Raw genomic sequence first — 144179 nt, 5'->3', positions numbered from 1 at the left:
TCTTCTTCTCCGTTACCTAATTCCCCCCTTTCCCCCCAGACGTCCTGCTCCTTCCCCCCTCCTCCTTTCCTCTCCTTCTTCTTCTTCCTTCCTCTAAGACCTACTCCTTCCTCCTCTTTTTCATCCTCCTTCCTCCTCTGCCTCGATCTCCTCCTCCTCCTCCTTCCTCCTTGATCTTCTCCTCCTTCCTCCTTGATCTCCTCCTCCTCCTTCCTCCTCAACATCATTCTCCTTCCTCCTCGACCTCATCCTTCTACCTGGAATTTTTGCTCCTTCCTCCTTGACCTTCTCCTTCCACCTCTTTCTCGACCTCCGTCTCCGCGACCTTCCTACCTTACCAACTCTTCCCTCCTCTTCGACCTCCTACTCCTCCTTTCTTCTTGCTCTTCTCCTTAACCTCCTCTTTAATATCCTCCTCCTTCCTTTTCGCCTTCTTCCTCCTTCCTCCTCGCCCTCCTTCTCCTTCCTCCTCGCCCTCCTCCTCCTTCCTCCTCGCCCTCCTCCTTCCTCATCGCCCTCCTCCTCCTTCTTCCTCGCCCTCCTCCTTCCTCCTCGCCCTCCTCTTTCCTCCTCGCCCTCCTCCTCCTCCTTACTCCTCGCCCTCCTCCTCCTTCCTCCTCGCTCTCCTCCTCCTCCTTTCTCCTCGCCCTCCTCCTTCCTCCTCGCCCTCTTCCTCCTTCCTCCTCGCTCTCCTCCTCTTTCCTCCTTCATCCCTGCTCGCCTCCTCCTCCTTCCTCCTCACCCTCCTCCTCCTTCCTCCTCGACCTCCTCCTTTCTCCTCGACCTCACCCTCTTACCTGGAATTCTTCCTCCTTCCTCCTCGCTCTCCTCCTCTTTTCTCTTCGCCCTCCTACTCCTCCTTCCTCCTCCTCCTCCTTCTTCCTCCTTGCTCTCCTCCTCCTTCCTCGTTGCCCTCCTGCTCTTCGCACTCCTCCTTGCCCTCCTTCTTCCTCGACCTCCTACTCCTTCCTCTTCGGCCTCCTCCTTCCTCCTCGCCCTCCTCCCCCTTCTTCCTCGCTCTCCTCCTCCATCCTCCACGCCCTCCTCCTTCCTCGCTCTCCTCCTTCCTCCTCGCCCTCCTCCTTCGTCCTCGCCCTACTCCTCCTTCCTCCTCTCGTTCCTCCTCCTCCCTCTTCGCCCTCCTCCTCCTTCCTCGTCCTTCCTTCTCGCCCTCCTCCCTCCTCCTCGCCCTCCTCCTCTTTCCTCCCCGCCCTCCTCCTCCTTTCTCCTCGCCCTCCTCCTCCTCGCTCTCCTCCTTCCTCTTCGCCCTCCTACTCCGCCTTCCTCCTCCTCCTTCCTCCACCTCCTTCCTTCTCTCCCTCCTCCTTCCTTATCGCCCTCCTCCTCCTTCCTCCTCGCCGCCATCTTTCTCCTCGCCCTCCTCCTCCTTCCTCCTCACTCTCTCCTCCTTGCCCTCCTCCTCCTTCCTCCTCCTTCCTCTTCACCCTCCTACTCCTCCTTCCTTCTCGCCCTCCTCCTCCTTCCTTCTCGTCCTCCTCTTTACTCCTGTTCTGCCTCCTCGCTCTCCCTCCTCACACTTCTCTTCCTCCTTCCTCCTCGCTCTTTTCTTCCTCCTTCATCCTCGTCTTCCTCCTTCCTCCTCGGCCTCCTCCTTCCTATTCGCTCTCCTCCTCCCCCTTCCTCCTTGCTCTCTTCCTCCATCCTCCTCGCCCTTCTCCTTGCCCTCCTCCTTCCTGCTCCTTCCTCCTCGCTCTCCTCCTTCGTCCTCGCCCTCCTCCTCCTTCCTCCTCGCTCTCCTCCTCCTCCATCCTCCTCACCCTCCTCCTCCTTCCTTCTTGTCCTCCTCCCTCCTACTCGCCCTCCTCCTCCACCTCCTTCCTCCTCGCCCTCCCCTTCCTCGCTCTCCTCCTTCCTCCTCGCCCTCCTCTTTCGTCCTCGCCCTACTCCTCCTTCCTCCTCCTCGTTCCCTCCTCCCTTCTCGCCCTCCTCCTCCTTCCTTCTCGCCCTCCTCCTTACTCCTCACCCGCCTCCTCCTCTCTCTCCCTCCTGACCCTACTCCACCTCCTTCCTCCTTCCTCCTCGCCCTCCTCCTCCTCCTTGCTCTTTGGCCTCCTCCTTCCTCCTTGGCCTCCTCCTTCCTCCTCGCCCTCTTCCTCCTCGCCCTCCTCCTTCCTCCTCGCCCTCCTTCGTCCTCGCCCTCCTCCTCCTTTCTACTCTTCCTCCCTCTTCGCCCTCCTCCTCCTCCTTCCTCCTTGTTCTCCTCCTTCTTCCTCCTCCTTCCTCCTCGCCCTCCTCCTCGCCTTCCTCCTCCTTCCTCCTCGCCCTACTCCTCCTCGCCCTCCTTTCTCCTCGCCCTCCTTCCTCCTCGCTCTCCTCATCCTCAACGTCCTCTTTAACTTCCTACTCTACCTAATCCTCCTTCCTCCTCTGCCTTGACCTCCTCCTCCTCCTTCCTCCTTGATCTCCTCCTCCTTCCTACTCGACTTCATCCTCTTACCTGGAATTCTTCCTCCCTCCTCCTCGACCTCTTCCTAAAAAAATGAATAAAAATGATGAATTAACCTTTATTATGATCCTGTTTTTTTACTAAATGTTGAAATATACTTTTATATTTCTACATTTATATAAATAACAGCAATAAAAAACTACAATTATGAAACATTTAAGGTTGCCACAAGGTTTCAATTTTTTTTTAGCCAACGTCTAGAAAGGGCAGCTTTCCCTCCTTCTCCGTCTCGTAAGTGAAACACAACACAGAATTCTGCTCAAATGCCTCCTTCAGATCCTGCAGATATCTAACATCAGGTACCTGTGTAAAAATGTCGTCAACATACCTGCAGTATATCGCCAGTTTCAAGTTCATGTTGACTAAGACCTTTTGTTCGATGGTACCCATGTAGAAGTTTGCAAACAGGACACCTAGGGTAGAACCCATGGCGACCCCATCTGCTTGCTTATACATGTACCCATCACGGCTCAAGAAGGGTGCCTCTTTAGTACAAGCTTGGAGTAGTTTCCTTAGAATGTTTTCTGGTATGTCAAGAGGAGTACAGGCCAGATCACGATACACTCTGTCCGCTATCATCCCAATTGTTTCATCCACAGGTACGTTGGTAAACAGTGATTCTACGTCCAACGAGGCTCTTATCCCTGCGGCCTGTGTTCCCCGTAGTAAGTCAACAAATTCCTTTGGTGACTTCAGGCTGAAGGTGCAAGGGACATAAGGAGTCAGCAAGCCGTTGAGTCGCTTCGCCAGTCTGTACGTGGGTGTGGGTATCTGGCTGAGGATTGGCCGAAGTGGGTTTCCAGGCTTGTGTGTCTTGACATTTCCATACGCATACCCAGGTTTGTATTCCCCAAATAATCTTTGGCAGGTGGAGGATTTCTTGGCGTTCACAGTTTCGATCAATTTGTTGACCTTTGCTTTCAATTCGGCTGTAGTGTCCTTCGTTACCCTTTTGAATTTAATTTGGTCAGAGAGTATGAGGTTCATTTTCGCCAGATATTCGTCTTTTTTAAGAATGACAGATATTGGCGACTTGTCACCTCTCCTGACGACAGGTGTTCTCACGAAGGCTCTTAGCTGCCGCTTTTAGCTCAGGGGGACATCATGGTGCTTCTGTAGTTGCCTCGATTCTTTCCTCCTTCTGCAATAAATTCTGCTTGTAAGGTGTCGCGAGGTCGAATATGTCGTCCAACAGGATCTCCAACTCCACTTTCTGGGCCATCTCACTTGGTCTGGACATAACGTTACAGTTTATACCCAGATTTAGGAGAGTGACTTGGTCCTCAGTGAGGTTGATTCCAGGAAGGTTCAGGAAGCCGTCTCTTGGTCGTGGAATTGCCATAGGTGTTGTTGTTGCCATTGCAACACCACCTCCAACACCACCACCACCAACACCATCAGCAGTAACAACATCACCCCTGCAACAACAACAGCACCAACACCACTACCAGGAACACCACCATCAGGAACACCACCACACCCAACACCAACACCAACACAACTACCACCAACACCACCACCAGCAACACCACCACCAACAACACCACCACCAGCAACACCACCACCAACAACACCACCACCAGCAACACCACCACTAGCAACACCACCAACAATACCACCATCAGCAATACTACCACCACCAACACTCTCAATACCACCAACATAACCACCAGCAACACCACCATCAGCAACACCACTAACACGACCAACACAACCACCAGCAACATCACCACCACCTATAGCACTACCAACACCAACACCACCACCAGCATCACCACCAACACCACCACCAGCAACACCACCACCACCTCCAACACCACCACCAGCAACACCACCACCACCAACACACCACCACCAGCAACTCCACCACCATCAACACCTCAACAAACAACATAATCTTTAGCAACACCACCTCTGCCAACTCCACCACACTAACACTACCACCACCAGCAACACCACCACCACCACCAAAGCAACACAACCACTAGCAACACCACCACCAATACCACCACCACCTACACCACTACCAGGAACACTACCACCAGGAACACCACCATCAGTAACACCAATACCAACACAACTACCAGCAACACAACCACCACCAGCAACACCACCACCCCCACCAGCATCACCACCACTAGCAACACCACCAGCAATACCACCATCAGCAATACTACCACCACCAACTCCATCATCACCAGCAACACCACCACCATCATCACTACCTCCATCAACACCATTACCACCAGCAATACCACCACCACCAGCAGCAACACCACCACCACCTACACAACCAGCAACACCAGCAACACCACCACCACCTCCAACACCACCACCAGCAACACCACCACCACCAACACACCACCAGCAACACCACCACCAGCAATACCACCACCACCAACACCACCACCAGCAACACCACCACCAGCAATACCACCACCACCAACACCACCACCAGCAACACCACCACCAGCAATACCACCACCACAACACCACCACCAACCCCACCACCATCAACACCACAACAAACAAAACAATGTCTACCAACACTAACTCCGCCAACTCCACCACTACTAACACCACTACCACCTACACCACCACCATCAGCACCACCACCAAACCAGTAACACCACCACCAGCAACACCACTACCACCAACACCATCACCAGAAATACCAACACCACCACCACCCCCACATTACTAGCAGCTACACCACCACCAGAAATACAACAACCACCAACACAACCACCAGCAATACCAACACTAACAACACCTCCAGCAGCATCACCAACACCAGCAACAGCACCAGCAACACCAGAAACAACACCACCACCACCACCAGCAACACCAGAAACAACACTACCACCACACACCGGCAACACCACCACAAGCAACAACAACACCACCACCACCAGCAACACCACCACCTCTGGCAACCCCACCAAAATCAACACAACCCCAGCAACAATACCACGACCAGCAGCAACACCTACAGCAACACCAGAAACAACACAACCACCACCACCAGCAACTCCTCCAACAACACCACCACCACCAGCAACTCCACCAGCAACACCAGAAACAACAAAACCACAAGTAACAACACCACCACCACCAGCAACACCATAACCACTGGCAACACCACCACCAGCAACACCATAACCACTGGCAACACCACCACCAGCAACACCACCACCAGCAACAACACCACCACCAGCAGCAACACCACCCCCTGCAACACTACCACCAGCAACACCGTCAGCAGCAACACCACCACCAGCAACCCCACCACCAGCAACACCACCCCAGCAACACCACCACCACCAACAAAACCACCACAAGCAACACCACCACTAGCAACACCACCAGCAATACCACCACCACCAACACCACCGCAATCAACACCACTACCACCAACACCACCAGCACTACCAGCACCACCACCACCAGCAACACCACCACCACCAACATAACCACCATTAACACCCACAGCAGCAACACCACCACAACCACCAACACCACCACCATCAGCAACACCACCCCTTGCCACACCACCACCAGCAACACCACCACCAGTAAAACCACCAGCAGCAACACCACCAGCAACAACACCACCCCAGCAACACCACCACCAGCAACACCACCCCCAGCAACACCACCACCACCACCACCAACACCATCACCACCAACACCACCACCATGAACACTACCACCACCGACACCACCACTAGCAACACCACCACCAGCAACACCACCACCAGTAACACCAACAGCAGCAACACCACCAACAGTAACACCAACAGCAGCAACACCACCACCAACACCACAACAAGCAACACCACCACTAGCATCACCACCAGCAATACCACAACCACCAACCCCACCAACACCACTACTACCAACACCACCACCAGCAACACCACCACCAGCAACACCACCACCACCGACACCACCACTAGCAACACCACCACCAGCAACACCACCACCAGTAACACCAGCAACAGCAACACCACCACCAGCAACACAACCACCTGGAACACCACCAACAGTAACACGAACACCAGCAACACCACCGCTAGCAACACCATCAGCAATACCACCACTAGCAACACCACCACCAGCAACACCACCACCAGTAACACCATCACCACCAACACCACCACCATGAACACTACCACCACCGCCAACAACATTTCCATGAACATAACCACCAGCAACACCACCAAAAGCATCACCAACACCAACAACAACACCACCACCAGCAACACCACCACCACCTACACCACAACCAGCAACACCACCACCAGCAACACCACCACCACCACCAACACCACCACCACCAACAACACCACCAACACCACCACCACCAATACCACCACCACCATCAACACCACCATCAACACCACCACCACTAACTCCAGCAACACCACCAACACAACCACCACCAACACCACCACCACCAACAACACAATTACCACCACCAGCAACACCACCACCAGCATCACCACCACCAGCAACACCACTACCACCAACACCACCACCACCAACAACACCACCACCAACAACACTACCACCAACACCATCCCCTAACACCACCATCAACACCTCAACCACCAACACAATTCCCTCAACACCACCACAAGCAACACCACCAACACCACCATCACCACTAACACTACCACCAGCAACACCACCACCACCACCATCACTAGCAACAACACCACCAACAGCAACACCAACAGCACCAATACCACTACCAGCAACACCACCATCAGGAACACCACCACCAGCAACACCAACATCAACACAACTACCATCAATACCCCCAACACCAACACCACCACCACCACCACCACCACCACCAACCCCATTACCACCACCAGCAACACCACCACGGACAAAACCACCACCAGCAACACCACTACCACCAACACCACCACCACCAACAACCCCACCACAAACAACCCCACCACCAACACCATCCCCTCAACACCACCACAACCACCATCAACACCACTAACACCATCACCAACACCACCAACACCCCCACCAGCAATACCACCCTTGGCCACACCATCACCAGCAACACCACCACCATCAACACCACAACAATATAATCTCTAGCAACACCACCTCCGCCAACTCCACCACCGCTGACACCACAACCACCAGCACCACCACCACCAGCAACACCACCATCACCACCACAACCACCACCAAAGCAACACAACCACTAGCAACACCACCACCAATACCACCACCACCTACACCACTACCAGGAACACCACCACCAGCAACACCAATACCAACACAACAACCAGCAACACACCCACCACCAGCAACACCACCACCACCACCAGCAACACCACCACTAGTAACACCACCAGCAATACCACCATCAGCAATACTACCACCATCAACACCACCATCACCAATATCATCACTACCTCCATCAACACCATTACCACCAACATAACCACCACCAACACCAACAACACCACCAGCAACACCACCACCACCACCACCACCACCACTACCAACACCACCACCACCACCAACACCAGCAACACCTCCACCACCTCTAGCAACACCACCACCAGCAACACCACCACCACCAACACCACCACCAGCATCTCCACCACCATCAACACCACAACAAACAAAACAACCTCTAGCAACACCAACTCCGCCAACTCCACCACCACTAACACAACTACCACCTACACCACCACCATCAGCACCACCATCAGCACCACCACCACCACCAGTCACACCACCACCAGCAACACCACTACCACCAACACCATCACCAGAAATACCAACACCACCACCACCACCCACATTATCAGCAGCAACACCACCACCAGAAATACCACTAGCACCAACACAACCACCAGCTATACCACCACTAAAAACACCACCAGCAGCATCACCACCACAAGCAACACCACGAGCAACCCCAGAAACAACACCACCACCACCAGCAACACCACTACCACCAACATCACTACTACCAACAACAACACTACCAACACCTTTCCCTTAACACCACTACAACCACCAGCAACACCACCACCACCATCACCAACACCACCACCACCAATACCACCACAAGCCATGCCAACCCCGGCAACACCACCAACAGCAACACCACTACTCCCAACTCCATCACCACCACCTGCAACACCACCTCAGCACCACCACCCCAACAACACCATCAGCAATACAACCACCAGCAACACCACCACCACCACCACCAGCAACACCGACACCAGAAACAAACCAGCAGCACCACCAACACCAGCAACACCACCAGCAGCAGCACCACCAGCAAAACCACCAGCACCAGCTACACCACCCCCACCACCATAACCACCAGCAACACAACCCTCAGCAACACCACCACCAACAACACTACCACCAGCAACATCACCATCTGCAACACCACCCCAGCAACACCACCACCAGCAACACCACCAACACCAGTCACACCACCACCAAAAACACCACCACCAACACCACTACAAGCAATACCAAGACAACCACCACCCACATTACCAGCAGCAACACCACCACCACCACCAGCAAAACCACCACCACCAACACAACCACCAGCAACACCACCACTAGCAATACCACCACCAGCAACACCACCACCAGAAACAACACCACCCCAGCAACACGTACCTCCACCAGCAACACCACAAGCAACAACACCACCACCACCAGCATCACCACCACCACTGGCAACACGATCACCATCAGCAACACCAGAAACAACACAACCACCACCAGCAACACCACCATAATCAACAACACCACCACCACCAGCAACACCATAACCACTGGCAACACCAACACCAGCAACACCACCACCAGCAACACCACCACCAGCAACACCACCACCAAAAACAACACCACCAGCAGCAGCAACACCACCCCCTGCAACACTACCACCAGCAACACCATCAGCAGCAACACCACAACCAGCAACCCCACCACCAGCAACACCACCCCAGCAACGCTACCACCATCAACACTACCAGCAGCTGCACCACCAGCATCACCAGCAACACCAAACCACCAACAACACCACCACCATCAACACCACCAACAACACCACCACAAGCAACACCACCAGCAATACCACCACCACCAACACCACCACAATCAACAACACCACCACCACGAACGCCACCGCCACCACCACTAGCATCACCACCACCAGTAACACCAACAGCAGCAACACCAACACCACCACTATCAGCAAAACGACCCCTGCAACACCACCACCAGCAACACCACCACCAGTAAAACCACCACCAGCAACACCACCACCAGCAACATCACCTCAGCAACACCACCACCAGCAACACCAACCCCAGCAACACCACCAACACCACCACCAACACCACCACCATGAACACTATTACCACCGACACCACCACTAGCAACACCACCACCAGCCACACCACCACCAGTAACACCAACAGCAGCAACACCACCACCACCAACAACACCACAACAAGCAACACCAGAAACAACACAACCACCACCACCACCAACAACAACACCACCACAAGCAAACACACACCACTACCAGCAACACCATAACCACTGGCAACACCACCACCGACAACACCACCACCACCTAACAACACTACCAGCAGCAGCAAAACCACCCCCTGAAACACTATTACCAGTTACACCATCAGCAGCAACACCACCACCAGCAACACCACACCACCAACAACACCACCACCATCAACACCACCACCAACAACACCACCACAAGCAAACACCACCAGCAATACCACCACCACTACCACAACACCAGTACACCAACACCAGTAACACCAACACCACCACCACGAGCAACACCACCACCACCAACACCACCACCTATCACCGACACCACTACTAGCAACACCACCACCAGTAACACCAATAGCAGCAACACCCCCACCACCACCAACACCACCACTATCAGCAAAACCACCCCCTCCAACACCACCACCACCAACACCACCACCAGTAAAACCACACCAGCAACACCACCACCAACAACATCACCCCAGCAACACCACCACCAGCACTACCAACCCCAGCAACACCACCACCAACACCATCACCACCAACACCATCACAATGAACACTACTGCAACCGACACCACCACCAACACCACAACAAGCAACACCACCATTAGCAACACCACCAGCAATACCACAACCACCAACACCACAACCATCAACACTACTACCACCAACACCACCACCAGCAACCCCACCACCACCGACACCACCACTAGCACCACCACCACCAGGAACACCATCACCAGTAACACCAACAGCAGGAACACCACCACCACCACCACCACCACTACCATCAGCACCACCACCCTCTGCAACACCTCCACCAGCAACACCACCCCAGCAACACCACCACCAGCAATACCCCCCAGCAACACCATCACCAACACCACCACCACCATGAACACTACCACCACCACTAGCAACACCACTGTTACGAACCCGGATCCAGCGTCCGAGCCCGGAGCAGTGACGACCGCGCCATCTGTGGGTCAGCTCCCGAAACCCCCTCCAAACGGACGACGACACCTGGTGAGGACGACATGTACTGGCCTCGAGGGCCAGTTTCCAGTCCTGTTCAGCGCTCAACACAGCCGCTGCTGACCTCTGGTGAGGTGGTGCTCAGACACCAGCGCCATCTATGGAGTGGATAGGTGGGTGTTTGTGTCTGAGCCTGTAAGTGAGGTGTTTTAGTGTCCCTGTTATTGATGACGTGTCTGCTTACAGAGTCGACCTGGGACCGCTGTGTTGGAAGTTGAGTCAGTCTACCCAAGGCAGCCGTCTCCATATCCTGTGCTTTGCTGCAGCAGCTGTGAAGTCGTCCCCCGGAAGAACACTGTGGTGTTACCCTGCCAGTGGAGTGGCAGTAGAAGGATTACCCGGGAGCGACTGCTGGAGACGATCATCCACTGGGGTATTGAAGACAGGAGAGTGATTTGTGGTATCACACGAGGCTCCTGTCTAGGGCGTTACCCTTATATCGTTTGTGAAGTGGCCTGACCAGCCTTGCTGATCCGGAACCTGCCAGCAATTTAATTTTAATTAAATAATTAAATAATTGAGTCAAGCCCCAGATATCCCACAATAACCACCAGCAACACCATCACCTCCACCACCCCCACCACCATACCCACCAGCAACACCACCACCACCTACAGCACAACCAGCAACACCACCACCATCACCAACAACAACACCACCAACACCACCATCACCACCACCACCAATACCAGCACCACCATCACCATTACCACCACTAACTCTAACAACACCATCAACACAACCACCAGCAACACCACCACCGCCAACACAATTACCACCACCAGCAACACCACCACCACCAGCAACACCACTACCACCAACATCATCTCCCAAACAAAACCATCAACACCACCACCACCAATAACAACACCACAAGCAACACAACCACCACCACTAACACTACCACCAGCGACACCACCACCACAAGCAACACAACCACCACCACTCACACTACCACCAGCGACACCACCACCACCATCAACACCATCAGCAGCAAAACCACCACCAGCAGAAACACCAACAGCACCAATGTTACGGCCCTATTGGGTCGCAATTGGGTTCTTTCTCTGATGTTATTAGAGTTAGGGTATCCGGCTCCAAGCTAGTAGTGGATTTTAAGGGGTGTGTTCCGTAACGCAAGTAAATTAAAGGGGAAGGGATACAAATTCTCTAAATTAAATATATAATTACCATCACCAATAAATTAATATATAAATTATCACACGGGGGGAATAAACACTATAATGTACAATATGGTCTTCCTCTGAAGACGCAGAGTGCTCCACGGTGCTCAACGATGCTTAGCCCTTGGTCCTCGTCTCGTGGCCTCACGATGAATCCGTAGATTCTCTAGACGAGTCTACCCCGGCCACAGGTCAGCCAAATCACGGTCTCACTGGGTGCACCGTCGTGGAGGCCTTCAACCACAAATCCAGCCTGTAGCTGGCAGGTTCCAATCAGCAAAGCTGTGTAGGCCACTCCACGACCGATACTAGGGTTGCGAGCCCTAGGCAGGAGCCTCGTGTGATTCCACAGATCACTCTCCTCACTACAACACCCCAGTGGCTATTCTTCTCCGCCAGTCAGCCCCGGGTACAACAATCCCTGGTTCTGCCACCTCACAGGCAGGCTAACACAACAATGTTACAATGTTCATCCGGGGAAGGGGGGGGGGGACTCACAGCTTCTGCAGCAAATGCGTGAAGATACTACGGCTGCCTTGGGTAGACTGATCCACCGTCCGATTCAGCAGTCCCAGGTCGACTCTGTAATCAGACACGTCATTAGTACTGATGACACTCTAGGGCACCTCACTCACAGGCTTAGACACAAACGTCCACCTATCCACTCCATAGATGGCGTTGCTGTCTAAGCATCACCTCACCAGAGGTCAGCAGTGGCTATGTCACGAGCTGATTAGGACGGGAAACCAGCCCCTGTGGCCGGTATATCCTGTCCTCACTAGATGGCGCTGTCCATTTGGAGGGGGTTTCGGGAGCTGACCCACAGATGGCGTGGTCGTCACAGCTCCGTGCTCGGACGCTGGGCTCTGGTCCGTAACAACCAACACCACTACCACCAACACCACAACAAGCAACACCACCACCACCACCACTAACACCACCACCACCAGCAACACCACCACTACCACCAATACCATCACTAGCAACAACACCACCACCAGCAAAACATACAGCACCAATACCACTACCAGCAACACCACCACCAGGAACACCACCACCAGGAACACCAAACATCAACACAACTACCAGCAATACCACCACCAGCAACACCAACCCCATTTCCACCACCAGCAACACCACCACAGGCAACACCACCACCAGCAACACCACTACCACCAACACCAACACTACCAACAACCCCACCACCAACACCATCCCCCCAACACCACTACAACCACCATCAACACTACCACTACCACCACCAACACCACCACCAGCAATACCACCCCCGGCAACACCACCACCAGCAACACCACCACCCCCAACACCATCACCACCACCTGCAACACCACCCCAGCACCACCACCCCAGCAACACCATCAGCAATACCACCACAAGCAATACCACCACCAGCAACACCATCACCAGCAAAACCACCAGCAGCAGCACCACCAGCAACACCACCACCACCAACACCACAACCACAAACACCACTACCAGCAACACCACCAACAACAACACTACCACCTGCAACATCACCTGCTACACAACCCCCAGCAACACCACCATCAGCAACACCACCAACAACACCAGTAACACCACCACCAACACCACCAACAACACCAACACCACCACCAGCAATACCACCACCACCAACACAACCACCAGCAACACCACCACTAGCAATACCACCACCAGCAACACCACCTCTAGCAACAACACCACCCATAACATAACCACCAGCAATACCAACAACTACCAACACCACCACCATCAACACCACTACCACCAACACTACTACGACCAACACCAACACCTGCAACACCACCACCAGCAACATCACCACCACCACCTACACCACCACCACCACCTACACCACCACCACCATCAGCAACACCACCCATAGCAACACCTCCAACACCACCACCACCAACACTATTACCAGCATCACCACCACTACCACAAACACCATCACCAGCAACAACACCACCACCAGCAACACCAACAGCACTAACACCAGTACTAGCAACACCACCACAAGGAACACCACCACCAGCAACACCACCAACATCAATACCACCACCACCAGCAACACCACTACCGTCTACACCACAACCAGCAACACCACCACCAGCAACACCACCACCACCACCAACACCACCACCAATATCACCACCACCACAACCAACTCCACTAACACCAACACCACCAACACCATTACCACCACCAGCAACACCACCACCTCCACCACCAGCAACACCACCACCACCAACACCACAACCACAAACACCACCACCAGCAACACCACCAACAACAACACTACCACCAGCAACATCACCTGCAACACAACCCCCAGCAACACCACCATCAGCAACACCACCAACAACACCAGTAACACCACCACCAACAACACCAACACCACTACCAGCAATACCACCACCACCAATACAACCACCAGCAACACCACCACTAGCAATACCACCACCAGCAACACCACCTCTAGCAATAACACCACCCATAGCATCACCACCAGCAATACCAACTACTACCAACACCACCACCATCAATACCACCTCTAGCAACAACACCACCCATAGCATCACCACCAGCAATACCAACAACTACCAACACCACCACCATCAACACCACTACCAGCAACACTACTACGACCAACACCAACACCTGCAACACCACCACCAGCAACATCACCACCACCACCTACACCACCACCACCAACACCACCACCACCATCAGCAACACCACCCATAGCAACACCTCCAACACCACCACTACGACCACCAACACTATTACCAGCATCACCACCACTACCACAAACACCATCACCAGCAACAACACCACCACCAGCAACACCAACAGCACTAACACCAGTACTAGCAACACCACCACAAGGAACACCACCACCAGCAACACCACCAACATCAATACCACCACCACCAGCAACACCACTACCGTCTACACCACAACCAGCAACACCACCACCAGCAACACCACCACCACCACCAACACCACCACCAATATCACCACCACCACAACCAACTCCACTAACACCAACACCACCAACACCATTACCACCACCAGCAACACCACCACCGGCACCACCACCACCAGCAACACCACTACCACCAACACCACAGCTTCGTGTCATCCTTTGCAGATGATACAAAAAATCAGCATGAAAATTACCTCTGCTGAAGACATTGATAAACTATAAACAGATATTAACAAAGTTTTCGATTGGGCAGCAGAAAATAGCATGATGTTTATCGGTAATAAATTCCAGGTATTCAGATACGGCAAAAATGAGGATTTTAAAATATAATACAGGGTACAAAACACAATCGAATCTGCTCATAGTAGTGTGACAAAAAAGTGTTGGAGTATAGATGTTCGGCAGTCCTCCAATGGCAGGTGTCAATGCCTGGTCACACTTACAAAAAAAGATAGACTGCTTGCCTGTTGTCTGTAGTAAGTTAGAGGGAGGAACACGTAAAACACAAAGTATGAACAATGAAACTTTAATATATTTACTTTAAACATAAATGAAAATAAAGATAAATCTCGGGTAAATGACTGGTGCAATAAAATGACAAAGATAAATGCAAAAACACAATAGATTAAATATTATAATGGTGAAATGGTGCTGAGAATATTGGCTTTAGCTGAGACCTCCCTTAGTATACGAAAGCCAGAGAGCTTAGTATGCCAGAGAGAGATGTCAACTCTAAGAGCACAAAGAATATTCTGAAGTTGATAGCTGATCAGACTCAGACGTCGACTCATGTAGATGGCGCTGAGGTGCAGTGTGCAGGTGCGTGGTCGGCGAGTCACCAATCAGGAGCAGGCAGGCTGGGATGGGTAGTTTGCTGGTTGACGACGAGCCGGCATGGAGGGTGTGTGGAGTAGGGGGGTTCTTAGGTACATTTTGCCTCCTGGTCAAAACGTTTTGTGCTACTGGTGACGTATCTTGGAATGTAGCATCTTATACTTGTAAACTTGACGTAACTTTAAGTAGGGATGAGCAGGCTCAATCTCTCTTGAAAGAGATTATCGTCACAGTAGGAAAACAGCATGTCAATGATTTGGGAATAATGATGTCCGACGACCTAACATTTAGGGAGCATAACCAAGCAAGTATTGCGTCAGCCAGAAAAATGATAGGATGCGTTATGAGAACCTTCAAGTCCAGAGATCCCATCACAATTGTTGAACTCTTCAAATCACTTGTGTTGTCCCGTCTTGAGTACTACTCAGTACTCACTTCCCCCTTTAGAGCAGGAGAGATTGCTGATATAGAGGGAATACAGAGAACATATATGGCATGCATAGATGAGATAAAGCACCTAAATTATTGGGATCGTGTCAAAACTCTCCAAATGTACTCACTAGAAAGGAGACGAAAGAGATACCAAATAATATACACATGGAAAAAACTGGAAGGACAGGTCCCAAATCTGCATAGTAAAATAACAACGTACTGGAGTGAACGACATGGAAGAAAATGCAGAATAGAACCAGTGAAGAGCAGAAGTGTCATGGGCACAATCAGAGAACACTGTATGAACATCAGGAGTCCACGGTTGTTCAGCGTAATACCAGCGAGCATCAGAAATATTGCAGGAACAACCGCGGACGTCTTCAAGAGGAAACTAGATTGTTTCCTTCAAGGAGTGCCGGATCAATAGGGCTGTGGTGGGTATATGGGCCTGCGGGCCACTCCAAGCAACAGCCTGCTGGACCAAACTTTCACAAGTCAAGTCTGGCCTCGGGCCAGGCTTGGGGAGTAGAAGAACTCCCAGAACCCCATCAAACAGGTATCAACCAGATATACCACCAACACCAACATCAACACCACCAACACCATCCCCCCAACACCACCACAACCACCATCAACACCACCACCACAACCACCAACACCACCAGTACCTATACCACCACAAGCAACACCACCAACACCACCACCACTAACACCACCACCAGCAACACCACTACCACCACCAACACTATCACCAGCAACAACACCACCACCAGCACCAACCACTACCAGCAACACCACCACCAAGAACACCACCACCAGCAACACCAACATCATCACAACTACCAGCAATACCACCACCAGCAACATCACCACCACCAGCAACATCACCACCACCACCAGTATCAACACCATTACTACCACCAGCAACACCACCACCGGCAACACCACCAGCAGCAACACCAATACCACCAACACCACCACCAACAACAACACTACCACCACCAACACCACCACAACCACAGTCAACACCACCACTATCACCACCAACACCATCCCACAACACCACCACAACCACCATCAAAACCACCACCATCACCACCAACACCATCACCACCTACAACACCACCTGCAACACCACCCCAGCCTGTTATGATCTCAGCCTTCAGGAGAAACGAGTCTCCCCCTTGAGAGTTATTCAACAAGCCTGACCTAACTAGAAAGTATAGGAAATATAGAGGCGATAACACGGTTGAAAAATAGTTTGTTGGATTTAAATAACAATTTGAGATTATGGGCAGTGTAGAAGAAAACAGATAAATGACTGGTTAGGAGATGTGGATAATTTGCTGGAGGTGTGAGGCTCGCTTTTGGATTGGTTTGACCTCACTTGAGGCCAGACATCGCAGCGGGAAAGCCGCTCTCCGTTGAGCTCCCGTCAGAAAGGAACCCCTAGTGATATATCTCCAAGAGAAGAGAAGTGTGCAGACGTCCCAGCTGTGGAATTGAGCTGGGGATGTGTGGTCTCAAGTCCTGGCCGACGAGGAGAGTATTAAACCGCCCAGAGGCATTTTCGTGGGCTGTGTGGAGCGCCCTGACCGGACGCCGTCAGAGGGATAGCGCCCTCGACTAGTCAATCTGTGGTAAGCACGATATACACCAGTTCATAGTGATTGCTTGTAGTTGGTCGTGTGCCCAGCGACAGTAGCAATGTTTATTTATAAGTTAGACATGTTTTGATAAGGCACAAAGCCTAAAATAAGAGAGGGAGAGGGAGGAACACAGAGCGACGTCCATCCCCTCTGAGCGCTGGCAGGTGACTGAGAACTCCCGACGGCGGAGGCCCGTCCCGGAGTGAGTGAGGCCCACCGGGCGAGGTGGAGCATGGACCCGCCCAATGGGGGAGTTCACTCTCACAGTATGTAGAGGACAGATAGAGGTTGGAGGCAAACATATTGTGTGATTATTTTTGTTTATGTGTTAAAGGGGAAACATTTTTATTGGTGTGTCGATGGGTTGCAGGTTTATCTTTGGGAAAGAAGTTGCTGAGAACTTCGAAGCCAGCACAGAGGGAGTATTTTTTTTTTTTTTTTTTTTTTTTTTTGAGATATATACAAGAGTTGTTACATTCTTGTACAGCCACTAGTACGCGTAGCGTTTCGGGCAAGTCCTTAATCCTACGGTCCCTGGAATACGATCCCCTGCCGCGAAGAATCGTTTTTTCATCCAAGTACACATTTTACTGTTGCGTTAAACAGAGGCTACAGTTAAGGATTGTTTGAAATTCCGAATTTTTATACCAAAAATATGCCAATTACTAAAAGGGGCGGTGGCTCACATTTTGCCCAAACTCCCCTGCAGTTTTCAAAATATTCCAGACATCCCAAATTCGTTACCTGAGCTAAATTTTGGACCAAAATTCTGGCTCTCTGCACCTATTCGCAGTTTGAAATTACGACTTTTTATTTAAAAAATCTGCCAATTATTGAAAGCGACGGTGGATCACATTTTGCCCAAACCCCCCTGCAGTTTTCAAAATATCCCAGACATATCAAATTCGATACCTGAGCCATATTTTGGACCAAAATTCTGGCTCTCTGCACCTATTCGCAGTTTGAAATTACGAATTTTTATACCTAAAATGTGCCAATTACTGAAAGCGGCGGTGGGTCACATTTTGCCCAAACCCCACTGCAGTTTTCAAAATATCCCAAACATCCCAAATTCGATACCTGAGCCATATTTTGGACCCAAATTCTAGCTCTCTGTACCTATTCGCAGTTTGAAATTCCGACTTTTTATACCAAAAATGTGCCAATTACTGAAAGCGGCGTTGGGTCACATTTTGCCCAAACCCCCCTGCAGTTTTCAAAATATCCCAAACATCCCAAATTCGATACTTGAGCCATATTGTGGACCCAAATTCTGGCTCTCTGCACCTATTCGCAGTTTGAAATTACGAATTTTATACCAAAAATATGCCAATTACTAAAAGCAGTGTTGGGTCACATTTTGCCCAAACCCCCCTGCAGTTTTCAAAATATCCAAGACATCCCAAATTCGATACCTGAGCCATATTTTGGACCCAAATTCTGGCTCTTTGCACCTATTCGCAGTTTAAAATTACGACTTTTTATCTAAAAAATATGATAATTACTGAGAGCAGCGGTGGGTCACATTTTGCCCATACCCCCCTGCAGTTTTCAAAATATGCCTAACATCCCAAATTCGATACCTGAGCCATATTTTTGACCCAACTTCTGGCTCTCTGCACCTATTCGCAGTTTGAAGTTCCGACTTTTTATTCCAAAATTATGCCAATTACTGAAAGCGGCGGTGGGTCACATTTTGCCCAAACCCCCCTGCAGTTTTCAAAATATCCCAAACATCCCAAATTCGATACCTAAGCCATATTTTCGACCCAAATTCTGGCTCTCTGCACCTGTTCGCAGTTTGAAATTTCGAATTTCTATACCAAAAATATGTCAATTACTGAAAGCAGCGGTGGGTCACATTTTGCCCAAACCCCACCTGCAGTTTTCAAAATATCCCAAACATACCAATTTCGATACATTAGCCATATTTTGGACCCAAATTATGGCTCTCTACACCTATTCGCCGTTTTAAATTCCGACTTTTTATTTTAAAAATCTGCCAATTACTGAAAGCGACGGTGGGTCACATTTTGCCCAAACCCCCCTGCAGTTTTCAAAATATCCCAGACATATCAAATTGGATACCTGAGCCATATTTTGGACCCAAATTCTGGCTCTCTGCACCTATTCGCAGTTCGAAACTCCGACTTTTTATACCAAAAATCTGCGAATTACTGAAATCGGCAGTGGGTCACATTTTGCCCAAACCCCCCTGCAGCTTTCAAAATATCCCAAACATCCCAAATTCTATACCTGAGCCGTATTTTGGAGCCAAATTCTGGCTCTCTGCGCCTATTCGCAGTTTAAAATTCCGAATTTTTATACCAAAAATATGCCAATTACTGAAAGCGGCGGTGGGTCACATTTTGCCCAAACCCCCCTGCAGTTTTCAAAATATCCCAAACATCCCAAATTCGATACCTGAGCCATATTGTGGACAGACATTCTGGCTCTCTGCACCGATTCGCAGTTTGAAATTCCGAATTTTTATACCAAAAATTTGCCAATTACTGAAAGCAGCGGTGGGTCACATTTTGCCCAAACCCCCCCTGCAGTTTTCAAAATATCCCAAACATCCCAAATTCGATACCTGAGCCGTATTTTGGAGCCAAATTCTGGCTCTCTGCACCTATTCGCAGTTTGAAATTCCGACTTTTTATACCAAAACTGTGCCAATTACTGAAAGCGGCGTTGGGTCACATTTTGCCCAAACCCCCCTGCAGTTTTCAAAATATCCCAAACATCCAAAATTCGATACCTGAGCCATATTGTGGACTCAAATTCTGGCTCTCTGCACCTATTCGCCGTTTGAAATTCCGACTTTTTATACCAAAAATCGGCCAATTACTGAAAGCAGCGGTGGGTCACATTTTGCCCAAACCCCCCCTGCAGTTTTCAAAATGTTCCAAACATCCCAAATTCGATACCTGAGCCATATTTTCGACCCAAATTCTGGCACTCTGCACGTATTCGCATTTTGAAATTCCAGACTTTTTATACCAAAAATATGCCAATTACTGAAAGCAGCGGTGGGTCAAATTTTGCCCAAACCCCCTGCAGTTTTCAAAATATCCCAAACATCCCAAATTCGATACCTGAGCCATATTTTTTACCTAAATTCTGGCTCTCTGCACCTATTCGCAGTTTGAAATTCCGAATTTTATAACAAAAATATGCCAATTACTGAAAGCGGCGGTGGGTCACATTTTGTCCAAACTCCCCTGCAGTTTTCAAAATATCCCAGACATCCCAAATTCGATACCTGAGCCATATTTTGGACCCAAATTCTGGCTCTCTGCACCTATTCGCAGTTTGAAATTACGACTTTTTATCTCAAAAAAATATGTCAATTACTGAAAGCGGCGGTGGGTCACATTTTGCCCAAACCCCCTGCAGTTTTCAAAATATCCCAAACATCCCAAATTATATACCTGAGCCATATTTTCGACCCAAATTCTGGCTCTCTGCACCTATTCGCAGTTTGAAATTCCGAATTTTATACCAAAAATATGCCAATTACTAAAAGCAGTGTTGGGTCACATTTTGCCCAAACCCCCCTGCAGTTTTCAAAATATCCAAGACATCCCAAATTCGATACCTGAGCCATATTTTGGACCCAAATTCTGGCTCTCTGCACCTATTCGCAGTTTGAAATTACGACTTTTTATTTCAAAAATCTGCCAATTATTGAAAGCGACGGTGGATCACATTTTGCCCAACCCCCCTGCAGTTTTCAAAATATCCCAGACATATCAAATTCGATACCTGAGCCATATTTTGGACCCAAATTCTGGCTCTCTGCACCTATTTGCAGTTTGAAATTCCGACGTTTTATACCAAAAATCTGCCAAATACTGAAAGAGGCGGTGGGTCACATTTTGCCCAAGCCCCCCTGCAGTTTTCAAAATATCTCAAACATCCCAAATTCGATTCCTGAGCCATATTTTCGACCCAAATTCTGGCTCTCTGCACCTATTCGCCGTTTGAAATTCCGACTTTTTATACTAAAAATATGCCAATTACTGAAAGCGGCGGTGGGTCACATTTTGCCCAAACCCCCCTGCAGTTTTCAAAATATCCCAAACATCCCAAATTCGATACCTGAGCCAGACTTTGGACAGACATTCTGGCTCTCTGCACCTACTCGCAGTTTGAAATTCCGAATTTTTATACCAATAATATGCCAATTACTGAAAGGGGCGGTGGATCACATTTTGCCCAAACTCCCCTGCAGTTTTCAAAATATCCCAGACATCCCAAATTCGATACCTGAGCTAAATTTTGGACCAAAATTCTGGCTCTCTGCACCTATTCGCAGTTTGAAATTACGACTTTTTATTTAAAAAATCTGCCAATTATTGAAAGCGACGGTGGATCACATTTTGCCCAAACCCCCCTGCAGTTTTAAAATATCCCAGACATATCAAATTCGATTCCTGAGCCATATTTTGGACCAAAATTCTGGCTCTCTTCACCTATTCGCAGTTTGAAATTACGAATTTTTATACCTAAAATGTGCCAATTACTGAAAGCGGCGGTGGGTCACATTTTGCCCAAACCCCACTGCAGTTTTCAAAATATCCCAAACATCATAAATTCGATACCTGAGCCATATTTTGGACCCAAATTCTAGCTCTCTGTACTTATTCGCAGTTTGAAATTCCGACTTTTTATACCAAAAATGTGCCAATTACTGAAAGCGGCATTGGGTCACATTTTGCCCAAACCCCCCTGCAGTTTTCAAAATATCCCAAACATCCCAAATTCGATACTTGAGCCATATTGTGGACCCAAATTCTGGCTCTCTGCACCTATTCGCAGTTTGAAATTCCGAATTTTATAACAAAAATATGCCAATTACTGAAAGCGGCGGTGGGTCACATTTTGCCCAAACTCCCCTGCAGTTTTCAAAATATCCCAGACATCCCAAATTCGATACCTGAGCCATATTTTGGACCCAAATTCTGGCTCTCTGCACCTATTCGCAGTTTGAAATTCCGACTTTTTATACCAAAACTGTGCCAATTACTGAAAGCGGCGTTGGGTCACATTTTGCCCAAACCCCCCTGCAGTTTTCAAAATATCCCAAACATCCAAAATTCGATACCTGAGCCATATTGTGGACTCAAATTCTGGCTCTCTGCACCTATTCGCCGTTTGAAATTCCGACTTTTTATACCAAAAATCGGCCAATTACTGAAAGCAGCGGTGGGTCACATTTTGCCCAAACCCCCCCTGCAGTTTTCAAAATGTTCCAAACATCCCAAATTCGATACCTGAGCCATATTTTCGACCCAAATTCTGGCACTCTGCACGTATTCGCATTTTGAAATTCCAGACTTTTTATACCAAAAATATGCCAATTACTGAAAGCAGCGGTGGGTCAAATTTTGCCCAAACCCCCTGCAGTTTTCAAAATAACCCAAACATCCCAAATTCGATACCTGAGCCATATTTTTTACCTAAATTCTGGCTCTCTGCACCTATTCGCAGTTTGAAATTCCGAATTTTATAACAAAAATATGCCAATTACTGAAAGCGGCGGTGGGTCACATTTTGTCCAAACTCCCCTGCAGTTTTCAAAATATCCCAGACATCCCAAATTCGATACCTGAGCCATATTTTGGACCCAAATTCTGGCTCTCTGCACCTATTCGCAGTTTGAAATTACGACTTTTTATCTCAAAAAAATATGTCAATTACTGAAAGCGGCGGTGGGTCACATTTTGCCCAAACCCCTGCAGTTTTCAAAATATCCCAAACATCCCAAATTATATACCTGAGCCATATTTTCGACCCAAATTCTGGCTCTCTGCACCTATTCGCAGTTTGAAATTCCGAATTTTATACCAAAAATATGCCAATTACTAAAAGCAGTGTTGGGTCACATTTTGCCCAAACCCCCCTGCAGTTTTCAAAATATCCAAGACATCCCAAATTCGATACCTGAGCCATATTTTGGACCCAAATTCTGGCTCTCTGCACCTATTCGCAGTTTGAAATTACGACTTTTTATTTCAAAAATCTGCCAATTATTGAAAGCGACGGTGGATCACATTTTGCCCAACCCCCCTGCAGTTTTCAAAATATCCCAGACATATCAAATTCGATACCTGAGCCATATTTTGGACCCAAATTCTGGCTCTCTGCACCTATTCGCAGTTTGAAATTCCGACGTTTTATACCAAAAATCTGCCAAATACTGAAAGAGGCGGTGGGTCACATTTTGCCCAAGCCCCCCTGCAGTTTTCAAAATATCTCAAACATCCCAAATTCGATTCCTGAGCCATATTTTCGACCCAAATTCTGGCTCTCTGCACCTATTCGCCGTTTGATATTCCGACTTTTTATACCAAAAATATGCCAATTACTGAAAGCGGCGGTGGGTCACATTTTGCCCAAACCCCCCTGCAGTTTTCAAAATATCCCAAACATCCCAAATTCGATACCTGAGCCAGACTTTGGACAGACATTCTGGCTCTCTGCACCTATTCGCAGTTTGAAATTCCGAATTTTTATACCAAAAATATGCCAATTACTGAAAGGGGCGGTGGATCACATTTTGCCCAAACTCCCCTGCAGTTTTCAAAATATCCCAGACATCCCAAATTCGATACCTGAGCTAAATTTTGGACCAAAATTCTGGCTCTCTGCACCTATTCGCAGTTTGAAATTACGACTTTTTATTTAAAAAATCTGCCAATTATTGAAAGCGACGGTGGATCACATTTTGCCCAAACCCCCCTGCAGTTTTCAAAATATCCCAGACATATCAAATTCGATTCCTGAGCCATATTTTGGACCAAAATTCTGGCTCTCTTCACCTATTCGCAGTTTGAAATTACGAATTTTTATACCTAAAATGTGCCAATTACTGAAAGCGGCGGTGGGTCACATTTTGCCCAAACCCCACTGCAGTTTTCAAAATATCCCAAACATCCCAAATTCGATACCTGAGCCATATTTTGGACCCAAATTCTAGCTCTCTGTACTTATTCGCAGTTTGAAATTCCGACTTTTTATACCAAAAATGTGCCAATTACTGAAAGCGGCATTGGGTCACATTTTGCCCAAACCCCCCTGCAGTTTTCAAAATATCCCAAACATCCCAAATTCGATACTTGAGCCATATTGTGGACCCAAATTCTGGCTCTCTGCACCTATTCGCAGTTTGAAATTACGACTTTTTATCTCAAAAAAATATGCCAATTACTGAAAGCGGCGGTGGGTCACATTTTGCCCAAACCCCCCTGCAGTTTTCAAAATATCTCAAACATCCCAAATTCGATACCTGAGCCATATTTTCGACCCAAATTCTGGCTCTCTGCACCTATTCGCAGTTTGAAATTCCGAATTTTATACCAAAAATATGCCAATTACTAAAAGCAGTGTTGGGTCACATTTTGCCCAAACCCCCCTGCAGTTTTCAAAATATCCAAGACATCCCAAATTCGATACCTGAGCCATATTTTGGACCCAAATTCTGGCTCTTTGCACCTATTCGCAGTTTAAAATTACGACTTTTTATCTAAAAAATATGATAATTACAGAGAGCAGCGGTGGGTCACATTTTGCCCATACCCCCCTGCAGTTTTCAAAATATGCCTAACATCCCAAATTCGATACCTGAGCCATATTTTTGACCCAACTTCTGGCTCTCTGCACCTATTCGCAGTTTGAAGTTCCGACTTTTTATTCCAAAATTATGCCAATTACTGAAAGCGGCGGTGGGTCACATTTTGCCCAAACCCCCCTGCAGTTTTCAAAATATCCCAAACATCCCAAATTCGATACCTAAGCCATATTTTCGACCCAAATTCTGGCTCTCTGCACCTGTTCGCATTTTGAAATTTCGAATTTCTATACCAAAAATATGTCAATTACTGAAAGCAGCGGTGGGTCACATTTTGCCCAAACCCCACCTTCAGATTTCAAAATATCCCAAACATACCAATTTCGATACATTAGCCATATTTTGGACCCAAATTATGGCTCTCTACACCTATTCGCCGTTTTAAATTCCGACTTTTTATTTTAAAAATCTGCCAATTACTGAAAGCGACGGTGGGTCACATTTTGCCCAAACCCCCTGCAGTTTTCAAAATATCCCAGACATATCAAATTGGATACCTGAGCCATATTTTGGACCCAAATTCTGGCTCTCTGCACCTATTCGCAGTTCGAAACTCCGACTTTTTATACCAAAAATCTGCGAATTACTGAAATCGGCAGTGGGTCACATTTTGCCCAAACCCCCCTGCAGCTTTCAAAATATCCCAAACATCCCAAATTCTATACCTGAGCCGTATTTTGGAGCCAAATTCTGGCTCTCTGCGCCTATTCGCAGTTTAAAATTCCGAATTTTTATACCAAAAATATGCCAATTACTGAAAGCGGCGGTGGGTCACATTTTGCCCAAACCCCCCTGCAGTTTTCAAAATATCCCAAACATCCCAAATTCGATACCTGAGCCATATTGTGGACAGACATTCTGGCTCTCTGCACCTATTCGCAGTTTGAAATTCCGAATTTTTATACCAAAAATTTGCCAATTACTGAAAGCAGCGGTTGGTCACATTTTGCCCAAACCCCCCCTGCAGTTTTCAAAATGTCCCAAACATCCCAAATTCGATACCTGAGCCATATTTTCGACCCAAATTCTGGCACTCTGCACGTATTCGCATTTTGAAATTCCAGACTTTTTATACCAAAAATATGCCAATTACTGAAAGCAGCGGTGGGTCAAATTTTGCCCAAACCCCCCTGCAGTTTTCAAAATATCCCAAACATCCCAAATTCGATACCTGAGCCATATTTTTTACCTAAATTCTGGCTCTCTGCACCTATTCGCAGTTTGAAATTCCGAATTTTATAACAAAAATATGCCAATTACTGAAAGCAGCGGTGGGTCACATTTTGCCCAAACTCCCCTGCAGTTTTCAAAATATCCCAGACATCCCAAATTCGATACCTGAGCCATATTTTGGACCCAAATTCTGGCTCTCTGCACCTATTCGCAGTTTGAAATTACGACTTTTTATTTCAAAAATCTGCCAATTATTGAAAACGACGGTGGATCACATTTTGCCCAAACCCCCCTGCAGTTTTCAAAATATCCCAGAAATATCAAATTCGATACCTGAGCCATATTTTGGACCCAAATTCTGGCTCTCTGCACCTATTCGCAGTTTGAAATTCCGACTTTTTATACCAAAAATCTGCCAAATACTGAAAGCGGCGGTGGGTCACATTTTGCCCAAGCCCCCCTGCAGTTTTCAAAATATCCCAAACATTCCAAATTCGATTCCTGAGCCATATTTTCGACCCAAATTCTGGCTCTCTGCACCTATTCGCCGTTTGAAATTCCGACTTTTTATACAAAAAATATGCCAATTACTGAAAGCGGCGGTGGGTCACATTTTGCCCAAACCCCCCTGCAGTTTTCAAAATATCCCAAACATCCCAAGTTCGATACCTGAGCCATATTCTGGACAGACATTCTGGCTCTCTGCACCTATTCGCAGTTTGAAATTCCGAATTTTTATACCAAAAATATGCCAATTACTGAAAGGGGCGGTGGATCACTTTTTGCACAAACTCCCCTGCAGTTTTCAAAATATCCCAGACATCCCAAATTCGATACCTGAGCCATATTTTGGACCGAAATTCTGGCTCTCTGCACCTATTCGCAGTTTGAAATTACGAATTTTTATACCAAAAATCTGCCAATTACTGAAAGCAGCTGTGGGTCACATTTTGCCCAAACCCCCCTTCAGTTTTCAAAATGTCTAAAACATCCCAAATTCGATACCTGAGCCATATTTCCGACCCAAATTCTGGCTCTCTGCACGTATTCGCAGTTTGAAATTCCGACTTTTTATACCTAAAATATGCCAATTACTGAAAGCGGCGGTGGGTCACATTTTGCCCAAATCCCCTGCAGTTTTCAAAATATCCCAAACATCCCAAATTCGATACCTGAGCTATATTTTCGACCCAAATTCTGGCTCTCTGCACCTATTCGCAGTTTGAAATTCCGAATTTTTATAACAAAAATATGCCAATTACTGAAAGCGGCGGTGGGTCACATTTTGCCTAAACTCCCCTGCAGTTTTCAAAATATCCCAGACATCCCAAATCCGATACCCGAGCCAAATTTTGGACACAAATTCTGGCTCTCTGCACCTATTCGCAGTTTAAAATTACGACTTTTTATCTCAAAAATATGCCAATTACTGAGAGCAGCGGTGGGTCACATTTTGCCCAAACCCCCCTGCAGTTTTCAAAATATCCCAAACATCCCAAATTCGATACCTGAGCCATATTTTCGACCCCAAATTCTGGCTCTCAGCACCTATTCGCAGTTTGAAGTTCCGACTTTTTATTCCAAAATTATGCCAATTACTGAAAGCGGCGGTGGGTCACATTTTGCCCAAACCCCCCTGCAGTTTTCAAAATATCCCAAACATCCCAATTTCCATACCTTAGCCATATTTTGGACCCAAATTCTGGCTCTCTACACCTATTCGCCGTTTTAAATTCCGACTTTTTATTTAAAAAATCTGCCAATTACTGAAAGCGACGGTGGGTCACATTTTGCCCAAACCCCCCTGCAGTTTTCAAAATATCCCAGACATATCAAATTCGATACCTGAGCCATATTTTGGACCCAAATTCTGGCTCTCTGCACCTATTCGCAGTTCGAAACTCCGACTTCTTATACAAAAAATCTGCGAATTACTGAAATCGGCAGTGGGTCACATTTTGCCCAAACCCCCCTGCAGGTTTCAAAATATCCAAAACATCCCAAATTCGGTACTTGAGCCATATTTTCGACCCAAATTCTGGCTCTCTGCACCTATTCACAGTATGAAATTCTGAATTTTTATACCAATATTATGCCAATTACTGAAAGCGGCGGTGGGTCACATTTTGCCCAAACCCCCCTGCAGTTTTCAAAATATCCCAAACATCCCAAATTCGATACCTGATCCATATTTTTTACCCAAATTCTGGCTCTCTGCATCTACTCGCAGTTTGAAATTTCGACTTTCTATACTAAAAATATGCCAATTACTGAAAGTGGCGGTGGGTCACATTTTACCCAAACCCCCCTGCAGTTTTCAAAATATCCCAAACATCCCAAATTCTATACCTGAGCCATATTTTGGACCCAAATTCTAGCTCTCTGCACCTATTCGCAGTTTGAAATTCCCAATTTTATACCAAAAATATGTCAATTACTGAAAGCGGCGATGGATCACATTTTGCCCAAACCCCCCTGCAGTTTTCAAAATATCTCAAACATCCCAAATTCGGTACCTGAGCCCTATTGTGGACTCAAATTCTGGCTCTCTGCACCTATTCGCCGTTTGAAATTCCGACTTTTTATACCAAAAATCGGCCAATTACTGAAAGCGGCGGTGGGTCACATTTTGCCCAAACCCCCCGTGCAGTTTTCAAAATGTCCTAAACATCCCAAATTCGATACCTGAGTCATATTTTAGACCCAAATTCTGGCTCTCTGCACCTATTCGCAGTTTGAAATTCCGACTTTTTATACCAAAAATATGCCAATTACAGAAAGCGGCGGTGGGTCACATTTTGCCCAAACCCCCTTGCAGTTTTCAAAATATCCCAAACAACCCAAATTCGATACCTGAGCCATATTTTGGACCCAAATTCTGGCTCTCTGCACCTATTCACAGTTTGAAAATTCGACTTTCTATACCAAAAATATGCCAATTACTGAAAGCGGAGGTGGGTCACATTTTGCGAAAACCCCCCTGCAGTTTTCAAAATATCAGAAACATCCCAAATTCGATACCTAAGTCGTATTTTGGACCCAAATTCTGGCTCTCTGCACCTATTCGCAGTTTAAAATTCCGACTTTTTATACCAAAAATATGCCAATTACTGAAAGAGGCGGTGGGTCACATTTTGCCCAAACCCCCCTGCAGTTTTCAAAATATCACAAACATCCCAAATTCAATAGCTGAGCCATATTTTGGACTCAAATTCTGGCTCTCTGTACCTATTCGCAGTTTGAAATTCCGAATTTTTATACCAAAAATGTGCCAATTACTGAAAGCGGCGTTGGGTCACATTTTGCCCAAACCCCCCTGCAGTTTTCAAAATATCTCAAACATCCCAAATTCGGTACCTGAGCCATATTGTGGACTCAAATTCTGGCTCTCTGCACCTATTCGCCGTTTGAAATTCCGACTTTTTATACCAAAAATCGGCCAATTACTGAAAGCAGCGGTGGGTCACATTTTGCCCAAACCCCCCGTGCAGTTTTCAAAATGTCCCAAACATCCCAAATTCGATACCTGAGTCATATTTTCGACCCAAATTCTGACTCTCTGCACGTATTCGCAGTTTGAAATTCCGACTTTTTATACCAAAAATATGCCAATTCCTGAAAGCGGCGGTGGGTCAAACTTTGCCCAAACCCCCCTGCAGTTTTCAAAATATCCCAAACATCCCAAATTCGATACCTGAGCCATATTTTGGACCCAAATTCTGGCTCTCTGCACCTATTCGCAGTTTGAAATTCCGACTTTTTATACCAAAAATATGCCAATTACTGAAAGCGGTGGTGGGTCACATTTTGCCCAAACTCCCCTGCAGTTTTCAAAATATCCCAGACATCCCAAATTCGATACCTGAGCCATATTTTGGACCCAAATTCTGGCTCTCTGCACCTATTCGCAGTTTGAAATTACGACTTTTTATCTCAAAAAAAAATATGCCAATAACTGAAAGCGGCGGTGGGTCACATTTTGCCCAAACACCCCTGCAGTTTTCAAAATATCCCAAATTCTATACCTGAGCCATATTTTCGACCCAAATTCTGGCTCTCTGCACCTATTCGCCGTTTGAAATTCCGACTTTTTATACAAAAAATCTGCCAATTACTGAAAGCGGCGGTGGGTCACATTTTGCCCAAACCCCCCTGCAGTTTTCAAAATGTCCTAAACATCCCAAATTCGATACCTGAGCCATACTTTGGACCCAAATTCTGGCTCTCTGCACCTATTCGCAGTTTAAAATTACGACTTTTTTTCTCAAAAATATGCCAATTACTGAAAGCACCGGTGGGTCACATTTTGCCCAAACACCCCTGCAGTTTTCAAAATATCCCAAACATCCTAAATTCGATACCTGAGCCATATTTTCGACCCAAATTCTGGCTCTCTGCACCTATTCGCAGTTTGAAGTTCCGACTTTTTATTCCAAAATTATGCCAATTACTGAAAGCGGAGGTGGGTCACATTTTGCCCAAACCCCCCTGCAGTTTTCAAAATATCCCAAACATCCCAAATTCGATACCTAAGCCATATTTTGGACCCAAATTCTGGCTCTCTGCACATGTTCGCAGTTTGAAATTTCGAATTTCTATACCAAAAATATGTCAATTACTGAAAGCAGCGGTGGGTCACATTTTGCCCAAACCCCACCTGCAGTTTTCAAAATATCCCAAACATCCCAATTTCGATACCTTAGCCATATTTTGGACCCAAATTCTGGCTCTGTACACTTATTCGCCGTTTTAAATTCCTACTTTTTATTTTAAAAATCTGCCAATTACTGAAAGCTACGGAGGGTCACATTTTGCCATAACCCCCTGCAGTTTTCAAAATATCCCAGACATATCAAATTCGATACCTGAGCCATATTTTGGACCCAAATTCTGGCTCTCTGCACCTATTCGCAGTTCGAAATTCCGACTTTTTATTTTAAAAATCTGCCAATTACTGAAATCGGCGGTGGGTCACATTTTGCCCAAACCCCCCTGCAGCTTTCAAAATATCCCAAACATCCCAAATTCGGTACTTGAGCCATATTTTCGACTCAAATTCTGGCTCTCTGCACCTATTCACAGCATGAAATTCTGAATTTTTATACCAATATTATGCCAATTACTGAAAGCGGCGGTGGGTCACATTTTGCCCAAACCCCCCTGCAGTTTTCAAAATATCCCAAACATCCCAAATTCGACACCTGATCCATATTTTTTACCCAAATTCTAGCTCTCTGCATCTACTCGCTGTATGAAATTTCGACTTTCTATACCAAAAATATGCCAATTACTGAAAGTGGCGGTGGGTCACATTTTACCCAAACCCCCCTGCAGTTTTCAAAATATCCCAAACATCCCAAATTCGATACTTGAGCCGTATTTTGGAGCCAAATTCAGGCTCTCTGCACCTATTCGCAGTTTAAAATTCCGAATTTTTATACCAAAAATATGCCAATTACTGAAAGCGGCGGTGGGTCACATTTTGCCCATACCCCCCTGCAGTTTTCCAAATATCCCAAACATCCCAAATTCGATACCTGAGCCATATTTTCGACCCAAATTCTGGCTCTCTGCACCTATTCGCAGTTTTAAATTCCGAATTTTATACCAAAAATATGCCAATTACTGAAAGCGGCGATGGATCACATTTTGCCCAAAACCCCCTGCAGTTTTCAAAATATCCCAAACATCCCAAATTCGATACCTGAGCCATATTTTCGACCCAAATTCTGGCTCTCTGCACCTATTCGCAGTTTGAAATTACGACTTTTTATCTAAAAAAAAATATGCCAATAACTGAAAGCGGCGGTGGGTCACATTTTGCCCAAACACCCCTGCAGTTTTCAAAATATCCCAAATTCTATACCTGAGCCATATTTTCGACCCAAATTCTGGCTCTCTGCACCTATTCGCCGTTTGAAATTCCGACTTTTTATACAAAAAATCTGCCAATTACTGAAAGCGGCGGTGGGTCACATTTTGCCCAAACCCCCCTGCAGTTTTCAAAATGTCCTAAACATCCCAAATTCGATACCTGAGCCATACTTTGGACCCAAATTCTGGCTCTCTGCACCTATTCGCAGTTTAAAATTACGACTTTTTTTTCTCAAAAATATGCCAATTACTGAAAGCACCGGTGGGTCACATTTTGCCCAAACCCCCCTGCAGTTTTCAAAATATCCCAAACATCCTAAATTCGATACCTGAGCCATATTTTCGACCCAAATTCTGGCTCTCTGCACCTATTCGCAGTTTGAAGTTCCGACTTTTTATTCCAAAATTATGCCAATTACTGAAAGCGGAGGTGGGTCACATTTTGCCCAAACCCCCCTGCAGTTTTCAAAATATCCCAAACATCCCAAATTCGATACCTAAGCCATATTTTGGACCCAAATTCTGGCTCTCTGCACATGTTCGCAGTTTGAAATTTCGAATTTCTATACCAAAAATATGTCAATTACTGAAAGCAGCGGTGGGTCACATTTTGCCCAAACCCCACCTGCAGTTTTCAAAATATCCCAAACATCCCAATTTCGATACCTTAGCCATATTTTGGACCCAAATTCTGGCTCTCTACACCTATTCGCCGTTTTAAATTCCTACTTTTTATTTTAAAAATCTGGCAATTACTGAAAGCTACGGAGGGTCACATTTTGCCATAACCCCCTGCAGTTTTCAAAATATCCCAGACATATCAAATTCGATACCTGAGCCATATTTTGGACCCAAATTCTGGCTCTCTGCACCTATTCGCAGTTCGAAATTCCGACTTTTTATTTTAAAAATCTGCCAATTACTGAAATCGGCGGTGGGTCACATTTTGCCCAAACCCCCCTGCAGCTTTCAAAATATCCCAAACATCCCAAATTCGGTACTTGAGCCATATTTTCGACCCAAATTCTGGCTCTCTGCACGTATTCACAGCATGAAATTCTGAATTTTTATACCAATATTATGCCAATTACTGAAAGCGGCGGTGGGTCACATTTTGCCCAAACCCCCCTGCAGTTTTCAAAATATCCCAAACATCCCAAATTCGACACCTGATCCATATTTTTGACCCAAATTCTAGCTCTCTGCATCTACTCGCTGTATGAAATTTCGACTTTCTATACCAAAAATATGCCAATTACTGAAAGTGGCGGTGGGTCACATTTTACCCAAACCCCCCTGCAGTTTTCAAAATATCCCAAACATCCCAAATTCGATACCTGAGCCGTATTTTGGAGCCAAATTCTGGCTCTCTGCACCTATTCGCAGTTTAAAATTCCGAATTTTTATACCAAAAATATGCCAATTACTGAAAGCGGCGGTGGGTCACATTTTGCCCATACCCCCCTGCAGTTTTCAAAATATCCCAAACATCTCAAATTCGATACCTGAGCCATATTTTCGACCCAAATTCTGGCTCTCTGCACCTATTCGCAGTTTTAAATTCCGAATTTTATACCAAAAATATGCCAATTACTGAAAGCGGCGATGGATCACATTTTGCGCAAAACCCCCTGCAGTTTTCAAAATATCCCAAACATCCCAAATTCGATACCTGAGCCATATTTTCGACCCAAATTCTGACTCTCTGCACGTATTCGCAGTTTGAAATTCCGACTTTTTATACCAAAAATATGCCAATTCCTGAAAGCGGCGGTGGGTCACATTTTGCCCAAACACCCCTGCAGTTTTCAAAATATCCCAAATTCTATACCTGAGCCATATTTTCGACCCAAATTCTGGCTCTCTGCACCTATTCGCCGTTTGAAATTCCGACTTTTTATACAAAAAATCTGCCAATTACTGAAAGCGGCGGTGGGTCACATTTTGCCCAAACCCCCCTGCAGTTTTCAAAATGTCCTAAACATCCCAAATTCGATACCTGAGCCATACTTTGGACCCAAATTCTGGCTCTCTGCACCTATTCGCAGTTTAAAATTACGACTTTTTTTCTCAAAAATATGCCAATTACTGAAAGCACCGGTGGGTCACATTTTGCCCAAACAACCCTGCAGTTTTCAAAATATCCCAAACATCCTAAATTCGATACCTGAGCCATATTTTCGACCCAAATTCTGGCTCTCTGCACCTATTCGCAGTTTGAAGTTCCGACTTTTTATTCCAAAATTATGCCAATTACTGAAAGCGGAGGTGGGTCACATTTTGCCCAAACCCCCCTGCAGTTTTCAAAATATCCCAAACATCCCAAATTCGATACCTAAGCCATATTTTGGACCCAAATTCTGGCTCTCTGCACATGTTCGCAGTTTGAAATTTCGAATTTCTATACCAAAAATATGTCAATTACTGAAAGCAGCGGTGGGTCACATTTTGCCCAAACCCCACCTGCAGTTTTCAAAATATCCCAAACATCCCAATTTCGATACCTTAGCCATATTTTGGACCCAAATTCTGGCTCTCTACACTTATTCGCCGTTTTAAATTCCTACTTTTTATTTTAAAAATCTGCCAATTACTGAAAGCTACGGAGGGTCACATTTTGCCATAACCCCCTGCAGTTTTCAAAATATCCCAGACATATCAAATTCGATACCTGAGCCATATTTTGGACCCAAATTCTGGCTCTCTGCACCTATTCGCAGTTCGAAATTCCGACTTTTTATTTTAAAAATCTGCCAATTACTGAAATCGGCGGTGGGTCACATTTTGCCCAAACCCCCCTGCAGCTTTCAAAATATCCCAAACATCCCAAATTCGGTACTTGAGCCATATTTTCGACCCAAATTCTGGCTCTCTGCACCTATTCACAGCATGAAATTCTGAATTTTTATACCAATATTATGCCAATTACTGAATGCGGCGGTGGGTCACATTTTGCCCAAACCCCCCTGCAGTTTTCAAAATATCCCAAACATCCCAAATTCGACACCTGATCCATATTTTTTACCCAAATTCTAGCTCTCTGCATCTACTCGCTGTATGAAATTTCGACTTTCTATACCAAAAATATGCCAATTACTGAAAGTGGCGGTGGGTCACATTTTACCCAAACCCCCCTGCAGTTTTCAAAATATCCCAAACATCCCAAATTCGATACTTGAGCCGTATTTTGGAGCCAAATTCAGGCTCTCTGCACCTATTCGCAGTTTAAAATTCCGAATTTTTATACCAAAAATATGCCAATTACTGAAAGCGGCGGTGGGTCACATTTTGCCCATACCCCCCTGCAGTTTTCCAAATATCCCAAACATCCCAAATTCGATACCTGAGCCATATTTTCGACCCAAATTCTGGCTCTCTGCACCTATTCGCAGTTTTAAATTCCGAATTTTATACCAAAAATATGCCAATTACTGAAAGCGGCGATGGATCACATTTTGCCCAAAACCCCCTGCAGTTTTCAAAATATCCCAAACATCCCAAATTCGATACCTGAGCCATATTTTCGACCCAAATTCTGGCTCTCTGCACCTATTCGCAGTTTGAAATTACGACTTTTTATCTAAAAAAAAATATGCCAATAACTGAAAGCGGCGGTGGGTCACATTTTGCCCAAACACCCCTGCAGTTTTCAAAATATCCCAAATTCTATACCTGAGCCATATTTTCGACCCAAATTCTGGCTCTCTGCACCTATTCGCCGTTTGAAATTCCGACTTTTTATACAAAAAATCTGCCAATTACTGAAAGCGGCGGTGGGTCACATTTTGCCCAAACCCCCCTGCAGTTTTCAAAATGTCCTAAACATCCCAAATTCGATACCTGAGCCATACTTTGGACCCAAATTCTGGCTCTCTGCACCTATTCGCAGTTTAAAATTACGACTTTTTTTTCTCAAAAATATGCCAATTACTGAAAGCACCGGTGGGTCACATTTTGCCCAAACCCCCCTGCAGTTTTCAAAATATCCCAAACATCCTAAATTCGATACCTGAGCCATATTTTCGACCCAAATTCTGGCTCTCTGCACCTATTCGCAGTTTGAAGTTCCGACTTTTTATTCCAAAATTATGCCAATTACTGAAAGCGGAGGTGGGTCACATTTTGCCCAAACCCCCCTGCAGTTTTCAAAATATCCCAAACATCCCAAATTCGATACCTAAGCCATATTTTGGACCCAAATTCTGGCTCTCTGCACATGTTCGCAGTTTGAAATTTCGAATTTCTATACCAAAAATATGTCAATTACTGAAAGCAGCGGTGGGTCACATTTTGCCCAAACCCCACCTGCAGTTTTCAAAATATCCCAAACATCCCAATTTCGATACCTTAGCCATATTTTGGACCCAAATTCTGGCTCTCTACACCTATTCACCGTTTTAAATTCCTACTTTTTATTTTAAAAATCTGGCAATTACTGAAAGCTACGGAGGGTCACATTTTGCCATAACCCCCTGCAGTTTTCAAAATATCCCAGACATATCAAATTCGATACCTGAGCCATATTTTGGACCCAAATTCTGGCTCTCTGCACCTATTCGCAGTTCGAAATTCCGACTTTTTATTTTAAAAATCTGCCAATTACTGAAATCGGCGGTGGGTCACATTTTGCCCAAACCCCCCTGCAGCTTTCAAAATATCCCAAACATCCCAAATTCGGTACTTGAGCCATATTTTCGACCCAAATTCTGGCTCTCTGCACGTATTCACAGCATGAAATTCTGAATTTTTATACCAATATTATGCCAATTACTGAAAGCGGCGGTGGGTCACATTTTGCCCAAACCCCCCTGCAGTTTTCAAAATATCCCAAACATCCCAAATTCGACACCTGATCCATATTTTTGACCCAAATTCTAGCTCTCTGCATCTACTCGCTGTATGAAATTTCGACTTTCTATACCAAAAATATGCCAATTACTGAAAGTGGCGGTGGGTCACATTTTACCCAAACCCCCCTGCAGTTTTCAAAATATCCCAAACATCCCAAATTCGATACCTGAGCCGTATTTTGGAGCCAAATTCTGGCTCTCTGCACCTATTCGCAGTTTAAAATTCCGAATTTTTATACCAAAAATATGCCAATTACTGAAAGCGGCGGTGGGTCACATTTTGCCCATACCCCCCTGCAGTTTTCAAAATATCCCAAACATCCCAAATTCGATACCTGAGCCATATTTTCGACCCAAATTCTGGCTCTCTGCACCTATTCGCAGTTTTAAATTCCGAATTTTATACCAAAAATATGCCAATTACTGAAAGCGGCGATGGATCACATTTTGCGCAAAACCCCCTGCAGTTTTCAAAATATCCCAAACATCCCAAATTCGATACCTGAGCCATATTTTCGACCCAAATTCTGGCTCTCTGCACCTATTCGCAGTTTAAAATTTCGACTTTCTATACCAAAAATATGCCAATTACTGAAAGCCGCGGTGGGTCACATTTTGCGCAAACCCCTCTGCAGTTTTCAAAATATCAGAAACATCCCAAATTCGATACCTGAGTCGTATTTTGGACCCAAATTCTGGCTCTCTGCACCTATTCGCAGTTTAAAATTCCTACTTTTTATAACAAAAATGTGTCAATTACTGAAAGCGGCGGTGGGTCACATTTTGCCCAAACCCCCCTGCAGTTTCAAAATATCACAAACATCCCAAATTCGATACCTGAGCCATATTTTGGACCCAAGTTCTGGCTCTCTGTACCTATTCGCAGTTTGAAATTCCGACTTTTTATACCAAAAATGTGCCAATTACTGAAAGCGGCGTTGGGTCACATTTTGCCCAAACCCCCCTGCAGTTTTCAAAATATCCCAAACATCCCAAATTCGATACCTGAGCCATATTGTGGACTCAAATTCTGGCTCTCTGCACCTATTCGCCGTTTGAAATTCCGACTTTTTATACCAAAAATCGGCCAATTACTGAAAGCGGCGGTGGTTCACATTTTGCATAAACCCCCCGTGCAGTTTACAAAATGTCCCAAACATCCCAAATTCGATACCTGAGCCATATTTTCGACCCAAATTTTGGCTCTCTGCACGTATTCACAGTTTGAAATTCCGACTTTTTATAATAAAAATATGCCAATTACTGAAAGCAGCGGTGGGTCATATTTTGCCCAAACCCCCGCTGCAGTTTTCAAAATATCCCAAACATCCCAAATTCAATACCTGAGCCATATTTTCGACCCAAATTCTGGCTCTCTGCACCTATTCGCAGTTTGAAATTCCGACATTTTATACCAAAAATCTGCCAAATACTGAAAGCGGCGGTGGGTCACATTTTGCCCAAACCCCCCTGCAGTTTTCAAAATATCCCAAACATCCCAAATTCGACACCTGATCCATATTTTTGACCCAAATTCTAGCTCTCTGCATCTACTCGCTGTATGAAATTTCGAATTTCTATACCAAAAATATGCCAATTACTGAAAGTGGCGGTGGGTCACATTTTACCCAAACCCCCCTGCAGTTTTCAAAATATCCCAAACATCCCAAATTCGATACCTGAGCCGTATTTTGGAGCTAAATTCTGGCTCTCTGCACCTATTCGCAGTTTAAAATTCCGAATTTTTATACCAAAAATATGCCAATTACTGAAAGCGGCGGTGGGTCACATTTTGCCCATACCCCCCTGCAGTTTTCAAAATATCCCAAACATCCCAAATTCGATACCTGAGCCATATTTTCGACCCAAATTCTGGCTCTCTGCACCTATTCGCAGTTTTAAATTCCGAATTTTATACCAAAAATATGCCAATTACTGAAAGCGGCGATGGATCACATTTTGCGCAAAACCCCCTGCAGTTTTCAAAATATCCCAAACATCCCAAATTCGATACCTGAGCCATATTTTCGACCCAAATTCTGGCTCTCTGCACCTATTCGCAGTTTAAAATTTCGACTTTCTATACCAAAAATATGCCAATTACTGAAAGCCGCGGTGGGTCACATTTTGCGCAAACCCCTCTGCAGTTTTCAAAATATCAGAAACATCCCAAATTCGATACCTGAGTCGTATTTTGGACCCAAATTCTGGCTCTCTGCACCTATTCGCAGTTTAAAATTCCTACTTTTTATAACAAAAATGTGCCAATTACTGAAAGCGGCGGTGGGTCACATTTTGCCCAAACCCCCCTGTAGTTTTCAAAATATCACAAACATCCCAAATTCGATACCTGAGCCATATTTTGGACCCAAGTTCTGGCTCTCTGTACCTATTCGCAGTTTGAAATTCCGACTTTTTATACCAAAAATGTGCCAATTACTGAAAGCGGCGTTGGGTCACATTTTGCCCAAACCCCCCTGCAGTTTTCAAAATATCCCAAACATCCCAAATTCGATACCTGAGCCATATTGTGGACTCAAATTCTGGCTCTCTGCACCTATTCGCCGTTTGAAATTCCGAATTTTTATACCAAAAATCGGCCAATTACTGAAAGCGGCGGTGGTTCACATTTTGCATAAACCCCCCGTGCAGTTTACAAAATGTCCCAAACATCCCAAATTCGATACCTGAGCCATATTTTCGACCCAAATTTTGGCTCTCTGCACGTATTCACAGTTTGAAATTCCGACTTTTTATACCAAAAATATGCCAATTACTGAAAGCAGCGGTGGGTCATATTTTGCCCAAACCCCCGCTGCAGTTTTCAAAATATCCCAAACATCCCAAATTCAATACCTGAGCCATATTTTCGACTTAAATTTTGGCTCTCTGCGCCTATTCGCAGTTTGAAATTCAGACTTTTTATACCAAAAATATGCCAATTACTGAAAGCGGTGTTGGGTCACATTTTGCTCAAACCCCCTGCAGTTTTCAAAATATCCAAGACATCCCGAATTCGATACCTGAGCTATATTTTCGACCCAAATTCTGGCTCTCTGCACCTATTCGCAGTTTGAAATTACGACATTTTATTTTAAAAATCTTCCAATTATTGAAAGCGACGGTGGGTCACATTTTGTCCAAACCCCCCTGCAGTTTTCAAAATATCCCAGACATATCAAATTAGATACCTGAGCCATATTTTGGACCCAAATTCTGGCTCTCTGCACCTATTCGCAGTTTGAAATTCCGACATTTTATACCAAAAATCTGCCAAATACTGAAAGCGGCGGTGGGTCACATTTTGCCCAAACACCCCTGCAGTTTTCAAAATATCCCAAATTCGATACCTGAGCCATATTTTCGACCCAAATTCTGGCTCTCTGCACCTATTCGCCGTTTGAAATTCCGACTTTTTATACCAAAAATATGCCAATTACTGAAAGGGGCGGGGGGTCACATTTTGCCCAAACTCCCCTGCAGTTTTCAAAATATCCCAAACATCCCAAATTCGATACCTGAGCCATATTTTCGACCCAAATTCTGTCTCTCTGCACCTATTCGCAGTTTGAAGTTCCGACTTTTTATACCAAAAATATGCCAATTACGCAAAGCGGCGTTGGGTCTTATATTGCCCAAACCCCCCTGCAGTTTTCAAAATATCCCAAACATCCCAAATTCGATACCTGAGCCATATTTTGGACAGAAATTCTGGCTTTCTGCACCTATTCGCAGTTTGAAATTCCGACTTTTTATACCAAAAATATGCCAATTACTGAAAGGGGCGGTGGATCACATTTTGCCCAAACTCCCCTGCAGTTTTCAAAATATCCCAGACATCCCAAATTCGATACCTCAGCCACATTTTGGACCCATATTCTGGCTCTCTGCATCTATTCGCAGTTTGAAATTACGACTTTTTATACCAAAAATATGCCAATTACTGAAAGCGGCGGTCGATCACATTTTGCCCAAACCCCCCTGCAGTTTTCAAAATATCCCAAACATCCCAAATTAGATACCTGAGCTATATTTTCGACCCAAATTTTGGCTCTCTGCACCTACTCACAGTTTGAGGTTCCCAAATTTTATACCAAAAATATGCCAATAACTGAAAGCAGCGGTGGGTCACATTTGGCCAAACCCCCCTACAGTTTTCAAAATATCCCAAACATCCCAAATTCGAAACCTGAGCCATATTTTCGACCCAAATTCTGGCTCTCTGCACCTATTCGCAGATTGAAATTTCGAATTTCCATACCAAAAATATGTCAATTACTGAAAGCGGCGGTGGGTCACATTTTGCCCAAACCCTCCTCCCCCCCTGCAGTTTTCAAAATATCCCAAACATCCCAATTTCGATACCTGAGCCATATTTTGGACCCAACTTCCGGCTCTCTGCACCTATTCGCCGTTTTAAATTCCAACTTTTTATTTTAAAAATCTGCCAATTACTGAAAGCGACGGTGAGTCACATTTTGCCCAAACCCCCCCTGCAATTTTCAAAATATCCCAAATTCGAAACCTGAGCCATATTTTCGACCCAAATTCTGGCTCTCTGCACCTATTCGCAGATTGAAATTTCGAATTTCCATACCAAAAATATGTCAATTACTGAAAGCGGCGGTGGGTCACATTTTGCCCAAACCCTCCTCCCCCCCTGCAGTTTTCAAAATATCCCAAACATCCCAATTTCGATACCTGAGCCATATTTTGGACCCAACTTCCGGCTCTCTGCACCTATTCGCCGTTTTAAATTCCAACTTTTTATTTTAAAAATCTGCCAATTACTGAAAGCGACGGTGAGTCACATTTTGCCCAAACCCCCCCGCAGTTTTCAAAATATCCCAAACATCCCAAATTCGATACCTGAGCCATATTTTCGACCCAAATTCTGGCTCTCTGCACCTATATGCAGTTTGAAATTCTGGTTTTTTATACCAAAAATATGCCAATTACTGAAAGCGGCGATGGATCACATTTTGCCCAAACCCCCCTGCAGTTTTCAAAATATCCTAAACATCCCAAATTCGATACCTGAGCCATATTTTGGACCCAAATTCTGGCTCTCTGCACCTATTCGCTGTTTGAAATTCCGACTTTTTATACCAAAAATATGGCAATTACTGAAAACGGCGATGGGTCACATTTTGCCCAAACCCCCAAGCAGTTTTCAAAATATCCCAGACATCCCAAATTCGATACCTGAGCCATATTTTGGACCCAAATTCTGGCTCTCTGCACCCATTCGCAGTTTGAAGTTCCGAATTTTTATACCAAAAATATGCCAATTACGCAAAGCGGCGTTGGGGCTTATTTGGCCCAAACCCCCCTGCAGTTTTCAAAATATCCCAAACATCCCAAATTCGATACCTGACTCATATTTTCGACCCAAATTCTGGCTCTCTGCACCTATTCACAGTTTGAAATTCCGACTTTTTGTACCAAAAATATGCCAATTTCCTGAAAAGGGCGGTGGATCATATTTTGCCCAAACTCCCCTGCAGTTTTCAAAATATCCCAGACATCCCAAATTCGATACCTGAGCCATATTTTCGACCCAAATTCTGGCTCTCTGCACCTATTCGCAGTTTGAAGTTCCGACTTTTTGTACCAAAAATATGCCAATAACTGAAAGCGGCGGTGGGTCACATTTTTCCCAAACCCCCCTACAGTTTTCAAAATATCCCAAACATCCAAAATTCGATACCTGAGCCATATTTTCGACCTAAATTCTGGCTCTCTGCACCTATTCGCAGTTTGAAATTCCGACTTTTTATACCAAAAATATGCCAATTACTGAAAGCGGCGATGGGTCACATTTTGCCCAAACCCCCCTGCAGTTTTCAAAATATCCCAAACATACCAAATTCGATACCTGAGCCATATTTCGGACCCAAATTCTGGCTCTCTGCACCTATTCGCTGTTTGAAATAACGAATTCTTATAACAAAAATAAGCCAATTACTGAAAGCGGCGGTGGGTCACATTTTGATCAACCTCCCCTGCAGTTTTCAAAATATCCCAGACATCCCAAATTCGATACCTGAGCCATATTTTGGACCCAAATTCTGGCTCTCTGCACCTATTCGCAGATTTAAATTACGACTTTTTATCTCAAAAATATGCCAATTACTGCAGGCAGCGGAGGGTCACATTTTGCCCAAACCCCCCTGCAGTTTTCAAAATATCCCAAACATCCCAAATTCGATACCTGAGCCATATTTTCGACCCAAATTCTGGCTCTCTGCACCTATTCGCAGTTTGAAGTTCCGACTTTTTATACCAAAATTATGCCAATTACTGAAAGCGGCGGTGGGTCACATTTTGCCCAAACCCCCCTGCAGTTTTCAAAATATAACAAACATCCCAAATTCGATAACTGAGACATATTTTCGACCGAAATTCTGGCTCTCTGCACCTATTCGCAGTTTGAAATTTCGAATTTCTATACCAAAAATATGTCAATTACTAAAAGCGGATGTGGGTCACATTTTGCCCAAACCCCACCTGCAGTTTTCAAAATATCCCAAACATCACAAATTCGAAACCTGAGGTAAGCCATATTTTGGACCCAAATTCTGGCTCTCTTCACCTATTCGCCGTTTTAAATTCCGACTTTTTATTTAAAAAATCTGCCAATTACTGAAAGCGACGGTGGGTCACATTTTGCCCAAACCCCCCATGCAGTTTTCAAAATATCCCAGACATATCAAATTCGATACCTTAGCCATATTTTGGACCCAAGTTCTGGCTCTCTGCACCTATTAGCAGTTCGAAATTCCGACTTTTTATACCAAAAATCTGCCAAGTACTGAAAGCGGCGGTGGGTCACATTTTGCCCAAACCCCCCTGCAGCTTTCAAAATATCCCAAACATCCCAAATTCGATACCTGAGCCATATTTTCGACCCAAATTCTGGCTCTCTGCACCTATTCACAGTATGAAATTCCGACTTTTTATACCAAAAATATGCCAATTACTGAAAGCGGCGGTGGGTCACATTTTGCCCAAACCTCCCCTGCAATTTTCAAAATATCCCAAACATCCCAAATTCGATACCTGAGCCATATTTTTGACCCAAATTCTGGCTCTCTGCATCTACTCGCAGTTTGAAATTTCGACTTTCTATACCAAAAATATGCCAATTATTGAAAGCGGCGGTGGGTCACATTTTGCCCAAACCTCCCCTGCAATTTTCAAAATATCCCAAACATCCAAAATTCGATACCTGAGCCAAATTTTCGTCCCAAATTCTGGCTCTCTGCACCTATTCGCAGTTTGAAATTCCAACTTTTTATAACAAAAATATGCCAATTACTGAAAGCGGCGGTGGGTCACATTTTGCCCAAACCCCCCTGCAGTTTTTAAAATATCCCAGACATCCCAAATTCGATACCTGAGCCATATTTTGGACCCAAATTCTGGCTCTCTGCACCTATTCGCAGTTTGAAATTACGACTTTTTATCTCAAAAAATATGCCAATTACTGAAAGCGGCGGTGTGTCACATTTTGCCCAAACCCCCCTGCAGTTTTCAAAATATCCCAAACATCCCAAATTCGATACCTAAGCCATATTTTGGACCCAAATTCTGGCTCTCTGCACCTGTTCGCAGTTTGAAATTTCGAATTTCTATACCAAAATTATGTCAATTACTGAAAGCAGCGGTGGGTCACATTTTGCCCAAACCCCACCTGCAGTTTTCAAAATATCCCAAACATCCCAAATTCGATACCTGAGCCATATTTTGGACCCAAATTCTGGCTCTCTACACCTATTCGCCGTTTTAAATTCCGACTTTTTATTTTAAAAATCTGCCAATTACTGAAAGCTACGGAGGGTCACATTTTGCCAAACCCCCCTGAAGTTTTCAAAATATCCCAGACATATCAAATTCGATACCTGAGCCATATTTTGGACCCAAATTCTGGCTCTCTGCACCTATTCGCAGTTCGAAATTCCGACTTTTTATTTTAAAAATCTGCCAATTACTGAAATCGGCGGTGGGTCACATTTTGCCCAAACCCCCCTGCAGCTTTCAAAATATCCCAAACATCCCAAATTCGGTACTTGAGCCATATTTTCGACCCAAATTCTGGCTCTCTGCACCTATTCACAGTATGAAATTCTGAATTTTTATACCAATATTATGCCAATTACTGAAAGCGGCGGTGGGTCACATTTTGCCCAAACCCCCCTGCAGTTTTCAAAATATCACAAACATCCCAAATTCGATACCTGAGCCATATTTTGGACCCAAATTCTGGCTCTCTGTACCTATTCGCAGTTTGAAATTCCGACTTGTTATACCAAAAATGTGCCAATTACTGAAAGCGGCGTTGGGTCACATTTTGCCCAAACCCCTCTGCAGTTTTCAAAATATCCCAAACATCCCAAATTCGATACCTGAGCCATATTGTGGACTCAAATTCTGGCTCTCTGCACCTATTCGCCGTTTGAAATTCCGACTTTTTATACCAAAAATAGGCCAATTACTGAAAGCGGCGGTGGGTCACATTTTGCCCAAACCCCCCGTGCAGTTTTCAAAATGTCCCAAACATCCCAAATTCGATACCTGAGCCATATTTTCGACCCAAATTCTGGCTCTCTGCACGCATTCGCAGTTTGAAATTCCGACTTTTTATACCAAAAATATGCCAATTACTGAAAGCGGCGGTGGGTCACATTTTGCCCAAACCCCCCTGCAATTTTCAAAATATCCCAAACATCCCAAATTCGATACCTGAGCCATATTTTCGACCCAAATTCTGGCTCTCTGCACCTATTCGCAGTTTGAAATTCCGAATTTTTATACCAAAAATATGCCAATTACTGAAAGCGGTGTTGGGTCACATTTTGCCCAAACCCCCTGCAGTTCTCAAAATATCCAAGACATCCCAAATTCGATACCTGAGCCATATTTTCGACCCAAATTCTGGCTCTCTGCACCTATTCGCAGTTTGAAATTACGACATTTTATTTAAAAAATCTGCCAATTATTGAAAGCGACGGTGGGTCACATTTTGTCCAAACCCCCCTGCAGTTTTCAAAATATCCCAGACTTATCAAATTAGATACCTGAGCCATATTTTGGACCCAAATTCTGGCTCTCTGCACCTATTCGCCGTTTGAAATTCCGACTTTTTATACCAAAAATATGCCAATTACTGAAAGGGGCGGTGGGTCACATTTGGCCCAAACCCCCCTGCTGTTTTCAAAATGTCCCAAACATCCCAAATTCGATACCTGAGCCATATTTTCGACCCAAATTCTGGCTCTCTGCAACTATTCACAGTATGAAATTCTGAATTTTTATACCAATATTATGCCAATTACTGAAAGCGGCGGTGGGTCATATTTTGCCCAAACCCCCCTGCAGTTTTCAAAATATCAGAAACATCCCAAATTTGATACCTGATCCATATTTTTGACCCAAATTCTAGCTCTCTGCATCTACTCGCTGTATGAAATTTCGACTTTCTATACCAAAAATATGCAAATTACTGAAAGTGGCGGTGGGTCACATTTTACCCAAACCCCCCTGCAGTTTTCAAAATATCCCAAACATCCCAAATTCGATACCTGAGCCGTATTTTGGAGCCAAATTCTGGCTCTCTGCACCTATTCGCAGTTTAAAATTCCGACTTTTTATACCAAAAATATGCCAATTACTGAGAGCGGCGGTGGGTCACATTTTGCCCAAACCCCTCTGCAGTTTTCAAAATATCCCAAACATCCCAAATTCGATACCTGAGCCATATTTTCGACCCAAATTCTGGCTCTCTGCACCTATTCACAGTATGAAATTCCAACTTTTTATACCAAAAATATGCCAATTACTGAAAGCAGCGGTGGGTCACATTTTGCCCAAACCTCCCCAGCAATTTTCAAAATATCCCAAACATCCCAAATTCGATACCTGAGCCGTATTTTTGACCCAAATTCTGGCTCTCTGCATCTACTCGCAGTTTGAAATTTCGACTTTCTATACCAAAAATATGCCAATTACTGAAAGTGGCGGTGGGTCACATTTTACCCAAACCCCCCTGCAGTTTTCAAAATATCCCAAACATCCCAAATTCGATACCTGAGCCGTATTTTGGAGCCAAATTCTGGCTCTCTGCACCTATTCGCAGTTTAAAATTCCGAATTTTTATACCAAAAATATGCCAATTACTGAAAGCGGCGGTGGGTCACATTTTGCCCAAACCCCCCCGCAGTTTTCAAAATATCCCAAACATCCAAAATTCGATACCTGAGCCATATTTTCGTCCCAAATTCTGGCTCTCTGCACCTATTCGCAGTTTGAAATTCCAACTTTTTATAACAAAAATATGCCAATTACTGAAAGCGGCGGTGGGTCACATTTTGCCCAAACCCCCCTGCAGTTTTTAAAATATCCCAGACATCCCAAATTCGATACCTGAGCCATATTTTGGACCCAAATTCTGGCTCTCTGCACCTATTCGCAGTTTGAAATTACGACTTTTTATCTCAAAAAATATGCCAATTACTGAAAGCGGCGGTGTGTCACATTTTGCCCAAACCCCCCTGCAGTTTTCAAAATATCCCAAACATCCCAAATTCGATACCTAAGCCATATTTTGGACCCAAATTCTGGCTCTCTGCACCTGTTCGCAGTTTGAAATTTCGAATTTCTATACCAAAATTATGTCAATTACTGAAAGCAGCGGTGGGTCACATTTTGCCCAAACCCCACCTGCAGTTTTCAAAATATCCCAAACATCCCAAATTCGATACCTGAGCCATATTTTGGACCCAAATTCTGGCTCTCTGCACCTATTCGCAGTTCGAAATTCCGACTTTTTATTTTAAAAATCTGCCAATTACTGAAATCGGCGGTGGGTCACATTTTGCCCAAACCCCCCTGCAGCTTTCAAAATATCCCAAACATCCCAAATTCGGTACTTGAGCCATATTTTCGACCCAAGTTCTTTCTCTCTGCACCTATTCACAGTATGAAATTCTGAATTTTTATACCAATATTATGCCAATTACTGAAAGCGGTGGTGGGTCACATTTTGCCCAAACCCCCCTGCAGTTTTCAAAATATCAGAAACATCCCAAATTCGATACCTGATCCATATTTTTGACCCAAATTCTAGCTCTCTGCATCTACTCGCTGTATGAAATTTCGACTTTCTATACCAAAAATATGCCAATTACTGAAAGTGGCGGTGGGTCACATTTTACCCAAACCCCCCTGCAGTTTTCAAAATATCCCAAACATCCCAAATTCGATACCTGAGCCGTATTTTGGAGCCAAATTCTGGCTCTCTGCACCTATTCGCAGTTTAAAATTCCGACTTTTTATACCAAAAATATGCCAATTACTGAAAGCGGCGTTGGGTCACATTTTGCCCAAACCCCTCTGCAGTTTTCAAAATATCCCAAACATCCCAAATTCGATACCTGAGCCATATTGTGGACTCAAATTCTGGCTCTCTGCACCTATTCGCCGTTTGAAATTCCGACTTTTTATACCAAAAATAGGCCAATTACTGAAAGCGGCGGTGGGTCACATTTTGCCCAAACCCCCCTGCAGTTTTCAAAATATCCCAAACATCCCAAATTCGATACCTGAGCCATATTTTCGACCCAAATTCTGGCTCTCAGCACCTATTCGCAGTTTGAAATTCCGACTTTTTATACCAAAAATATGCCAATTACTGAAAGCGGTGTTGGGTCACATTTTGCCCAAACCCCCTGCAGTTCTCAAAATATCCAAGACATCCCAAATTCGATACCTGAGCCATATTTTCGACCCAAATTCTGGCTCTCTGCACCTATTCGCAGTTTGAAATTACGACATTTTATTTAAAAAATCTGCCAATTATTGAAAGCGACGGTGGGTCACATTTTGTCCAAACCCCCCTGCAGTTTTCAAAATATCCCAGACTTATCAAATTAGATTCCTGAGCCATATTTTGGACCCAAATTCTGGCTCTCTGCACCTATTCGCCGTTTGAAATTCCGACTTTTTATACCAAAAATATGCCAATTACTGAAAGGGGCGGTGGGTCACATTTTGCCCAAACCCCCCTGCTGTTTTCAAAATATCCCAAACATCCCAAATTCGATACCTGAGCCATATTTTCGACCAAAATTCTGGCTCTCCGCACCTATTCGCAGTTTGAAATTCCGAATTTTTATACCAAAAATATGCCAATTACTGAAAGCGGTGTTGGGTCACATTTTGCCCAAACCCCCTGCAGTTCTCAAAATATCCAAGACATCCCAAATTCGATACCTGAGCCATATTTTCGACCCAAATTCTGGCTCTCTGCACCTATTCGCAGTTTGAAATTACGACATTTTATTTAAAAAATCTGCCAATTATTGAAAGCGACGGTGGGTCACATTTTGTCCAAACCCCCCTGCAGTTTTCAAAATATCCCAGACTTATCAAATTAGATACCTGAGCCATATTTTGGACCCAAATTCTGGCTCTCTGCACCTATTCGCCGTTTGAAATTCCGACTTTTTATACCAAAAATATGCCAATTACTGAAAGGGGCGGTGGGTCACATTTGGCCCAAACCCCCCTGCTGTTTTCAAAATGTCCCAAACATCCCAAATTCGATACCTGAGCCATATTTTCGACCCAAATTCTGGCTCTCTGCAACTATTCACAGTATGAAATTCTGAATTTTTATACCAATATTATGCCAATTACTGAAAGCGGCGGTGGGTCATATTTTGCCCAAACCCCCCTGCAGTTTTCAAAATATCAGAAACATCCCAAATTTGATACCTGATCCATATTTTTGACCCAAATTCTAGCTCTCTGCATCTACTCGCTGTATGAAATTTCGACTTTCTATACCAAAAATATGCAAATTACTGAAAGTGGCGGTGGGTCACATTTTACCCAAACCCCCCTGCAGTTTTCAAAATATCCCAAACATCCCAAATTCGATACCTGAGCCGTATTTTGGAGCCAAATTCTGGCTCTCTGCACCTATTCGCAGTTTAAAATTCCGACTTTTTATACCAAAAATATGCCAATTACTGAGAGCGGCGGTGGGTCACATTTTGCCCAAACCCCCCTGCAGTTTTCAAAATATCACAAACATCCCAAATTCGATACCTGAGCCATATTTTGGACCCAAATTCTGGCTCTCTGTACCTATTCGCAGTTTGAAATTCCGACTTTTTATACCAAAAATGTGCCAATTACTGAAAACGGCGTTGGGTCACATTTTGCCCAAACCCCTCTGCAGTTTTCAAAATATCCCAAACATCCCAAATTCGATACCTGAGCCATATTTTCGACCCAAATTCTGGCTCTCTGCACCTATTCACAGTATGAAATTCCGACTTTTTATACCAAAAATATGCCAATTACTGAAAGCAGCGGTGGGTCACATTTTGCCCAAACCTCCCCTGCAATTTTCAAAATATCCCAAACATCCCAAATTCGATACCTGAGCCGTATTTTTGACCCAAATTCTGGCTCTCTGCATCTACTCGCAGTTTGAAATTTCGACTTTCTATACCAAAAATATGCCAATTACTGAAAGTGGCGGTGGGTCACATTTTACCCAAACCCCCCTGCAGTTTTCAAAATATCCCAAACATCCCAAATTCGATACCTGAGCCGTATTTTGGAGCCAAATTCTGGCTCTCTGCACCTATTCGCAGTTTAAAATTCCGAATTTTTATACCAAAAATATGCCAATTACTGAAAGCGGCGGTGGGTCACATTTTGCCCAAACCCCCCCGCAGTTTTCAAAATATCCCAAACATCCAAAATTCGATACCTGAGCCATATTTTCGTCCCAAATTCTGGCTCTCTGCACCTATTCGCAGTTTGAAATTCCAACTTTTTATAACAAAAATATGCCAATTACTGAAAGCGGCGGTGGGTCACATTTTGCCCAAACCCCCCTGCAGTTTTTAAAATATCCCAGACATCCCAAATTCGATACCTGAGCCATATTTTGGACCCAAATTCTGGCTCTCTGCACCTATTCGCAGTTTGAAATTACGACTTTTTATCTCAAAAAATATGCCAATTACTGAAAGCGGCGGTGTGTCACATTTTGCCCAAACCCCCCTGCAGTTTTCAAAATATCCCAAACATCCCAAATTCGATACCTAAGCCATATTTTGGACCCAAATTCTGGCTCTCTGCACCTGTTCGCAGTTTGAAATTTCGAATTTCTATACCAAAATTATGTCAATTACTGAAAGCAGCGGTGGGTCACATTTTGCCCAAACCCCACCTGCAGTTTTCAAAATATCCCAAACATCCCAAATTCGATACCTGAGCCATATTTTGGACCCAAATTCTGGCTCTCTGCACCTATTCGCAGTTCGAAATTCCGACTTTTTATACCAAAAATCTGCCAATTACTGAAATCGGCGGTGGGTCACATTTTGCCCAAACCCCCCTGCAGCTTTCAAAATATCCCAAACATCCCAAATTCGGTACTTGAGCCATATTTTCGACCCAAATTCTGGCTCTCTGCACCTATTCACAGTATGAAATTCTGAATTTTTATACCAATATTATGCCAATTACTGAAAGCGGTGGTGGGTCACATTTTGCCCAAACCCCCCTGCAGTTTTCAAAATATCAGAAACATCCCAAATTCGATACCTGATCCATATTTTTGACCCAAATTCTAGCTCTCTGCATCTACTCGCTGTATGAAATTTCGACTTTCTATACCAAAAATATGCCAATTACTGAAAGTGGCGGTGGGTCACATTTTACCCAAACCCCCCTGCAGTTTTCAAAATATCCCAAACATCCCAAATTCGATACCTGAGCCGTATTTTGGAGCCAAATTCTGGCTCTCTGCACCTATTCGCAGTTTAAAATTCCGACTTTTTATACCAAAAATATGCCAATTACTGAAAGCGGCGTTGGGTCACATTTTGCCCAAACCCCTCTGCAGTTTTCAAAATATCCCAAACATCCCAAATTCGATACCTGAGCCATATTGTGGACTCAAATTCTGGCTCTCTGCACCTATTCGCCGTTTGAAATTCCGACTTTTTATACCAAAAATAGGCCAATTACTGAAAGCGGCGGTGGGTCACATTTTGCCCAAACCCCCCTGCAGTTTTCAAAATATCCCAAACATCCCAAATTCGATACCTGAGCCATATTTTCGACCCAAATTCTGGCTCTCAGCACCTATTCGCAGTTTGAAATTCCGACTTTTTATACCAAAAATATGCCAATTACTGAAAGCGGTGTTGGGTCACATTTTGCCCAAACCCCCTACAGTTCTCAAAATATCCAAGACATCCCAAATTCGATACCTGAGCTATATTTTCGACCCAAATTCTGGCTCTCTGCACCTATTCGCAGTTTGAAATTACGACATTTTATTTAAAAAATCTGCCAATTATTGAAAGCGACGGTGGGTCACATTTTGTCCAAACCCCCCTGCAGTTTTCAAAATATCCCAGACTTATCAAATTAGATTCCTGAGCCATATTTTGGACCCAAATTCTGGCTCTCTGCACCTATTCGCCGTTTGAAATTCCGACTTTTTATACCAAAAATATGCCAATTACTGAAAGGGGCGGTGGGTCACATTTTGCCCAAACCCCCCTGCTGTTTTCAAAATATCCCAAACATCCCAAATTCGATACCTGAGCCATATTTTCCACCCAAATTCTGTCTCTGTGCACCTATTCGCAGTTTGAAGTTCCGACTTTTTATACCAAAAATATGCCAATTACGCAAAGCGGCGTTGGGTCTTATTTTGCCAAACCCCCCTGCAGTTTTCAAAATATCCCAAACATCCCAAATTCGATACCTGAGCCATATTTTGGACAGAAATTCTGGCTCTCTGCACCTATTCGCAGTTTAATATTCCGACTTTTTATACCAAAAATATGCCAATTACTGAAAGGGGCGGTGGATCACATTTTGTCCAAACTCCCCTGCAGTTTTCAAAATATCCCAGACATCCCAAATTCGATACCTGAGCCATATTTTGGACCCATATTCTGGCTCTCTGCACCTATTCGCAGTTTGAAATTACGACTTTTTATACCAAAAATATGCCAATAACTGAAAGCAGCGGTGGGTCACATTTTGCCCAAACCCCCCTACAGTTTTCAAAATATCCCAAACATCCCAAATTAAATACCTGAGCCATATTTTCGACCCAAATTCTGGCTCTCTGCACCTATTCGCAGTTTGAAGTTCCGACTTTTTATACCAAAATTATGCCAATTACTGAAAGCGGCGGTGGGTCACATTTTGCCCAAACCCCCCTGCAGTTTTCAAAATATCCCAAACATCCCAAATTCGATACCTGAGCCATATTTTCGACCAAAATTCTGGCTCTCCGCACCTATTCGCAGTTTGAAATTTCGAATTTCTATACCAAAAATATGTCAATTACTGAAAGCGGATGTGGGTCACATTTTGCCCAAACCCCACCTGCAGTTTTCAAAATATCCCAAACATCACAAATTCGAAACCTGAGGTAAGCCATATTTTGGACCCAAATTCTGGCTCTCTTCACCTATTCGCCGTTTTAAATTCCGACTTTTTATTTAAAAAATCTGCCAATTACTGAAAGCGACGGTGGGTCACATTTTGCCGAAACCCCCCTGCAGTTTTCAAAATGTCCCAGACATATCAAATTCGATACCTTAGCCATATTTTGGACCCAAGTTCTGGCTCTCTGCACCTATTCGCAGTTCGAAATTCCGACTTTTTATACCAAAAATCTGCCAAGTACTGAAAGCGGCGGTGGGTCACATTTTGCCCAAACCCCCCTGCAGCTTTCAAAATATCCCAAACATCCCAAATTCGATACCTGAGCCATATTTTCGACCCAAATTCTGGCTCTCTGCACCTATTCACAGTATGAAATTCCGACTTTTTATACCAAAAATATGCCAATTACTGAAAGCGGCGGTGGGTCACATTTTGCCCAAACCTCCCCTGCAATTTTCAAAATATCCCAAACATCCCAAATTCGATACCTGAGCCATATTTTCGACCAAAATTCTGGCTCTCCGCACCTATTCGCAGTTTGAAATTTCGAATTTCTATACCAAAAATATGTCAATTACTGAAAGCGGATGTGGGTCACATTTTGCCCAAACCCCACCTGCAGTTTTCAAAATATCCCAAACATCACAAATTCGAAACCTGAGGTAAGCCATATTTTGGACCCAAATTCTGGCTCTCTTCACCTATTCGCCGTTTTAAATTCCGACTTTTTATTTAAAAAATCTGCCAATTACTGAAAGCGACGGTGGGTCACATTTTGCCGAAACCCCCCTGCAGTTTTCAAAATGTCCCAGACATATCAAATTCGATACCTTAGCCATATTTTGGACCCAAGTTCTGGCTCTCTGCACCTATTCGCAGTTCGAAATTCCGACTTTTTATACCAAAAATCTGCCAAGTACTGAAAGCGGCGGTGGGTCACATTTTGCCCAAACCCCCCTGCAGCTTTCAAAATATCCCAAACATCCCAAATTCGATACCTGAGCCATATTTTCGACCCAAATTCTGGCTCTCTGCACCTATTCACAGTATGAAATTCCGACTTTTTATACCAAAAATATGCCAATTACTGAAAGCGGCGGTGGGTCACATTTTGCCCAAACCTCCCCTGCAATTTTCAAAATATCCCAAACATCCCAAATTCGATACCTGAGCCATATTTTTGACCCAAATTCTGGCTCTCTGCATCTACTCGCAGTTTGAAATTTCGACTTTCTATACCAAAAATATGCCAATTACTGAAAGTGGCGGTAGGTCACATTTTACCCAAACCCCCCTGCAGTTTTCAAAATATCCCAAACATCCCAAATTCGATACCTGAGCCGTATTTTGGAGCCAAATTCTGGCTCTCTGCACCTATTCGCAGTTTAAAATTCCGAATTTTTATACCAAAAATATGCCAATTACTGAAAGCGGCGGTGGGTCACATTTTGCCCAAACCCCCCCCCCGCAGTTTTCAAAATATCCCAAACATCCAAAATTCGATACCTGAGCCATATTTTCGTCCAAAATTCTGGCTCTCTGCACCTATTCGCAGTTTGAAATTCCAACTTTTTATAACAAAAATATGCCAATTACTGAAAGCGGCGGTGGGTCACATTTTGCCCAAACCCCCCTGCAGTTTTTAAAATATCCCAGACATCCCAAATTCGATACCTGAGCCATATTTTGGACCCAAATTCTGGCTCTCTGCACCTATTCGCAGTTTGAAATTACGACTTTTTATCTCAAAAAAATATGCCAATTACTGAAAGCGGCGGTGTGTTACATTTTGCCCAAACCCCCCTGCAGTTTTCAAAATATCCCAAACATCCCAAATTCGATACCTAAGCCATATTTTGGACCCAAATTCTGGCTCTCTGCACCTGTTCGCAGTTTGAAATTTCGAATTTCTATACCAAAATTATGTCAATTACTGAAAGCAGCGGTGGGTCACATTTTGCCCAAACCCCACCTGCAGTTTTCAAAATATCCCAAACATCCCAAATTCGATACCTGAGCCATATTTTGGACCCAAATTCTGGCTCTCTACACCTATTCGCCGTTTTAAATTCCGACTTTTTATTTTAAAAATCTGCCAATTACTGAAAGCTACGGAGGGTCACATTTTGCCATAACCCCCCTGAAGTTTTCAAAATATCACAGACATATCAAATTCGATACCTGAGCCATATTTTGGACCCAAATTCTGGCTCTCTGCACCTATTCGCAGTTCGAAATTCCGACTTTTTATTTTAAAAATCTGCCAATTACTGAAATCGGCGGTGGGTCACATTTTGCCCAAACCCCCCTGCAGCTTTCAAAATATCCCAAACATCCCAAATTCGGTACTTGAGCCATATTTTCGACCCAAATTCTGGCTCTCTGCACCTATTCACAGTATGAAATTCCGACTTTTTATACCAATATTATGCCAATTACTGAAAGCGGCGGTGGGTCACATTTTGCCCAAACCCCCCTGCAGTTTTCAAAATATCAGAAACATCCCAAATTCGATACCTGATCCATATTTTTGACCCAAATTCTAGCTCTCTGCATCTACTCGCTGTATGAAATTTCGACTTTCTATACCAAAAATATGCCAATTACTGAAAGCGGCGATGGATCACATTTTACCCAAACCCCCCTGCAGTTTTCAAAATATTCCAAACATCCCAAATTCGATACCTGAGCCGTATTTTGGAGCCAAATTCTGGCTCTCTGCACCTATTCGCAGTTTAAAATTCCGACTTTTTATACCAAAAATATGCCAATTACTGAAAGCGGCGTTGGGTCACATTTTGCCCAAACCCCTCTGCAGTTTTCAAAATATCCCAAACATCCCAAATTCGATACCTGAGCCATATTGTGGACTCAAATTCTGGCTCTCTGCACCTATTCGCCGTTTGAAATTCCGACTTTTTATACCAAAAATAGTCCAATTACTGAAAGCGGCGGTGGGTCACATTTTGCCCAAACCCCCCGTGCAGTTTTCAAAATGTCCCAAACATCCCAAATTCGATACCTTAGCCATATTTTCGACCCAAATTCTGGCTCTCTGCACGCATTCGCAGTTTGAAATTCCGACTTTTTATACCAAAAATATGCCAATTACTGAAAGGGGCGGTGGGTCACATTTTGCCCAAACCCCCCTGCAGTTTTCAAAATATCCCAAACATCCCAAATTCGATACCTGAGCCATATTTTCGACCCAAATTCTGGCTCTCAGCACCTATTCGCAGTTTGAAATTCCGACTTTTTATACCAAAAATATGCCAATTACTGAAAGCGGTGTTGGGTCACATTTTGCCCAAACCCCCTGCAGTTCTCAAAATATCCAAGACATCCCAAATTCGATACCTGAGCCATATTTTCGACCCAAATTCTGGCTCTGCACCTATTCGCAGTTTGAAATTACGACATTTTATTTAAAAAATCTGCCAATTATTGAAAGCGACGGTGGGTCACATTTTGTCCAAACCCCCCTGCAGTTTTCAAAATATCCCAAACTTATCAAATTAGATTCCTGAGCCATATTTTGGACCCAAATTCTGGCTCTCTGCACCTATTCGCCGTTTGAAATTCCGACTTTTTATACCAAAAATATGCCAATTACTGAAAGGGGCGGTGGGTCACATTTTGCCCAACCCCCCCTGCTGTTTTCAAAATGTCCCAAACATCCCAAATTCGATACCTGAGCCATATTTTCCACCCAAATTCTGTCTCTCTGCACCTATTCGCAGTTTGAAGTTCCGACTTTTTATACCAAAAATATGCCAATTACGCAAAGCGGCGTTGGGTCTTATTTTGCCAAACCCCCCTGCAGTTTTCAAAATATCCCAAACATCCCAAATTCGATACCTGAGCCATATTTTGGACAGAAATTCTGGCTCTCTGCACCTATTCGCAGTTTAATATTCCGACTTTTTATACCAAAAATATGCCAATTACTGAAAGGGGCGGTGGATCACATTTTGTCCAAACTCCCCTGCAGTTTTCAAAATATCCCAGACATCCCAAATTCGATACCTGAGCCATATTTTGGACCCATATTCTGGCTCTCTGCACCTATTCGCAGTTTGAAATTACGACTTTTTATACCAAAAATATGCCAATAACTGAAAGCAGCGGTGGGTCACATTTTGCCCAAACCCCCCTACAGTTTTCAAAATATCCCAAACATCCCAAATTAAATACCTGAGCCATATTTTCGACCCAAATTCTGACTCTCTGCACCTATTCGCAGTTTGAAGTTCCGAAATTTTATACCAAAAATATGTCAATTACTGATAGCGGCGGTGGGTCACATTTTGACCAAACCCCCCCCCCTGCAGTTTTCAAAATATCCCAAACATCCCAATTTCGATACCTGAGCCATATTTTGGACCCAAATTCCGGCTCTCTGCACCTATTCGCCGCTTTAAATTCCAACTTTTTATTTTAAAAATCTGCCAATTACTGAAAGCGATGGTGAGTCACATTTTGCCCAAACCCCCCCTGCAGTTTTTAAAATATCCCAAATTCGAAACCTGAGCCATATTTTGGACCCAAATTCTGGCTCTCTGCACCTATTCGCAGTTTGAAATTTCGACTTTCTATACCAAAAATATGCCAATTACTGAAAGCGGCGGTGGGTCACATTTTGCCCAAACCCCCCTGCAGTTTTCAAAATATCAGAAACATCCCAAATTCGATACCTAAGTCGTATTTTGGACCCAAATTCTGGCTCTCTGCACCTATTCGCTGTTTGAAATTCCGACTTTTTATACCAAAAATCTGCCAATTACTGAGAGTGGCGGTGGGTCACATTTTGCCCAAACCCCCCTGCAGTTTTCAAAATGTCCCAAACATCCCAAATTCGATACCTGAGAAATATTTTGGACAGAAATTCTGGCTCTCTGCACCTATTCGCAGTTTGAAATTCCGACTTTTTATACCAAAAATGTGCCAATTTCCTGCAAGGGGCGGTGGATCACATTTTGCCCAAACGCCCCTGCAGTTTTCAAAATATCCCAGACATCCCAAATTCGATACCTGAGCCATATTTTCGTCCCAAATTCTGGCTCTCTGCACCTATTCGCAGTTTGAAGTTCCGACTTTTTATACCAAAAATATGCCAATAACTGAAAGCGGCGGTGGGTCACATTTTGCCGAAACCCCCCTACAGTTTTCAAAATATCCCAAACATCCCAAATTCGATACCTGAGCCATATTTTCGACCCGAATTCTGGCTCTCTGCACCTATTCGCAATTTGAAATTCCGACTTTTTATACCAAAAATATGCCAATTACTGAAAGCGGCGGTGGGTCACATTTTGCCCAAACCCCCCTTCAGTTTTCAAAATATCCCAAACATCCCAAATTCGATACCTGAGCCATATTTTGGACCCAAATTCTGGCTCTCTGCACCTATTCGCAGTTTGAAATTCCGAATTTTTGTAACAAAAATAAGCCAATTACTGAAAGCGGCGGTGGGTCACATTTTGATCAACCTCCCCTGCAGTTTTCAAAATATCCCAGACATCCCAAATTCGATACCTGAGCCATATTTTGGAGCCAAATTCTGGCTCTCTGCACCTATTCGAAGATTAAAATTACGACTTTTTATCTCAAAAATATGCCAATTACTGAAAGCAGCGGTGGGTCACATTTTGCCCAAACCTCCCTCCAGTTTTCAAAATATCCCAAACATCCCAAATTCGATACCTGAGCCATATTTTCGACCCAAATTCTGGCTCTCTGCACCTATTCGCAGTTTGAAATTTCGAATTTCTATACCAAAAATATCTCAATTACTGAAAGCGGATGTGGGTCACATTTTGCCCAAACCCCACCTGCAGTTTTCAAAATATCCCAAACATCCCAAATTCGATACCTGAGGTGAGCCATATTTTGGACCCAAATTCTGGCTCTCTTCACCTATTCGCCGTTTTAAATTCCGACTTTTTATTTTAAAAATCTTCCAATTACTGAAAGCGGCGGTGGGTCACATTTGGCCCAAACCCCACTGCAGCTTTCAAAATATCCCAAACATCCCAAATTCGATACCTGAGCCATATTTTTTACCCAAATTCTGGCTCTTTGCATCTACTCGCAGTTTGAAGTTTCGACGTTCTATACCAAAAATATGCCAATTACTGAAAGTGGCGGTGGGTCACATTTTACCCAAACCCCCCTGCAGTTTTCAAAATATCCCAAACATCCCAAATTCGATACCTGAGCCGTATTTTGGAGCCAAATTGTGGCTCTCTGCACCTCTTCGCAGTTTGAAATTCCGTTTTTTTATACCAAAAATATGCCAATTACTGAAAGCGGCGATGGATCACATTTTGCCCAAACCCCCCTGCAGTTTTCAAAATATCCTAAACATCCCAAATTCGATACCTGAGCCATATTTTGGACCCAAATTCTGGCTCTCTGCACCTTTTCGAAGTTTGAAATTACGACTTTTTATCTCAAAAAAATATGCCAATTACTGAGATCGGCGGTGTGTCACATTTTGCCCAAACCCCCCTGCAGTTTTCAAAATATCACAAACATCCCAAATTCGATACCTGATCCATATTTTGGACCCAAATTCTGGCTCTCTGCACCTATTTGCCGTTTTAAATTCCGACTTTTTATTTAAAAAATCTGCCAATTACTGAAAGCGACGGTGGGTCACATTTTGCCCAAACCCCCCTGCAGTTTTCAAAATATCCCAGACATATCAAATTCGATACCTGAGAAATATTTTGGACCCAAATTCTGGCTCTCTGCACCTATTCGCAGTTTGAAATTCCGACTTTTTATACCAAATATCTGCCAATTACTGAAAGCGGCAGTGGGTCACATTTTTCCCAAACCCCCTGCAGTTTTCAAAATATCCCAAACATCCCAAATTCGATACCTGAGCCATATTTTGGACCAAAATTCTGGTTCTCTGCACCTATTCGCAGTTTAAAATTCCGACTTTTTATACCAAAAATCTGCCAAGTACTGAAAGCAACGGTGGGTCACATTTTGTCCAAACCCCCCTGCAGCTTTCAAAATATCCCAAACATCCCAAATTCGATACCTGAGCCATATTTTTGACCCAAATTCTGGCTCTCTGCATCTACTCGCAGTTTGAAATTTCGACGTTATATACCAAAAATATGCCAATTACTGAAATTGGCGGTGGGTCACATTTTACCCAAACCCCCCTGCAGTTTTCAAAATATCCCGAACATCCCAAATTCGATACCTGAGCCGTATTTTGGAGCCAAATTCAGGCTCTCTGCACCTCTTCGCAGTTTAAAATTCCGAATTTTTATACCAAAAATATGCCAATTACTGAAAGCGGCGGTGGGTCACATTTTGCCCAAACCCCCCCGCAGTTTTCAAAATATCCCAAACATCCCAAATTCGATACCTGAGCCATATTTTCGACCAAAATTCTGGCTCTCTGCACCTATTTGCAGTTTGAAATTCCGGTTTTTTATACCAAAAATATGCCAATTACTGAAAACGGCGATGGATCACATTTTGCCCAAACCCCCCTGCAGTTTTCAAAATATCCTAAACATCCCAAATTCGATACCTGAGCCATATTTTGGACCCAAATTCTGGCTCTCTGCACCTATTCGCAGTTTGAAATTACGACTTTTTATCTCAAAAAAATATGCCAATTACTGAAAGCGGCGGTGTGTCACATTTTGCACAAACCCCCCCTGCAGTTTTCAAAATATCCCAAACATCCCAAATTCGATACCTGAGCCATATTTTCGACCCAAATTCTGGCTCTCTGCACCTATTCGCAGTTTGAAATTTCGAATTTCTATACCAAAAATATGTCAATTACTGAAAGCGGCGGTGGGTCACATTTTGCCCAAACCCCACCTGCAGTTTTCAAAATATCCCAAACATCCCAAATTCGATACCTGATCCATATTTTAGACCCAAATTCTGGCTCTCTGCACCTATTCGCCGTTTTAAATTCCGACTTTTTATTTAAAAAATCTGCCAATTACTGAAAGCGACGGTGTGTCACATTTTGCCCAAACCCCCCTGCAGTTTTCAAAATATCCCAGACATATCAAATTCGATACCTGAGAAATATTTTGGACCCAAATTCTGGCTCTCTGCACCTATTCGCAGTTTGAAATTCCGACTTTTTATACCAAATATCTGCCAATTACTGAAAGCGGCAGTGGGTCACATTTTGCCCAAACCCCCCTGCAGTTTTCAAAATATCCCAAACATCCCAAATTCGATACCTGACCCATATTTTTGACCCAAATTCTGGCTCTCTGCACCTATTCACAGTTTGAAATTCCGACTTTTTGTACCAAAAATATGCCAATTACTGAAAGCGGCGGTGGGTCACATTTTTCCCAAACCCCCCTGCAGTTTTCAAAATATCCCAAACATCCCAAATTCGATACCTGAGCCATATTTTGGACCCAAATTCTGGCTCTCTGCACCTATTCGCAGTTTAAGATTCCGAATTTTATACCAAAAATATGCCAATTACTGAAAGCGGCGATGGGTAATATTTTGCCCAAACCCCCCTGCAGTTTTCAAAATATCCCAAACATCCCAAATTCGATACCTGAGCCATATTTTGGACCCAAATTCTGGCTCTCTGCACCTATTCGCCGTTTGAAATTCCGACTTTTTATACCAAAAATATGGCAATTACTGAAACTGGCGATGGGTCACATTTTGCCCAAACCCCCAAGCAGTTTTCAAAATATCCCAGACATCCCAAATTCGATACCTGAGCCATATTTTGGACCCAAATTCTGGCTCTCTGCACCTATTCGCAGTTTGAAATTACGACTTTTTATCTCAAAAAAATATGCCAATTACTGAAAGCGGCGGTGTGTCACATTTTGCCCAAACCCCCCTGCAGTTTTCAAAATATCCAAAACATCCCAAATTCGATACCTGAACCATATTTTCGACCCAAATTCTGGCTCTCTGCACCTATTCGCAGTTTGAAGTTTCGAATTTTTATACCAAAATTATGCCAATTACTGAAAGCGGCGGTGGGTCACATTTTGCCCAAACCCCCCTGCAGTTTTCAAAATATCCCAAACATCCCAAATTCGATACCTGAGGTGAGCCATATTTTGGACCCAAATTCTGGCTCTCTTCACCTATTCGCCGTTTTAAATTCCGACTTTTTATTTAAAAAATCTGCCAATTACTGAAAGCGACGGTGGGTCACATTTTGCCCAAACCCCCCTGCAGTTTTCAAAATATCCCAGACATATCAAATTCGATACCTGAGCCATATTTTGGACCCAATTTCTGGCTCTCTGCACCTATTCGCAGTTCGAAATTCCGACTTTTTATACCAAAAATCTGCCAAGTACTGAAAGCAACGGTGGGTCACATTTTGCCCAAACCCCCCTGCAGCTTTCAAAATATCCCAAACATCCCAAATTCGATACCTGAGCCATATTTTTGACCCAAATTCTGGCTCTCTGTATCTACTCGTAGTTTGAAATTTCGACGTTCTATACCAAAAATATGCCATTTACTGAAAGTGGCGGTGTGTCATATTTTACCCAAACCCCCCTACAGTTTTCAAAATATCCCGAACATCCCAAATTCTATACCTGAGCCGTATTTTGGAGCCAAATTCAGGCTCTCTGCACCTCTTCGCAGTTTAAAATTCCGAATTTTTATACCAAAAATATGCCAATTACTGAAAGCGGCGGTGGGTCACATTTTGCCCAAACCCCCCCGCAGTTTTCAAAATATCCCAAACATCCCAAATTCGATACCTGAGCCATATTTTCGACCCAAATTCTGGCTCTCTGCACCTATTTGCAGTTTGAAATTCCAGTTTTTTAAACCAAAAATATGCCAATTACTGAAAACGGCGATGGATCACATTTTGCCCAAACCCCCCTGCAGTTTTCAAAATATCCTAAACATCCCAAATTCGATACCTGAGCCATATTTTGGACCCAAATTCTGGCTCTCTGCACCTATTCGCAGTTTGAAATTACGACTTTTTATCTCAAAAAAATATGCCAATTACTGAAAGCGGCGATGTGTCACATTTTGCACAAACCCCCCCTGCAGTTTTCAAAATATCCCAAACATCCCAAATTCGATACCTGAGCCATATTTTCGACCCAAATTCTGGCTCTCTGCACCTATTCGCAGTTTGAAATTTCGAATTTCTATACCAAAAATATGTCAATTACTGAAAGCGGCGGTGGGTCACATTTTGCCCAAACCCCACCTGCAGTTTTCAAAATATCCCAAACATCCCAAATTCGATACCTGATCCATATTTTGGACCCAAATTCTGGCTCTCTGCACCTATTCGCCGTTTTAAATTCCGAATTTTATTTTAAAAATCTGCCAATTACTGAAAGCGACGGTGTGTCACATTTTGCCCATACCCCCCTGCAGTTTTCAAAATATCCCAAACATCCCAAATTCGATACCTGACCCATATTTTCGACCCAAATTCTGGCTCTCTGCACCTATTCACAGTTTGAAATTCCGACTTTTTGTACCAAAAATATGCCAATTACTGAAAGCGGCGGTGGGTCACATTTTTCCCAAACCCCTCTGCAGTTTTCAAAATATCCCAAACATCCCAAATTCGATACCTGAGCCATATTTTGGACCCAAATTCTGGCTCTCTGCACCTATTCGCAGTTTGAAATTCCGACTCTTTATACCAAATATCTGCCAATTACTGAAAGCGGCGGTGGGTCACATTTTGCCCAAACCCCCCCCCCCTGCAGTTTTCAAAATATCCCAAACATCCCAAATTCGACACCTGAGCCGTATTTTGGACCCAAATTCTGGCTCTCTGCACCTATTCGCAGTTAAAAATTCCGACTTTTTATACCAAAAATATGCCAATTACTAAAAGCGGCGGTGGGTCACATTTTGCCCAAACCCCCCTGCAGTTTTCAAAATATCAGAAACATCCCAAATTACATTCCTGAGCCGTATTTTGGACCCAACTTCTGGCTCTCTGCACCTATTCGCAGTTTGAAATTCCAACTTTTTACCAAAAATATGCCAATTACTGAAAGCGGCGGTGGATCACATTTTGCCCAAACCCCCCCTGCAGTTTTCAAAATATCAGAAACATCCCAAATTCGATACCTGAGCCGTATTTTGGACCGAAATTCTGGCTCTCTGCACCAATTCGCAGTTTAAAATTCCGACTTTTTATACCAAAAATATGTCAATTACTGAAAGCGGCGGTGGGTCACATTTTGCCCAAACCCCCTGCAGTTTTCAAAATATCACAAACATCCCAAATTCAATACCTGATCCATATTTTGGACCCAAATTCTGGCTCACTGCATCAATTCGCAGTTTGAAATTCCAACTTTTTATACCAAAAATATCCATATTACTGAAAGCTGCGGTAGGTGACATTTTGCCCAAACCCCCCCTGCAGTTTTCAAAATATCCCAAACATCCCAAATTCGATACCTGAGCCATATTTTGGACCCAAATTCTGGCTCTCTGCACCTACTCGCCGTTTTAAATTCCGAATTTTTATTTTAAAAATCTGCCAATTACTGAAAGCGACGGTAGGTCACATTTTGCCTAAACACCCCCTGCAGTTTTCAAAATATCCCAAACATCCCAAATTCGATATCTCAGCCATATTTTGACCCAAATTCTGTCTCTCTGCACCTATTCGCAGTTTAAAATTTCGACTTTCTATACCAAAAATATGCCAATTACTGAAAGCGGCGGTGGGTCACATTTTGCCCAAACCCCCTGCAGTTTTCAAAATATCCCAAACATCCCAAATTCGATACCTGAACCATATTTTCGACCCAAATTCTGGCTCTCTGCACCTATTCGCAGTTTTAAATTCCGACTTTTTATTTTAAAAAATCTGCCAATTACCGAAAGCGACGGTGGGTCACATTTTGCCCAAACCCCCCTGCAGTTTTCAAAATATCCCAGACATATCAAATTCGATACCTGAGCCATATTTTAGACAGACATTCTGGCTCTCTGCACCTATTCGCAGTTTGAAATTTCGACTTTTTATACCAAAAATCTGCCAATTACTGAAAGCGGAGGTGGGTCAGATTTTGCCCAAACCCCCCTGCAGTTTTCAAAATATCACAAACATCCCAAATTCGATACCTGAGCCATATTTTCGACCCAAATTCTGGCTCTCTGCACCTATTCGCAGTTTTAAATTCCGACTTTTTATACCAAAAATATGCCAATTACTGAAAGCGGCGGTGGGTCACATTTTGCCAAAACCTCCCCTGCAATTTTCAAAATATCCCAAACATCCCAAATTCGATACCTGAGCCATATTTTTGACCCAAATTCTGGCTCTCTGCATCTACTCGCAGTTTGAAATTTCGACTTTCTAAACCAAAAATATGCCAATTACTGAAAGTTTCGGTGGGTCACATTTTACCCAAACCCCCCTGCAGTTTTCAAAATATCCTAAACATCCCAAATTCGATACCTGAGCCATATTTTGGACCCAAATTCTAGCTCTCTGCACTTATTCGCAGTTTGAAATTCCAACTTTTTATAACAAAAATATGAAAATTACTGAAAGCGGCGGTGGGTCACATTTTGCCCAAACTCCCCTGCAGTTTTCAAAATATCACAGACATCCCAAATTCGATACCTGAGCCATATTTTGGACCCAAATTCTGGCTCTCTGCACCTATTCGCAGTTTGAAATTACGACTTTTTATCTCAAAAAAATATGCCAATTACTGAAAGCGGCGGTGTGTCACATTTTGCCCAAACTCCCCTGCAGTTTTCAAAATATCCAAAACATCCCAAATTCGATACCTGAGCCATATTTTCGACCCAAATTCTGGCTCTCTGCACCTATTCGCAGTTTGAAATTTCGAATTTCTATACTAAAAATATGTCAATTACTGAAAGCGGCGGTGGGTCATATTTTGCCCAAATCCCACCTGGCTTTTTCAAAATACCCCAAACATCCCAAATTCGATACCTGATCCATATTTTGGACCCAAATTCTGGCTCTCTGCACCTATTCGCCGTTTTAAATTCCGACTTTTTATATTAAAAATCTGCCAATTACTGAAAGCGACGGTGGGTCACATTTTGCCCAAACCCCCCTACAGTTTTCAAAATATCCCAGACATATCAAATTCGATACCTGAGAAATATTTTGGACCCAAATTCTGGCTCTCTGCACCTATTCGCAGTTTGAAATTCCGACTTTTTATACCAAATATCTGCCAATTACTGAAAGCGGCGGTGGGTCACATTTTGCCCAAACCCCCCTGCAGTTTTCAAAATATCCCAAACATCCCAAATTCGATACCTAAGCCATATTTTGGACCCAAATTCTGGCTCTCTGCACCTATTTGCAGTGTAAAATTCCGAATTTTATACCAAAAATATGCCAATTACTGAAAGCGGCGATAGGTCACATTTTGCCCAAACCCCCCTGCAGCTTTTAAAATATCCCAAATATCCCAAATTCGATACCTGAGCCATATTTTCGACCCAAATTCTGGCTCTCTGCACCTATTCACAGTATGAAATTCCTACTTTTTATACCGAAAATCTGCCAATTACTGAAAGCGGCGGTGGGTCACATTTTGCCCAAAGCTCCCCTGCAATTTTCAAAATATCCCAAACATCCCAAATTCGATACCTGAGCCATATTTTTGACCCAAATTCTGGCTCTCTGCATCTACTCGCAGTTTGAAATTCCGACTTTTTATACCAAAAATATGGCAATTACTGAAAACGGCGATGGGTCACATTTTGCCCAAACCCCCATGCAGTTTTCAAAATATCCCAGACATCCCAAATTCCATACCTGAGCCATATTTTGGACCCAAATTCTGGCTCTCTGCACTTATTCGCAGTTTGAAATTACGACTTTTTATCTCAAAAAATATGCCAATTACTGAAAGCGGCGGTGTGTCACATTTTGCCCAAACTCCCCTGCAGTTTTCAAAATATCCAAAACATCCCAAATTCGATACCTGAACCATATTTTCGACCCAAATTCTGGCTCTCTGCACCTATTCGCAGTTTGAAATTTCGAATTTCTATACCAAAAATATGTCAATTACTGAAAGCGGCGGTGGGTCACATTTTGCCCAAACCCCACCTGCAGTTTTCAAAATATCCCAAACATCCCAAATTCGATACCTGATCCATATTTTGGACCCATATTCTGACTCTCTGCACCTATTCGCCGTTTTAAATTCCGACTTTTTATTTTAAAAATATGCCAATTACTAAAAGCGGCGGTGGGTCACATTTTGCCCAAACCCCCCTACAGTTTTCAAAATATCCCAGACATATCAAATTCGATACCTGAGAAATATTTTGGACCCAAATTCTGGCTCTCTGCACCTATTCGCAGTTTGAAATTCCGACTCTTTATACCAAATATCTGCCAATTACTGAAAGCGGCGGTGGGTCACATTTTGCCCAAACCCCCCCCCCCTCCCTGCAGTTTTCAAAATATCCCAAACATCCCAAATTCGATACCTGAGCCATATTTTGGACCCAAATTCTGGATCTCTGCACCTATTCGCCGTTTTAAATTCCGACTTTTTATTTAAAAAATATGTCAATTACTGAATGCGACGGTAGGTCACATTTTGTCCAAACCCCCCCCCCCCTACAGTTTTCAAAATATCCCAAACATCCCAAATTCGACACCTGAGCCGTATTTTGGACCCAAATTCTGGCTCTCTGCACCTATTCGCAGTTAAAAATTCCGACTTTTTATACCAAAAATATGCCAATTACTAAAAGCGGCGGTGGGTCACATTTTGCCCAAACCCCCCTGCAGTTTTCAAAATATCAGAAACATCCCAAATTACATTCCTGAGCCGTATTTTGGACCCAACTTCTGGCTCTCTGCACCTATTCACAGTTTGAAATTCCAAATTTTACCAAAAATATGCCAATTACTGAAAGCGGCGGTGGGTCACATTTTGCCCAAACCCCCTGCAGTTTTCAAAATATCACAAACATCCCAAATTCAATACCTGATCCATATTTTGGACCCAAATTCTGGCTCACTGCATCAATTCGCAGTTTGAAATTCTAACTTTTTATACCAAAAATATCCATATTACTGAAAGCTGCGGTAGGTCACATTTTGCCCAAACCCCCCCTGCAGTTTTCAAAATATCCCAAACATCCCAAATTCGATACCTGAGCCATATTTTGGACCCAAATTCTGGCTCTCTGCACCTACTCGCCGTTTTAAATTCCGAATTTTTATTTTAAAAATCTGCCAATTACTGAAAGCGACGGTAGGTCACATTTTGCCTAAACACCCCCTGCAGTTTTCCAAACATCCCAAATTCGATATCTCAGCCATATTTTGACCCAAATTCTGTCTCTCTGCACCTATTCGCAGTTTAAAATTTCGACTTTCTATACCAAAAATATGCCAATTACTGAAAGCGGCGGTGGGTCACATTTTGCCCAAACCCCCTGCAGTTTTCAAAATATCCCAAACATCCCAAATTCGATACCTGAGCCATATTTTTGACCAAAATTCTGGTTCTCTGCACCTATTCGCAGTTTAAAATTCCGACTTTTTATACCAAAAATATGCCAATTACTGATAGCGGCTGTGGGTCACATTTTGCCCAAACCCCCCTGCAGTTTTCAAAATATCCCAGACATATCAAATTCGATACCTGAGCCATATTTTGGACAGACATTCTGGCTCTCTGCACCTATTCGCAGTTTGAAATTTCGACTTTTTATACCAAAAATCTTCCAATTACTGAAAGCGGATGTGGGTCAGATTTTGCCCAAACCCCCCTGCAGTTTTCAAAATATCACAAACATCCCAAATTCGATACCTGAGCCATATTTTCGACCCAAATTCTGGCTCTCTGCACCTATTCGCAGTTTAAAATTCCGACTTTTTATACCAAAAATATGCCAATTACTGATAGCGGCGGTGGGTCACATTTTGCCCAAACCCCCCTTGCAGTTTTCAAAATATCCCAAACATCCCAAATTCGATACCTGAACCATATTTTGGACCCAAATTCTGGCTCTCTGCATCTATTCGCAGTTTGAAATTACGACTTTTTATCTCAAAAAAATATGCCAATTACTGAAAGCGGCGGTGTGTCACATTTTGCCCAAACCCCCCTGCAGTTTTCAAAATATCCAAAACATCCCAAATTCGATACCTGATCCATATTTTGGACCCAAATTCTGACTCTCTGCACCTATTCGCCGTTTTAAATTCCGACTTTTTATTTAAAAAATATGCTAATTACTAAAAGCGGCGGTGGGTCACATTTTGCCCAAACCCCCCTGCAGTTTTCAAAATATCCCAGACATATCAAATTCGATACCTGAGAAATATTTTGGACCCAAATTCTGGCTCTCTGCACCTATTCGCAGTTTGAAATTCCGACTCTTTATACCAAATATCTGCCAATTACTGAAAGCGGCGGTGGGTCACATTTTGCCCAAACCCCCCCCCCCCCCTGCAGTTTTCAAAATATCAGAAACATCCCAAATTCAATACCTGATCCATATTTTGGACCCAAATTCTGGCTCACTGCATCAATTCGCAGTTTGAAATTCCAACTTTTTATACCAAAAATATCCATATTACTGAAAGCTGCGGTAGGTCACATTTTGCCCAAACCCCCCCTGCAGTTTTCAAAATATCCCAAACATCCCAAATTCGATACCTGAGCCATATTTTGGACCCAAATTCTGGCTCTCTGCACCTATTCGCCGTTTTAAATTCCGACTTTTTATTTAAAAAATCTGCCAATTACTGAGAGCGACGGTGGGTCACATTTTGCCCAAACCCCCCTGCAGTTTTCAAAATATCCCAGACATATCAAATTCGATACCTGAGCCATATTTTGGACCCAAATTCTGGCTCTCTGCACCTATTCGCAGTTCGAAATTCCGACTTTTTATACCAAAAATCTGCCAAGTACTGAAAGCGGCGGTGGGTCACATTTTGCCCAAACCCCCCTGCAGCTTTCAAAATATCCCAAACATCCCAAATTCGATACCTGAGCCATATTTTCGACCCAAATTCTGGCTCTCTGCACCTAGTCACAGTATGAAATTCCGACTTTTTATACCAAAAATATGCCAATTACTGAAAGCGGCGGTGGGTCACATTTTGCCAAAACCTCCCCTGCAATTTTCAAAATATCCCAAACATCCCAAATTCGATACCTGAGCCATATTTTTTACCCAAATTCTGGCTCTCTGCATCTACTCGCAGTTTGAAATTTCGACTTTCTAAACCAAAAATATGCCAATTACTGAAAGTGGCGGTGGGTCACATTTTACCCAAACCCCCCTGCAGTTTTCAAAATATCCCAGACATCCCAAATTCGATACCTGATCCATATTTTGGACCCATATTCTGACTCTCTGCACCTATTCGCAGTTTGAAATTACGACTTTTTATCTCAAAAAAATATGCCAATTACTGAAAGCGGCGGTGTGTCACATTTTGCCCAAACTCCCCTGCAGTTTTCAAAATATCCAAAACATCCCAAATTCGATACCTGAGCCATATTTTCGACCCAAATTCTGGCTCTCTGCACCTATTCGCAGTTTGAAATTTCGAATTTCTATACTAAAAATATGTCAATTACTGAAAGCGGCGGTGGGTCATATTTTGCCCAAATCCCACCTGCAGTTTTCAAAATACCCCAAACATCCCAAATTCGATACCTGATCCATATTTTGGACCCAAATTCTGGCTCTCTGCACCTATTCGCCGTTTTAAATTCCGACTTTTTATATTAAAAATCTGCCAATTACTGAAAGCGACGGTGGGTCACATTTTGCCCAAACCCCCCTGCAGTTTTCAAAATATCCCAGACATATCAAATTCGATACCTGAGAAATATTTTGGACCCAAATTCTGGCTCTCTGCACCTATTCACAGTTTGAAATTCCGACTTTTTATACCAAATATCTGCCAATTACTGAAAGCGGCGGTGGGTCACATTTTGCCCAAACCCCCCTGCAGTTTTCAAAATATCCCAAACATCCCAAATTCGATACCTAAGCCATATTTTGGACCCAAATTCTGGCTCTCTGCACCTATTCGCAGTTTGAAATTACGACTTTTTATCTCAAAAAAATATGCCAATTACTGAAAGCGGCGGTGTGTCACATTTTGCCCAAACCCCCCTGCAGTTTTCAAAATATCCCAAACATCCCAAATTCGACACCTGAGCCGTATTTTGGACCCAAATTCTGGCTCTCTGCACCTATTCGCAGTTAAAAATTCCGACTTTTTATACCAAAAATATGCCAATTACTAAAAGCGGCGGTGGGTCACATTTTGCCCAAACCCCCCTGCAATTTTCAAAATATCAGAAACATCCCAAATTACATTCCTGAGCCATATTTTGGACCCAACTTCTGGCTCTCTGCACCTATTCGCAGTTTGAAATTCCAACTTTTTACCAAAAATATGCCAATTACTGAAAGCGGCGGTGGATCACATTTTGCCCAAACCCCCCCCCTGCAGTTTTCAAAATATCAGAAACATCCCAAATTCGATACCTGAGCCGTATTTTGGACCCAAATTCTGGCTCTCTGCACCTATTCGCAGTTTAAAATTCCGACTTTTTATACCAAAAATATGTCAATTACTGAAAGCGGCGGTGGGTCACATTTTGCCCAAACCCCCTGCAGTTTTCAAAATATCACAAACATCCCAAATTCAATACCTGATCCAAATTTCGGACCCAAATTCTGGCTCACTGCATCAATTCGCAGTTTGAAATTCCAACTTTTTATACCAAAAATATCCATATTACTGAAAGCTGCGGTAGGTCACATTTTGCCCAAACCCCCCCTGCAGTTTTCAAAATATCCCAAACATCCCAAATTCGATACCTGAGCCATATTTTCGACCCAAATTCTGGCTCTTTGCACCTATTCACAGTATGAAATTCCGACTTTTTATACCAAAAATCTGCCAATTACTGAAAGCGGCAGTGGGTCACATTTTGCCCAAACCTCCCCTGCAATTTTCAAAATATCCCAAACATCCCAAATTCGATACCTGAGCCATATTTTTGACCCAAATTCTGGCTCTCTGCATCTACTCGCAGTTTGAAATTCCGACTTTTTATACCAAAAATATGGCAATTACTGAAAACGGCGATGGGTCACATTTTGCCCAAACCCCCATGCAGTTTTCAAAATATCCCAGACATCCCAAATTCGATACCTGAGCCATATTTTGGACCCAAATTCTGGCTCTCTGCACCTATTCGCCGTTTTAAATTCCGACTTTTTATTTAAAAAATATGTCAATTACTGAATGCGATGGTAGGTCACATTTTGTCCAAACCCCCCCCCCCCCCCTGCAGTTTTCAAAATATCCCAAACATCCCAAATTCGACACCTGAGCCGTATTTTGGACCCAAATTCTGGCTCTCTGCACCTATTCACAGTTAAAAATTCCGACTTTTTATACCAAAAATATGCCAATTACTAAAAGCGGCGGTGGGTCACATTTTGCCCAAACCCCCCTGCAGTTTTCAAAATATCAGAAACATCCCAAATTACATTCCTGAGCCGTATTTTGGACCCAACTTCTGGCTCTCTGCACCTATTCACAGTTTGAAATTCCAACTTTTTACCAAAAATATGCCAATTACTGAAAGCGGCGGTGGATCACATTTTGCCCAAACCCCCCCCCCCTGCAGTTTTCAAAATATCAGAAACATCCCAAATTCGATACCTGAGCCGTATTTTGGACCCAAATTCTGGCTCTCTGCACCTATTCGCAGTTTAAAATTCAGACTTTTTATACCAAAAATATGTCAATTACTGAAAGCGGCGGTGGGTCACATTTTGCCCAAACCCCCTGCAGTTTTCAAAATATCACAAACATCCCAAATTCAATACCTGATCCATATTTTGGACCCAAATTCTGGCTCACTGCATCAATTCGCAGTTTGAAATTCCAACTTTTTATACCAAAAATATCCATATTACTGAAAGCTGCGGTAGGTCACATTTTGCCCAAACCCCCCCTGCAGTTTTCAAAATATCCCAAACATCCCAAATTCGATACCTGAGCCATATTTTGGACCCAAATTCTGGCTCTCTGCACCTACTCCCCGTTTTAAATTCCGAATTTATATTTTAAAAATCTGCCAATTACTGAAAGCGACGGTAGGTCACATTTTGCCTAAACACCCCCTGCAGTTTTCAAAATATCCCAAACATCCCAAATTCGATATCTCAGCCATATTTTGACCCAAATTCTGTCTCTCTGCACCTATTCGCAGTTTAAAATTTCGACTTTCTATACCAAAAATATGCCAATTACTGAAAGCGGCGGTGGGTCACATTTTGCCCAAACCCCCTGCAGTTTTCAAAATATCCCAAACATCCCAAATTCGATACCTGAGCCATATTTTTGACCAAAATTCTGGTTCTCTGCACCTATTCGCAGTTTAAAATTCCGTCTTTTTATACCAAAAATATGCCAATTACTGATAGCGGCGGTGGGTCACATTTTGCCCAAACCCCCCTGCAGTTTTCAAAATATCCCAGACATATCAAATTCGATACCTGAGCCATATTTTGGACAGACATTCTGGCTCTCTGCACCTATTCGCAGTTTGAAATTTCGACTTTTTATACCAAAAATCTGCCAATTACTGAAAGCGGATGTGGGTCAGATTTTGCCCAAACCCCCCTGCAGTTTTCAAAATATCACAAACATCCCAAATTCGATACCTGAGCCATATTTTCGACCCAAATTCTGGCTCTCTGCACCTATTCGCAGTTTTAAATTCCGACTTTTTATACCAAAAATATGCCAATTACTGAAAGCGGCGGGGGGTCACATTTTGCCCAAACCCCCCCTGCAGTTTTCAAAATATCCCAAACATCCCAAATTCGATACCTGAGCCATATTTTTGACCAAAATTCTGGTTCTCTGCACCTATTCGCAGTTTAAAATTCCGACTTTTTATACCAAAAATATGCCAATTACTGATAGCGGCGGTGGGTCACATTTTGCCCAAACCCCCCCTGCAGTTTTCAAAATATCCCAAACATCCCAAATTCGATACCTGAACCATATTTTGGACCCAAATTCTGGCTCTCTGCACCTATTCGCAGTTTGAAATTACGACTTTTTATCTCAAAAAAATATGCCAATTACTGAAAGCGGCGGTGTGTCACATTTTGCCCAAACCCCCCTGCAGTTTTCAAAATATATAAAACATCCCAAATTCGATACCTGATCCATATTTTGGACCCAAATTCTGACTCTCTGCACCTATTCGCCGTTTTAAATTCCGACTTTTTATTTAAAAAATATGCTAATTACTAAAAGCGGCGGTGGGTCACATTTTGCCCAAACCCCCCTGCAGTTTTCAAAATATCCCAGACATATCAAATTCGATACCTGAGAAATATTTTGGACCCAAATTCTGGCTCTCTGCACCTATTCGCAGTTTGAAATTCCGACTCTTTATACCAAATATCTGCCAATTACTGAAAGCGGCGGTGGGTCACATTTTGCCCAAACCCCCCCCCCCTCCCTGCAGTTTTCAAAATATCCCAAACATCCCAAATTCGATACCTGAGCCATATTTTGGACCCAAATTCTGGCTCTCTGCACCTATTCGCCGTTTTAAATTCCTACTTTTTATTTAAAAAATATGTCAATTACTGAATGCGACGGTAGGTCACATTTTGTCCAAACCCCCCCCCCTGCAGTTTTCAAAATATCCCAAACATCCCAAATTCGACACCTGAGCCGTATTTTGGACCCAAATTCTGGCTCTCTGCACCTATTCGCAGTTAAAAGTTCCGACTTTTTATACCAAAAATATGCCAATTACTAAAAGCGGCGGTGGGTCACATTTTGCCCAAACCCCCCTGCAGTTTTCAAAATATCAGAAACATCCCAAATTACATTCCTGAGCCATATTTTGGACCCAACTTCTGGCTCTCTGCACCTATTCGCAGTTTGAAATTCCAACTTTTTACCAAAAATATGCCAATTACTGAAAGCGGCGGTGGATCACATTTTGCCCAAACCCCCCCCTGCAGTTTTCAAAATATCAGAAACATCCCAAATTCGATACCTGAGCCGTATTTTGGACCCAAATTCTGGCTCTCTGCACCTATTCGCAGTTTAAAATTCCGACTTTTTATACCAAAAATATGCCAATTACTGATAGCGGCGGTGGGTCACATTTTGCCCAAACCCCCCCTGCAGTTTTCAAAATATCCCAAACATCCCAAATTCGATACCTGAGCCATATTTTGGACCCAAATTCTGGCTCTCTGCACCTATTCGCCGTTTTAAATTCCGACTTTTTATTTAAAAAATCTGCCAATTACTGAGAGCGACGGTGGGTCACATTTTGCCCAAACCCCCCTGCAGTTTTCAAAATATCCCAGACATATCAAATTCGATACCTGAGCCATATTTTGGACCCAAATTCTGGCTCTCTGCACCTATTCGCAGTTCGAAATTCCGACTTTTTATACCAAAAATCTGCCAAGTACTGAAAGCGGCGGTGGGTCACATTTTGCCCAAACCCCCCTGCAGCTTTCAAAATATCCCAAACATCCCAAATTCGATACCTGAGCCATATTTTCGACCCAAATTCTGGCTCTCTGCACCTAGTCACAGTATGAAATTCCGACTTTTTATACCAAAAATATGCCAATTACTGAAAGCGGCGGTGGGTCACATTTTGCCAAAACCTCCCCTGCAATTTTCAAAATATCCCAAACATCCCAAATTCGATACCTGAGCCATATTTTTGACCCAAATTCTGGCTCTCTGCATCTACTCGCAGTTTGAAATTTCGACTTTCTAAACCAAAAATATGCCAATTACTGAAAGTGGCGGTGGGTCACATTTTACCCAAACCCCCCTCCAGTTTTCAAAATATCCTAAACATCCCAAATTCGATACCTGAGCCATATTTTCGACCCAAATTCTAGCTCTCTGCACTTATTCGCAGTTTGAAATTCCAACTTTTTATAAAAAAAATATGCCAATTACTGAAAGCGGCGGTGGGTCACATTTTGCCCAAACTCCCCTGCAGTTTTCAAAATATCCCAGACATCCCAAATTCGATACCTGATCCATATTTTGGACCCATATTCTGACTCTCTGCACCTATTCGCAGTTTGAAATTACGACTTTTTATCTCAAAAAAATATGCCAATTACTGAAAGCGGCGGTGTGTCACATTTTGCCCAATTCCCCTGCAGTTTTCAAAATATCCAAAACATCCCAAATTCGATACCTGAGCCATATTTTCGACCCAAATTCTGGCTCTCTGCACCTATTCGCAGTTTGAAATTTCGAATTTCTATACTAAAAATATGTCAATTACTGAAAGCGGCGGTGGGTCATATTTTGCCCAAATCCCACCTGCAGTTTTCAAAATACCCCAAACATCCCAAATTCGATACCTGATCCATATTTTGGACCCAAATTCTGGCTCTCTGCACCTATTCGCCGTTTTAAATTCCGACTTTTTATATTAAAAATCTGCCAATTACTGAAAGCGACGGTGGGTCACATTTTGCCCAAACCCCCCTGCAGTTTTCAAAATATCCCAGACATATCAAATTCGATACCTGAGAAATATTTTGGACCCAAATTCTGGCTCTCTGCACCTATTCACAGTTTGAAATTCCGACTTTTTATACCAAATATCTGCCAATTACTGAAAGCGGCGGTGGGTCACATTTTGCCCAAACCCCCCTCCAGTTTTCAAAATATCCCAAACATCCCAAATTCGATACCTAAGCCATATTTTGGACCCAAATTCTGGCTCTCTGCACCTATTTGCAGTTTAAAATTCCGAATTTTATACCAAAAATATGCCAATTACTGAAAGCGGCGATGGGTCGCATTTTGCCCAAACCCCCCTGCCGCTTTCAAAATATCCCAAACATCCCAAATTCGATACCTGAGCCATATTTTCGACCCAAATTCTGGCTCTTTGCACCTATTCACAGTATGAAATTCCGACTTTTTATACCAAAAATCTGCCAATTACTGAAAGCGGCGGTGGGTCACATTTTGCCCAAACCTCCCCTGCAATTTTCAAAATATCCCAAACATCCCAAATTCGATACCTGAGCCATATTTTTGACCCAAATTCTGGCTCTCTGCATCTACTCGCAGTTTGAAATTCCGAATTTTTATACCAAAAATATGGCAATTACTGAAAACGGCGATGGGTCACATTTTACCCAAACCCCCATGCAGTTTTCAAAATATCCCAGACATCCCAAATTCGATACCTGAGCCATATTTTGGACCCAAATTCTGGCTCTCTGCACTTATTCGCAGTTTGAAATTACGACTTTTTATCTCAAAAAAATATGCCAATTAATGAAAGCGGCGGTGTGTCACATTTTGCCCAAACTCCCCTGCAGTTTTCAAAATATCCAAAACATCCCAAATTCGATACCTGAACCATATTTTCGACCCAAATTCTGGCTCTCTGCACCTATTCGCAGTTTGAAGTTTCGAATTTTTATACCAAAATTATGCCAATTACTGAAAGCGGCGGTGGGTCACATTTTGCCCAAACCCCCCTGCAGTTTTCAAAATATCCCAAACATCCCAAATTCGATACCTGAGCCATATTTTCGACCCAAATTCTGGCTCTCTGCACCTATTCGCAGTTTGAAATTTCGAATTTCTATACCAAAAATATGTCAATTACTGAAAGCGGCGGTGTGTCACATTTTGCCCAATTCCCCTGCAGTTTTCAAAATATCCCAAACATCCCAAATTCGATACCTGATCCATATTTTGGACCCAAATTCTGACTCTCTGCACCTATTCGCCGTTTTAAATTCCGACTTTTTATTTAAAAAATATGCCAATTACTAAAAGCGGCGGTGGGTCACATTTTGCCCAAACCCCCCTGCAGTTTTCAAAATATCCCAGACATATCAAATTCGATACCTGAGAAATATTTTGGACCCAAATTCTGGCTCTCTGCACCTATTCGCAGTTTGAAATTCCGAATCTTTATACCAAATATCTGCCAATTACTGAAAGCGGCGGTGGGTCACATTTTGCCCAAACACCCCCCCCCTCCCTGCAGTTTTCAAAATATCCCAAACATCCCAAATTCGATACCTGAGCCATATTTTGGACCCAAATTCTGGCTCTCTGCACCTATTCGCCGTTTTAAATTCCGACTTTTTATTTAAAAAATATGTCAATTACTGAATGCGACGGTAGGTCACATTTTGTCCAAACCCCCCCCCCCCCCTGCAGTTTTCAAAATATCCCAAACATCCCAAATTCGATACCTGAGCCATATTTTGGACCCAAATTCTGGCTCTCTGCACCTATTCGCAGTTAAAAATTCCGACTTTTTATACCAAAAATATGCCAATTACTAAAAGCGGCGGTGGGTCACATTTTGCCCAAACCCCCCTGTAGTTTTCAAAATATCAGAAACATCCCAAATTACATTCCTGAGCCGTATTTTGGACCCAACTTCTGGCTCTCTGCACCTATTCGCAGTTTGAAATTCCAACTTTTTACCAAAAATATGCCAATTACTGAAAGCGGCGGTGGATCACATTTTGCCCAAACCCCCCCTTGCAATTTTCAAAATATCAGAAACATCCCAAATTCGATACCTGAGCCGTATTTTGGACCCAAATTCTGGCTCTCTGCACCTATTCGCAGTTTAAAATTCCGACTTTTTATACCAAAAATATGTCAATTACTGAAAGCGGCGGTGGGTCACATTTTGCCCAAACCCCCTGCAGTTTTCAAAATATCACAAACATCCCAAATTCAATACCTGATCCATATTTTGGACCCAAATTCTGTCTCACTGCATCAATTCGCAGTTTGAAATTCGAACTTTTTATACCAAAAATATCCATATTACTGAAAGCTGCGGTAGGTCACATTTTGCCCAAACCCCCCCTGCAGTTTTCAAAATATCCCAAACATCCCAAATTCGATACCTGAGCCATATTTTGGACCCAAATTCTGGCTCTCTGCACCTACTCGCCGTTTTAAATTCCGAATTTTTATTTTAAAAATCTGCCAATTACTGAAAGCGACGGTAGGTCACATTTTGCCTAAACACCCCCTGCAGTTTTCAAAATATCCCAAACATCCCAAATTCGATATCTCAGCCATATTTTGACCCAAATTCTGTCTCTCTGCACCTATTCGCAGTTTAAAATTTCGACTTTCTATACCAAAAATATGCCAATTACTGAAAGCGGCGGTGGGTCACATTTTGCCCAAACCCCCTGCAGTTTTCAAAATATCCCAAACATCCCAAATTCGATACCTGAACCATATTTTCGACCCAAATTCTGGCTCTCTGCACCTATTCGCCGTTTTAAATTCCGACTTTTTATTTAAAAAAATCTGCCAATTACTGAAAGCGACGGTGGGTCACATTTTGCCCAAACCCCCCTGCAGTTTTCAAAATATCCCAGACATATCAAATTCGATACCTGCGCCATATTTTGGACAGACATTCTGGCTCTCTGCACCTATTCGCAGTTTGAAATTTCGAATTTTTATACCAAAAATCTACCAATTACTGAAAGCGGAGGTGGGTCAGATTTTGCCCTAACCCCCCTGCAGTTTTCAAAATATTACAAACATCCCAAATTCGATACCTGAGCCATATTTTCGACCCAAATTCTGGCTCTCTGCACCTATTCGCAGTTTTAAATTCCGACTTTTTATACCAAAAATATGCCAATTACTGAAAGCGGCGGTGGGTCACATTTTGCGCAAACCCCCCCTGCAGTTTTCAAAATATCCCAAACATCCCAAATTCGATACCTGAGCCATATTTTTGACCAAAATTCTGGTTCTCTGCACCTATTCGCAGTTTAAAATTCCGACTTTTTATACCAAAAATATGCCAATTACTGATAGCGGCGGTGGGTCACATTTTGCCCAAACCCCCCTGCAGTTTTCAAAATGTCTGAAATGTCGGAAATTTGACTCCTGAGCGTGATTTTTGAGCCGAATTCTGACTCTCTGCACCTAATTTCAGTTTCAAATTACGACTTTTTATACCGAAAATATGCCAATTACTGAAAACGGCGATGGGTCATATTTTGCCCAAACCCCCCTGCAGTTTTCAAAATGTCTGAAATGTCGGAAATTTGACTCCTGAGCGTGATTTTTGAGCCGAATTCTGACTCTCTGCACCTATTTTCAGTTTCAAATTACGACTTTTTATACCGAAAATATGCCAATTTCTGAAAACGGCGATGGGTCATATTTTTCCCAAACCCCCCTGCAGTTTTCAAAATGTCTGAAATGTCGGAAATTTGACTCCTGAGCGTGATTTTTGAGCCGAATTCTGACTCTCTGCACCTATTTTGAGTGTCAAATTACGTCGTTTCATACCGAAAATATGCCAATTACTGAAAACAGCGATGGGTCATATTTTGCCCAAACCCCCCTGCAGTTTTTAAAATGTCTGAAATGTTGGAAATTTGAATCATGAGCGTGATTTGTGAGCCGAATTCTAACTCTCTGCACCTAATTTCAGTTTCAAATTACGACGTTTCATACCGAAAATATGCCAATTACTGTAAACGGCGATGGGTCATTTTTTGCCCAAACCCCCCTGCAGTTTTCAAAATGTCGGAAATATCGGAAATTTGACTCCTGAGAGTGATTTTTGAGCCGAATTCTGACTCTCTGCACCTATTTTCAGTTTCAAATTACGACTTTTTATACCGAAAATATGCCAATTACTGAAAACGGCGATGGGTCATATTTTGCCCAAACCCCCCTGCAATTTTCAAAATGTCTGAAATGTCGGAAATTTGACTCCTGAGCGTGATGTTTTATCTGAATTCTGACTCTCTGCACCTAATTTCAGTTTCATATTACGACTTTTTATACCGAACATATGCCAATTACTGAAAACGGCGATGGGTCATATTTTGCCCAAACCCCCCTGCAGTTTTCAAAATGTTTGAAATGTCGAAAATTTGACTCCTGAGCGTGATTTTTGAGCCGAATTCTGACTCTCTGCACCTATTTTCAGTTTCAAATTACGACTTTTTATACCGAAAATATGCCAATTTCTGAAAACGGCGATGGGTCATATTTTGCCCAAAACCCCCTGCAATTTTCAAAATGTCTGAAATGTCGGAAATTTGACTCCTGAGCGTGATTTTTTATCCGAATTCTGACTCTCTGCACCTATTTTCAGTTTCATATTACGACTTTTTATACCGAACATATGCCAATTACTGAAAACGGCGATGGGTCATATTTTGCCCAAACCCCCCTGCAGTTTTCAAAATGTTTGAAATGTCGGAAATTTGACTCCTGAGCGTGATTTTCGAGCCGAATTCTGACTCTCTGCACCTATTTTCAGTTTCATATTACGACTTTTTATACCGAACATATGCCAATTACTGAAAACGGCGATGGGTCATATTTTGCCCAAACCCCCCTGCAGTTTTCAAAATGTCTGAAATGTCGGAAATTTGACTCCTGAGCGTGATTTTTGAGCCGAATTCTGACTCTCTGCACCTAATTTCAGTTTCAAATTACGACTTTTTATACTGAAAATATGCCAATTACTGAAAACGGCGATGGGTCATATTTTGCCCAAACCCCCCTGCAGTTTTCAAAATGTCTAAAATGTAGGAAATTTGACTCCTGAGCGTGATTTTTGAGCCGAATTCTGACTCTCTGCACCTATTTTCAGTTTCAAATTACGACTTTTTATACCGAAAATATGCCAATTACTGAAAACAGCGATGGGTCATATTTTGCCCAAACCTCCCTGCAGTTTTCAAAATGTCTGAAATGTCGGAAATTTGACTCCTGAACGTGATTTTATATCTGAATTCTGACTCTCTGCACCTAATTTCAGTTTCAAATTACGACTTTTTATACCGAAAATATGCCAATTACTGAGAATGGCGATGGGTCATATTTTGCCCAAACCCCCCTGCAGTTTTCAAAATGTCTGAAATGTCGGAAATTTGACTCCTGAGCGTGATTTTTGAGCCGAATTCTGACTCCCTGCACCTATTTTCAGTTTCAAATTACGACTTTTTATACCGAAAATATGCCAATTACTGAAAACAGCGATGGGTCATATTTTGCCCAAACCTCCCTGCAGTTTTCAAAATGTCTGAAATGTCTAAAATTTGACTCCTGAACGTGATTTTTGAGCCGAATTCTGACTCTCTGCACCTATTTTCAGTTTCAAATTACGACTTTTTATACCGAAAATATGCCAATTACTGAAAACGGCGATGGGTCATATTTTGCCTAAACCCCCCTGCAGTTTTCAAAATGTCTGAAATGTCGGAAATTTGACTCCTGAGCGTGATTTTTGAGCCAAATTCTGACTCTCTGCACCTATTTTCATTTTCAAATTACGACTTTTTATACCGAAAATATGCCAATTTCTGAAAACGGCGATGGGTCATATTTTTCCCAAACCCCCCTGCAGTTTTTAAAATGTCTGAAATGTCGGAAATTTGACTCCTGAGCGTGATTTTTGAGCCGAATTCTGACTCACTGCACCTATTTTGTGTGTCAAATTACGTCGTTTCATACCGAAAATATGCCAATTACTGAAAACAGCGATGGGTCATATTTTGCCCAAACCCCCTTGCAGTTTTTAAAATTTCTGAAATGTCGGAAATTTGACTCCTGAGCGTGATTTGTGAGCCGAATTCTAACTCTCTGCACCTAATTTCAGTTTCAAATTACGACGTTTCATACCGAAAATATGCCAATTACTGTAAACGGCGATGGGTCATTTTTTGCCCAAACCCCCCTGCAGTTTTCAAAATGTCTGAAATATCGGAAATTTGACTCCAGAGAGTGATTTTTGAGCCGAATTCTGACTCTCTGCACCTATTTTCAGTTTCAAATTACGACTTTTTATACCGAAAATATGCCAATTACTGAAAACGGCGATGGGTCATATTTTGCCCAAACCCCCCTGCAGTTTTCAAAATGTCTGAAATGTCGGAAATTTGACTCCTGAGCGTGATTTTTTATCTGAATTCTGACTCTCTGCACCTAATTTCAGTTTCAAATTACGACTTTTTATACCGAAAATATGCCAATTACTGAAAACGGCGATGGGTCATATTTTGCCCAAACCCCCCTGCACTTTTCAAAATGTCTGAAATGTCGGAAATTTGACTCCTGAGCGTGATTTTTTAGCCGAATTCGGACTCTCTGCACCTATTTTTAGTTTCAAATTACGACGTTTCATACCGAAAATATGCCAATTACTGAAAACAGCGATGGGTCATATTTTGCCCAAACCCCCCTGCAGTTTTCAAAATGTCTGAAATGTCGGAAATTTAACTCCTGAGCGTGATTTTTGAGCCGAATTCTGACTCTCTGCACCTATTTTCAGTTTCAAATTACGACGTATCATACCGAAAATATGCCAATTACTGTAAACAGCGATGGGTCATATTTTGCCCAAACCCCCCTGCAGTTTTCAAAATGTCTGAAATGTCGGAAATTTGACTCCTGAGCGTGATTTTTGAGCCGAATTCTGACTCTCTGCACCTAATTTCAGTTTCAAATTACGACTTTTTATACTGAAAATATGCCAATTACTGAAAACGGCGATGGGTCATATTTTGCCCAAACCCCCCTGCAGTTTTCAAAATGTCTGTAATGTAGGAAATTTGACTCCTGAGCGTGATTTTTGAGCCGAATTCTGACTCTCTGCACCTATTTTCAGTTTCAAATTACGACTTTTTATACCGAAAATATGCCAATTACTGAGAATGGCGATGGGCCATATTTTGCCCAAACCCCCCTGCAGTTTTCAAAATGTCTTAAATGTCGGAAATTTGTCTCCTGAACGTGATTTTTGAGCCGAATTCTGACTCTCTGCACCTATTTTCAGTTTCAAATTACGACTTTTTATACCGAAAATATGCCAATTTCTGAAAACGGCGATGGGTCATATTTTTCCCAAACCCCCCTGCAGTTTTCAAAATGTCTGAAATGTCGGAAATTTGACTCCTGAGCGTGATTTTTGAGCCGAATTCTGACTTTCTGCACCTATTTTGAGTGTCAAATTACGTCGTTTCATACCGAAAATATGCCAATTACTGAAAACAGCGATGGGTCATATTTTGCCCAAACCCCCCTGCAGTTTTTAAAATGTCTGAAATGTCGGAAATTTGACTCCTGAGCGTGATTTGTGAGCCGAACTCTAACTCTCTGCACGTAATTTCAGTTTCAAATTACGACGTTTCATACCGAAAATATGCCAATTACTGTAAACGGCGATGGGTCATTTTTTGCCCAAACCCCCCTGCAGTTTTCAAAATGTCTGAAATATCGGAAATTTGACTCCTGAGAGTGATTTTTGAGCCGAATTCTGACTCTCTGCAATTATTTTCAGTTTCAAATTACGACTTTTTATACCGAAAATATGCCAATTACTGAAAACGGCGATGGGTCATATTTTGCCCAAACCCCCCTGCAATTTTCAAAATGTCTGAAATGTCGGAAATTTGACTCCTGAGCGTAATGTTTTATCTGAATTCTGACTCTCTGCACCTATTTTTAGTTTCATATTACGACTTTTTATACCGAACATATGCCAATTACTGAAAACGGCGATGGGTCATATTTTGCCCAAACCCCCCTGCAGTTTTCAAAATGTTTGAAATGTCGGAAATTTGACTCCTGAGCGTGATTTTCGAGCCGAATTCTGACTCTCTGCACCTATTTTCAGTTTCAAATTACGACTTTTTATAACGAAAATATGCCAATTACTGAAAACGGCGATGGGTCATATTTTGCCCAAACCCCCCTGCAGTTTTCAAAATGTCTGAAATGTCAGAAATTTGACTCCTGAGCGTGATTTTTTATCTGAATTCTGACTCTCTGCACCTAATTTCAGTTTCAAATTACGACTTTTTATACTGAAAATATGCCAATTACTGAAAACGGCGATGGGTCATATTTTGCCCAAACCCCCCTGCAGTTTTCAAAATGTCTGAAATGTCGGAAATTTGACTCCTGAGCGTGATTTTTGAGCCGAATTCTGACTCTCTGCACCTATTTTCAGTTTCAAATTACGACTTTTTATACCGAAAATATGCCAATTACTGAAAACAGCGATGGGTCATATTTTGCCCAAACCTCCCTGCAGTTTTCAAAATGTCTGAAATGTCGGAAATTTGACTCCTGAACGTGATTTTATATCTGAATTCTGACTCTCTGCACCTAATTTCAGTTTCAAATTACGACTTTTTATACCGAAAATATGCCAATTACTGAGAATGGCGATGGGTCATATTTTGCCCAAACCCCCCTGCAGTTTTCAAAATGTCTGAAATGTCGGAAATTTGACTCCTGAGCGTGATTTTTGAGCCGAATTCTGACTCTCTGCACCTATTTTCAGTTTCAAATTACGAGTTTTTATACCGAAAATATGCCAATTACTGAAAACAGCAATGGGTCATATTTTGCCCAAACCTCCCTGCAGTTTTCAAAATGTCTGAAATGTCGGAAATTTGACTTCTGAGCGTGATTTTTGAGCCGAATTCTGACTCTCTGCACCTATTTTCAGTTTCAAATTACGACTTTTTATACCGAAAATATGCCAATTACTGAAAACGGCGATGGGTCATATTTTGCCTAAACCCCCCTGCAGTTTTCAAAATGTCTGAAATGTCGGAAATTTGACTCCTGAGCGTAATTTTTGAGCCGAATTCTGACTCTCTGCACCAATTTTCATTTTCAAATTAAGACTTTTTATACCGAAAATATGCCAATTTCTGAAAACGGCGATGGGTCATATTTTTCCCAATCCCCCCTGCAGTTTTTAAAATGTCTGAAATGTCGGAAATTTGACTCCTGAGCGTGATTTTTGAGCCGAATTCTGACTCTCTGCACCTATTTTGAGTGTCAAATTACGTCGTTTCATACCGAAAATATGCCAATTACTGAAAACAGCGATGGGTCATATTTTGCCCAAACCCCCTTGCAGTTTTTAAAATTTCTGAAATGTCGGAAATTTGACTCCTGAGCGTGATTTGTGAGCCGAATTCTAACTCTCTGCACCTAATTTCAGTTTCAAATTACGACGTTTCATACCGAAAATATGCCAATTACTGTAAACGGCGATGGGTCATTTTTTGCCCAAACCCCCCTGCAGTTTTCAAAATGTCTGAAATGTCGGAAATTTGACTCCTGAGCGTGATTTTTTATCTGAATTCTGACTCTCTGCACCTAATTTCAGTTTCAAATTACGACTTTTTATACCGAAAATATGCCAATTACTGAAAACGGCGATGGGTCATATTTTGCCCAAACCCCCCTGCACTTTTCAAAATGTCTGAAATGTCGGAAATTTGACTCCTGAGCGTGATTTTTTAGCCGAATTCGGACTCTCTGCACCTATTTTTAGTTTCAAATTACGACGTTTCATACCGAAAATATGCCAATTACTGAAAACAGCGATGGGTCATATTTTGCCCAAACCCCCCTGCAGTTTTCAAAATGTCTGAAATGTCGGAAATTTAACTCCTGAGCGTGATTTTTGAGCCGAATTCTGACTCTCTGCACCTATTTTCAGTTTCAAATTACGACGTATCATACCGAAAATATGCCAATTACTGTAAACAGCGATGGGTCATATTTTGCCCAAACCCCCCTGCAGTTTTCAAAATGTCTGAAATGTCGGAAATTTGACTCCTGAGCGTGATTTTTGAGCCGAATTCTGACTCTCTGCACCTATTTTCAGTTTCAAATTACGACTTTTTATACCGAAAATATGCCAATTACTGAAAACAGCGATGGGTCATATTTTGCCCAAACCCCCCTGCAGTTTTCAAAATGTCTGAAATGTCGGAAATTTGACTCCTGAACGTGATTTTTTATCTGAATTCTGACTCTCTGCACCTAATTTCAGTTTCAAATTACGACTTTTTATACCGAAAATATGCCAATTACTGAGAATGGCGATGGGCCATATTTTGCCCAAACCCCCCTGAAGTTTTCAAAATGTCTTAAATGTCGGAAATTTGACTCCTGAGCGTGATTTTTGAGCCGAATTCTGACTCTCTGCACCTATTTTGAGTGTCAAATTACGTCGTTTCATACCGAAAATATGCCAATTACTGAAAACAGCGATGGGTCATATTTTGCCCAAACCCCCCTGCAGTTTTTAAAATGTCGGAAATGTCGGAAATTTGACTCCTGAGCGTGATTTGTGAGCCGAACTCTAACTCTCTGCACCTAATTTCAGTTTCAAATTACGACGTTTCATACCGAAAATATGCCAATTACTGTAAACGGCGATGGGTCATTTTTTGCCCAAACCCCCCTGCAGTTTTCAAAATGTCTGAAATATCGGAAATTTGACTCCTGAGAGTGATTTTTGAGCCGAATTCTGACTCTCTGCACCTATTTTCAGTTTCAAATTACGACTTTTTATACCGAAAATATGCCAATTACTGAAAACGGCGATGGGTCATATTTTGCCCAAACCCCCCTGCAATTTTCAAAATGTCTGAAATGTCGGAAATTTGACTCCTGAGCGTAATGTTTTATCTGAATTCTGACTCTCTGCACCTATTTTTAGTTTCATATTACGACTTTTTATACCGAACATATGCCAATTACTGAAAACGGCGATGGGTCATATTTTGCCCAAACCCCCCTGCAGTTTTCAAAATGTTTGAAATGTCGGAAATTTGACTCCTGAGCGTGATTTTCGAGCCGAATTCTGACTCTCTGCACCTATTTTCAGTTTCAAATTACGACTTTTTATAACGAAAATATGCCAATTACTGAAAACGGCGATGGGTCATATTTTGCCCAAACCCCCCTGCAGTTTTCAAAATGTCTGAAATGTCAGAAATTTGACTCCTGAGCGTGATTTTTTATCTGAATTCTGACTCTCTGCACCTAATTTCAGTTTCAAATTACGACTTTTTATACTGAAAATATGCCAATTACTGAAAACGGCGATGGGTCATATTTTGCCCAAACCCCCCTGCAGTTTTCAAAATGTCTGAAATGTCGGAAATTTGACTCCTGAGCGTGATTTTTGAGCCGAATTCTGACTCTCTGAACCTATTTTCAGTTTCAAATTACGACTTTTTATACCGAAAATATGCCAATTTCTGAAAACGGCGATGGGTCATATTTTTCCCAATCCCCCCTGCAGTTTTTAAAATGTCTGAAATGTCGGAAATTTGACTCCTGAGCGTTATGTTTTATCTGAATTCTGACTCTCTGCACCTATTTTTAGTTTCATATTACGACTTTTTATACCGAACATATGCCAATTACTGAAAACGGCGATGGGTCATATTTTGCCCAAACCCCCCTGCAGTTTTCAAAATTTTTGAAATGTCGGAAATTTGACTCCTGAGCGTGATTTTCGAGCCGAATTCTGACTCTCTGCACCTATTTTCAGTTTCAAATTACGACTTTTTATAACGATAATATGCCAATTACTGAAAACGGCGATGGGTCATATTTTGCCCAAACCCCCCTGCAGTTTTCAAAATGTCTGAAATGTCAGAAATTTGACTCCTGAGCGTGATTTTTTATCTGAATTCTGACTCTCTGCACCTAATTTCAGTTTCAAATTACGACTTTTAATACTGAAAATATGCCAATTACTGAAAACGGCGATGGGTCATATTTTGCCCAAACCCCCTGCAGTTTTCAAAATGTCTGAAATGTAGGAAATTTGACTCTTGAGCGTGATTTTTGAGCCGAATTCTGACTCTCTGCACCTATTTTCAGTTTCAAATTACGACTTTTTATACCGAAAATATGCCAATTACTGAAAACAGCGATGGGTCATATTTTGCCCAAACCTCCCTGCAGTTTTCAAAATGTCTGAAATGTCGGAAATTTGACTCCTGAACGTGATTTTTGAGCCGAATTCTGACTCTCTGCACCTATTTTCAGTTTCAAATTACGACTTTTTATACCGAAAATATGCCAATTACTGAAAACGGCGATGGGTCATATTTTGCCTAAACCCCCCTGCAGTTTTCAAAATGTCTGAAATGTCGGAAATTTTACTCCTGAGCGTAATTTTTGAGCCGAATTCTGACTCTCTGCACCTATTTTCATTTTCAAATTACGACTTTTTATACCGAAAATATGCCAATTTCTGAAAACGGCGATGGGTCATATTTTTCCCAATCCCCCCTGCAGTTTTTAAAATGTCTGAAATGTCGGAAATTTGACTCCTGAGCGTGATTTTTGAGCCGAATTCTGACTCTCTGCACCTATTTTGAGTGTCAAATTACGTCGTTTCATACCGAAAATATGCCAATTACTGAAAACAGCGATGGGTCATATTTTGCCCAAACCCCCTTGCAGTTTTTAAAATTTCTGAAATGTCGGAAATTTGACTCCTGAGCGTGATTTGTGAGCCGAATTCTAACTCTCTGCACCTATTTTCAGTTTCAAATTACGACTTTTTATACCGAAAATATGCCAATTACTGAAAACAGCGATGGGTCATATTTTGCCCAAACCTCCCTGCAGTTTTCAAAATGTCTGAAATGTCGGAAATTTGACTCCTGAACGTGATTTTATATCTGAATTCTGACTCTCTGCACCTAATTTCAGTTTCAAATTACGACTTTTTATACCGAAAATATGCCAATTACTGAGAATGGCGATGGGTCATATTTTGCCCAAACCCCCCTGCAGTTTTCAAAATGTCTGAAATGTCGGAAATTTGACTCCTGAGCGTGATTTTTGAGCCGAATTCTGACTCTCTGCACCTATTTTCAGTTTCAAATTACGAGTTTTTATACCGAAAATATGCCAATTACTGAAAACAGCAATGGGTCATATTTTGCCCAAACCTCCCTGCAGTTTTCAAAATGTCTGAAATGTCGGAAATTTGACTTCTGAGCGTGATTTTTGAGCCGAATTCTGACTCTCTGCACCTATTTTCAGTTTCAAATTACGACTTTTTATACCGAAAATATGCCAATTACTGAAAACGGCGATGGGTCATATTTTGCCTAAACCCCCCTGCAGTTTTCAAAATGTCTGAAATGTCGGAAATTTGACTCCTGAGCGTAATTTTTGAGCCGAATTCTGACTCTCTGCACCAATTTTCATTTTCAAATTAAGACTTTTTATACCGAAAATATGCCAATTTCTGAAAACGGCGATGGGTCATATTTTTCCCAATCCCCCCTGCAGTTTTTAAAATGTCTGAAATGTCGGAAATTTGACTCCTGAGCGTGATTTTTGAGCCGAATTCTGACTCTCTGCACCTATTTTGAGTGTCAAATTACGTCGTTTCATACCGAAAATATGCCAATTACTGAAAACAGCGATGGGTCATATTTTGCCCAAACCCCCTTGCAGTTTTTAAAATTTCTGAAATGTCGGAAATTTGACTCCTGAGCGTGATTTGTGAGCCGAATTCTAACTCTCTGCACCTAATTTCAGTTTCAAATTACGACGTTTCATACCGAAAATATGCCAATTACTGTAAACGGCGATGGGTCATTTTTTGCCCAAACCCCCCTGCAGTTTTCAAAATGTCTGAAATGTCGGAAATTTGACTCCTGAGCGTGATTTTTTATCTGAATTCTGACTCTCTGCACCTAATTTCAGTTTCAAATTACGACTTTTTATACCGAAAATATGCCAATTACTGAAAACGGCGATGGGTCATATTTTGCCCAAACCCCCCTGCACTTTTCAAAATGTCTGAAATGTCGGAAATTTGACTCCTGAGCGTGATTTTTTAGCCGAATTCGGACTCTCTGCACCTATTTTTAGTTTCAAATTACGACGTTTCATACCGAAAATATGCCAATTACTGAAAACAGCGATGGGTCATATTTTGCCCAAACCCCCCTGCAGTTTTCAAAATGTCTGAAATGTCGGAAATTTAACTCCTGAGCGTGATTTTTGAGCCGAATTCTGACTCTCTGCACCTATTTTCAGTTTCAAATTACGACGTATCATACCGAAAATATGCCAATTACTGTAAACAGCGATGGGTCATATTTTGCCCAAACCCCCCTGCAGTTTTCAAAATGTCTGAAATGTCGGAAATTTGACTCCTGAGCGTGATTTTTGAGCCGAATTCTGACTCTCTGCACCTATTTTCAGTTTCAAATTACGACTTTTTATACCGAAAATATGCCAATTACTGAAAACAGCGATGGGTCATATTTTGCCCAAACCCCCCTGCAGTTTTCAAAATGTCTGAAATGTCGGAAATTTGACTCCTGAACGTGATTTTTTATCTGAATTCTGACTCTCTGCACCTAATTTCAGTTTCAAATTACGACTTTTTATACCGAAAATATGCCAATTACTGAGAATGGCGATGGGCCATATTTTGCCCAAACCCCCCTGAAGTTTTCAAAATGTCTTAAATGTCGGAAATTTGACTCCTGAGCGTGATTTTTGAGCCGAATTCTGACTCTCTGCACCTATTTTGAGTGTCAAATTACGTCGTTTCATACCGAAAATATGCCAATTACTGAAAACAGCGATGGGTCATATTTTGCCCAAACCCCCCTGCAGTTTTTAAAATGTCGGAAATGTCGGAAATTTGACTCCTGAGCGTGATTTGTGAGCCGAACTCTAACTCTCTGCACCTAATTTCAGTTTCAAATTACGACGTTTCATACCGAAAATATGCCAATTACTGTAAACGGCGATGGGTCATTTTTTGCCCAAACCCCCCTGCAGTTTTCAAAATGTCTGAAATATCGGAAATTTGACTCCTGAGAGTGATTTTTGAGCCGAATTCTGACTCTCTGCACCTATTTTCAGTTTCAAATTACGACTTTTTATACCGAAAATATGCCAATTACTGAAAACGGCGATGGGTCATATTTTGCCCAAACCCCCCTGCAATTTTCAAAATGTCTGAAATGTCGGAAATTTGACTCCTGAGCGTAATGTTTTATCTGAATTCTGACTCTCTGCACCTATTTTTAGTTTCATATTACGACTTTTTATACCGAACATATGCCAATTACTGAAAACGGCGATGGGTCATATTTTGCCCAAACCCCCCTGCAGTTTTCAAAATGTTTGAAATGTCGGAAATTTGACTCCTGAGCGTGATTTTCGAGCCGAATTCTGACTCTCTGCACCTATTTTCAGTTTCAAATTACGACTTTTTATAACGAAAATATGCCAATTACTGAAAACGGCGATGGGTCATATTTTGCCCAAACCCCCCTGCAGTTTTCAAAATGTCTGAAATGTCAGAAATTTGACTCCTGAGCGTGATTTTTTATCTGAATTCTGACTCTCTGCACCTAATTTCAGTTTCAAATTACGACTTTTTATACTGAAAATATGCCAATTACTGAAAACGGCGATGGGTCATATTTTGCCCAAACCCCCCTGCAGTTTTCAAAATGTCTGAAATGTCGGAAATTTGACTCCTGAGCGTGATTTTTGAGCCGAATTCTGACTCTCTGAACCTATTTTCAGTTTCAAATTACGACTTTTTATACCGAAAATATGCCAATTTCTGAAAACGGCGATGGGTCATATTTTTCCCAATCCCCCCTGCAGTTTTTAAAATGTCTGAAATGTCGGAAATTTGACTCCTGAGCGTTATGTTTTATCTGAATTCTGACTCTCTGCACCTATTTTTAGTTTCATATTACGACTTTTTATACCGAACATATGCCAATTACTGAAAACGGCGATGGGTCATATTTTGCCCAAACCCCCCTGCAGTTTTCAAAATTTTTGAAATGTCGGAAATTTGACTCCTGAGCGTGATTTTCGAGCCGAATTCTGACTCTCTGCACCTATTTTCAGTTTCAAATTACGACTTTTTATAACGATAATATGCCAATTACTGAAAACGGCGATGGGTCATATTTTGCCCAAACCCCCCTGCAGTTTTCAAAATGTCTGAAATGTCAGAAATTTGACTCCTGAGCGTGATTTTTTATCTGAATTCTGACTCTCTGCACCTAATTTCAGTTTCAAATTACGACTTTTAATACTGAAAATATGCCAATTACTGAAAACGGCGATGGGTCATATTTTGCCCAAACCCCCTGCAGTTTTCAAAATGTCTGAAATGTAGGAAATTTGACTCTTGAGCGTGATTTTTGAGCCGAATTCTGACTCTCTGCACCTATTTTCAGTTTCAAATTACGACTTTTTATACCGAAAATATGCCAATTACTGAAAACAGCGATGGGTCATATTTTGCCCAAACCTCCCTGCAGTTTTCAAAATGTCTGAAATGTCGGAAATTTGACTCCTGAACGTGATTTTTGAGCCGAATTCTGACTCTCTGCACCTATTTTCAGTTTCAAATTACGACTTTTTATACCGAAAATATGCCAATTACTGAAAACGGCGATGGGTCATATTTTGCCTAAACCCCCCTGCAGTTTTCAAAATGTCTGAAATGTCGGAAATTTTACTCCTGAGCGTAATTTTTGAGCCGAATTCTGACTCTCTGCACCTATTTTCATTTTCAAATTACGACTTTTTATACCGAAAATATGCCAATTTCTGAAAACGGCGATGGGTCATATTTTTCCCAATCCCCCCTGCAGTTTTTAAAATGTCTGAAATGTCGGAAATTTGACTCCTGAGCGTGATTTTTGAGCCGAATTCTGACTCTCTGCACCTATTTTGAGTGTCAAATTACGTCGTTTCATACCGAAAATATGCCAATTACTGAAAACAGCGATGGGTCATATTTTGCCCAAACCCCCTTGCAGTTTTTAAAATTTCTGAAATGTCGGAAATTTGACTCCTGAGCGTGATTTGTGAGCCGAATTCTAACTCTCTGCACCTAATTTCAGTTTCAAATTACGACGTTTCATACCGAAAATATGCCAATTACTGTAAACGGCGATGGGTCATTTTTTGCCCAAACCCCCCTGCAGTTTTCAAAGTGTTTGAAATGTCGGAAATTTGACTCCTGAGCGTGATTTTCGAGCCGAATTCTGACTCTCTGCACCTTTTTTTAGTTTCAAATTACGAAGTTTCATACCGAAAATATGCCAATTACTGAAAACAGCGATGGGTCATATTTTGCCCAAACCCCCCTGCAGTTTTCAAAATGTCTGAAATGTCGGAAATTTAACTCCTGAGCGTGATTTTTGAGCCGAATTCTGACTCTCTGCACCTATTTTCAGTTTCAAATTACGACGTATCATACCGAAAATATGCCAATTACTGTAAACAGCGATGGGTCATATTTTGCCCAAACCCCCCTGCAGTTTTCAAAATGTCTGAAATGTCGGAAATTTGACTCCTGAGCGTGATTTTTGAGCCGAATTCTGACTCTCTGCACCTAATTTCAGTTTCAAATTACGACTTTTTATACTGAAAATATGCCAATTACTGAAAACGGCGATGGGTCATATTTTGCCCAAACACCCCTGCAGTTTTCAAAATGTCTGTAATGTAGGAAATTTGACTCCTGAGCGTGATTTTTGAGCCGAATTCTGACTCTCTGCACCTATTTTCAGTTTCAAATTACGACTTTTTATACCGAAAATATGCCAATTACTGAAAACAGCGATGGGTCATATTTTGCCCAAACCCCCCTGCAGTTTTCAAAATGTCTGAAATGTCGGAAATTTGACTCCTGAACGTGATTTTTTATCTGAATTCCGACTCTCTGCACCTAATTTCAGTTTCAAATTACGACTTTTTATACCGAAAATATGCCAATTACTGAGAATGGCGATGGGCCATATTTTGCCCAAACCCCCCTGCAGTTTTCAAAATGTCTTAAATGTCGGAAATTTGTCTCCTGAACGTGATTTTTGAGCCGAATTCTGACTCTCTGCACCTATTTTCAGTTTCAAATTACGACTTTTTATACCGAAAATATGCCAATTTCTGAAAACGGCGATGGGTCATATTTTTCCCAAACCCCCCTGCAGTTTTCAAAATGTCTGAAATGTCGGAAATTTGACTCCTGAGCGTGATTTTTGAGCCGAATTCTGACTCTCTGCACCTATTTTGAGTGTCAAATTACGTCGTTTCATACCGAAAATATGCCAATTACTGAAAACAGCGATGGGTCATATTTTGCCCAAACCCCCCTGCAGTTTTTAAAATGTCTGAAATGTCGGAAATTTGACTCCTGAGCGTGATTTGTGAGCCGAACTCTAACTCTCTGCACCTAATTTCAGTTTCAAATTACGACGTTTCATACCGAAAATATGCCATTTACTGTAAACGGCGATGGGTCATTTTTTGCCCAAACCCCCCTGCAGTTTTCAAAATGTCTGAAATATCGGAAATTTGACTCCTGAGAGTGATTTTTGAGCCGAATTCTGACTCTCTGCACCTATTTTCAGTTTCAAATTACGACTTTTTATACCGAAAATATGCCAATTACTGAAAACGGCGATGGGTCATATTTTGCCCAAACCCCCCTGCAATTTTCAAAATGTCTGAAATGTCGGAAATTTGACTCCTGAGCGTAATGTTTTATCTGAATTCTGACTCTCTGCACCTATTTTTAGTTTCATATTACGACTTTTTATACCGAACATATGCCAATTACTGAAAACGGCGATGGGTCATATTTTGCCCAAACCCCCCTGCAGTTTTCAAAGTGTTTGAAATGTCGGAAATTTGACTCCTGAGCGTGATTTTCGAGCCGAATTCTGACTCTCTGCACCTATTTTCAGTTTCAAATTACGACTTTTTATAACGAAAATATGCCAATTACTGAAAACGGCGATGGGTCATATTTTGCCCAAACCCCCCTGCAGTTTTCAAAATGTCTGAAATGTCAGAAATTTGACTCCTGAGCGTGATTTTTTATCTGAATTCTGACTCTCTGCACCTAATTTCAGTTTCAAATTACGACTTTTTATACCGAAAATATGCCAATTACTGAAAACGGCGATGGGTCATATTTTGCCCAAACCCCCCTGCACTTTTCAAAATGTCTGAAATGTCGGAAATTTGACTCCTGAGCGTGATTTTTTAGCCGAATTCGGACTCTCTGCACCTATTTTTAGTTTCAAATTACGACGTTTCATACCGAAAATATGCCAATTACTGAAAACAGCGATGGGTCATATTTTGCCCAAACTCCCCTGCAGTTTTCAAAATGTCTGAAATGTCGGAAATTTAACTTTTGAGCGTGATTTTTGAGCCGAATTCTGACCTTCTGCACCTATTTTCAGTTTCAAATTACGACGTATCATACCGAAAATATGCCAATTACTGTAAACAGCGATGGGTCATATTTTGCCCAAACCCCCCTGCAGTTTTCAAAATGTCTGAAATGTCGGAAATTTGACTCCTGAGCGTGATTTTTGAGCCGAATTCTGACTCTCTGCACCTAAGTTCAGTTTCAAATTACGACTTTTTATTCTGAAAATATGCCAATTACTGAAAACGGCGATGGGTCATATTTTGCCCAAACCCCCCTGCAGTTTTCTAAATGTCTGTAATGTAGGAAATTTGACTCCTGAGCGTGATTTTTGAGCCGAATTCTGACTCTCTGCACCTATTTTCAGTTTCAAATTACGACTTTTTATACCGAAAATATGCCAATTACTGAAAACAGCGATGGGTCATATTTTGCCCAAACCCCCCTGCAGTTTTCAAAATGTCTGAAATGTCGGAAATTTGACTCCTGAACGTGATTTTTTATCTGAATTCTGACTCTCTGCATCTAATTTCAGTTTCAAATTACGAATTTTTATACCGAAAATATGCCAATTACTGAGAATGGCGATAGTTCATATTTTGCCCAAACCCCCCTGCAGTTTTCAAAATGTCTGAAATGTCGGAAATTTGACTCCTGAGCGTTATTTTTGAGCCGAATTCTGACTCTCTGCACCTATTTTCAGTTTCAAATTACGACTTTTTATACCGAAAATATGCCAATTTCTGAAAACAGCGATGGGTCATATTTTTCCCAAACCCCCCTGCAGTTTTCAAAATGTCTGAAATGTCGGAAATTTGACTGCTGAGCGTGATTTTTGAGCCGAATTCTGACTCTCTTCACCTATTTTGAGTGTCAAATTACGTCGTTTCATACCGAAAATATGCCAATTACTGAAAACAGCGATGGGTCATATTTTGCCCAAACCCCCCTGCAGTTTTTAAAATGTCTGAAAAGTCGGAAATTTGACTCCTGAGAGTGATTTGTGAGCCGAATTCTGACTCTCTGCACCTAATTTCAGTTTCAAATTACGACGTTTCATACCGAAAATATGCCAATTACTGTAAACGGCGATGGGTCATTTTTTGCCCAAACCCCCCTGCAGTTTTCAAAATGTCTGAAATATCGGAAATTTGACTCCTGAGAGTGATTTTTGAGCCGAATTCTGACTCTCTGCACCTATTTTCAGTTTCAAATTACGACTTTTTATACCGAAAATATGCCAATTACTGAAAACGGCGATGGGTCATATTTTGCCCAAACCCCCCTGCAGTTTTCAAAATGTCTGAAATGTCGGAAATTTGACTCCTGAGCGTGATTTTTTATCTGAATTCTGACTCTCTGCACCTAATTTCAGTTTCAAATTACGACTTTTTATACCGAAAATATGCCAATTACTGAAAACGGCGATGGGTCATATTTTGCCCAAACCCCCCTGCACTTTTCAAAATGTCTGAAATGTCGGAAATTTGACTCCTGAGCGTGATTTTTTAGCCGAATTCGGACTCTCTGCACCTATGTTTAGTTTCAAATTACGACGTTTCATACCGAAAATATGCCAATTACTGAAAACAGCGATGGGTCATATTTTGCCCAAACCCCCCTGCAGTTTTCAAAATGTCTGAAATGTCGGAAATTTAACTCCTGAGCGTGATTTTTGAGCCGAATTCTGACTCTCTGCACCTATTTTCAGTTTCAAATAACGACGTATCATACCGAAAATATGCCAATTACTGTAAACAGCGATGGGTCATATTTTGCCCAAACCCCCCTGCAGTTTTCAAAATGTCTGAAATGTCGGAAATTTGACTCCTGAGCGTGATTTTTGAGCCGAATTCTGACTCTCTGCACCTAATTTCAGTTTCAAATTACGACTTTTTATACTGAAAATATGCCAATTACTGAAAACGGCGATGGGTCATATTTTGCCCAAACCCCCCTGCAGTTTTCAAAATGTCTGTAATGTAGGAAATTTGACTCCTGAGCGTGATTTTCGAGCCGAATTCTGACTCTCTGCACCTATTTTCAGTTTCAAATTACGAATTTTTATACCGAAAATATGCCAATTACTGAAAACAGCGATGGGTCATATTTTGCCCAAACCCCCCTGCAGTTTTAAAAATGTCTGAAATGTCGGAAATTTGACTCCTGAACGTGATTTTTTATCTGAATTCCGACTCTCTGCACCTAATTTCAGTTTCAAATTACGACTTTTTATACCGAAAATATGCCAATTACTGAGAATGGCGATGGGCCATATTTTGCCCAAACCCCCCTGCAGTTTTCAAAATGTCTTAAATGTCGGAAATTTGTCTCCTGAACGTGATTTTTGAGCCGAATTCTGACTCTCTGCACCTATTTTCAGTTTCAAATTACGACTTTTTATACCGAAAATATGCCAATTTCTGAAAACGGCGATGGGTCATATTTTTCCCAAACCCCCCTGCAGTTTTCAAAATGTCTGAAATGTCGGAAATTTGACTCCTGAGCGTGATTTTTGAGCCGAATTCTGACTCTCTGCACCTATTTTGAGTGTCAAATTACGTCGTTTCATACCGAAAATATGCCAATTACTGAAAACAGCGATGGGTCATATTTTGCCCAAACCCCCCTGCAGTTTTTAAAATGTCTGAAATGTCGGAAATTTGACTCCTGAGCGTGATTTGTGAGCCGAACTCTAACTCTCTGCACCTAATTTCAGTTTCAAATTACGATGTTTCATACCGAAAATATGCCAATTACTGTAAACGGCGATGGGTCATTTTTTGCCCAAACCCCCCTGCAGTTTTCAAAATGTCTGAAATATCGGAAATTTGACTCCTGAGAGTGATTTTTGAGCCGAATTCTGACTCTCTGCACCTATTTTCAGTTTCAAATTACGACTTTTTATACCGAAAATATGCCAATTACTGAAAACGGCGATGGGTCATATTTTGCCCAAACCCCCCTGCAATTTTCAAAATGTCTGAAATGTCGGAAATTTGACTCCTGAGCGTAATGTTTTATCTGAATTCTGACTCTCTGCACCTATTTTTAGTTTCATATTACGACTTTTTATACCGAATATATGCCAATTACTGAAAACGGCGATGGGTCATATTTTGCCCAAACCCCCCTGCAGTTTTCAAAGTGTTTGAAATGTCGGAAATTTGACTCCTGAGCGTGATTTTCGAGCCGAATTCTGACTCTCTGCACCTATTTTCAGTTTCAAATTACGACTTTTTATAACGAAAATATGCCAATTACTGAAAACGGCGATGGGTCATATTTTGCCCAAACCCCCCTGCAGTTTTCAAAATGTCTGAAATGTCAGAAATTTGACTCCTGAGCGTGATTTTTTATCTGAATTCTGACTCTCTGCACCTAATTTCAGTTTCAAATTACGACTTTTTATACCGAAAATATGCCAATTACTGAAAACGGCGATGGGTCATATTTTGCCCAAACCCCCCTGCACTTTTCAAAATGTCTGAAATGTCGGAAATTTGACTCCTGAGCGTGATTTTTTAGCCGAATTCGGACTCTCTGCACCTATTTTTAGTTTCAAATTACGACGTTTCATACCGAAAATATGCCAATTACTGAAAACAGCGATGGGTCATATTTTGCCCAAACTCCCCTGCAGTTTTCAAAATGTCTGAAATGTCGGAAATTTAACTTTTGAGCGTGATTTTTGAGCCGAATTCTGACCTTCTGCACCTATTTTCAGTTTCAAATTACGACGTATCATACCGAAAATATGCCAATTACTGTAAACAGCGATGGGTCATATTTTGCCCAAACCCCCCTGCAGTTTTCAAAATGTCTGAAATGTCGGAAATTTGACTCCTGAGCATGATTTTTGAGCCGAATTCTGACTCTCTGCACCTAAGTTCAGTTTCAAATTACGACTTTTTATACTGAAAATATGCCAATTACTGAAAACGGCGATGGGTCATATTTTGCCCAAACCCCCCTGCAGTTTTCAAAATGTCTGTAATGTAGGAAATTTGACTCCTGAGCGTGATTTTTGAGCCGAATTCTGACTCTCTGCACCTATTTTCAGTTTCAAATTACGACTTTTTATACCGAAAATATGCCAATTACTGAAAACAGCGATGGGTCATATTTTGCCCAAACCCCCCTGCAGTTTTCAAAATGTCTGAAATGTCGGAAATTTGACTACTGAACGTGATTTTTTATCTGAATTCTGACTCTCTGCATCTAATTTCAGTTTCAAATTACGAATTTTTATACCGAAAATATGCCAATTACTGAGAATGGCGATGGTTCATATTTTGCCCAAACCCCCCTGCAGTTTTCAAAATGTCTGAAATGTCGGAAATTTGACTCCTGAGCGTTATTTTTGAGCCGAATTCTGACTCTCTGCACCTATTTTCAGTTTCAAATTACGACTTTTTATACCGAAAATATGCCAATTTCTGAAAACAGCGATGGGTCATATTTTTCCCAAACCCCCCTGCAGTTTTCAAAATGTCTGAAATGTCGGAAATTTGACTGCTGAGCGTGATTTTTGAGCCGAATTCTGACTCTCTTCACCTATTTTGAGTGTCAAATTACGTCGTTTCATACCGAAAATATGCCAATTACTGAAAACAGCGATGGGTCATATTTTGCCCAAACCCCCCTGCAGTTTTTAAAATGTCTGAAAAGTCGGAAATTTGACTCCTGAGAGTGATTTGTGAGCCGAATTCTGACTCTCTGCACCTAATTTCAGTTTCAAATTACGACGTTTCATACCGAATATATGCCAATTACTGTAAACAGCGATGGGTCATTTTTTGCCCAAACCCCCCTGCAGTTTTCAAAATGTCTGAAATATCGGAAATTTGACTCCTGAGAGTGATTTTTGAGCCAATTTCTGACCCTCTGCACCTATTTTCAGTTTCAAATTACGACTTTTTATACCGAAAATATGCCAATTACTGAAAACGGCGATGGGTCATATTTTGCCCAAACCCCCCTGCAATTTTCAAAATGTCTGAAATGTCGGAAATTTGACTCCTGAGCGTGATTTTTTATCTGAATTCTGACTCTCTGCATCTAATTTCAGTTTCAAATTACGACTTTTTATACCGAAAATATGCCAATTACTGAAAACGGCGATGGGTCATATTTTGCCCAAACCCCCCTGCAGTTTTCAAAGTGTTTGAAATGTCGGAAATTTGACTCCTGAGCGTGATTTTCGAGCCGAATTCTGTCTCTCTGCACCTATTTTCAGTTTCAAATTACGACTTTTTATAACGAAAATATGCCAATTACTGAAAACGGCGATGGGTCATATTTTGCCCAAACCCCCCTGCAGTTTTCAAAATGTCTGAAATGTCAGAAATTTGACTCCTGAGCGTGATTTTTTATCTGAATTCTGACTCTCTGCACCTAATTTCAGTTTCAAATTACGACTTTTTATACCGAAAATATGCCAATTACTGAAAACGGCGATGGGTCATATTTTGCCCAAACCCCCCTGCACTTTTCAAAATGTCTGAAATGTCTTAAATTTGACTCCTGAGCGTGATTTTTTAGCCGAATTCGGACTCTCTGCACCTATTTTTAGTTTCAAATTACGACGTTTCATACCGAAAATATGCCAATTACTGAAAACAGCGATGGGTCATATTTTGCCCAAACTCCCCTGCAGTTTTCAAAATGTCTGAAATGTCGGAAATTTGACTCCTGAGCGTGATTTTTGAGCCGAATTCTGACTCTCTGCACCTAAGTTCAGTTTCAAATTACGACGTATCATACCGAAAATATGCCAATTACTGTAAACAGCGATGGGTCATATTTTGCCCAAACCCCCCTGCAGTTTTCAAAATGTCTGAAATGTCGGAAATTTGACTCCTGAGCGTGATTTTTGAGCCGAATTCTGACTCTCTGCACCTAAGTTCAGTTTCAAATTACGACTTTTTATACTGAAAATATGCCAATTACTGAAAACGGCGATGGGTCATATTTTGCCCAAACCCCCCTGCAGTTTTCAAAATGTCTGAAATGTCGGAAATTTGACTGCTGAGCGTGATTTTTGAGCCGAATTCTGACTCTCTTCACCTATTTTGAGTGTCAAATTACGTCGTTTCATACCGAAAATATGCCAATTACTGAAAACAGCGATGGGTCATATTTTGCCCAAACCCCCCTGCAGTTTTTAAAATGTCTGAAAAGTCGGAAATTTGACTCCTGAGAGTGATTTGTGAGCCGAATTCTGACTCTCTGCACCTAATTTCAGTTTCAAATTACGACGTTTCATACCGAATATATGCCAATTACTGTAAACAGCGATGGGTCATTTTTTGCCCAAACCCCCCTGCAGTTTTCAAAATATCTGAAATATCGGAAATTTGACTCCTGAGAGTGATTTTTGAGCCAATTTCTGACTCTCTGCACCTATTTTCAGTTTCAAATTATGACTTTTTATACCGAAAATATGCCAATTACTGAAAACGGCGATGGGTCATATTTTGCCCAAACCCCCCTGCAGTTTTCAAAATGTCTGAAATGTCGGAAATTTGACTCCTGAGCGTGATTTTTTATCTGAATTCTGACTCTCTGCACCTAATTTCAGTTTCAAATTACGACTTTTTATTCCGAAAATATGCCAATTACTGAAAACGGCGATGGGTCATATTTTGCCCAAACCCCCCTGCAGTTTTCAAAATGTCTTAAATGTCGGAAATTTGACTCCTGAACGTGATTTTTGAGCCGAATTCTGACTCTCTGCACCTATTTTCAGTTTCAAATTACGACTTTTTATACCGAAAATATGCCAATTACTGAAAACGGCGATGGGTCATATTTTGCCCAAACCCCCCTGCAGTTTTCAAAATGTCTGAAATGTCGGAAATTTGACTCCTGAGCGTGATTTTTGAGCCGAATTCTGACTCTCTGCACCTATTTTCAGTTTCAAATTACGACTTTTTATACCGAAAATATGCCAATTTCTGAAAACGGCGATGGGTCATATTTTTCCCAAACCTCCCTGCAGTTTTCAAAATGTCTGAAATGTCGGAAATTTGACTCCTGAGCGTGATTTTTGAGCTGAATTCTGACTCTCTGCACCTATTTTGAGTGTCAAATTACGTCGTTTCATACCGAAAATATGCCAATTACTGAAAACAGCGATGGGTCATATTTTGCCCAAACCCCCCTGCAGTTTTTAAAATGTCTGAAATGTCGGAAATTTGACTCATGAGCGTGATTTGTGAGCCGAATTCTAACTCTCTGCACCGAATTTCAGTTTCAAATTACGACGTTTCATACAGAAAATATGCCAATTACTGTAAACGGCGATGGGTTATTTTTTGCCCAAACCCCCCTGCAGTTTTCAAAATGTCGGAAATATCGGAAATTTGACTCCTGAGAGTGATTTTTGAGCCGAATTCTGACTCTCTGCACCTATTTTCAGTTTCAAATTACGACTTTTTATACCGAAAATATGCCAATTACTGAAAACGGCGATGGGTCATATTTTGCCCAAACCCCCCTGCAATTTTCAAAATGTCTGAAATGTCGAAAATTTGACTCCTGAGCGTGATTTTTGAGCCGAATTCTGACTCTCTGCACCTATTTTCAGTTTCAAATTACGACTTTTTATACCGAAAATATGCCAATTACTGAAAACAGCGATGGGTCATATTTTGCCCAAACCCCCCTGCAGTTTTCAAAATGTCTGAAATGTCGGAAATTTGACTCCTGAGCGTGATTTTTTATCTGAATTCTGACTCTCTGCACCTAATTTCAGTCTCAAATTACGACTTTTTATACCGAAAATATGCCAATTACTGAAAACGGCGATGGGTCATATTTTGCCCAAACCCCCCTGCACTTTTCAAAATGTCTGAAATGTCGGAAATTTGACTCCTGAGCGTGATTTTTTAGCCGAATTCGGACTCTCTGCACCTATTTTTAGTTTCAAATTACGACGTTTCATACCGAAAATATGCCAATTACTGAAAACAGCGATGGGTCATATTTTGCCCAAACCCCCCTGCAGTTTTCAAAATGTCTGAAATGTCGGAAATTTAAATCTTGAGCGTGATTTTTGAGCCGAATTCTGACTCTCTGCACCTATTTTCAGTATCAAATTACGACGTATCATACCGAAAATATGCCAATTACTGTAAACAGCGATGGGTCATATTTTGCCCAAACCCCCCTGCAGTTTTCAAAATGTCTGAAATGTCGGAAATTTGACTCCTGAACGTGATTTTTTATCTGAATTCTGACTCTCTGCACCTAATTTCAGTTTCAAATTACGACTTTTTATACCGAAAATATGCCAATTACTGAGAATGGCGATGGGTCATATTTTGCCCAAACCCCCCTGCAGTTTTCAAAATGTCTTAAATGTCGGAAATTTGACTCCTGAACGTGATTTTTGAGCCGAATTCTGACTCTCTGCACCTAATTTCAGTTTCAAATTACGACTCTTTATACCGAAAATATGCCAATTACTGAAAACGGCGATGGGTCATATTTTGCCCAAACCCCCCTGCACTTTTCAAAATGTCTGAAATGTCGGAAATTTGACTCCTGAGCATGATTTTCGAGCCGAAGTCTGACTCTCTGCACCTATTTTCAGTTTCAAATTACGACTTTTTATAACGAAAATATGCCAATTACTGAAAACGGCGATGGGTCATATTTTGCCCAAACCCCCCTGCAGTTTTCAAAATGTCTGAAATGTCGGAAATTTGACTCCTGAGCGTGATTTTTTATCTGAATTCTGACTCTCTGCACCTAATTTCAGTTTCAAATTACGACTTTTTATACCGAAAATATGCCAATTACTGAAAACGGCGATGGGTCATATTTTGCCCAAACCCCCCTGCACTTTTCAAAATGTCTAAAATGTCGGAAATTTGACTCCTGAGCGTGATTTTTTAGCCGAATTCGGACTCTCTGCACCTAATTTCAGTTTCAAATTACGACTTTTTATACCGAAAATATGCCAATTACTGAAAACGGCGATGGGTCATATTTTGCCCAAACCCCCCTGCTCTTTTCAAAATGTCTGAAATGTCGGAAATTTGACTCCTGAGCGTGATTTTTTAGCCGAATTCGGACTCTCTGCACCTATTTTTAGTTTCAAATTACGACGTTTCATACCGAAAATATGCCAATTACTGAAAACAGCGATGGGTCATATTTTGCCCAAACCCCCCTGTATTTTTCAAAATGTCTGAAATGTCGGAAATTTAACTTCTGAACGTGATTTTTGAGGCGAATTCTGACTCTCTGCACCTATTTTCAGTTTCAAATTACGACGTATCATACCGAAAATATGCCAATTACTGTAAACAGCGATGGGTCATATTTTGCCCAAACCCCCCTGCAGTTTTCAAAATGTCTGAAATGTCGGAAATTTGACTCCTGAGCGTGATTTTTGAGCCGAATTCTGACTCTCTGCACCTAATTTCAGTTTCAAATTACGACATTTTATACTGAAAATATGCCAATTACTGAAAACGGCGATGGGTCATATTTTGCCCAAACCCCCCTGCAGTTTTCAAAATGTCTGTAATGTAGGAAATTTGACTCCTGAGCCTGATTTTTGAGCCGAATTCTGACTCTCTGCACCTATTTTCAGTTTCAAATTACGACTTTTTATACCGAAAATATGCCAATTACTGAAAACAGCGATGGGTCATATTTTGCCCAAACCCCCCTGCAGTTTTCAAAATGTCTGAAATGTCGGAAATTTGACTCCTGAACGTGATTTTTTATCTGAATTCTGACTCTCTGCACCTAATTTCAGTTTCAAATTACGACTTTTTATACCGAAAATATGCCAATTACTGAGAATGGCGATGGGTCATATTTTGCCCAAACCCCCCTGCAGTTTTCAAAATGTCTTAAATGTCGGAAATTTGACTCCTGAACGTGATTTTTGAGCCGAATTCTGACTCTCTGCACCTATTTTCAGTTTCAAATTACGACTTTTTATACCGAAAATATGCCAATTACTGAAAACAGCGATGGGTCATATTTTGCCCAAACCCCCCTGCAGTTTTCAAAATGTCTGAAATGTCGGAAATTTGACTCCTGAGCGTGATTTTTGAGCCGAATTCTGACTCTCTGCACCTATTTTCAGTTTCATATTACGACTTTTTATACCGAAAATATGCCAATTTCTGAAAACGGCGATGGGTCATATTTTTCCCAAACCCCCCTGCAGTTTTCAAAATGTCTGAAATGTCGGAAATTTGACTCCTGAGCGTGATTTTTGAGCCGAATTCTGACTCTCTGCACCTATTTTCAGTTTCAAATTACGACTTTTTATAACGAAAATATGCCAATTACTGAAATCGGCGATGTGTCATATTTTGCCCAAACCCCCCTGCAATTTTCAAAATGTCTGAAATGTCGGAAATTTGACTCCTGAGCGTGATGTTTTATCTGAATTCTGACTCTCTGCACCTATTTTCAGTTTCATATTACGACTTTTTATACCGAACATATGCCAATTACTGAAAACGGCGATGGCTCATATTTTGCCCAATCCCCCCTGCAGTTTTCAAAATTTTTGAAATGTCGGAAATTTGACTCCTGAGCGTGATTTTCGAGCCGAATTCTGACTCTCTGCACCTATTTTCAGTTTCAAATTACGACTTTTTATAACGAAAATATGCCAATTACTGAGAATGGCGATGGGTCATATTTTGCCCAAACCCCCTTGCAGTTTTCAAAATGTCTTAAATGTCGGAAATTTGGCTCCTGAACGTGATTTTTGAGCCGAATTCTTACTCTCTGCACCTAATTTCAGTTTCAAATTACGACTCTTTATACCGAAAATATGCCAATTACTGAAAACGGCGATGGGTCATATTTTGCCCAAACCCCCCTGCACTTTTCAAAATGTCTGAAATGTCGGAAATTTGACTCCTGAGCGTGATTTTTTAGCCGAATTCGGACTCTCTGCATCTATTTTTAGTTTCAAATTACGACGTTTCATACCGAAAATATGCCAATTACTGAAAACAGCGATGGGTCATATTTTGCCCAAACCCCCCTGCAGTTTTCAAAATGTCTGAAATGTCGGAAATTTAACTCCTGAGCGTGATTTTTGAGCCGAATTCTGACTCTCTGCACCTATTTTCAGTTTCAAATTACGACGTATCTACCGAAAATATGCCAATTACTGTAAACAGCGATGGGTCATATTTTGCCCAAACACCCCTGCAGTTTTCAAAATGTCTGAAATGTCGGAAATTTAACTCCTGAGCGTGATTTTTGAGCCGAATTCTGACTCTCTGCACCTATTTTCAGTTTCAAATTACGACTTTTTATACCGAAAATATGCCAATTACTGAAAACAGCGATGGGTCATATTTTGCCCAAACCCCCCTGCAGTTTTCAAAATGTCTGAAATGTCGGAAATTTGACTCCTGAACGTGATTTTTTATCTGAATTCTGACTCTCTGCACCTAATTTCAGTTTCAAATTACGACTTTTTATACCGAAAATATGCCAATTACTGAGAATGGCGATGGGTCATATTTTGCCCAAACCCCCCTGCAGTTTTCAAAATGTCTTAAATGTCGGAAATTTGACTCCTGAACGTGATTTTTGAGCCGAATTCTGACTCTCTGCACCTATTTTCAGTTTCAAATTACGACTTTTTATACCGAAAATATGCCAATTACTGAAAACGGCGATGGGTCATATTTTGCCCAAACCCCCCTGCAGTTTTCAAAATGTCTGAAATGTCGGAAATTTGACTCCTGAGCGTGATTTTTGAGCCGAATTCTGACTCTCTGCACCTATTTTCAGTTTCAAATTACGACTTTTTATACCGAAAATATGCCAATTTCTGAAAACGGCGATGGGTCATATTTTTCCCAAACCCCCCTGCAGTTTTCAAAATGTCTGAAATGTCGGAAATTTGACTCCTGAGCGTGATTTTTGAGCCGAATTCTGACTCTCTGCACCTATTTTCAGTTTCAAATTACGACTTTTTATAACGAAAATATGCCAATTACTGAAAACGGCGATGTGTCATATTTTGCCCAAACCCCCCTGCAATTTTCAAAATGTCTGAAATGTCGGAAATTTGACTCCTGAGCGTGATGTTTTATCTGAATTCTGACTCTCTGCACCTATTTTCAGTTTCATATTACGAATTTTTATACCGAACATATGCCAATTACTGAAAACGGCGATGGCTCATATTTTGCCCAATCCCCCCTGCAGTTTTCAAAATTTTTGAAATGTCGGAAATTTGACTCCTGAGCGTGATTTTCGAGCCGAATTCTGACTCTCTGCACCTATTTTCAGTTTCAAATTACGATTTTTTATAACGAAAATATGCCAATTACTGAGAATGGCGATGGGTCATATTTTGCCCAAACCCCCTTGCAGTTTTCAAAATGTCTTAAATGTCGGAAATTTGACTCCTGAACGTGATTTTTGAGCCGAATTCTTACTCTCTGCACCTAATTTCAGTTTCAAATTACGACTCTTTATACCGAAAATATGCCAATTACTGAAAACGGCGATGGGTCATATTTTGCCCAAACCCCCCTGCACTTTTCAAAATGTCTGAAATGTCGGAAATTTGACTCCTGAGCGTGATTTTTTAGCCGAATTCGGACTCTCTGCATCTATTTTTAGTTTCAAATTACGACGTTTCATACCGAAAATATGCCAATTACTGAAAACAGCGATGGGTCATATTTTGCCCAAACCCCCCTGCAGTTTTCAAAATGTCTGAAATGTCGGAAATTTAACTCCTGAGCGTGATTTTTGAGCCGAATTCTGACTCTCTGCACCTATTTTCAGTTTCAAATTACGACGTATCTACCGAAAATATGCCAATTACTGTAAACAGCGATGGGTCATATTTTGCCCAAACCCCCCTGCAGTTTTCAAAATGTCTGAAATGTCGGAAATTTGACTCCTGAGCGTGATTTTTGAGCCGAATTCTGACTCTCTGCACCTAATTTCAGTTTCAAATTACGACGTTTTATACTGAAAATATGCCAATTACTGAAAACGGCGATGGGTCATATTTTGCCCAAACGCCCCTGCAGTTTTCAAAATGTCTGTAATGTAGGAAATTTGACTCCTGAGCGTGATTTTTGAGCCGAATTCTGACTCTCTGCACCTATTTTCAGTTTCAAATTACGACTTTTTATACCGAAAATATGCCAATTACTGAAAACAGCGATGGGTCATATTTTGCCCAAACCCCCCTACAGTTTTCAAAATGTCTGAAATGTCGGAAATTTGACTCCTGAACGTGATTTTTTATCTGAATTCTGACTCTCTGCACCTAATTTCAGTTTCAAATTACGACTTTTTATACCGAAAATATGCCAATTACTGAGAATGGCGATGGGTCATATTTTGCCCAAAACCCCCTGCAGTTTTCAAAATGTCTTAAATGTCGGAAATTTGACTCCTGAACGTGATTTTTGAGCCGAATTCTGACTCTCTGCACCTATTTTCAGTTTCAAATTACGAATTTTTATACCGAAAATATGCCAATTACTGAAAACGGCGATGGGTCATATTTTGCCCAAACCCCCCTGCAGTTTTCAAAATGTCTGAAATGTCGGAAATTTGACTCCTGAGCGTGATTTTTGAGCCGAATTCTGACTCTCTGCACCTATTTTCAGTTTCAAATTACGACTTTTTATACCGAAAATATGCCAATTTCTGAAAACGGCGATGGGTCATATTTTTCCCAAACCCCCCTGCAGTTTTCAAAATGTCTGAAATGTCGGAAATTTGACTCCTGAGCGTGATTTTTGAGCCGAATTCTGACTCCCTGCACCTATTTTGAGTGTCAAATTACGTCGTTTCATACCGAAAATATGCCAATTACTGAAAACAGCGATGGGTCATATTTTGCCCAAACCCCCCTGCAGTTTTTAAAATGTCTGAAATGTCGGAAATTTGACTCCTGAGCGTGATTTGTGAGCCGAATTCTAACTCTCTGCACCTAATTTCAGTTTCAAATTACGACGTTTCATACCGAAAATATGCCAATTACTGTAAACGGCGATGGGTCATTTTTTGCCCAAACCCCCCTGCAGTTTTCAAAATGTCTGAAATATCGGAAATTTGACTCCTGAGAGTGATTTTTGAGCCGAATTCTGACACTCTGCACCTATTTTCAGTTTCAAATTACGACTTTTTATACCGAAAATATGCCAATTACTGAAAACGGCGATGGGTCATATTTTGCCCAAACCCCCCTGCAATTTTCAAAATGTCTGAAATGTCGGAAATTTGACTCCTGAGCGTGATGTTTTATCTGAATTCTGACTCTCTGCACCTATTTTCAGTTTCATATTACGACTTTTTATACCGAACATATGCCAATTACTGAAAACGGCGATGTCTCATATTTTGCCCAAACCCCCCTGCAGTTTTCAAAATTTTTGAAATGTCGGAAATTTGACTCCTGAGCGTGATTTTCGAGCCGAATTCTGACTCTCTGCACCTATTTTCAGTTTCAAATTACGACTTTTTATAACGAAAATATGCCAATTACTGAGAATGGCGATGGGTCATATTTTGCCCAAACCCCCCTGCAGTTTTCAAAATGTCTTAAATGTCGGAAATTTGACTCCTGAACGTGATTTTTGAGCCGAATTCTGACTCTCTGCACCTAATTTCAGTTTGAAATTACGACTCTTTATACCGAAAATATGCCAATTACTGAAAACGGCGATGGGTCATATTTTGCCCAAACCCCCCTGCACTTTTCAAAATGTCTGAAATGTCGGAAATTTGACTCCTGAGCGTGATTTTCGAGCCGAATTCTGACTCTCTGCACCTATTTTCAGTTTCAAATTACGACTTTTTATACCGAAAATATGCCAATTTCTGAAAACGGCGATGGGTCATATTTTTCCCAAACCCCCCTGCAGTTTTCAAAATGTCTGAAATGTCGGAAATTTAACTCCTGAGCGTGATTTTTGAGCCGAATTCTGACTCCCTGCACCTATTTTGAGTGTCAAATTACGTCGTTTCATACCGAAAATATGCCAATTACTGAAAACAGCGATGGGTCATATTTTGCCCAAACCCCCCTGCAGTTTTTAAAATGTCTGAAATGTCGGAAATTTGACTCCTGAGCGTGATTTGTGAGCCGAATTCTAACTCTCTGCACCTAATTTCAGTTTCAAATTACGACGTTTCATACCGAAAATATGCCAATTACTCTAAACGGCGATGGGTCATTTTTTGCCCAAACCCCCCTGCAGTTTTCAAAATGTCTGAAATATCGGAAATTTGACTCCTGAGAGTGATTTTTGAGCCGAATTCTGACACTCTGCACCTATTTTCAGTTTCAAATTACGACTTTTTATACCGAAAATATGCCAATTACTGAAAACGGCGATGGGTCATATTTTGCCCAAACCCCCCTGCAATTTTCAAAATGTCTGAAATGTCGGAAATTTGACTCCTGAGCGTGATGTTTTATCTGAATTCTGACTCTCTGCACCTATTTTCAGTTTCATATTACGACTTTTTATACCGAACATATGCCAATTACTGAAAACGGCGATGTCTCATATTTTGCCCAAACCCCCCTGCAGTTTTCAAAATTTTTGAAATGTCGGAAATTTGACTCCTGAGCGTGATTTTCGAGCCGAATTCTGACTCTCTGCACCTATTTTCAGTTTCAAATTACGACTTTTTATAACGAAAATATGCCAATTACTGAGAATGGCGATGGGTCATATTTTGCCCAAACCCCCCTGCAGTTTTCAAAATGTCTTAAATGTCGGAAATTTGACTCCTGAACGTGATTTTTGAGCCGAATTCTGACTCTCTGCACCTAATTTTAGTTTGAAATTACGACTCTTTATACCGAAAATATGCCAATTACTGAAAACGGCGATGGGTCATATTTTGCCCAAACCCCCCTGCACTTTTCAAAATGTCTGAAATGTCGGAAATTTGACTCCTGAGCGTGATTTTCGAGCCGAATTCTGACTCTCTGCACCTATTTTCAGTTTCAAATTACGACTTTTTATAACGAAAATATGCCAATTACTGAAAACGAAAGTCGTAATATGAAACTGAAAATAGGTGCAGAGAGTCAGAATTCAGATAAAACATCACGCTCAGGAGTCATATTTCCGACATTTCAGACATTTTGAAAACTGCAGGGGGGTTTGGGCAAAAAATGACCCATCGCCGTTTACAGTAATTGGCATATTTTCGGTATGAAACGTCGTAATTTGAAACTGAAATTAGGTGCAGAGAGTTAGAATTCGGCTCACAAATCACGCTCAGGAGTCAAATTTCCGACATTTCAGACATTTTAAAAACTGCAGGGGGGTTTGGGCAAAATATGACCCATCGCTGTTTTCAGTAATTGGCATATTTTCGGTATGAAACGACGTAATTTGACACTCAAAATAGGTGCAGGGAGTCAGAATTCGGCTCAAAAATCACGCTCAGGAGTCAAATTTCCGACATTTCAGACATTTTGAAAACTGCAGGGGGGTTTGGGAAAAATATGACCCATCACCGTTTTCAGAAATTGGCATATTTTCGGTATAAAAAGTCGTAATTTGAAACTGAAAATAGGTGCAGAGAGTCAGAATTCGGCTCAAAAATCACGCTCAGGAGTCAAATTTCCGACATTTCAGACATTTTGAAAACTGCAGGGGGGGTTTGGGCAAAATATGACCCATCGCCGTTTTCAGTAATTGGCATATTTTCGGTATAAAAAGTCGTAATTTGAAACTGAAAATAGGTGCAGAGAGTACGAATTCGGCTCAAAAATCACGTTCAGGAGTCAAATTTCCGACATTTAAGACATTTTGAAAACTGCAGGGGGGTTTGGGCAAAATATGACCCATCGCCATTCTCAGTAATTGGCATATTTTCGGTATAAAAAGTCGTAATTTGAAACTGAAATTAGGTGCAGAGAGTCAGAATTCAGATAAAAAATCACGTTCAGGAGTCAAATTTCCGACATTTCAGACATTTTGAAAACTGTAGGGGGGTTTGGGCAAAATATGACCCATCGCTGTTTTCAGTAATTGGCATATTTTCGGTATAAAAAGTCGTAATTTGAAACTGAAAATAGGTGCAGAGAGTCAGAATTCGGCTCAAAAATCACGCTCAGGATTCAAATTTCCTACATTCCAGACATTTTGAAAACTGCAGGGGCGTTTGGGCAAAATATGACCCATCGCCGTTTTCAGTAATTGGCATATTTTCAGTATAAAACGTCGTAATTTGAAACTGAAATTAGGTGCAGAGAGTCAGAATTCGGCTCAAAAATCACGCTCAGGAGTCAAATTTCCGACATTTCAGACATTTTGAAAACTGCAGGGGGGTTTGGGCAAAATATGACCCATCGCTGTTTTCAGTAATTGGCATATTTTCGGTAGATACGTCGTAATTTGAAACTGAAAAAAGGTGCAGAGAGTCAGAATTCGGCTTGAAAATCACGCTCAGGAGTCAAATTTCCGACATTTCAGTCATTTTGAAAAGTGCAGGGGGGTTTGGGCAAAATATGACCCATCGCCGTTTTCAGTAATTGGCATATTTTCGGTATAAAAAGTCGTAATTTGAAACTGAAAATAGGTGCAGAGAGTACGAATTCGGCTCAAAAATCACGTTCAGGAGTCAAATTTCCGACATTTAAGACATTTTGAAAACTGCAGGGGGGTTTGGGCAAAATATGACCCATCGCCATTCTCAGTAATTGGCATATTTTCGGTATAAAAAGTCGTAATTTGAAACTGAAATTAGGTGCAGAGAGTCAGAATTCAGATAAAAAATCACGTTCAGGAGTCAAATTTCCGACATTTCAGACATTTTGAAAACTGTAGGGGGGTTTGGGCAAAATATGACCCATCGCTGTTTTCAGTAATTGGCATATTTTCGGTATAAAAAGTCGTAATTTGAAACTGAAAATAGGTGCAGAGAGTCAGAATTCGGCTCAAAAATCACGCTCAGGATTCAAATTTCCTACATTCCAGACATTTTGAAAACTGCAGGGGCGTTTGGGCAAAATATGACCCATCGCCGTTTTCAGTAATTGGCATATTTTCAGTATAAAACGTCGTAATTTGAAACTGAAATTAGGTGCAGAGAGTCAGAATTCGGCTCAAAAATCACGCTCAGGAGTCAAATTTCCGACATTTCAGACATTTTGAAAACTGCAGGGGGGTTTGGGCAAAATATGACCCATCGCTGTTTTCAGTAATTGGCATATTTTCGGTAGATACGTCGTAATTTGAAACTGAAAAAAGGTGCAGAGAGTCAGAATTCGGCTTGAAAATCACGCTCAGGAGTCAAATTTCCGACATTTCAGACATTTTGAAAAGTGCAGGGGGGTTTGGGCAAAATATGACCCATCGCCGTTTTCAGTAATTGGCATATTTTCGGTATAAAGAGTCGTAATTTGAAACTGAAATTAGGTGCAGAGAGTAAGAATTCGGCTCAAAAATCACGTTCAGGAGTCAAATTTCCGACATTTAAGACATTTTGAAAACTGCAAGGGGGTTTGGGCAAAATATGACCCATCGCCATTCTCAGTAATTGGCATATTTTCGTTATAAAAAGTCGTAATTTGAAACTGAAAATAGGTGCAGAGAGTCAGAATTCGGCTCGAAAATCACGCTCAAGAGTCAAATTTCCGACATTTCAAAAATTTTGAAAACTGCAGGGTGGTTTGGGCAAAATATGAGCCATCGCCGTTTTCAGTAATTGGCATATGTTCGGTATAAAAAGTCGTAATATGAAACTGAAAATAGGTGCAGAGAGTCAGAATTCAGATAAAACATCACGCTCAGGAGTCAAATTTCCGACATTTCAGACATTTTGAAAATTGCAGGGGGGTTTGGGCAAAATATGACACATCGCCGTTTTCAGTAATTGGCATATTTTCGGTATAAAAAGTCGTAATTTGAAACTGAAAATAGGTGCAGAGAGTCAGAATTCGGCTCAAAAATCACTCTCAGGAGTCAAATTTCCGACATTTCAGACATTTTGAAAACTGCAGGGGGGTTTGGGCAAAATATGACCCATCGCTGTTTTCAGTAATTGGCATATTTTCGGTAGATACGTCGTAATTTGAAACTGAAAAAAGGTGCAGAGAGTCAGAATTCGGCTTGAAAATCACGCTCAGGAGTCAAATTTCCGACATTTCAGTCATTTTGAAAAGTGCAGGGGGGTTTGGGCAAAATATGACCCATCGCCGTTTTCAGTAATTGGCATATTTTCGGTATAAAAAGTCGTAATTTGAAACTGAAAATAGGTGCAGAGAGTACGAATTCGGCTCAAAAATCACGTTCAGGAGTCAAATTTCCGACATTTAAGACATTTTGAAAACTGCAGGGGGGTTTGGGCAAAATATGACCCATCGCCATTCTCAGTAATTGGCATATTTTCGGTATAAAAAGTCGTAATTTGAAACTGAAATTAGGTGCAGAGAGTCAGAATTCAGATAAAAAATCACGTTCAGGAGTCAAATTTCCGACATTTCAGACATTTTGAAAACTGTAGGGGGGTTTGGGCAAAATATGACCCATCGCTGTTTTCAGTAATTGGCATATTTTCGGTATAAAAAGTCGTAATTTGAAACTGAAAATAGGTGCAGAGAGTCAGAATTCGGCTCAAAAATCACGCTCAGGATTCAAATTTCCTACATTCCAGACATTTTGAAAACTGCAGGGGCGTTTGGGCAAAATATGACCCATCGCCGTTTTCAGTAATTGGCATATTTTCAGTATAAAACGTCGTAATTTGAAACTGAAATTAGGTGCAGAGAGTCAGAATTCGGCTCAAAAATCACGCTCAGGAGTCAAATTTCCGACATTTCAGACATTTTGAAAACTGCAGGGGGGTTTGGGCAAAATATGACCCATCGCTGTTTTCAGTAATTGGCATATTTTCGGTAGATACGTCGTAATTTGAAACTGAAAAAAGGTGCAGAGAGTCAGAATTCGGCTTGAAAATCACGCTCAGGAGTCAAATTTCCGACATTTCAGACATTTTGAAAAGTGCAGGGGGGTTTGGGCAAAATATGACCCATCGCCGTTTTCAGTAATTGGCATATTTTCGGTATAAAGAGTCGTAATTTGAAACTGAAATTAGGTGCAGAGAGTAAGAATTCGGCTCAAAAATCACGTTCAGGAGTCAAATTTCCGACATTTAAGACATTTTGAAAACTGCAAGGGGGTTTGGGCAAAATATGACCCATCGCCATTCTCAGTAATTGGCATATTTTCGTTATAAAAAGTCGTAATTTGAAACTGAAAATAGGTGCAGAGAGTCAGAATTCGGCTCGAAAATCACGCTCAAGAGTCAAATTTCCGACATTTCAAAAATTTTGAAAACTGCAGGGTGGTTTGGGCAAAATATGAGCCATCGCCGTTTTCAGTAATTGGCATATGTTCGGTATAAAAAGTCGTAATATGAAACTGAAAATAGGTGCAGAGAGTCAGAATTCAGATAAAACATCACGCTCAGGAGTCAAATTTCCGACATTTCAGACATTTTGAAAATTGCAGGGGGGTTTGGGCAAAATATGACACATCGCCGTTTTCAGTAATTGGCATATTTTCGGTATAAAAAGTCGTAATTTGAAACTGAAAATAGGTGCAGAGAGTCAGAATTCGGCTCAAAAATCACTCTCAGGAGTCAAATTTCCGATATTTCAGACATTTTGAAATCTGCAGGGGGGTTTGGGCAAAAAATGACCCATCGCCGTTTACAGTAAATGGCATATTTTCGGTATGAAACGTCGTAATTTGAAACTGAAATTAGGTGCAGAGAGTTAGAATTCGGCTCACAAATCACGCTCAGGAGTCAAATTTCCGACATTTCAGACATTTTAAAAACTTTAGGGGGGTTTGGGCAAAATATGACCCATCGCTGTTTTCAGTAATTGGCATATTTTCGGTACGAAACGACGTAATTTGACACTCAAAATAGGTGCAGGGAGTCAGAATTCGGCTCAAAAATCACGCTCAGGAGTCAAATTTCCGACATTTCAGACATTTTGAAAACTGCAGGGGGGTTTGGGAAAAATATGACCCATCGCCGTTTTCAGAAATTGGCATATTTTCGGTATAAAAAGTCGTAATTTGAAACTGAAATTAGGTGCAGAGAGTCAGAATTCAGATAAAAAATCACGTTCAGGAGTCAAATTTCCGACATTTCAGACATTTTGAAAACTGTAGGGGGGTTTGGGCAAAATATGACCCATCGCTGTTTTCAGTAATTGGCATATTTTCGGTATAAAAAGTCGTAATTTGAAACTGAAAATAGGTGCAGAGAGTCAGAATTCGGCTCAAAAATCACGCTCAGGATTCAAATTTCCTACATTCCAGACATTTTGAAAACTGCAGGGGCGTTTGGGCAAAATATGACCCATCGCCGTTTTCAGTAATTGGCATATTTTCAGTATAAAACGTCGTAATTTGAAACTGAAATTAGGTGCAGAGAGTCAGAATTCGGCTCAAAAATCACGCTCAGGAGTCAAATTTCCGACATTTCAGACATTTTGAAAACTGCAGGGGGGTTTGGGCAAAATATGACCCATCGCTGTTTTCAGTAATTGGCATATTTTCGGTAGATACGTCGTAATTTGAAACTGAAAAAAGGTGCAGAGAGTCAGAATTCGGCTTGAAAATCACGCTCAGGAGTCAAATTTCCGACATTTCAGTCATTTTGAAAAGTGCAGGGGGGTTTGGGCAAAATATGACCCATCGCCGTTTTCAGTAATTGGCATATTTTCGGTATAAAAAGTCGTAATTTGAAACTGAAAATAGGTGCAGAGAGTACGAATTCGGCTCAAAAATCACGTTCAGGAGTCAAATTTCCGACATTTAAGACATTTTGAAAACTGCAGGGGGGTTTGGGCAAAATATGACCCATCGCCATTCTCAGTAATTGGCATATTTTCGGTATAAAAAGTCGTAATTTGAAACTGAAATTAGGTGCAGAGAGTCAGAATTCAGATAAAAAATCACGTTCAGGAGTCAAATTTCCGACATTTCAGACATTTTGAAAACTGTAGGGGGGTTTGGGCAAAATATGACCCATCGCTGTTTTCAGTAATTGGCATATTTTCGGTATAAAAAGTCGTAATTTGAAACTGAAAATAGGTGCAGAGAGTCAGAATTCGGCTCAAAAATCACGCTCAGGATTCAAATTTCCTACATTCCAGACATTTTGAAAACTGCAGGGGCGTTTGGGCAAAATATGACCCATCGCCGTTTTCAGTAATTGGCATATTTTCAGTATAAAACGTCGTAATTTGAAACTGAAATTAGGTGCAGAGAGTCAGAATTCGGCTCAAAAATCACGCTCAGGAGTCAAATTTCCGACATTTCAGACATTTTGAAAACTGCAGGGGGGTTTGGGCAAAATATGACCCATCGCTGTTTTCAGTAATTGGCATATTTTCGGTAGATACGTCGTAATTTGAAACTGAAAAAAGGTGCAGAGAGTCAGAATTCGGCTTGAAAATCACGCTCAGGAGTCAAATTTCCGACATTTCAGACATTTTGAAAAGTGCAGGGGGGTTTGGGCAAAATATGACCCATCGCCGTTTTCAGTAATTGGCATATTTTCGGTATAAAGAGTCGTAATTTGAAACTGAAATTAGGTGCAGAGAGTAAGAATTCGGCTCAAAAATCACGTTCAGGAGTCAAATTTCCGACATTTAAGACATTTTGAAAACTGCAAGGGGGTTTGGGCAAAATATGACCCATCGCCATTCTCAGTAATTGGCATATTTTCGTTATAAAAAGTCGTAATTTGAAACTGAAAATAGGTGCAGAGAGTCAGAATTCGGCTCGAAAATCACGCTCAAGAGTCAAATTTCCGACATTTCAAAAATTTTGAAAACTGCAGGGTGGTTTGGGCAAAATATGAGCCATCGCCGTTTTCAGTAATTGGCATATGTTCGGTATAAAAAGTCGTAATATGAAACTGAAAATAGGTGCAGAGAGTCAGAATTCAGATAAAACATCACGCTCAGGAGTCAAATTTCCGACATTTCAGACATTTTGAAAATTGCAGGGGGGTTTGGGCAAAATATGACACATCGCCGTTTTCAGTAATTGGCATATTTTCGGTATAAAAAGTCGTAATTTGAAACTGAAAATAGGTGCAGAGAGTCAGAATTCGGCTCAAAAATCACTCTCAGGAGTCAAATTTCCGATATTTCAGACATTTTGAAATCTGCAGGGGGGTTTGGGCAAAAAATGACCCATCGCCGTTTACAGTAAATGGCATATTTTCGGTATGAAACGTCGTAATTTGAAACTGAAATTAGGTGCAGAGAGTTAGAATTCGGCTCACAAATCACGCTCAGGAGTCAAATTTCCGACATTTCAGACATTTTAAAAACTTTAGGGGGGTTTGGGCAAAATATGACCCATCGCTGTTTTCAGTAATTGGCATATTTTCGGTACGAAACGACGTAATTTGACACTCAAAATAGGTGCAGGGAGTCAGAATTCGGCTCAAAAATCACGCTCAGGAGTCAAATTTCCGACATTTCAGACATTTTGAAAACTGCAGGGGGGTTTGGGAAAAATATGACCCATCGCCGTTTTCAGAAATTGGCATATTTTCGGTATAAAAAGTCGTAATTTGAAACTGAAAATAGGTGCAGAGAGTCAGAATTCGGCTCAAAAATCACGCTCAGAAGTCAAATTTCCGACATTTCAGACATTTTGAAAACTGCAGGGGGGTTTGGGCAAAATATGACCCATCGCTGTTTTCAGTAATTGGCATATTTTCGGTATAAAAAGTCGTAATTTGAAACTGAAAATAGGTGCAGAGAGTCAGAATTCGGCTCAAAAATCACGTTCAGGAGTCAAATTTCCGACATTTAAGACATTTTGAAAACTGCAGGGGGGTTTGGGCAAAATATGACCCATCGCCATTCTCAGTAATTGGCATATTTTCGGTATAAAAAGTCGTAATTTGAAACTGAAATTAGGTGCAGAGAGTCAGAATTCAGATAAAAAATCACGTTCAGGAGTCAAATTTCCGACATTTCAGACATTTTGAAAACTGCAGGGGGGTTTGGGCAAAATATGACCCATCGCTGTTTTCAGTAATTGGCATATTTTCGGTATAAAAAGTCGTAATTTGAAACTGAAAATAGGTGCAGAGAGTCAGAATTCGGCTCAAAAATCACGCTCAGGAGTCAAATTTCCTACATTACAGACATTTTGAAAACTGCAGGGGGGTTTTGGCAAAATATGACCCATCGCCGTTTTCAGTAATTGGCATATTTTCAGTATAAAACGTCGTAATTTGAAACTGAAATTAGGTGCAGAGAGTCAGAATTCGGCTCAAAAATCACGCTCAGGAGTCAAATTTCCGACATTTCAGACATTTTGAAAACTGCAGGGGGGTTTGGGCAAAATATGACCCATCGCTGTTTATAGTAATTGGCATATTTTCGGTATGATACGTCGTAATTTGAAACTGAAAATAGGTGCAGAGAGTCAGAATTCGCCTCAAAAATCACGCTCAGGATTTAAATTTCCGACATTTCAGACATTTTGAAAAATGCAGGGGGGTTTGGGCAAAATATGACCCATCGCTGTTTTCAGTAATTGGCAAATTTTCGGTATGAAACGTCGTAATTTGAAACTAAAAATAGGTGCAGAGAGTCCGAATTCGGCTAAAAAATCACGCTCAGGAGTCAAATTTCCGACATTTCAGACATTTTGAAAAGTGCAGGGGGGTTTGGGCAAAATATGACCCATCGCCGGTTTCAGTAATTGGCATATTTTCGGTAAAAAAAGTCGTAATTTGAAACTGAAATTAGGTGCAGAGAGTCCGAATTCGGCTAAAAAATCACGCTCAGGAGTCAAATTTCCGACATTTCAGACATTTTGAAAAGTGCAGGGGTGTTTGGGCAAAATATGACCCATCGCCGTTTTCAGTAATTGGCATATTTTCGGTATAAAAAGTCGTAATTTGAAACTGAAATTAGGTGCAGAGAGTCAGAATTCAGATAAAAAATCACGCTCAGGAGTCAAATTTTCGACATTTCAGACATTTTGAAAACTGCAGGGGGGTTTGGGCAAAATATGACCCATCGCCGTTTTCAGTAATTGGCATATTTTCGTTATAAAAAGTCGTAATTTGAAACTGAAAATAGGTGCAGAGAGTCAGAATTCGGCTCGAAAATCACGCTCAGGAGTCAAATTTCCGACATTTCAGACATTTTGAAAAGTGCAGGGGGGTTTGGGCAAAATATGACCCATCGCCGTTTTCAGTAATTGGCATATTTTCGGTATAAAGAGTCGTAATTTGAAACTGAAATTAGGTGCAGAGAGTCAGAATTCGGCTCAAAAATCACGTTCAGGAGTCAAATTTCCGACATTTAAGACATTTTGAAAACTGCAGGGGGGTTTGGGCAAAATATGACCCATCGCCATTCTCAGTAATTGGCATATTTTCGGTATAAAAAGTCGTAATTTGAAACTGAAATTAGGTGCAGAGAGTCAGAATTCAGATAAAAAATCACGTTCAGGAGTCAAATTTCCGACATTTCAGACATTTTGAAAACTGCAGGGGGGTTTGGGCAAAATATGACCCATCGCTGTTTACAGTAATTGGCATATTTTCGGTATGATACGTCGTAATTTGAAACTGAAAATAGGTGCAGAGAGTCAGAATTCGGCTCAAAAATAACGCTCAGGAGTCAAATTTCAGACATTTCAGACATTTTGAAAACTGCAGGGGGGTTTGGGCAAAATATGACCCATCGCTGTTTTCAGTAATTGGCATATTTTCGGTATGAAACGTCGTAATTTGAAACTAAAAATAGGTGCAGAGAGTCCGAATTCGGCTAAAAAATCACGCTCAGGAGTCAAATTTCCGACATTTCAGACATTTTGAAAAGTGCAGGGGGGTTTGGGCAAAATATGACCCATCGCCGTTTTCAGTAATTGGCATATTTTCGGTATAAAAAGTCGTAATTTGAAACTGAAATTAGGTGCAGAGAGTCAGAATTCAGATAAAAAATCACGCTCAGGAGTCAAATTTCCGACATTTCAGACATTTTGAAAACTGCAGGGGGGTTTGGGCAAAATATGACCCATCGCCGTTTTCAGTAATTGGCATATTTTCGGTATAAAAAGTCGTAATTTGTAACTGAAAATAGGTGCAGAGAGTCAGAATTCGGCTCAAAAATCACTCTCAGGAGTCAAATTTCCGATATTTCCGACATTTTGAAAACTGCACGGGGGTTTGTGCAAAAAATGACCCATCGCCGTTTACAGTAATTGGCATATTTTCGGTATGAAACGTCGTAATTTGAAACTGAAATTAGGTGCAGAGAGTTAGAATTCGGCTCACAAATCACGCTCATGAGTCAAATTTCCGACATTTCAGACATTTTAAAAACTGCAGGGGGGTTTGGGCAAAATATGACCCATCGCTGTTTTCAGTAATTGGCATATTTTCGGTATGAAACGTCGTAATTTGAAACTAAAAATAGGTGCAGAGAGTCCGAATTCGGCTAAAAAATCACTCTCAGGAGTCAAATTTCCGACATTTCAGACATTTTGAAAAGTGCAGGGGGGTTTGGGCAAAATATGACCCATCGCCGTTTTCAGTAATTGGCATATTTTCGGTAAAAAAAGTCGTAATTTGAAACTGAAATTAGGTGCAGAGAGTCCGAATTCGGCTAAAAAATCACGCTCAGGAGTCAAATTTCCGACATTTCAGACATTTTGAAAAGTGCAGGGGGGTTTGGGCAAAATATGACCCATCGCCGTTTTCAGTAATTGGCATATTTTCGGTATAAAAAGTCCTAATTTGAAACTGAAATTAGGTGCAGAGAGTCAGAATTCAGATAAAAAATCACGTCCAGGAGTCAAATTTCCGACATTTCAGACATTTTGAAAACTGCAGGGGGGTTTGGGCAAAATATGACCCATCGCCGTTTTCAGTAATTGGCATATTTTCGTTATAAAAAGTCGTAATTTGAAACTGAAAATAGGTGCAGAGAGTCAGAATTCGGCTCGAAAATCACGCTCAGGAGTCAAATTTCCGACATTTCAGACATTTTGAAAAGTGCAGGGGGGTTTGGGCAAAATATGACCCATCGCCGTTTTCAGTAATTGGCATATTTTCGGTATAAAGAGTCGTAATTTGAAACTGAAATTAGGTGCAGAGAGTCAGAATTCGGCTCAAAAATCACGTTCAGGAGTCAAATTTCCGACATTTAAGACATTTTGAAAACTGCAGGGGGGTTTGGGCAAAATATGACCCATCGCCATTCTCAGTAATTGGCATATTTTCGGTATAAAAAGTCGTAATTTGAAACTGAAATTAGGTGCAGAGAGTCAGAATTCAGATAAAAAATCACGTTCAGGAGTCAAATTTCCGACATTTCAGACATTTTGAAAACTGCAGGGGGGTTTGGGCAAAATATGACCCATCGCTGTTTACAGTAATTGGCATATTTTCGGTATGATACGTCGTAATTTGAAACTGAAAATAGGTGCAGAGATTCAGAATTCAGATAAAAAATCACGCTCAGGAGTCAAATTTCCGACATTTCAGACATTTTGAAAACTGCACGGGGGTTTGGGCAAAATATGACCCATCGCTGTTTTCAGTAATTAGCATATTTTCGGTATAAAAAGTCGTAATTTGAAACTGAAAATAGGTGCAGAGAGTCAGAATTCGGCTCAAAAATCACGCTCAGGAGTCAAATTTCCGACATTTCAGACATTTTGAAAATTGCATGGGGGTTTGGGCAAAATATGACCCATCGCCGTTTTCAGTAATTGGCATATTTTCGGTATAAAAAGTCGTAATTTGAAACTGAAAATAGGTGCAGAGAGTCAGAATTCGGCTCAAAAATCACTCTCAGGAGTCAAATTTCCGATATTTCCGACATTTTGAAAACTGCAGGGGGGTTTGGGCAAAAAATGACCCATCGCCGTTTACAGTAATTGGCATATTTTCGGTATGAAACGTCGTAATTTGAAACTGAAATTAGGTGCAGAGAGTTCGAATTCGGCTCACAAATCACGCTCATGAGTCAAATTTCCGACATTTCAGACATTTTAAAAACTGCAGGGGGGTTTGGGCAAAATATGACCCATCGCTGTTTTCAGTAATTGGCATATTTTCGGTATGAAACGACGTAATTTGACACTCAAAATAGGTGCAGAGAGTCAGAATTCAGCTCAAAAATCACGCTCAGGAGTCAAATTTCCGACATTTCAGACATTTTGAAAACTGCAGGGGGGTTTGGGAAAAATATGACCCATCGCCGTTTTCAGAAATTGGCATATTTTCGGTATAAAAAGTCGTAATTTGAAACTGAAAATAGGTGCAGAGAGTCAGAATTCGGCTCAAAAATCACGCTCAGGAGTCAAATTTCCGATATTTCAGACATTTTGAAAACTGCAGGGGGGTTTGGGCACAATATGACCCATCGCCGTTTTCAGTAATTGGCATATTTTCGGTATAAAAAGTCGTAATTTGAAACTGAAAATAGGTGCAGAGAGTCAGAATTCGGCTCAAAAATCACGTTCAGGAGTCAAATTTCCGACATTTAAGACATTTTGAAAACTGCAGGGGGGTTTCGGCAAAATATGACCCATCGCCGTTTTCAGTAATTGGCATATTTTCGGCATAAAAAGTCGTAATTTGAAACTGAAATTAGGTGCAGAGAATCAGAATTCAGATAAAAAATCACGCTCAGGAGTAAAATTTCCGACATTTCAGATATTTTGAAAACTGCAGGGGGGGGGTTTGGGCAAAATATGACCCATCGCTGTTTTCAGTAATTGGCATATTTTCGTTATAAAAAGTCGTAATTTGAAACTGAAAATAGGTGCAGAGAGTCAGAATTCGGCTCGAAAATCACGCTCAGGAGTCAAATTTCCGACATTTCAGACATTTTGAAAATTGCAGGGGGGTTTGGGCAAAATATGACCCATCGCCGTTTTCAGTAATTGGCATATTTTCGGTATAAAAAGTCATAATTTGAAACTGAAAATAGGTGCAGAGAGTCAGAAATTGGCTCAAATATCACTCTCAGGAGTCAAATTTCCGATACTTCAGACATTTTGAAAACTGCAGGGGGGTTTGGGCAAAAAATGACCCATCGCTGTTTACAGTAATTGGCATATATTCGGTATGAAACGTCGTAATTTGAAACTGAAATTAGGTGCAGAGAGTCAGAATTCGGCTCACAAATCACTCTCAGGAGTCAAATTTCCGACTTTTCAGACATTTTAAAAACTGCAGGGGGGTTTGGGCAAAATATGACCCATCGCTGTTTTCAGTAATTGGCATATTTTCGGTATGAAACGACGTAATTTGACACTCAAAATAGGTGCAGAGAGTCAGAATTCGGCTCAAAAATCACGCTCAGCAGTCAAATTTCAGACATTTCAGACATTTTGAAAACTGCAGGGGGGTTTGTGAAAAATATGACCCAACGCTGTTTTCAGAAATTGGCATATTTTCGGTATAAAAAGTCGTAATTTGAAACTGAAAATAGGTGCAGAGAGTCAGAATGCGGCTCAAAAATCACGCTCAGGAGTCAAATTTCCGACATTTCAGACATTTTGAAAACTGCAGGGGGGTTTGGGCAAAATATGACCCATCGCCATTCTCAGTAATTGGCATATTTTCGGTATAAAAATTCGTAATTTGAAACTGAAATTAGATGCAGAGAGTCAGAATTCAGATAAAAAATCACGTTCAGGAGTCAAATTTCCGACATTTCAGACATTTTGAAAACTGCAGGGGGGTTTGGGCAAAATATGACCCATCGCTGTTTTCAGTAATTGGCATATTTTCGGTATAAAAAGTCGTAATTTGAAACTGAAAATAGGTGCAGAAAGTCAGAATTCGGCTCAAAAATCACGCTCAGGAGTCAAATTTCCTACATTACAGACATTTTGAAAACTGCAGGGGGGTTTGGGCAAAATATGACCCATCGCCGTTTTCAGTAATTGGCATATTTTCAGTATAAAAAGTCGTAATTTGAAACTGAACTTAGGTGCAGAGAGTCAGAATTCGGCTCAAAAATCACGCTCAGGAGTCAAATTTCCGACATTTCAGACATTTTGAAAACTGCAGGGGGGTTTCGGCAAAATATGACCCATCGCTGTTTACAGTAATTGGCATATTTTCGGTATGATACGTCGTAATTTGAAACTGAAAATAGGTGCAGAAGGTCAGAATTCGGCTCAAAAATCACGCTCAAAAGTTAAATTTCCGACATTTCAGACATTTTGACAACTGCAGGGGGGTTTGGGCAAAATATGACCCATCGCTGTTTTCAGTAATTGGCATATTTTCGGTATGAAACGTCGTAATTTGAAACTAAAAATAGGTGCAGAGAGTCCGAATTCGGCTAAAAAATCACGCTCAGGAGTCAAATTTCCGACATTTCAGACATTTTGAAAACTGCAGGGGGGTTTGGGCAAAATATGACCCATCGCCGTTTTCAGTAATTGGCATATTTTCGTTATAAAAAGTCGTAATTTGAAACTAAAAATAGGTGCAGAGAGTCAGAATTCAGATAAAACATTACGCTCAGGAGTCAAATTTCCGACATTTCAGTCATTTTGAAAATTGCAGGGGGGTTTGGGCAAAATATGACCCATCGCCGTTTTCAGTAATTGGCATATTTTCGGTATAAAAAGTCGTAATTTGAAACTGAAAATAGGTGCAGAGAGTCAGAATTCGGCTCAAAAATCACGCTCAGGAGTTAAATTTCCGACATTTCAGACATTTTGAAAACTGCAGGGGGGTTTGGGCAAAATATGACCCATCGCTGTTTTCAGTAATTGGCATATTTTCGGTATGAAACGTCGTAATTTGAAACTAAAAATAGGTGCAGAGAGTCCGAATTCGGCTAAAAAATCACGCTCAGGAGTCAAATTTCCGACATTTCAGACATTTTGAAAAGTGCAGGGGGGTTTGGGCAAAATATGACCCATCGCCGTTTTCAGTAATTGGCATATTTTCGGTATAAAAAGTCGTAATTTGAAACTGAAATTAGGTGCAGAGAGTCAGAATTCAGATAAAAAATCACGCTCAGGAGTCAAATTTCCGACATTTCAGACATTTTGAAAACTGCAGGGGGGTTTGGGCAAAATATGACCCATCGCCGTTTTCAGTAATTGGCATATTTTCGGTATAAAAAGTCGTAATTTGAAACTGAAAATAAATGCAGAGAGTCAGAATTCGGCTCAAAAATCACTCTCAGGAGTCAAATTTCCGATATTTCAGACATTTTGAAAACTGCAGGGGGGTTTGGGCAAAAAATGACCCATCGCCGTTTACAGTAATTGGCATATTTTCGGTATGAAACGTCGTAATTTGAAACTGAAATTAGGTGCAGAGAGTTAGAATTCGGCTCACAAATCACGCTCAGGAGTCAAATTTCCGACATTTCAGACATTTTAAAAACTGCAAGGGGGTTTGGGCAAAATATGACCCATCGCTGTTTTCAGTAATTGACATATTTTCGGTATGAAACGACGTAATTTGACACTCAAAATAGGTGCAGAGAGTCAGAATTCGGCTCAAAAATCACGCTCAGGAGTCAAATTTCCGACATTTCAGACATTTTAAAAACTGCAGGGGGGTTTGGGAAAAATATGACCCATCGCCGTTTTCAGAAATTGGCATATTTTCGGTATAAAAAGTCGTAATTTGAAAATGAAAATAGGTGCAGAGAGTCAGAATTCGGCTCAAAAATCACGCTCAGGAGTCAAATTTCCGACATTTCAGACATTTTGAAAACTGCAGGGGGGGTTTAGGCAAAATATGACCCATCGCCGTTTTCAGTAATTGGCATATTTTCGGTATTAAAAGTCGTAATTTGAAACTGAAAATAGGTGCAGAGAGTCAGAATTCGGCTCAAAAATCACGTCCAGGAGTCAAATTTCCGACATTTCAGACATTTTGAAAACTGCAGGGGGGTTTGGGCAAAAAATGACCCATCGCCGTTTACAGTAATTGGCATATTTTCGGTATAAAAAGTCGTAATATGAAACTGAAAATAGGTGCAGAGAGTCAGAATTCAGATAAAACATTACGCTCAGGAGTCAAATTTCCGACATTTCAGACATTTTGAAAATTGCAGGGGGGTTTGGGCAAAATATGACCCATCGCCGTTTTCAGTAATTGGCATATTTTCGGTATAAAAAGTCGTAATTTGAAACTGAAAATAGGTGCAGAGAGTCAGAATTCGGCTCAAAAATCACGCTCAGGAGTTAAATTTCCGACATTTCAGACATTTTGAAAACTGCAGGGGGGTTTGGGCAAAATATGACCCATCGCTGTTTTCAGTAATTGGCATATTTTCGGTATGAAACGTCGTAATTTGAAACTAAAAATAGGTGCAGAGAGTCCGAATTCGGCTAAAAAATCACGCTCAGGAGTCAAATTTCCGACATTTCAGACATTTTGAAAAGTGCAGGGGGGTTTGGGCAAAATATGACCCATCGCCGTTTTCAGTAATTGGCATATTTTCGGTATAAAAAGTCGTAATTTGAAACTGAAATTAGGTGCAGAGAGTCAGAATTCAGATAAAAAATCACGCTCAGGAGTCAAATTTCCGACATTTCAGACATTTTGAAAACTGCAGGGGGGTTTGGGCAAAATATGACCCATCGCCGTTTTCAGTAATTGGCATATTTTCGGTAAAAAAATCGTAATTTGAAACTGAAAATAGGTGCAGAGAGTCAGAATTCGGCTCAAAAATCACTCTCAGGAGTCAAATTTCCGATATTTCAGACATTTTGAAAACTGCAGGGGGGTTTGGGCAAAAAATGACCCATCGCCGTTTACAGTAATTGGCATATTTTCGGTATGAAACGTCGTAATTTGAAACTGAAATTAGGTGCAGAGAGTTAGAATTCGGCTCACAAATCACGCTCAGGAGTCAAATTTCCGACATTTCAGACATTTTAAAAACTGCAAGGGGGTTTGGGCAAAATATGACCCATCGCTGTTTTCAGTAATTGACATATTTTCGGTATGAAACGACGTAATTTGACACTCAAAATAGGTGCAGAGAGTCAGAATTCGGCTCAAAAATCACGCTCAGGAGTCAAATTTCCGACATTTCAGACATTTTAAAAACTGCAGGGGGGTTTGGGAAAAATATGACCCATCGCCGTTTTCAGAAATTGGCATATTATCGGTATAAAAAGTCGTAATTTGAAAATGAAAATAGGTGCAGAGAGTCAGAATTCGGCTCAAAAATCACGCTCAGGAGTCAAATTTCCGACATTTCAGACATTTTGAAAACTGCAGGGGGGGTTTAGGCAAAATATGACCCATCGCCGTTTTCAGTAATTGGCATATTTTCGGTATTAAAAGTCGTAATTTGAAACTGAAAATAGGTGCAGAGAGTCAGAATTCGGCTCAAAAATCACGTCCAGGAGTCAAATTTCCGACATTTCAGACATTTTGAAAACTGCAGGGGGGTTTGGGCAAAATATGACCCATTGCCATTGTCAGTAATTGGCATATTTTCGGTATAAAAAGTCGTAATTTGAAACTGAAATTAGGTGCAGAGAGTCAGAATTCAGATATAAAATCACGTTCAGGAGTCAAATTTCCGACATTTCAGACATTTTGAAAACTGCAGGGAGGTTTGGGCAAAATATGACCCATCGCTGTTTTAAGTAATTGGCATATTTTCGGTAAAAAAAGTCGTAATTTGAAACTGAAAATAGGTGCAGAGAGTCAGAATTCGGCTCAAAAATCACGCTCAGGAGTCAAATTTCCGACATTTCAGACATTTTGAAAACTGCAGGGGGGTTTGGGCAAAATATGACCCATCGCCGTTTTCAGTAATTGGCATATTTTCGTTATAAAAAGTCGTAATTTGAAACTGAAAATAGGTGCAGAGAGTCAGAATTCGGCTCGAAAATCACGCTCAGGATTCAAATTTCCGACATTTCAAACATTTTGAAAACTGCAGGGGGGTTTGGGCAAAATATGACCCATCGCCGTTTTCAGTAATTGGCATATGTTCGGTATAAAAAGTCGTAATATGAAACTGAAAATAGGTGCAGAGAGTCAGAATTCGGATAAAAAATCACGCTCAGGAGTCAAATTTCCGACATTTCAGACATTTTGAAAATTGCAGGGGGTTTTGGGCAAAATATGACCCATCGCCGTTTTCAGAAATTGGCATATTTTCGGTATGAAACGTCGTAATTTGAAACTGAAATTAGGTGCAGAGAGTTAGAATTCGGCTCACAAATCACGCTCATGAGTCAAATTTCCGACATTTCAGACATTTTAAAAACTGCAGGGGGGTTTGGGCAAAATATGACCCATCGCTGTTTTCAGTAATTGGCATATTTTCGGTATGAAACGACGTAATTTGACACTCAAAATAGGTGCAGAGAGTCAGAATTCGGCTCAAAAATCACGCTCAGGAGTCAAATTTCCGACATTTCAGACATTTTGAAAACTGCAGGGGGGTTTGTGAAAAATATGACCCATCGCAGTTTTCAGAAATTGGCATATTTTCGGTATAAAAAGTCGTAATTTGAAACTGAAAATAGGTGCAGAGAGTCAGAATTTGGCTCAAAAATCACGTTCAGGAGTCAAATTTCCGACATTTAAGACATTTTGAAAACTGCAGGGGGGTTTGGGCAAAAAATGACCCATCGCCATTCTCAGTAATTGGCATATTTTCGGTATAAAAAGTCGTAATTTGAAACTGAAATTAGGTGCAGAGAGTCAGAATTCGGCTCAAAAATCACGCTCAGGAGTCAAATTTCCTACATTACAGACATTTTGAAAACTGCAGGGGGGTTTGGGCAAAATATGACCCATCGCCGTTTTCAGTAATTGGCATATTTTCAATATAAAAAGTCGTAATTTGAAACTGAAATTAGGTGCAGAGAGTCAGAATTCGGCTCAAAAATCACGCTCAGGAGTCAAATTTCCGACATTTCAGACATTTTGAAAACTGCAGGGGGGTTTGGGCAAAATATGACCCTTCACTGTTTACAGTAATTGGCATATTTTCGGTATGATACGTCGTAATTTGAAACTGAAAATAGGTGCAGAGAGTCAGAATTCGGCTCAAAAATCACGCTCAGGAGTTAAATTTCCGACATTTCAGACATTTTGAGAACTGCAGGGGGGTTTGGGCAAAATATGACCCATCGCTGTTTTCAGTAATTGGCATATTTTCGGTATGAAACATCGTAATTTGAAACTAAAAATAGGTGCAGAGAGTCCGAATTCGGCTAAAAAATCACGCTCAGGAGTCAAATTTCCGACATTTCAGACATTTTGAAAAGGGCAGGGAGGTTTGGGCAAAATATGACCCATTGCCGTTTTCAGTAATTGGCATATTTTCGGTATAAAAAGTCGTAATTTGAAACTGAAATTAGGTGCAGAGAGTCAGAATTCGGCTAAAAAATCACGCTCAGGAGTCAAATTTCCGACATTTCAGACATTTTAAAAAGTGCAGGGGGGTTTGGGCAAAATATGACCCATCGCCGTTTTCAGTAATTGGCATATTTTCGGTATAAAAAGTCGTAATTTGAAACTGAAATTAGGTGCAGAGAGTCAGAATTCAGATAAAAAATCACGCTCAGGAGTCAAGTTTCCGACATTTCAGACATTTTGAAAACTGCAGGGGGGTTTGGGCAAAATATGACCCATCGCCGTTTTCATTAATTGGCATATTTTCGTTATAAAAAGTCGTAATTTGAAACTGAAAATAGGTGCAGAGAGTCAGAATTCGGCTCGAAAATCACACTCAGGAGTCAAATTTCCGACATTTCAGACATTTTGAAAAGTGCAGGGGGGTTTGGGCAAAATATGACCCATCGCCGTTTTCAGTAATTGGCATATTTTCGGTATAAAAAGTCGTAATTTGAAACTGAAATTAGGTGCAGAGAGTCAGAATTCAGATAAAAAATCACGCTCAGGAGTCAAATTTCCGACATTTCAGACATTTTGAAAAGGGCAGGGAGGTTTGGGCAAAATATGACCCATTGCCGTTTTCAGTAATTGGCATATTTTCGGTATAAAAAGTCGTAATTTGAAACTGAAATTAGGTGCAGAGAGTCAGAATTCGGCTAAAAAATCACGCTCAGGAGTCAAATTTCCGACATTTCAGACATTTTAAAAAGTGCAGGGGGGTTTGGGCAAAATATGACCCATCGCCGTTTTCAGTAATTGGCATATTTTCGGTATAAAAAGTCGTAATTTGAAACTGAAATTAGGTGCAGAGAGTCAGAATTCAGATAAAAAATCACGCTCAGGAGTCAAGTTTCCGACATTTCAGACATTTTGAAAACTGCAGGGGGGTTTGGGCAAAATATGACCCATCGCCGTTTTCAGTAATTGGCATATTTTCGTTATAAAAAGTCGTAATTTGAAACTGAAAATAGGTGCAGAGAGTCAGAATTCGGCTCGAAAATCACACTCAGGAGTCAAATTTCCGACATTTCAGACATTTTGAAAAGTGCAGGGGGGTTTGGGCAAAATATGACCCATCGCCGTTTTCAGTAATTGGCATATTTTCGGTATAAAAAGTCGTAATTTGAAACTGAAATTAGGTGCAGAGAGTCAGAATTCAGATAAAAAATCACGCTCAGGAGTCAAATTTCCGACATTTCAGACATTTTGAAAACTGCAGGGGGGTTTGGGCAAAATATGACCCATCGCTGTTTTCAGTAATTGGCATATTTTCGGTATAAAAAGTCGTAATTTGAAACTGAAATTAGGTGCAGAGAGTCAGAATTCGGCTCAAAAATCACGCTCAGGAGTCAAATTTCCTACATTACAGACATTTTGAAAACTGCAGGGGGGTTTGGGCAAAATATGACCCATCGCCGTTTTCAGTAATTGGCATATTTTCAGTATAAAAAGTCGTAATTTGAAACTGAACTTAGGTGCAGAGAGTCAGAATTCGGCTCAAAAATCACGCTCAGGAGTCAAATTTCCGACATTTCAGACATTTTGAAAACTGCAGGGGGGTTTGGGCAAAATATGACCCATCGCTGTTTACAGTAATTGGCATATTTTCGGTATGATACGTCGTAATTTGAAACTGAAAATAGGTGCAGAAGGTCAGAATTCGGCTCAAAAATCACGCTCAAAAGTTAAATTTCCGACATTTCAGACATTTTGAAAACTGCAGGGGGGTTTGGGCAAAATATGACCCATCGCTGTTTTCAGTAATTGGCATATTTTCGGTATGAAACGTCGTAATTTGAAACTAAAAATAGGTGCAGAGAGTCCGAATTCGGCTAAAAAATCACGCTCAGGAGTCAAATTTCCGACATTTCAGACATTTTGAAAAGTGCAGGGGGGTTTGGGCAAAATATGACCCATCGCCGTTTTCAGTAATTGGCATATTTTCGGTATAAAAAGTCGTAATTTGAAACTGAAATTAGGTGCAGAGAGTCAGAATTCAGATAAAAAATCACGCTCAGGAGTCAAATTTCCGACATTTCAGACATTTTGAAAACTGCAGGGGGGTTTGGGCAAAATATGACCCATCGCCGTTTTCAGTAATTGGCATATTTTCGTTATAAAAAGTCGTAATTTGAAACAGAAAATAGGTGCAGAGAGTCAGAATTCGGCTCGAAAATCACGTTCAGGAGTCAAATTTCCGACATTTCAGACATTTTGAAAATTGCAGGGGGGTTTGGGCAAAATATGACCCATCGCCGTTTTCAGTAATTGGCATATTTTCGGTATAAAAAGTCATAATTTGAAACTGAAAATAGGTGCAGAGAGTCAGAAATTGGCTCAAAAATCACTCTCAGGAGTCAAATTTCCGTTATTTCGGACATTTTGAAAACTGCAGGGGGGTTTGGGCAAAAAATGACCCATCGCTGTTTACAGTAATTGGCATATATTCGGTATGAAATGTCGTAATTTGAAACTGAAATTAGGTGCAGAGAGTCAGAATTCGGCTCACAAATCACTCTCAGGAGTCAAATTTCCGACTTTTCAGACATTTTAAAAACTGCAGGGGGGTTTGGGCAAAATATGACCCATCGCTGTTTTCAGTAATTGGCATATTTTCGGTATGAAACGACGTAATTTGACACTCAAAATAGGTGCAGAGAGTCAGAATTCGGCTCAAAAATCACGCTCAGCAGTCAAATTTCCGACATTTCAGACATTTTGAAAACTGCAGGGGGGTTTGGGAAAAATATGACCCATCGCTGTTTTCAGAAATTGGCATATTTACGGTATAAAAAGTCGTAATTTGAAACTGAAAATAGGTTCAGAGTGTCAGAATTCGGCTCAAAAATCACGCTCAGGAGTCAAATTTCCGACATTTCAGACATTTTGAAAACTGCAGGGGGGTTTGGGCAAAATATGACCCATCGCCATTCTCAGTAATTGGCATATTTTCGGTATAAAAATTCGTAATTTGAAACTGAAATTAGATGCAGAGAGTCAGGATTCAGATAAAAAATCATGTTCAGGAGTCAAATTTCCGACATTTCAGACATTTTGAAAACTGCAGGGGGGTTTGGGCAAAATATGACCCATCGCTGTTTTCAGTAATTGGCATATTTTCGGTATAAAAAGTCGTAATTTGAAACTGAAAATAGGTGCAGAGAGTCAGAATTCGGCTCAAAAATCACGCTCAGGAGTCAAATTTCCTACATTACAGACATTTTGAAAACTGCAGGGGGGTTTGGGCAAAATATGACCCATCGCCGTTTTCAGTAATTGGCATATTTTCAGTACAAAAAGTCGTAATTTGAAACTGAACTTAGGTGCAGAGAGTCAGAATTCGGCTCAAAAATCACGCTCAGGAGTCAAATTTCCGACATTTCAGACATTTTGAAAACTGCAGGGGGTTTGGGCAAAATATGACCCATCGCTGTTTACAGTAATTGGCATATTTTCGGTATGATACGTCGTAATTTGAAACTGAAAATAGGTGCAGAAGGTCAGAATTCGGCAAAAAAATCACGCTCAGGAGTCAAATTTCCGACATTTCAGACATTTTGAAAAGTGCAGGGGGGTTTGGGCAAAATATGACCCATCGCCGTTTTCAGTAATTGGCATATTTTCGGTATAAAAAGTCGTAATTTGAAACTGAAATTAGGTGCAGAGAGTCAGAATTCAGATAAAAAATCACGCTCAGGAGTCAAATTTCCGACATTTCAGACATTTTGAAAACTGCAGGGGGGTTTGGGCAAAATATGACCCATCGCTGTTTTCAGTAATTGGCATATTTTCGGTATAAAAAGTCGTAATTTGAAACTGAAAATAGGTGCAGAGAGTCAGAATTCGGCTCAAAAATCACGCTCAGGAGTCAAATTTCCTACATTACAGACATTTTGAAAACTGCAGGGGGGTTTGGGCAAAATATGACCCATCGCCGTTTTCAGTAATTGGCATATTTTCAGTATAAAAAGTCGTAATTTGAAACTGAACTTAGGTGCAGAGAGTCAGAATTCGGCTCAAAAATCACGCTCAGGAGTCAAATTTCCGACATTTCAGACATTTTGAAAACTGCAGGGGGGTTTGGGCAAAATATGACCCATCGCTGTTTACAGTAATTGGCATATTTTCGGTATGATACGTCGTAATTTGAAACTGAAAATAGGTGCAGAAGGTCAGAATTCGGCTCAAAAATCTCGCTCAAAAGTTAAATTTCCGACATTTCAGACATTTTGAAAACTGCAGGGGGGTTTGGGCAAAATATGACCCATCGCTGTTTTCAGTAATTGGCATATTTTCGGTATGAAACGTCGTAATTTGAAACTAAAAATAGGTGCAGAGAGTCCGAATTCGGCTAAAAAATCACGCTCAGGAGTCAAATTTCCGACATTTCAGACATTTTGAAAAGTGCAGGGGAGTTTGGGCAAAATATGACCCATCGCCGTTTTCAGTAATTGGCATATTTTCGGTATAAAAAGTCGTAATTTGAAACTGAAATTAGGTGCAGAGAGTCAGAATTCAGATAAAAAATCACGCTCAGGAGTCAAATTTCCGACATTTCAGACATTTTGAAAACTGCACGGGGGTTTGGGCAAAATATGACCCATCGCCGTTTTCAGTAATTGGCATATTTTCGTTATAAAAAGTCGTAATTTGAAACTGAAAATAGGTGCAGAGAGTCAGAATTCGGCTCGAAAATCACGCTCAGGAGTCAAATTTCCGACATTTCAGACATTTTGAAAATTGCAGGGGGATTTTGGGCAAAATATGACCCATCGCCGTTTTCAGTAATTGGCATATTTTCGGTACAAAAAGTCATAATTTGAAACTGAAAAAAGGTGCAGAGAGTCAGAAATTGGCTCAAAAATCACTCTCAGGAGTCAAATTTCCGATATTTCAGACATTTTGAAAACTGCAGGGGGGTTTGGGCAAAAAATGACCCATCGCTGTTTACAGTAATTGGCATATATTCGGTATGAAACGTCGTAATTTGAAACTGAAATTAGGTGCAGAGAGTCAGAATTCGGCTCACAAATCACTCTCAGGAGTCAAATTTTCGACTTTTCAGACATTTTAAAAACTGCAGGGGGGTTTGGGCAAAATATGACACATCGCTGTTTTCAGTAATTGGCATATTTTCGGTAAGAAACGACGTAATTTGACACTCAAAATAGGTGCAGAGAGTCAGAATTCGGCTCAAAAATCACGCTCAGCAGTCAAATTTCCGACATTTCAGACATTTTGAAAACTGCAGGGGGGTTTGGGAAAAATATGACCCATCGCTGTTTTCAGAAATTGGCATATTTTCGGTATAAAAAATCGTAATTTGAAACTGAAAATAGGTGCAGAGTGTCAGAATTCGGCTCAAAAATCACGTTCAGGAGTCAAATTTCCGACATTTCAGACATTTTGAAAAGTGCAGGGGGGTTTGGGCAAAATATGACCCATCGCTGTTTTCAGTAATTGGCATATTTTCTGTATGAAACGTCGTAATTTGAAACTAAAAATAGGTGCAGAGAGTCCGAATTCGGCTAAAAAATCACGCTCAGGAGTCAAATTTCCGACATTTCAGACATTTTGAAAAGTGCAGGGGGGTTTGGGCAAAATATGACCCATCGCCGTTTTCAGTAATTGGCATATTTTCGGTATAAAAAGTCGTAATTTGAAACTGAAATTAGGTGCAGAGAGTCAGAATTCAGATAAAAAATCACGCTCAGGAGTCAAATTTCCGACATTTCAGACATTTTGAAAACTGCAGGGGGGTTTGGGCAAAATATGACCCATCGCCGTTTTCAGTAATTGGCATATTTTCGTTATAAAAAGTCGTAATTTGAAACTGAAAATAGGTGCAGAGAGTCAGAATTCGACTCGAAAATCACGCTCAGGAGTCAAATTTCCGACATTTCAAACATTTTGAAAACTGCAGGGGGGTTTGGGCAAAATATGACTCATCGCCGTTTTCAGTAATTGGCATATGTTCGGTATAAAAAGTCGTAATATGAAACTGAAAATAGGTGCAGAGAGTCAGAATTCAGATAAAACATCACGCTCAGGAGTCAAATTTCCGACATTTCAGACATTTTGAAAATTGCAGGGGGGTTTGGGCAAAATACGACCCATCGCCGTTTTCAGAAATTGGCATATTTTCGGTATAAAAAGTCGTAATTTGAAACTGAAAATAGGTGCAGAGAGTCAGAATTCGGCTCAAAAATCACGTTCAGGAGTCAAATTTCCGACATTTAAGACATTTTGAAAACTGCAGGGGGGTTTGGGCAAAATATGACTCACCGCCGTTTTCAGTAATTGGCATATGTTCGGTATAAAAAGTCGTAATATGAAACTGAAAATAGGTGCAGACAGTCAGAATTCAGATAAAACATCACGCTCAGGAGTCAAATTTCCGACATTTCAGACATTTTGAAAATTGCAGGGGGGTTTGGGCAAAATACGACCCATCGCCGTTTTCAGTAATTGGCATATTTTCGGTATAAAAAGTCGTAATTTGAAACTGAAAATAGGTGCAGAGAGTCAGAATTCGGCTCAAAAATCACTCTCAGGAGTCAAATTTCCGATATTTCAGACATTTTGAAAACTGCAGGGGGGTTTGGGCAAAAAATGACCCATCGCCGTTTACAGTAATTGGCATATTTTCGGTATGAAACGTCGTAACTTGAAACTGAAATTAGGTGCAGAGAGTTAGAATTCGGCTCACAAATCACGCTCAGGCGTCAAATTTCCGACATTTCAGACATTTTAAAAACTGCAGGGGGGTTTGGGCAAAATATGACCCATCGCTGTTTTCAGTAATTGGCATATTTTCGGTATGAAACGACGTAATTTGACACTCAAAATAGGTGCAGAGAGTCAGAATTCGGCTCAAAAATCACGCTCAGGAGTCAAATTTCCGACATTTCAGACATTTTGAAAACTGCAGGGGGGTTTGGGAAAAATATGACCCATCGCCGTTTTCAGAAATTGGCATATTTTCGGTATAAAAAGTCGTAATTTGAAACTGAAAATAGGTGCAGAGAGTCAGAATTCGGCTCAAAAATCACGTTCAGGAGTCAAATTTCCGACATTTAAGACATTTTGAAAACTGCAGGGGGGTTTGGGCAAAATATGACCCATCGCCATTCTCAGTAATTGGCATATTTTCGGTATAAAAAGTCGTAATTTGAAACTGAAATTAGGTGCAGAGAGTCAGAATTCAGATAAAAAATCACGTTCAGGAGTCAAATTTCCGACATTTCAGACATTTTGAAAACTGCAGGGGGGTTTGGGCAAAATATGACCCATCGCTGTTTTCAGTAATTGGCATATTTTCGGTATAAAAAGTCGTAATTTGAAACTGAAAATAGGTGCAGAGAGTCAGAATTCGGCTCAAAAATCACGCTCAGGATTCAAATTTCCTACATTACAGACATTTTGAAAAGTGCAGGGGGGTTTGGGCAAAATATGACCCATCGCTGTTTTCAGTAATTGGCATATTTTCGGTATAATTGGCATATTTTCGGTATGAAACGTCGTAATTTGAAACTGAAAATAGGTGCAGAGAGTCCGAATTCGGCTAAAAAATCACGCTCAGGAGTCAAATTTCCGACATTTCAGACATTTTGAAAACTGCAGGGGGTTTGGGAAAAATATGACCCATCGCTGTTTTCAGTAATTGGCATATTTTCGGTATAATTGGCATATTTTCGGTATGAAACGTCGTAATTTGAAACTGAAAATAGGTGCAGAGAGTCCGAATTCGGCTAAAAAATCACGCTCAGGAGTCAAATTTCCGACATTTCAGACATTTTGAAAACTGCAGGGGGTTTGGGAAAAATATGACCCATCGCCGTTTTCAGTAATTGGCATATTTTCGGTATAAAAAGTAGTAATTTGAAACTGAAAATAGGTGCAGAGAGTCAGAATTCGGATAAAAAATCACGATCAGGAGTCAAATTTCCGACATTTCAGACATTTTGAAAACTGCAGGGGGGTTTGGGCAAAATATGACCCATCGCCGTTTTCAGTAATTGGCATATTTTCGGTATAAAAAGTCGTAATTTGAAACTGAAAATAGGTGCAGAGAGTCAGAATTCGGCTCGAAAATCACGCTCAGGAGTCAAATTTCCGACATTTCAGACATTTTGAAAACTGCAGGGGGGTTTGGGCAAAATATGACCCATCGCTGTTTTCAGTAATTGGCATATGTTCGGTATAAAAAGTCGTAATATGAAACTGAAAATAGGTGCAGAGAGTCAGAATTCGGATAAAAAATCACGCTCAGGAGTCAAATTTCCGACATTTCAGACATTTTGAAAACTGCAGTGGGGTTTGGGCAAAATATGACCCATCGCTGTTTTCAGTAATTGGAATATTTTCGGTATGAAACGTCGTAATTTGAAACTGAAAATAGGTGCAGAGAGTCCGAATTTGGCTAAAAAATCACGCTCAGGAGTCAAATTGCCGACATTTCAGACATTTTGAAAACTGCAGGGGGTTTGGGCAAAATATGACCCATCGCCGTTTTCAGTAATTGGCATATTTTCGGTATAAAAAGTCGTAATTTGAAACTGAAAATAGGTGCAGAGAGTCAGAATTCGGCTCAAAAATCACGCTCAGGAGTCAAATTTCCGACATTTCAGACATTTTGAAAACTGCAGGGGGGTTTGGGCAAAATATGACCCATCGCCGTTTTCAGTAATTGGCATATTTTCGGTATAAAAATTCGTAATTTGAAACTGAAAACTGGTGCAGAGAGTTAGAATTCGGCTCAAAAATCACGCTCAGGAGTCAAATTTCCGACATTTCAGACATTTTGAAAACTGCAGGGGGGTTTGGGCAAAATATGACCCATCGCCGTTTTCAGTAATTGGCATATTTTCGGTATAAAAAGTCGTAATTTGAAACTGAAATTAGGTGCAGAGAGTCAGAATTCAGATAAAACATCACACTCAGGAGTCAAATTTCCAACATTTCAGACATTTTGAAAACTGCAGGGGGGTTTGGGCAAAATATGACCCATTGCTGTTTTCAGTAATTGGAATATTTTCGGTATGAAACGTCGTAATTTGAAACTGAAAATAAGTGCAGAGAGTCCGAATTCGGCTAAAAAATCACACTCAGGAGTCAAATTTCCGACATTTTAGACATTTTGAAAACTGCAGGGGGTTTGGGCAAAATATGACCCATCGCCGTTTTCAGTAATTGGCATATTTTCGGTATAAAACGTCGTAATTTGAAACTGAAAATAGGTGCAGAGAGTCAGAATTCGGATAAAAAATCGCGATCAGGAGTCAAATTTCCGACATTTCAGACATTTTGAAAACTGCAGGGGGGTTTGGGCAAAATATGACCCATCGCTGTTTATAGTAATTGGCATATTTTCGGTAGGAAACGTCGTAATTTGAAACTGAAAATAGGTGCAGAAAGTCAGAATTCGGCTCAAAAATCACGCTCCGGAGTCAAATTTTCGACATTTCAGACATTTTAAAAACTGCAGGGGGGTTTGGGCAAAATATGACCCATCGCCGTTTTCAGTAATTGGCAGATTTTCAGTATAAAAATTCGTAATTTGAAATTGAAAATAGGTGCAGAGAGTCACAATTCGGCTCCAAAATCACGCTCAGGAGTCAAATTTCCGACATTTCAGACATTTTGAAATTTGCAGGGGGGTTTGGGCAAAATATGACCCATCGCCGTTTTCAGTAATTGGCATATGTTCGGTATAAAAAGTCGTAATATGAAACTGAAAATAGGTGCAGAGAGTCAGAATTCGGATAAAAAATCACGCTCAGGAGTCAAATTTCCGACATTTCAGACATTTTGAAAACTGCAGGGGGGTTTGGGCAAAATATGACCCATCGCTGTTTTCAGTAATTGGAATATTTTCGGTATGAAACGTCGTAATTTGAAACTGAAAATAGGTGCAGAGAGTCCGAATTCGCCAAAAAAATCACGCTCAGGAGTCAAATTTCCGACATTTCAGACATTTTGAAAACTGCAGGGGGTTTGGGCAAAATATGACCCATCGCTGTTTACAGTAATTGGCATATTTTCGGTATGATACGTCGTAATTTGAAACTGAAAATAGGTGCAGAAGGTCAGAATTCGGCTCAAAAATCTCGCTCAAAAGTTAAATTTCCGACATTTCAGACATTTTGAAAACTGCAGGGGGGTTTGGGCAAAATATGACCCATCGCTGTTTTCAGTAATTGGCATATTTTCGGTATGAAACGTCGTAATTTGAAACTAAAAATAGGTGCAGAGAGTCCGAATTCGGCTAAAAAATCACGCTCAGGAGTCAAATTTCCGACATTTCAGACATTTTGAAAAGTGCAGGGGGGTTTGGGCAAAATATGACCCATCGCCGTTTTCAGTAATTGGCATATTTTCGGTATAAAAAGTCGTAATTTGAAACTGAAATTAGGTGCAGAGAGTCAGAATTCAGATAAAAAATCACGCTCAGGAGTCAAATTTCCGACATTTCAGACATTTTGAAAACTGCACGGGGGTTTGGGCAAAATATGACCCATCGCCGTTTTCAGTAATTGGCATATTTTCGTTATAAAAAGTCGTAATTTGAAACTGAAAATAGGTGCAGAGAGTCAGAATTCGGCTCGAAAATCACGCTCAGGAGTCAAATTTCCGACATTTCAGACATTTTGAAAATTGCAGGGGGATTTTGGGCAAAATATGACCCATCGCCGTTTTCAGTAATTGGCATATTTTCGGTATAAAAAGTCATAATTTGAAACTGAAAATAGGTGCAGAGAGTCAGAAATTGGCTCAAAAATCACTCTCAGGAGTCAAATTTCCGATATTTCAGACATTTTGAAAACTGCAGGGGGGTTTGGGCAAAAAATGACCCATCGCTGTTTACAGTAATTGGCATATATTCGGTATGAAACGTCGTAATTTGAAACTGAAATTAGGTGCAGAGAGTCAGAATTCGGCTCACAAATCACTCTCAGGAGTCAAATTTTCGACTTTTCAGACATTTTAAAAACTGCAGGGGGGTTTGGGCAAAATATGACACATCGCTGTTTTCAGTAATTGGCATATTTTCGGTAAGAAACGACGTAATTTGACACTCAAAATAGGTGCAGAGAGTCAGAATTCGGCTCAAAAATCACGCTCAGCAGTCAAATTTCCGACATTTCAGACATTTTGAAAACTGCAGGGGGGTTTGGGAAAAATATGACCCATCGCTGTTTTCAGAAATTGGCATATTTTCGGTATAAAAAATCGTAATTTGAAACTGAAAATAGGTGCAGAGTGTCAGAATTCGGCTCAAAAATCACGTTCAGGAGTCAAATTTCCGACATTTCAGACATTTTGAAAAGTGCAGGGGGGTTTGGGCAAAATATGACCCATCGCTGTTTTCAGTAATTGGCATATTTTCTGTATGAAACGTCG

This window comes from Procambarus clarkii, chromosome 75 (genome assembly GCF_040958095.1).
Source record: "Procambarus clarkii isolate CNS0578487 chromosome 75, FALCON_Pclarkii_2.0, whole genome shotgun sequence".
In the NCBI taxonomy this organism is placed as follows: Eukaryota; Metazoa; Arthropoda; class Malacostraca; order Decapoda; family Cambaridae; genus Procambarus; species Procambarus clarkii.
The sequence above is the reverse complement of the archived record's forward strand: the minus strand, read 5'-3'. Positions refer to the sequence as shown.